Source organism: Salvia splendens, chromosome 6 (genome assembly GCF_004379255.2).
Source record: "Salvia splendens isolate huo1 chromosome 6, SspV2, whole genome shotgun sequence".
Classification (NCBI taxonomy): domain Eukaryota; kingdom Viridiplantae; phylum Streptophyta; class Magnoliopsida; order Lamiales; family Lamiaceae; genus Salvia; species Salvia splendens.
The window spans coordinates 29186729-29293299 of record NC_056037.1 but is presented as its reverse complement, the minus strand read 5'-3'; the positions used below and the strand labels follow the sequence as shown (position 1 = coordinate 29293299).

The 106571-nt window shown below is 39.0% G+C and overlaps 12 protein-coding genes, 1 long non-coding RNA gene and 2 pseudogenes across 19 annotated transcripts in view; 8 read left to right on the top strand and 7 right to left on the bottom strand.

Moving 5' to 3' along the window:
* Window positions 1-1835, bottom strand: part of LOC121809069 — a 3514-nt gene extending 1679 nt beyond the window's left edge. Inside the window, exons 1-2 of the mRNA XM_042209621.1 lie at window positions 916-1835; window positions 12-844 (exon numbers count right to left, since the gene is read on the bottom strand). Coding sequence (XP_042065555.1) covers window positions 12-844; window positions 916-1473 — 1391 coding nt within the window. The 5' untranslated portion in view covers window positions 1474-1835. The remainder of the gene's footprint in view (window positions 1-11; window positions 845-915) is intronic.
* Window positions 1836-2273: 438 nt separating this feature from the next.
* On the bottom strand, window positions 2274-4010 carry LOC121809269 (probable inactive leucine-rich repeat receptor-like protein kinase At3g03770). The gene is made up of 6 exons (XM_042209799.1): window positions 3834-4010; window positions 3612-3736; window positions 3266-3509; window positions 2981-3180; window positions 2823-2915; window positions 2274-2747 (listed from the first exon to the last, which is right to left on the bottom strand). The coding sequence occupies exons 1-6, from the start codon at window positions 4006-4008 to the stop codon at window positions 2514-2516; spliced, it is 1071 nt and encodes a 356-aa protein (XP_042065733.1). The 5' UTR covers window positions 4009-4010; the 3' UTR covers window positions 2274-2513.
* Window positions 4011-4186: 176 nt separating this feature from the next.
* Window positions 4187-16056, bottom strand: LOC121809279 (probable inactive leucine-rich repeat receptor-like protein kinase At3g03770). The gene is made up of 2 exons (XM_042209813.1): window positions 15807-16056; window positions 4187-4625 (listed from the first exon to the last, which is right to left on the bottom strand). Exons 1-2 carry the CDS (start codon window positions 15905-15907, stop codon window positions 4235-4237), a joined length of 492 nt encoding a protein of 163 aa, XP_042065747.1. The 5' UTR covers window positions 15908-16056; the 3' UTR covers window positions 4187-4234.
* A 1437-nt stretch (window positions 16057-17493) lies between these two features.
* Window positions 17494-22364, bottom strand: LOC121809273 (cytochrome c1-2, heme protein, mitochondrial-like). Of its 4 annotated transcripts, none has more exons than XM_042209807.1 (8): window positions 22322-22364; window positions 21353-21421; window positions 20748-20968; window positions 18727-19006; window positions 18570-18641; window positions 18229-18345; window positions 18036-18101; window positions 17494-17939 (listed from the first exon to the last, which is right to left on the bottom strand). In XM_042209807.1, exons 2-8 carry the CDS (start codon window positions 21410-21412, stop codon window positions 17823-17825), a joined length of 933 nt encoding a protein of 310 aa, XP_042065741.1. In that variant the 5' UTR covers window positions 21413-21421; window positions 22322-22364; the 3' UTR covers window positions 17494-17822. The 4 variants fall into 4 exon arrangements, with proteins under 4 accessions (XP_042065741.1, XP_042065739.1, XP_042065740.1 ...); XM_042209805.1 differs by lacking the exon at window positions 22322-22364 and adding an exon at window positions 22067-22231; XM_042209806.1 differs by lacking the exon at window positions 22322-22364 and adding an exon at window positions 22071-22231.
* Window positions 22365-25367: 3003 nt separating this feature from the next.
* Window positions 25368-32030, bottom strand: LOC121809068 (protoporphyrinogen oxidase, mitochondrial-like; the record flags this gene model as incomplete). Its single annotated transcript, XM_042209620.1, has 19 exons — window positions 25368-25715; window positions 25866-25985; window positions 26113-26219; window positions 26326-26400; window positions 26490-26598; window positions 26691-26814; window positions 26934-27008; window positions 27577-27756; window positions 28345-28474; window positions 29275-29315; window positions 29496-29561; window positions 29796-29832; window positions 30501-30571; window positions 30800-30856; window positions 30933-30983; window positions 31134-31199; window positions 31319-31454; window positions 31781-31809; window positions 31920-32030. Coding segments are annotated over 18 exons (1581 nt in total), but the record flags the coding sequence as incomplete, so codon positions are not given.
* A 2379-nt stretch (window positions 32031-34409) lies between these two features.
* Window positions 34410-38918, top strand: LOC121809275 (cytochrome c1-2, heme protein, mitochondrial-like). Its single transcript, XM_042209808.1, has 8 exons — window positions 34410-34533; window positions 35208-35276; window positions 35703-35923; window positions 36954-37233; window positions 37327-37398; window positions 38114-38230; window positions 38342-38407; window positions 38503-38918. Exons 2-8 carry the CDS (start codon window positions 35217-35219, stop codon window positions 38617-38619), a joined length of 933 nt encoding a protein of 310 aa, XP_042065742.1. The 5' UTR covers window positions 34410-34533; window positions 35208-35216; the 3' UTR covers window positions 38620-38918.
* Window positions 38919-40387: 1469 nt separating this feature from the next.
* Window positions 40388-44986, top strand: LOC121809254 (sister chromatid cohesion 1 protein 3-like). Of its 3 annotated transcripts, none has more exons than XM_042209784.1 (13): window positions 40388-40680; window positions 41164-41440; window positions 41528-41565; window positions 41639-41682; window positions 41849-41901; window positions 41989-42992; window positions 43171-43282; window positions 43469-43605; window positions 43693-44153; window positions 44288-44324; window positions 44429-44450; window positions 44525-44657; window positions 44733-44986. In XM_042209784.1, the coding sequence occupies exons 1-13, from the start codon at window positions 40557-40559 to the stop codon at window positions 44829-44831; spliced, it is 2541 nt and encodes an 846-aa protein (XP_042065718.1). In that variant the 5' UTR covers window positions 40388-40556; the 3' UTR covers window positions 44832-44986. The 3 variants fall into 3 exon arrangements, with proteins under 3 accessions (XP_042065718.1, XP_042065717.1, XP_042065716.1); XM_042209783.1 differs by having other exon boundaries at window positions 43168-43282; XM_042209782.1 differs by having other exon boundaries at window positions 43165-43282.
* A 1609-nt stretch (window positions 44987-46595) lies between these two features.
* Window positions 46596-48578, bottom strand: LOC121809277 (phosducin-like protein 3). The gene is made up of 4 exons (XM_042209811.1): window positions 48332-48578; window positions 47787-47930; window positions 47475-47680; window positions 46596-46909 (listed from the first exon to the last, which is right to left on the bottom strand). The coding sequence occupies exons 1-4, from the start codon at window positions 48571-48573 to the stop codon at window positions 46755-46757; spliced, it is 747 nt and encodes a 248-aa protein (XP_042065745.1). The 5' UTR covers window positions 48574-48578; the 3' UTR covers window positions 46596-46754.
* An 812-nt stretch (window positions 48579-49390) lies between these two features.
* LOC121809251 lies at window positions 49391-55708 on the top strand (annotated as a pseudogene).
* Window positions 55709-56242: 534 nt separating this feature from the next.
* LOC121809262 lies at window positions 56243-59970 on the top strand (annotated as a pseudogene).
* A 19727-nt stretch (window positions 59971-79697) lies between these two features.
* Window positions 79698-85750, top strand: LOC121809255 (transcription factor GTE8-like). 2 transcript variants are annotated; one of them, XM_042209785.1, is made up of 11 exons: window positions 79698-80076; window positions 80401-81636; window positions 81754-81802; window positions 81889-82014; window positions 83972-84033; window positions 84138-84201; window positions 84511-84588; window positions 84663-84778; window positions 84860-84926; window positions 84995-85125; window positions 85237-85750. In XM_042209785.1, exons 2-11 carry the CDS (start codon window positions 80437-80439, stop codon window positions 85513-85515), a joined length of 2172 nt encoding a protein of 723 aa, XP_042065719.1. In that variant the 5' UTR covers window positions 79698-80076; window positions 80401-80436; the 3' UTR covers window positions 85516-85750. The 2 variants fall into 2 exon arrangements, with proteins under 2 accessions (XP_042065719.1, XP_042065720.1); XM_042209786.1 differs by having other exon boundaries at window positions 80398-81636.
* A 2101-nt stretch (window positions 85751-87851) lies between these two features.
* Window positions 87852-88977, top strand: LOC121809278 (TLC domain-containing protein At5g14285-like). Its single transcript, XM_042209812.1, has one exon. The coding sequence runs from the start codon at window positions 88093-88095 to the stop codon at window positions 88837-88839; it is 747 nt and encodes a 248-aa protein (XP_042065746.1). The 5' UTR covers window positions 87852-88092; the 3' UTR covers window positions 88840-88977.
* Window positions 88978-89269: 292 nt separating this feature from the next.
* LOC121809280 lies at window positions 89270-92004 on the top strand. The gene is made up of 3 exons (XR_006052240.1): window positions 89270-90242; window positions 90298-91281; window positions 91371-92004. It is a non-coding gene; the product is annotated as an uncharacterized LOC121809280 (long non-coding RNA).
* Window positions 92005-92129: 125 nt separating this feature from the next.
* Window positions 92130-95762, bottom strand: LOC121809267 (lysine histidine transporter 1-like). The gene is made up of 8 exons (XM_042209795.1): window positions 95608-95762; window positions 94148-94305; window positions 93682-94068; window positions 93197-93590; window positions 92992-93097; window positions 92773-92864; window positions 92603-92671; window positions 92130-92510 (listed from the first exon to the last, which is right to left on the bottom strand). The coding sequence occupies exons 1-8, from the start codon at window positions 95638-95640 to the stop codon at window positions 92412-92414; spliced, it is 1338 nt and encodes a 445-aa protein (XP_042065729.1). The 5' UTR covers window positions 95641-95762; the 3' UTR covers window positions 92130-92411.
* Window positions 95763-101670: 5908 nt separating this feature from the next.
* Window positions 101671-102402, top strand: LOC121809067 (secreted RxLR effector protein 161-like). The gene has a single exon (XM_042209619.1). The coding sequence runs from the start codon at window positions 101671-101673 to the stop codon at window positions 102400-102402; it is 732 nt and encodes a 243-aa protein (XP_042065553.1).
* The last annotated feature ends 4169 nt before the right edge of the window (window positions 102403-106571 follow it).

The following is a 106571-nucleotide window of genomic DNA, read 5'->3' as shown; positions in this document are numbered from 1 at the left end:
AACACACAGACATCAACATGAGGGCAAATAAGGAAGGTATTGAGTGATGAAAGGCATACCTAGGAACATCATTGCCACATGCTTTGGCAGCTAAAACTAATCCAGACACAATACTTTCAGAAGCACTTTCTCTCCCTGATTTCGGGTTCTGTTTATTGGCATTGAAATATAGCCTTGAGAGGCGCCGCGCTGGAGAATGGACTTTACTCGTGGAGCTTCCATGTTCTGCTACGACCGAGTAGAGGCTCACCTCAAGGGCTGCTGCTTCCCTCAATTCTCCCTCCAAAATCTTTATCCTGTTTTCCAATTGCTGAATTCGCCCTTCTGAAACAAGGCTCCTTGTTTCCATTCTACACACCTTGCGCTCACTGCTTATCGAGCCTGTCACGTGATGGTTTCTTCTGGTCGAAGAAGCCACACCATTTTCCAATACCATTCTTTCAACTTGATATATGTTTCGCACCTCATTCTCGAAATTTTCCTCTTCCTCTTCCCCTTCCTCTTCCACTCGTTTGTTTAGAGGTGGAGAGTTTGTTCTTCCATCCACAAGCAGTTCCTCTGCACTAGTAGATGAACCACCGCCAGAATTTCGATTCATCACTGCTCTCGACGCCTCAGAGCTAATCCGGATTCTCGCATCCCTTTTACCAGCTGCAACAATCCCCTCTTCTTCCCTGTGATTGGATCTCAGCCTTTTATCTGCTTCTTTCACAGCAGATGACTGCAAACTGTGAGATCCAATCCTTCTCGATATCCATTCAATATCAGACGACAAATCCATGGACAAGGAGGATTCAGTGGCCTGCTCCCGATGGCCAACTTCTGCACTACCATTCACTGCAATCTGCATATTACAAATGAAACAAGTTAACATGTGAATAGAGAAAAGTTGATCATACATAGCAAGCAATGTACCTTCTGGTTTAAAGCCGAGGAAGCGGCATTTGGGGAAGATTGATCAGGATCATGATCAGTAGTAGACGATGCTTCTTCTGCATATTCCTCACTCATCAATGAAGAAACAGACTCTCTCAAGGAGGAGGTGGCCGGTTCGATTTTGAGGAGAAGAAGCGGTTGAGCAGCATTCCTATAAGTCCTCTTGCAATGAATGGGAGTGCTAATGCTCAAACCTTTCTCAATAACACCATAAGCACCCAAATCAAGAACTACACTTGCCAGCAGCTGCCCTTTCAAACCCTTGTCCCATCTTGGCTCATAGAGATTAAACTCAATGCAAGCATCCCCATTTTCCCTCAATCCAAAACATTCATTGAATTCAATCCTTCCATTTCCAGGCACAGCTTGATTGGTGAAGCCACAGCTCCCATCACTATGCTCCCAGTGAATCACAACAGAGCCTAATCTTCTCAGAGACTGAGAAGGAGGCCATGGCTTCACCTCCACTATATGAACAACGTAGTCAGCCTCAATCGAAGGCCCTTTCTCGGTTTTCATCCTCACACCTAAAACCATTTCTTACATCTACTACAACACAATCACAATTACAAAAAGTGATTTTTATTGCAAAATTGTAGCTAGCTAGAATGGATTTACATCACTAAAGGTGAAAGCAATGCCACATTGATCCGTGGAGATGAAGACGCATAAACTAAACCTTAAACGGTTAAAACTTCAAAATCGGAGAATAAATATAGATAATTGTGAGAGAGCAACAGAAAATGGTGTAGTTAGAAATGGCACAAATGTAACAATACCATTTTCAAAAGGAGAAAGAAAATCAGATAACAGTGAAAACTCAACCACTCAAACTCATAAACAAGAGAGAGAGAGAGAGAGAGAGGTTGAGTAAGGTAAACATAAGGTGAAGCAGAAGAATGTGGTTTAGTTTGTACATATGTTAACAAAAAAAAACAAGGATGGAGTAATTATGCAAGCATGTGATAACCACATCAAAAGATGTAATATTTTGTCTCAATAGTAATCACACTTAGCGTTTGTCTCCCCTAAAATCACTAAACAAATCATTGGGATGATAGATGCAATGGGCTTCCCACTCTTACTTATTTACTCATAAATATATATGTTCATTTTAATTATGTTGTTGATGCTACATGTTATTATTCTTCTTATCTAAACTTGGCTACTTTTGATTTGGTTGGAGTAGTAATTATGTTATGAAATACCTTACCAGCAAGAGAGAGAGAGAGAGGAAGTTGGTAGAGTATGAAATCTTGCATCTCTCTCTACAAATAGTAAGTATAAATGTGATGGAAGGTGAGAGAGTTAGGGTTGATGTAACCTTAAATGCTCATCAACTTACATAATGGTAAGTTGAAAACTCCCCTACACTAGTATTCTTGTTGGGCTGTTAAACTGCTAAGCCAAGTTAATGCCTAACTAATCCATTAAGTGCCACCACCTAATTTCTTCACTGTATAAATCAAATACTGAAAAAGAATGCATTTACATTTTTGCCAATATAGCATAACTCACTATCTAACCTCTAAATTTACATTCCCTACTAGTATAACCTAACCAAAGAGGAGGAGAGGTTAGCCGAAGCTCTGATGCGATGCACTATCCGGATCAGCATCGGCCGTGGCCTGCACTTGAGCAGCATACTGCAAGTTCCACAGCACATCTTCGAACGACGGCCACCCCGAGGATCCATCTGATATACATTTGTTCGTGATGGATATCACAATGGACAATGATTCCTGTGAGCTCGTGGCTAGCACGATTGGTTCCACTATCCTTCGCCTACCATCTTGGCTGCTGAACGATGTCTGCCATTTGAGGAAAAGATAAAGAATCAAACACCTAAACCATAAACTGCATTAAAAGGAACCAACATAACATACCATCTCATTTAGCAGAAACGCTTCGCCTTTTGAACTTGCGATAGGACCTACCAGTGACTCGAGTAATATGAACCCGAAGTTGTGAACATCGTCCTGCAAAGGATAAATAGCTGCTTACAAGAATTAATATGGAATCAAAAGTGAAGGGAGGAGCATACATCAGTTTTTTCAGTTTCATCTGCAATGAGAGACATTCCATAATCACTAAGCTGCGCAATCCCATGCTCATCTATCAGTATACTGTTGGTCGTTAGACGATTGCTCAGAGAAGGGGGGATCACCCCGGTGTGAAGAAAATGTATGGCCTTGGCTGCACCGATTACAACAGCCAATCTTTCTGGCCACTTCAGGACCTTCTCTGTACAACAACACAACCAAATTCCATTGTCTATAAAGTTAATAACATATGTCTTGTGTAAAAAGATTGGCGATGCGTATAGTACCTGAGAGATGAGAGCGGAAGCTTCCATTAGGAACGAATTGTTGCACGAGGTACAACCTACGCACAGTTGAGTCGTCCTGCGTTCCATCATCAATGCAATGACCAAGAAGGGCAACCAAGTGAGGATGGCGAAGCTTTGAAAGCAAATCAATCCGCATCTTGAGGTTTTGAATCGAGCATTTTCTGTATAGAGTTAAAGATCGGATAGCAACAAAGCTTCCATTCTCTAACCTTCCCTTGTAAACCTGTACATATGAACCCCTAGTTAATGCAAAATACGCAAAATCACATCAAAGAGCCTATGTTCCGAGACGAAAAATAGCTCCATAATTGGCTAAGCCGCCTACCTTTCCGAAAGAACCTTGGCCTAAGAAAGTTGACTGATCAAAGTTTTTGGTAGCTTCTTTAAGTTCTGGTAAAGTAAACACCCTATAGGATGGAGAACTTTGGTTCTCAACTTCAGAAAGTATCTCTGATGGAAGGAAAAAATGGAAAAATTCAAGATTTAGAAGCAAAAAAAAGGATAGATGACATTGTAACTGAACCATAGTGCAGAGAAGTTAACATACTGGTACTTGCTAGGAGATCGGGGGAAATTGGTCGATCATCTTGTTTAACCTTAGGTGCAATATGCCGAACTAGTGCATGCTGTGTTCGGTGCCTTTTATAGAAAAACATAAGACCAACAAGCAAGATAATTATCACTACAACGACAATTCCGGCCAGAAGGGCTATTTCCCTCATTCTAGACCGTCTTTCGCCCTTGCTAACGCCTTTGCAGAATGATGCAGAATGCTGATCCCTGGCATCAGTTGAGAAACAATTCCCACTAATTTCGACTATTCTTTCATCTTCCAAGCAATTAGGAAGCTGGCCTACCATTATTATTCAGAAAGATCGATCAAACTAAGTCCTTCTCCGCACTTGAGATGCTCAGGAAGTGATCCACTAAGAGTGTTGGATGACAGATTCAAGTAACTAATATTGGGGAGAGAGAAGAGCAGAGAAGGAGGGTTCCGGTAAGATGATTATTCGACAAATCAAGATGCTGAAGCTGTTCCAACTTAACAAATTGTTCGGGTATGCTACCGGAAAATGAGTTCTTGCTGAGAAATACATTAACCAGCCCTTTTGGCAGAGGGGGCAATGTAGAATCTAAACTGTTCTCTCTCAAATCTAACAACTGCAAAGTGGAGAGTTTGCTCAGATCAGGCATCTTTCCAGTGAGAAAGTTGTGAGACAAAACTAATTCAATCAATGTTGTGATTCTTGCAACTGCAGAAGGAACCTCACCATTCAATCTGTTGTTCTTTAAGCTCAACACAGTGAGATTCGACCACGAATCCAACCACTCAGGAACACTGCCATTGAAATAGTTCTGATCAAAGCTCAAAGTCCTAAGCTTATCCATGCTTGACATTTGAGAAGGAATTGAACCAAACAAGAAATTGAACTCATGTCTAAAGCTTCAAGCAGATATAATCTATTGATTTTGTCAGGGAGTGGGGCCCATATGCCTAGTGATGAATCCGCGAATTATTGATGATGATGAATGCTCGTAAAAAATAAATTACGACACGGTGAATTTACGTGGTTCGATTTACTGAAGTAAATCTACGTCCACGGAAGAAGGGAGGGCAAGATTGTATTGCTTGATCTGGGATTACAGCTTACAACACAGACTTGCTATATGCTTTTATCTCTAGAGAGCTTAACCCTTTTCTATCTGATCTAAGTTCTATTTATACATTGAACTAAGGTCGTGGTTTGCAGCCCCACTAACAAGATCGTGGGTGAGCAATAACTGCTCAATAACTGCTTCGTACCACTAAATAGATCGTGGGTATAGCGGAGGTCGTGGAGGCCTTTCATGAGTCCACTAACTCCTAGTTCGGTCGAATGCTGAGACCGAACTGCTGGACTTTACCGATCAGCTCTTGCCGATCTGAGAGGAGAGCTTGACTGGTCGGCTTTTACCGAGCTGTAGGCTGAGTCCGAACTCTTTGGTCGTGCCGAACTCTTTGGTGCCGAACAGATACTCTTTCTTGGGCTCTGGGCTGATGGGCCGTCACTGTTATTGGGCTTGCCATTAGGTTTAGTTCGTACCCCATCACTACCCCCCCCGAAAAGCGAAGTGAATCACTTCGGCGAGGTGAGTCACTTCGGCATTCTGGATAATGGTAAGAGGGAGGCTGACGTCAGGGGACGTGCCTTGCGCATGCCTGCATTAAATGCGACAGAAAATCCGGCCGTTGAATCCTGAAAAGGTGGGATTCGAAACGGCGCAACGATCTCGAAATCTTTCCCGAATCTGATAAATATGCTCTTTCTTCCTCATTTGAACACTTTTGCTGTTGCGTCTTCTATACTCTCTCTTTTTCGAGAAATTTTCTTCCGCTTTCAAGAGCTTCTTCAGACTTTCTTCATCTTCAAAAAGTAAGAAAAATGTCTTTTCTTCTTCGGAGTCGGGTAGCGGTAGGAAAGGGGATAAGGGTCTTCTGGCCGGAAAGAGTCCGGGGAGAAGACCGTAGAGTATTTCCATAGTATTTTGAGTAAGGATACTGTGATATCCCTACCCGAAAAATACTTTTTTCCTGGGGGGAAGGCGGTGGTACCTGACGGTGATCATAGGGCTGACTCCCCGCCGGAGGGGTACGCCACCGTGTACGAGGCCTGCTTAGAATGCGGGCTTCGTTTCCCCCTCCCTTCTGCCTTTATAGATTTACTAGATTTTTTTCAGCTTCCTTTAGGCCAAGTGACTCCGAACTCTTGGAGGCACTTGTCGGCCTTCGCTGCCGAACTCCGTAGGTTAGGAAGGGATTTGTCTTTGAAGGCGATCCTTAAATTCTTTCAATTTAAGAGGAAGGGGTCTTGGTTTTACTTGATCCCTTTACAGCCCTTTAGAGCCTTTTGTAAAACGAAGTGGCCGAAGTGGCAAAATCGCTTCTTCTACTATGATAGGACCGCGGCTCCTAGTTTTCCCTGAGAGGGCCGGAGTCCGAGTTATCCGTCACCCTCGGCCTGAACCGTTGGACGAGCTCGATGGCGAGCTCAACAAGATTCCCATAGGAGGAAACAATACACGGAGTCTGAGCTCGTCAAGGGCGACGTCGTGTTCGACATCTCGTCTTCGGACGAAGAGGCCGAGGGTGAGGATTTCTCTTTATCTTTATGCTCTACTGCTTTAACGAAGAAAATCTGACTTTGCTTTCTTGCTTTTTGGCAGTGTACATGCTGAGTAAGGCTAGCCGCAAATCTTCGGAGTCCAAGGAGCCGGAGAGGCCGAAAACCACCAGCTCGGCGTCTGATGCCGAGAGGACTCCGAAAAGGCAAAAAAACCTCTTCGGATCCGAAGAAGCCGGAGTCGACTTCGGCAAAGGGGAGGGGGAAGGCCCAGAAGCCCCGAGAGCGCCAGAGAAAGACGTGGTCTTGGCGCCTCCTTCGGAACATATCTGTGAGCCGTTTTTATGGCCCACGGACTTCGCCGAGGTGAATTCTCTTCTTGATTTTCTGGCCTTGCTTTTTTCCTGTATTTTTGTGGCCCCTTTGTTGACTTTTTTCTTTATCCATTTTCAGAGAGAACGATATGCTCTCCAAGCTCGTCGCCGTCGAACTCTCCAAAGCGTCCAATGACTATGCTGAGATGCAGAGGAAGTTGGCGGCTGCTTGTCATCGGGCCGAACAGGCTGAGGCTAACTTTGAGAAAGCCAGAGCTGCTAGGATTTCGGCCCAGGATGAAGCTCAGTTTGCCAAAAACCAGCTCGTCATCCAGCGAGAGCAGACGAAACGGAGGATGCTGCCGCCGTGGCTGCCCAGGGGGAGACTCTCCGTGTTTACACGGAGAAACTTTTTTGAGCAGCCAGTTCTCGGCCTTTGTCGGTAGTCTGGTAAGGCTAATTGCCGATAAGGGCGAGCAGGGGCCGACGTCGTGCTGCCTCTGTACAGCCGAGAGATAGCAGCTCGGCTTCAGAATCTGCCGCTCCTTGAGGAGCTCGCTTCATCCTCGGTCCTGCTTTCTGCAGACCGAGTCCGGAGTTGTCGAGCTGATCGGGACGAGAACCTGGAGGCTATCTTTGCCTCCGTGGGACCCGTTTCACCCGCTTCGACTTACAACGGAGAGGGTGAGGCCGAGCCGCTGGAGCTGGAGGCCGAAGTCGAGCGGGCCGGGCATCCGGAGAAGGAAGCCGATCAGGAGGCGGAGGCGAGGCCGGCAGGAGGCGAGGCCGAGGCTGAGGTAGCTTAGGAGAAAGAAGCTGAACCAGACCAAGGAGCCGGAGACGAAGCTGTTGGAGTATGATTTCGTCTCCCTTCTCTTAGTCTAGTTCTTCCTTGTAAAATGGCCTTGAAGCCCTCCTAGTGTAAAAATTTTCCTTGTGAATGAAAAATTCTCTACACTTGTCTTCGTATAGCTTTTCGTACTCGCCTTTATTCCTGTTGTATTTTACTATCTGCTCGTACAGCTGCCGAACTAATATAGCTGCTTTGTACTCAAGGAGATGGAGATACTTCACTGGAAACGGCTGTACTCTTCGGCTTTAGACGAAGCTGAGAAAAGAGCTATAGCCGATCAGACGAAGAATGACGAGCTTCTGGCTCGTTTAGTGAAGCTGGAGGCCGATAATAAGGACTTAGAGTCCGATAAGAAGGATCTGGAGGCCGAGCTGAATACGACCGTTGCTGAGAGGACTGCGTACGAGGATTACATCCGTGTGCGCGGGGATTGACCATATCAGATGTTCAGAGTCGAGTTGACGAACTGTGGAGGAATATCATGTACTCCGAGGAACAATGCGCTGGAGAGCTCGGCTTGCCAACAAGTTGTGAAATCATTACGGCGCTGGGCTTCTCGGTACGACATTGTTCTTTCTCGGCGCCCCTCCATAGAAAGATTCCTTCGGCATATCGTGCCAACAGATGCTCGCACTCCAGATCAAGCCTCTGGTTCCCTTGTTCAAAATCCTACTTCCAGTCAACAACGAACTCCGGAACAGCCGGAAACGTCAAGACGAGAACGGGCTCAGGAGCAACCGGTATCGTCACAAGACAGGACGGACTGAAATTCGTCGAGGAGTTGTGACTATGATCGAGCAGGATCAGCAGATGATTATTGCAGAGACTCTTCATCGCCGAGGTGTTAGGACTTCTCGGCTCGGGGAAGAGGCATTGGGTCGAGGATAGCATCTCGTCGACCTGCTTATTCTTCATCTGCTCGGAACAACCGAACTCGGCTTCCAGAGGATTTTGCAGATAGGTGGCTTAACTTCAGCAACCCTGGACAGTAGAATAGTCCTTTGTAATAGCGTAACGCCATTTTGTAGGGTAGCGGAGTTGTATGCCGAACAAGATTTGAAAAATGAAATTTTGTTTTCGCTTCTAACACTGTATTTACAGCTTAGCGAAAAAATTTCATCGTACTTGTCCTCGTCTTATGAAGTAAACTTCTTTGACCGGACTTGGTCCTTGGTCTTATGAAGTAAACTTCTTTGACCGGACTCGTCTTTGGTCTGATGAAATAAACATCTTTGACCGGACTCGTCTTTGGTCTGATGAAATAAACATCTTTGACCGGACTCGTCTTTGGTCTGATGAAATAAACATCTTTGACCGGACTCGTCTTTGGTCCGATGAAATAAACATCTTTGACCGGACTCGTCTTTGGTCTGACGAAATAAACATCTTTGACCGGACTCGTCTTTGGTCTGATGAAATAAACATCTTTGACCGGACTCGTCTTTGTGTTCTAATTTGGCGATTTTGTCGCCGGGATCGAACTTTCCCTTGTCCTAATTCGGCGAGTTTTATCGCGTGGATCGGACTTTCCCAGTTAACCGAAGTGGTCTTATGCAGTAAACCTCTTTGACTAGACGTGGTCGTCCCCGGTCTTATGAGGTAAACTTCTTTGACCGAACTTGGTCGTCCTAATTCGGCGAGGTTTATCGCGTGGATCGGACTTTCCCTTATTGCAGTTCGTTTCAGACGAAGTGCTTATTTCTTAAGCCGAATTGTGGTCTTGTATCTTCCTGAGAAGCTTGGACTCACAATCGTTGGCTTATTGCAGTTCGTTTCAGACGGACTGCTTGTTAAGCTGAATTGTGGTCTTATATCCTCCTTAGAAGCTTGGACTCACAATAGTCTTTAATAATCGATCTAAAAAGGGGATCAGTCTTTAAAGAACGATATACCTTGGTACCATTTGTAAGAGACGACAAGCACATAGAGACAAAACACATAGAGAAAAAATGAAAAAGACGAAAGAAAAAACTTTAAACTTTTTATAAAACGACAAGTAAAAGGTACAAGTAAAAACAAACAAATAAAAACATGTACCCCTATGACCGAACTAGACACAAGACAGACTGACCGGACTTTGTCTCTTACAAGTGGAACTTCTTGAGGTTGGAGACGTGCCATGTTCGGGGTACTTGTTCTCCTGACATGTGAGTCAATTTATAAGACCCTTTGCCGAGGACTTCTGACACCCGATACGGACCCTCCCATGTGGGCTCGAGTTTGCCCAGCTTTTCTGCTCGGCTTACTTCGTTGTTTCTCAAGACGAGATCTCCCACTTGAAATTGAAGCTTTTTCACCCTTTGGTTATAATACCGGGCTACTTGCTCCTTATACTTGGCTGCTTTTATGCACGCCAATTCTCTTCTTTCTTCGGCGAGATCTAGTTCTGCTCTCAGTCCGTCGTCATTCATTTCTGAGGAGAAATTTAGAGTTCGGGGACTGGGTACGCCGATCTCCACCGGAATTACGGCTTCAGTGCCGTACACCAGACTATACGGAGTTTCACCGTTGGAGGTTTTGGGTGTAGTTCGGTAGGACCATAGGACTTGAGGGAGATTTTCTACCCATTGTCCTTTGGCTTGTTCTAACCGAGCTTTTAACCCTTTCACCAGAATCCGGTTCGTTACTTCCGTTTGTCCGTTTGCTTGGGGATGGGAGACCGAAGTGAACCGCTGTTGAATGTTCAGCTCTTGGCACCAATTCTTGAACGTCTTGTCGGTGAACTGAGTCCCATTATCCGAGATGAGGATGTGGGGTATGCCAAATCGGCACACTATGTTCTTCCAGACGAAGTCCAATGCCTTTGAGCTCGTTATCGTAGCTAATGGTTCAGCCTCCACCCACTTCGTGAAGTAGTCCACGGCAACGATAAGGAATTTCATTTGCCGAGGAGCTTGAGGAAGTGGTCCCACTATGTCTATGCCCCATTGCATGAAAGGCCAAGGGCTTTGCATAGTGTATAGATCGGTCTGCGGCATCCTTGGGACATTTGCATGAATTTGGCACTTCGTACACTTCTTGACGAGCTGCACTGCCTCTTGTACCATGGTTGGCCAATAATATCCCCATCTCAGAACTTTTTTAGCTAAAGCTCTGGCTCCGATGTGGCTACCGCACGATCCTTCATGAACTTCTCTGAGGATGTAGTCCGTCTCTTCTGGTCCTACGCACCGCAATAACGGCTGGAGGTAAGACTTTCTAAAGAGGACTCCTTCATGAAGTTCGTACCGAAGTGCTCGGCACGTGATCTTCCGAGCTTCTCTCTTATCCTCGGGCAATTGTCCTTGATCCAGATACTGCAAGATCGGCGTCATCCAGTTCGGCGAGCTGGATACTGAATGTACCTCGGCTTCATCAATGCTTCGATGCATTAATTCTTCCGCCTTTGAGCTCGGATCTGAGGCCAACTTACTTAAGGTATCTGCTCGGCTATTTTCCGCTCTGGGAATGCGGATTATCCGAAAATAGGAGAAACTTCGGCTGATGCTTTGCGCTTTGTCCAAATACTTCTTCATTCTCTCGTCACGGCTTCACTTGTACCCAACATGTGATTTACTATGACTTGTGAATCACAATGGACTTTGAGAGATTTGACGAGCAGACTTTGCGCTAACTGGAGTCCGGCCAGGAGGGCTTCGTACTCGGCTTCATTATTAGTAGTGGGGAATAGGAACCGAAGTGAGTAGGTTACCTCGTGTCCGTCGGGAGCGACAAGTAAAATACCAGCTCCACTTCCCATCTTGTTTGAAGCTCCATCTACGAATCCGCTCCAGCAGTCCGGCGGCTCTACTTCGGATTCCAAGGGCTGTGCTAGTTCGGCATTGGCAGAATTCTTCTGTTCGGCAATAACAGGAATTGCTTGATCGAACTTTGCTTCTGCAAGAAAATCTGCCAAGGCTTGTCCCTTGATGGCTTTCCGAGGTAGATATTCAATTGTGTGCTCTCCCAACTCTATAGCCCACTTGGCGATTCTGCCTGATGCTTCTGGTTTGGTCAACACTTGCCGAAGTGGCAGATCAGTTAAGACGCATACCTTGTGAGCATAGAAGTATGGCCGCAGTCTCCTTGCGGCATTTACTAATGCCAGAGCAATTTTTTCCAGAGGTTGATACCTTGTTTCTGGACCTCTTAATGCTCGGCTTGTAAAGTAGATGGGAAGCTGCTTTAGGCCTTCTTCTCGTACAAGCACCGCGCTGATGGTTTGATCCGATGCCGCTAAGTATAAGAATATTACTTCGGCTTCGGTTGGAGCAGAGAGAATAGGAAGCTCGGCTAGATAACTTTTGAGCTCGTCAAAGGCCTTTTTCTGCTCGGCTCCCCACTCGAACTTTGGTGCCTTTTTCAACACCTTGAAGAACGGCAGTTGCTTTTCGGCTGCTTGGGAAAGGAATCGATTCAGTGCGGCTAGACATCCGGTTAGCCTTTGCACGTCATGTATGGACTTCGGCATTGCCATGTTCTGAACGATTTGAACTTTTGAGGGTTTGCCTTGAGTCCGTCCTTTGAAACCCAACAACCCAGAAACTTTCCCGAATCTACCAAAAAGGTACACTTTTGGGGATTAAGTTTGAGGTTGGCTTTCTTGAGCACGTTGAGAGTGGACTTGAGGTTGTGCTCGTACTCCGAAGTGCTTTTGCTTTTGACGACTATATCGTCAACATACACTTCGACCTCCTTTCCAATCAGGTGCCGAAAAAGCTTGTCTACCATCCTTTGATAAGTGGCTCCGGCATTCTTTAAACCGAATGGCATCTTTTTATAAGCGAAAATGCCGAAATCAGTAATGAAGGCCGTTTTTGAAGCGTCAATCTCATCCATTAAAACTTGATGGTATCCTTTGTACAGATCAAGAAAACAAAAAATTTCAAAGCCTATCAAAGCTTCTACTTTTTTATCTATGTTCGGAAGGGGATAGCAATCTTTGGGACAGTGCTTATTTAGATCGGTGAAATCTATGCACATCCGCCATCCTCCTTCCTTTTTCTTGATCATGACAGGATTGGCCACCCACGAAGGATACTTCACTTCGAATAACACATCCGCCTTCAATAATTGACGGACTTCGTCATGGATGACTTGACTTCGTTCTGCCGCAAAGAGTCTTTGCTTCTGTTTTATCGGCCGGACTGAAGGATCAATATTTAACCGATGAGTGATTACCTCGGGGGGCACTCCGGTCATGTCCAACGGAGACCATGCAAAGACGTCTTTATACTCCTTGAGGAGCTGGATGGTTTTTTTCCCGAAGTAGGGGCGTTCCCGCGAAACCGATCTTAACCGTTCTGGATGGATCGTCTTCGTACAGCTGAACTGTCATCGAGTTCGGCTCCGGTATGACTTCGGTCATCGCCTCTGACTCCGGCTGCTGTGATTGCTATGCTTGGTGGTGCCGATCTGACTGCTCGGCACTTCTAAGCGCAATTTGCAGACATTCCTTTGCTCTCTTTTGGTCACCTCGGATGACCGCTATCCCTCCTTTAGTAGGGATCTTGATGGTGAGGTGATAGGTGGAGCAAACGGCCCGAACTGTGTTGAGCCAGTCTCTTCCCAGGATGACGTTGTACGGGGACCGAGCTTTCACCACGAAAAACTCAATCATCGTACTGGAGCTAGTAGGCGCTTTCCCCACCGTGATCGGAAGGCTGATAATACCTTCAGGGCGGGTGTCCTCCTGGGTGAAGCTCTTCAGGGGAAGCGGAGCCGGACTGAGCCGAGCTGGGTCCACTTCTAGTTTGTCGAAGCACTCTTTAAAAAGAATGCTAACCGACGCTCCTGTATCCACAAACACCCTGTGGATCAGTTTGTTTGCCACTCCGGCTTGGATGACAATGGCGTCTTGGTGAGGAGAGATGGCCGGGACGGGATCAGCAGCCGAGAACGTAATCACTTCGTCCTGCTTCAGCCTTTTATGCGTTGGCTCCTCTCGATTGGAGCCTCTGCGTTCTGACTTTAGGGACGACTTGGTCTTCCCGGCAGGGAGCGCGTCAATAGTCTGGATTACTCCATCATATTGCGGCTCGTCGTCGTCTTCGGGATCCTCATGCCTTTTCGGATCCTGAGGATTGCAGTTCGCACCACTCTGCTTTTTATTCTTCTTTGGCTGCTTGCTTCGGTATTTTTCAATGTTCCTGCCTTCACAAGAACATCGATACCTGCAGCCAAGTTTCTGCACTCCTCAGTATCGTGACCGTGGTCTTGATGGTAGGAGCAGTAGCTATCCTGTGGTCGGCGCGCGGCTGATTTCGTCATCCGCTTTGGCTTTTCGAATAGGTCAGAGTGCAGTTCGAAAATTTCCGCTCTCGGCTTGTTCAGCGGTACGAACTGAGCGGGCGGCTTCTCGGGATTGAGACGAGGTCCCAATCTGTCTTGCACCGGAGCCCTTTGAATTCTTTCAAATGGAGTCCGGCGAGGATGCCCCTGATCGCTATGATCGGGCTTCCTTCTGTCTCCTCGGGTCGACGAGCTGTCTAACGACCGTTTGCGACGGTCTGCCTCATCGGCCCGGGAGTACTGGTCCGCAATGTCCCACATTTCCTGAGCTGTCTGCGGACCGCACTCAACGAGCTTCCTGTAGAGAGCTCCGGGCAGGATTCCATTTTGGAATGCCGAGATGACAAGCAGATCGTTGAGATCGTCTACTTGCAGGCATTCCTTGTGGAATCTTGTCATAAAGTCGCTGATTTTTTCGTCGCGACCTTGACGAATGGAAAGCAGCTGAGCCGAAGTGATTCGGGCTTCCGCTTTCTGAAAGAACCTCCTGTGGAAGGCATCCATTAGATCTCGGTAAGATCTGATGCTGCCCTGGGGGAGGCTATCGAACCACCTTCTCGCGTTCCCGATGAGCAGCTCGGGAAACAGCTTGCACATGTGGACCTCGTTGAGACCCTGGTTCGCCATGTTATATTGATAGCGCCCCAAGAAATCGTGAGGGTCCACGAGCCCGTCGTAAGTCATCGACGGAGTTCGGTAGTTCTGTGGTAGGGGAGTTCGGGTGATGTCGTCCGAGAACGGAGTCTTCAGTGCTCCGTACACGGCGAATCCGATATCTCGTCGGTATGGAGGAGATTGAGTTCTCCTGTGATTCCGGTACCGAGGAGGAACTGGAATATGTGGGGGACGGGGATTCTTTCTCCTGGGAGATGCGACACTACTGCGGTAGTGACTTTCTTGTGCGGAGGGAGAAGGAGAATCCGCCGTTTTCGTCTCCGGCTGCTTTTGGCCTTTTCGCAGGAAGGTTAAGAATTCCTCCTGCTTCGCCTCCAAAAACTGCTTGACAGCCTCATTCAAATCGGGCTGCTGGGAAGACTCAGTGGGACGATTTTTGGAGCGGCTTGTTCCTTCGCCATGAGAACTGGTGGTGGATTTATCCCTAGGCTGTTTTCCAGACCTGTGGGATGGATTGGCTTCCTCCTGGTTCTCACGGGCAGGAATACGGGTACTCTGCGATCTGGTATGCATTTTTTGGGTGGAAAAAATGGATCAAAAATTCGCTTTATCACAAATTTTGTTCTCTGGTTCCCACAGACGGCGCCAGTGATGAATCCGCGAATTATTGATGATGAATGCTCGTAAAAATAAATTACGACACAAAGAATTTACGTGGTTCGATTTACTGAAGTAAATCTACGTCCACGGGAAGAAGGGAGGGCAAGATTGTATTGCTTGATCTGGGATTACAGCTTACAACACAGACTTGCTATATGCTTTTATCTCTAGAGAGCTTAACCCTTTTCTATCTGATCTAAGTTCTATTTATACATTGAACTAAGGTCGTGGTTTGCAGCCCCACTAACAAGATCGTGGGTGAGCAATAACTGCTCAATAACTGCTTCGTACCACTAAATAGATCGTGGGTATAGCGGAGGTCGTGGAGGCCTTTCATGAGTCCACTAACTCCTAGTTCGGTCGAATGCTGAGACCGAACTGCTGGACTTTACCGATCAGCTCTTGCCGATCTGAGAGGAGAGCTTGACTGGTCGGCTTTTACCGAGCTGTAGGCTGAGTCCGAACTCTTTGGTCGTGCCGAACTCTTTGGTGCCGAACAGATACTCTTTCTTGGGCTCTGGGCTGATGGGCCGTCACTGTTATTGGGCTTGCCATTAGGGTTTAGTTCGTACCCCATCACCTAGAGACACTAAAGTAACAACCTTTAAGCTGGACAACCTTACCAAGGTTGTAATGAAAGAATCCATAGAGAAACCCTGAGTCAATGTTAGATTTGGGATTGCAAACCCTCTGAATTCACTACTGACCTTTGCAGGTTTGTCTCCCATGATCCGAAGCTCGGTGACAGAATTGTTCTCGCATTTGATGGTGAGCTGTGGTGAAGAGAACAAATTGCAGAAATCAGCATTGTTGTGATTTTCCCAATTGCTCAGTGGCAGAGGGTACTCCAAATGCTTCCTCATCTGAAGAAGAAGCTGAGTTTCATAACTTCTCAGCTGATGAGTGCAGCATGCAAACACCAGCCATGAAAGAAACACTAATACATAGTAATTTGAACACCCTATTTGTTGTAGAATTGATGGTTTCATGGAGATAAGATATTGAGGAAACATTAAAGATGGAGAAGGAAGAAAGAAAGAAAGAAAGAAAGAAAGAGAAGAATGGTGGATTCTATACAACTTAAGGAAGCAAAAGGGTGAAACTTGAAGGTTTTATTAACAGACAGAATTTGACATAAATGGTGAAGAGTTGAAACAAGTTCAAATGATAATGAGAGGGGGGTTGGAAGGGAATAATCAGCATTGATGAGAGTAGAAAAAATGGGAGCTTTGGCATTGAGGGCTGAGGTGATATGGAATGGAGCATTGAGATTGAGAGGGAAAGGAGAGAAAACAAAGACCAGTTTACTGTTAAAAATCAAAGACATAGATTATTGTCAGGAAATAAGGTGTAGCTATGATTTCGAAAATTCACATCATCTGATTACTGATCCTAGTAATTGGATATATGTTAGGCTATATAATGTTGCTTGCATAATAGGAATATTTTGGTCATTTAATCAGTAATATAATAAATTTCTCAATGTATATATTGGAAAAATAATCTGCATATTGCTTTTGGTTATAGTGAGATTTTTAAATACTTGTTTATTTTATTTAGTATTAATTGTTATATGTATCTCAACCAAAATAATAAATAATTGTATTTTGGCTTGGATATAGTAGTATATCAAAATAATCTGCATAGTGTGTTTTTAAATACAATTATTCATTTATTTATTTTATTTAGTACTCCCTCTATCCCAAAATAAATGTCATACTTTCCTTTTTGGTTTGTCCCACAAAAGATGTCAAATTTTCATTTTTTAAAAAATGTTTTCTCTCACGTTAATATATAAAAATATATTTTCTCTGTGCACTTAACATACAAAACATCTCCTAAAATCATGTGTCATCACTCAAGTATGACATTTATTATAGAATAGATAGAGTATTAATTGTTATATGTATCCGACCCCACATTATACAATATTGGATTGTTAGTTGATTGAATGTTTTTGTTCAATTGGTATCACAGCCAAAATCTACGGTTCTATTGTAAAAGATTTTATAGATTTGGTATTTCCTATTGGACTAATTTCATGTTCGCATAATTTGTTGATTGCCGAATGTTTGGAAATTTTATGTGGGTGTGTGAGTCTCGCCGGGAAGGGACACTTGCAACTTATCCCGCTCTCCCTGGTCTCGTCTTGCCAAGACGGGTTGCAGCTTGCACATTCTTATTCGCGAAAAGTAGTTGCTATGGTCACATGTTAAAACTATTACTAATATACTGTGTTATAACTATTACTACTATACGGTCTTTATTTGTTTTTATAAATCCAACAATATAAAGTCAACTACCATTGTATGTATTTCACTCACAATAATACTAAGATGTAGATTGGAAGGAGTGATTACTTCATAAAAAATGGATCACGGGAAAGAAAACTCATGCCTTCAAAACATATCAATCATACTAATGATTGAATGTGAACCGAGAAAGATAGTATACTAGTATTCGGTTATTACATGGAGTTTCACTTTCAGGGAATCTCGCTCTCTAAATCTCATTTTTCATACAGAAATCCAAACAATACCAGTTTCCATTGGCAGCTGGAAAAAAAAACAAGAAATCTTTTCGCTAGTGAGATTACATTATTCGCCACCAAAATCGAAAGAGCTTCAAATCTACCCGTAGCCTGGAAAAAAACTGTCAGTTCATGAATAAACTAGCGCAAAGACAAGCAGATAGTTGTTCCTCAAGCACGGAAGTTGAGGAATCTAGTTCACAACATCAAGCACCAGCTTTCGAGACTTGAGAACAGACCACCTCATGCGCCTGTAATAACCAGCTTGAAGAAGCGCGAGTGATAGAACGAATATCCATTTGAATCCCATCTGTGGTTTCAGTTTAGCAATGCCAATATGTTAGACAAGAGGTAAAAAGCTCATGGGTTTTTGAAGTCTTTGATATATTTGTTATTGAAACCTTACCAGTTTTCTCTCTTCCATTTCTGGCTCTGCAGCCCATGTTAAAAATGTGACAACATCTTTCCCCATCTACGAAAGATAACAAATAAAGAGATGAGGATGATACGGGAAATGGGAATGTGACCTATTTCTCAGACCTATGCATGAATGGAAAGACTGATACCAATACGTGCAAGGAAATAATCAGGGATTTTACCTGAGCTTCTGTTGCAGGTGTACCATCTTCATACTCAACAGCACCATCATTAAGCATTTTTGGCATAGCAATAGCTCCACCAGGGAAGTAAGGGTTATAATGCAATCCTTCACGAATCTAAAATAGAAATACTTTCACCATTTAGAATCCCATATATATAAGGGTGACCAAATGCATAAAGAGACATGCCCTGCCACTCGACCTTACTAGAGTAAAATAAAAGACTTAAATTCAATAAACCCTATACTAAGTTGCGGTCAGCTTAGAGTCTTAGACACAAATTCTTCAGTATAATATTGAAATTTGCAAAGGTAAATCAAATATGAACCAGAGAAACTTACTGTGACACCAGCAGGAGGGTCATGATATCCAGTCAATAGGGCAAAAACATAATTTTGTCCATTGTGACGAGCCTAAAGAAGCAAAAAGAATAACATATAAGCAGAGATGATAACATGACATTACAAGGATAAAGAAATAGGGAGAGGTCGAAAATACTTTGGTTATAAGACTTAAATCGGGAGGATAAGCGCCGCCATTAGCGAACCTAGCTGCTTGTTCATTTGCATATGGCTGAGGAAACCGGTCACTGAGCTTGCCAGGACGAGTAAACATCTCCCCCTCATCATTAGGCCCATCAACTACCTCAATCTCAGCGGCCATAGCTTTAGTTTCCTCTTCTGTATACGCAACACCTACCAAGTCGCGGAATGAAATTAAGGACATTGAATGGCAGGAGGCACAAACTTGTTGATACACCTGGTGACCACGGCGAATCCTGTTTAACATGGAAAAAGGCATTTTAATTTAAAATCAATTGGAAATGAAGAGCATTCAAGTATTTAAATGGAGAAGAGGATGAAATCCAATCACAGTAGTAGAAACTAATCCGACATATTTGGTAGAACAGATCAAAGACAACCATTTGGCTTTAATGGGACAAGTATCTCATATGATGATAAAAGCATAACTACGTAATGGACATGTAATTGCAATGCTTACAAGTTACAGCTACAACAATGAATATTTTCAGCAGAAAGCACAAGAACATTGGCCGAACAAATAACAGAAAATAAATACACATTGCAACTATATACTGGTATAGGAGCAAATAAATCCAATCTCACTTTCCCTAGGCATAGTTTGTTTAGTTCATTAAAAATCCATCTTCTTTTCAATGATTCATCATGAGCATATAAACATGATGTCCCCTTCTAATATTAGTTGGCACCTTCTAATGCTCAAGTATATGTTGAAGGAAATAGCATTTTTGAATGAGAATATGAGGTTGGTCTTTTGGCAGAATGCATAGTACAGTTAGGACATCGATCTGGTCATCAGTAATTATGAAAAATAAGATACTTTGGGTTGATCATACCCTAAGAAAAAAGATCCAACACATAAAAGGAGAGAATCTATGAAAACGGACTGCCCCAAAATACAACTTTTTCTTCACCGTCAAGAACCAGAGGCTAGAGAAGAACTGCGTTGATAGGCCGCCGTTTACCAAGTTGATATTATAGGAGATTCATATGGGCTGAAAACAGTGTTGTCAAAATGTCGTTCGGGTCGCTCGGGTCGCCCGGGTCGCCTGGGTCGAGACCATCACCGCCCCAACATGGGTGGGTTGATCGAGATACAGGGTCGCCGTTGGGTCGTCTAGGTCGAGTGGGTCGCCTGGGTCGAGTGGGTCGCCTGGGTCGCCCTAAACACATGCTATCTCTGATTTTCTCAAATCTCTCACATGTTTTCTGACTATCTCAATCATGATTCTCTATATATATGCATGCACCACATCAAACTTTTCAAACCTACTTTCTACACTTAAGAATTCGGCCTCTTCACTCCTAAACAAATAAACAATTCAAAGATCTTTTGCTGCCACCCTTCATATATTCCTTTGTTTTGATATTTTCAGACAATGGTTTCAATTATTTATTGTGTTATGACTTATGAACTGTTTTAATATTTTGATCATTTCTATTTTCCACTTTATCTCTATTCACATGAATTGCGTCTACATTTATATTATTTGATATATTATAAACATTAGAGCAATATATTTATTTTATTTAATATTAAAAGGCAAAAAAATTAGCCTAGATTTGTGGGTCTCTCGACCCCGTCGACTCGTCGACCCGCGACCCAAATTTTCACCTCATCGGCCCGGTGCGCCCCGCGACCCTAACAACACTGGCTGAAAACAACTACAACATGCAGTGCAAATTCCTTGCATCAGGTTATAAACCAATGTACGGGATAAGGAATTCAGAGAGGTGATGTAACACAATGAATTGCTTCCAAATATATTACAGTCCCACTATTTCAACGGGAAAACTTTATAAGAATGAATCTAATAGCAAATAGACACAGAAAATTTAACTCAATCAAGTTCCAATTTTACAAAAAGTTTTAATTTATAAGGAAATTTGGAAACAGAAAATGCAGAAATCAAGATATTCAGTTCTTATAAATACAGTGTACAAAAAAGAAGTTGAAAAAGCAACAGATTAACTCACGAAGCATGGTCGTATGAATTTAGAATGCCACTGTGTGGCCAAGGATAGGTGGCAGCTTCCAAACCATGTTCAGCCTCATCACAAGATGCTATTGTTGCATAACTTAACAACCCTGAGACACCTGCCCCGCATAGAGCCAATACCCTCCAGGACTTGGTGGTGGCAGATCCAACTGCTTCCTGCTCTTTCTTAGAAATAAGAGATGACAAAACTGGAGAAACCTGAATGCAAACAAAAAATTGGATTAGCCATTTTAGTATTTCTGTAGCACTAAATTAAGAATTTTCCTAGATGCTGGTTATGCCAAAGAATATGAAATAATTTCTTAGTTCCGTGTCAGGAAATAGAAAATTTGAACCAAGGCTTTGTGAGAGAAGTTGTGTATCATGTCTCCCATAGACTAGGATAATAGATAGTTAGAACTTTGGAAATGAATGGATGCATTCATTCAACTTTCAATCATGGGCAGATTTTGCACATATTTTCAGTATCTGTGTTAGGACCAGAGGAATGGTTTCACCAACCTTACATTAATAGCATTGACAAAAATGAGAAACTATCCAGACAGAAAAAATGTAAAAGTTAACCAAGAAAGATAAGCTTACGGTGTTTTGCGACTGAAGTCTCTCTCTTAGCAACCGACGGAGAGCTCTGCCCCCAAACATCTTATCTCTCTGTTATCAAAATAAAAGAACAGATTGGAAGATACTCAGCTTGAATAATCCCAAAGGCAGTAGGCGCAAATTCTCATTAACAGCAAATAACCATTCAAGGACCAAAAACACAAAGGTAAGATAAGTTTAAGATTTTGAATTACTATGATAGAAATTAACCATGTTTAACCTCTCCCTTCAAGGAGAACATTAAGTGGAGAGATTTTCCAATGTGTGCATACAGCCATCGCTATTCAAACATATCTCGATAACACAAGAAAGCCACCATTCACCAAATGAGCAACAATGCCACGACATCGCTCCACTAGATGTAGTGAATGTGAATCAGAACAACCCTAATTGAGAATTTCTACAAACAACCAGTACCGATAACTGAAGATGGAATAAAGAGGTGGTATGCTCTAAATTTGACTACAATTCATTCAATAATTTCAACATTCAAACACGAAAATCGCACGCATACAGAAGAAGACCATTCAAAATCTCAAAACACAAGCAATAAAGGCATCATCACATAAACAACCATAGATTAACCTACCAACATGTAGAAATGCAAGGCGAAAATCGGGAGTGAAATAACACTACATAAGAAGAAAATACAATAAAATAGAGAGCTGAATAGCAGATCGAGCGGAGAAAATTCACCTACAAAAACGATAATCACCACGGCGGCGAATATGAGATCCGAGAAAACGATAATCTCTAATTTAGTTCATTTATCATCTATTCATTTTTTTTAGATTTCTCGAATTTCAAAAATAAAACTAAGAAATACTGCTCCATATTTATTTTTTATACTCCCGTTACGAGTGATGTTTTCGGACAAAAAATTTATATTGAGTTAAATAAAAAATAAAGTATGAGATACAATAAATAATAAATTAAGAAAGAGGGATGCACCGCTTTATATGCGCGAGATATTACATTTTCGGGCAAGGACTATGCTCTCGCCCACACCCAATCAAGGAATATCTAATTGAGCATATTTAGAGGAAATTTGGCAACCATTAGCCGATATCACACATCATTTTTATGGTGTAACTCTTCCGTTGTGCTAGCTAATTTTCAACATGCCCTTTTGCTTTTAGGAAAACTAGTATTAACACCCGAGCTATGCACGGGATATAAGAGTTTCAAATAATGAATATAAAATATAATAAATATATAGAAAATAAGAATTGAAAGCAATATGAAGATTTAAAAAAATAGAAATGTATTTATCTTGTCTCACTCAAAATGAAGAATTTACTACTCCCCAGTGAATGAAACATTTATGCAATTTTAATTTATAATCTAAGTGAAGTCAAAAAAATAAAATTAATGACAAAAATAAGATGTGTGACTAATGATCTAAGAGTATGAATTAATTAGAATAAGATATACAAATAAAGAAAATATGTGTGAGTAAAGATGTTTATTGAAAGTGCAATGCAAGTCATTAATCCAAATAAAAGGCAAATTAATATATAAATTTAATAGCTTAATTTATAAAAAATTAATTTGAAAAAAATATATGGAATATTAAACATATCCACGTTAAATATATGAATAATTTAAATCATAGAAATTTAAAACTTCTTTGAGAAGTCAAGTTAGAAAATTTGTAATATCCAATAATCACATTTTAGTTGACTGTTTATTTCTTTCTTTTAATTTCAGACCATAGCATAACTTGATATATATTGCCAAAGACTAAATGAATTTTTTATATTGGAAAGAATAAATTTCTTACTTCCCGCCACATATACGTATAAAAAGTAAATTACTACTATCACTTAAAATAACGATAATATTTTATGCATCTTGTTTGTTTTGAATAATGTGAGAATTTACACTACTCTTTATATTAAGAAGTTATACAAACTTTATAAGTTAGATTTAATTTTAAATATATATAATGTCATCTTATTCCTTAGTTTAATCTATAAACTTAGCAGTATTGTTTAATTAGAGGCGAATTAAAATATAAGAACTAAAAACTTTAATTGAGTAAATATAGGATGGAAATTGTAAGCATTACATATATGTGTTGTCGTTTAGTTTGTGAATTCGGAGAAAAAGTATTGCAATAAATGATTAAATCTCAATTCTAGCCTAAATAAATGGAAGGCAAACTAAACTCTGTAGCACAATTCCAATTTAACTCAAATACAAGTCTAATTAATATATAAATTTAATAAATTAATTATAAAAAAATTTAATGGTAGTGCACTATTTAAATGTGTTTTAAAACTTCTTTAAGAAGTTAGCATTTTATTGGGCTATTATTTGTCCAATTCTTTTTGCCTTAAAAAATTATTTTTGAATAGAAGACACCTCATCTTTCCATTTTCCCTCCAAAAAGGGCATTAAGGACTTTTCATCAAACTTGCACTTTAAATTATGATATATGTATTTTGTCGCATAAAATAAATTGTAATATTAGGACTTCAAATTATGCATTTTTTTGTATTTTTCAATTATGTTTTCATTTTTATCAATAAAATTTATGAATTTAGTATTAAAATAATATTTAATCTAAATATAAATTAATCTTTTTGGAAAAAATTAAAATTTAAATGAATTAGTGGGACCCCTACAACGGAAGACATGGAGATGTTGTTTCTTAATTAAGAGATGAAATAAAAAGTGATGTGAAACTCATGAATAGTAAATGGAAGAGATGTATAAGAGGCAAGGCAGTGGATGACCTTAAAAAATATTGTACAAACTTCAAATTATGATTTAGACCATTAGAAAATATCAATAAATAGCAATTAAAAATGTCAACACAGTATCAATTAGAATCGAACAATAAAAAAATGTGTCATTTAGAGTGGACGGAGGAAGTATTGTTTATTAGAAATAAGATGTGTAGCTTAGTTTTTTTTTTATGATTATCTTATTTTATGTAAAAGTGATGTGTCAAATATTCTAATCAGTTAAGTTTAATACTCCCTCCGTCCCCGAATAAGAGTCGCTAATTTCCTTTTTGGGTCGTCCCCCATTAAGAGTCACTCTTCATTTTTACCATAAATGGTAGTAGGTCCCACATTCCACTAACTCACTCCACTCACATTTTATTATAAAATCAATATAAAAAAGTGGGTCCCACATTCCATTAACTTTTTCAACCAACTTTTCTTTACATTTCTTAAAACTTGTGCCCGGTCAAACAACGACTCCTATTAGGGGACGGAGGGAGTATAATAAATCTATGTTCAATATTAATTGTCAACGTGGGATAAACGAAAAAGATGATGAAGTCGTGATTCAAATACAATAAGAGCATCCACAATAGCGGCGAGCGGACCGGCTAGCCGATCTCCGGCGCTCGCCGAACCATTGTAAGTTGTAACCGGCGAGCGCCATCTCGGCGAAAAAATCGGCGAGCGCACGCCGATTCGCGAGCGCTGGGCGATGCGCTCGCTGGTCCGCTCGCCGCCATTGCAGGCTCCGGACCGGCGAGCGATTTTTTTTTAAATTTTCGAAATACTATATATACGCGCTTTGCACGTCATTTTCATTCGCACCACTTGTTTTAACGAGTACTCTATCTATCTTAATTTCTATACAAGATCAACAACGTGAAATGGAGAACTACAACGAAGGTACTCCAATGACGAGCGGGTCTCAAACTCCCCCGGTACCCGTGGGAGGTGGATGGGGTCCGATGCCCGGGTTTTTTTTAAATAATGTAATTTTTTTTTAAATTAATGTATTTTTTTAATGTACTTTTTTAATGTACTTTTTTTAATTTAAATAATATTATTGAATTTTCCCATATCTGTGTTGTAAATTTAATTCCGTATTTTATGTGATTGTCAATTATTTGTTTTATATAATTAGGAGTGATGTGGCTAGGCTATTGCTGAGCTATTTGCTTGTCCTGATGATGTGACATGAAGATTTTTAGTGCTGATGATATGGCAGGAGGAGTTTGTGGCTGAGCGAAAGCTATGGTGGATGCTCTAACAAATATTAACAGTCAGTTGCGAGTGAATGTTGTGACCACTTTTCAGAAAACTGAAAAGAACAAACCAAAGCACCACACTAAACATCATTGTCGTCTACTAACACAACAATAGATACATTCCACAATTCTTGAACAGATCAAGAATTAGCAAGTGTACAAGAAAGTACTAATGTTTTAATCACAAAGTAGAACAGTTTGGGTAGACGATACAAGTAAACCCTTTTGGCAGGGCTCCGCCCGACTGCAGCTCGTGGCCAACCTAGCCCTCTGACGAGCAACGTGCTATATCAAGATCAAGTCATTGTTCACTGGGTTGAACATCATTCCAGTACAGATGCTCTGAAATATAATGAGGGAAAGAAATATCTGAAGGAATCAAAATCGGGCAGGTTGCTTGATCTTCCAAGTGAAACGATGAAGAGTCATTTGTTTACTTCAAGATAACAGAAGCAAAACCTGCAGTAAAGCTATTACGTAAAAGGAATGTACCTCTTCATTGCGATTTCTCTTTAGCATCAGAGCTAGAGTCGAGATATGATATAACAAGATCAGCTGCTTGACAGCCGCTTGAGATTGCTTTGCCTACTGATAATCCTCCCTTGTGGTTTCCTAGCATTAGAAACACAAGAAATTTGTCACTATACCAGAATTTACCAAAGTGGTTTTCATATGTAGCTGATGTTTTCCCAGCTTATAAAAAAGTAGAGGGAAACAATAACATAAACTGAACACTTACCGGCATAAAAAAGTCCAGGGAGTTCCTTTTCCATCTTGTCAATAGCTTGTATGACTGAACCATAATTAAGCCCATACGAAGGAAATGCTTTGCTCCAATAATAGTGACTGCAACAGCACGTAACCGGTAAGAAAAACATACCCATAATGGGTTCATTTACTAGAACTCTTTAGTTCAAATGCCCACTAGATGGTCCGAGGTAAGAAAAATTACTTCAGAAAGGCAGGTTCCCCCTCTGCACCTAATAGCTGTCTAAGATCAGAAGTCACTATCTGCTTCAGTTCATCACTGCCACAGACAGAAGTAACAGAGATGAAAAAAGGTTTTTAAAAACAAAGGTAGAATTGAAAATATTTATGTATTCAAGCTGTTGACACCTTGAAGCTCTGGCTAGCTCCCGATTTCTACTTCCACCAACGAATGTAGTGTAGAGATAAACATCAGATGGTGCCCGATCTGGGAACATCATTGAGGAAAAGAGAGTGCCTGTGTGCAGGAAACTAAATAGCATAAATAAAAAATAAATAGACAGTAAACTCAGAAACTCATGATTCATGAAGCTAAAAGAATCACATTACCGAGTGTTCTCAAGCCATTTTGTTGCTCTTTTGAGGGTATGAGAACACCAAAGCCTTCAAGTGGTCGCTTTACATTTTCCCTCTTAAATGTTGTGATTATGACAGACATTGGTAAATAGCTAACCTGCTCATAGTGAAAAGGCATGAACACCATAATTTCCATTGAAGGCGGTAGGTATAGAAGATAGGGTCAAGCCTGGTAAAAGTATAGATAGCCATTGTAGATGCAAAGAAAGAACATACCTCAGGAATGAAATCTAGGAGGAACGGGTTTCCTCCTTTGGTAATCTTCAGTTGTTTAACAGCAGAAACAGGGGCCTTAAAGAAAGACATTGGAAACAAATTATAAACATCCATCCTTGCGCAGTCTAAATTTAAAAAAAATTTGAGAAACTTGTCAAACAAAGCATATTACATTAAAACCTTGATAGCCACTATCATGATTTAAGGGCGTTTAAGTTCATAACAAAGGTAAAATGGTCTTTTCAAAATTGGAATGCACTGTTTTCCTTTTGAAATGATCTGCATAGTCTGACACGGAAATCACTTAAATCTGATCAGAAACGGCTACAGAATGACCTAATTATACCCATGCAATGGCCTAAAATGGCTACGCAATAACCTTATTCTCGCCAATTACAGTACACGGAATTAATAAAATGACTTTGTTACCCGTCGTATGAACTAAAAATGGCCTCCGTGTTTTTAAAATCTGAAAGTTCTAAAACAAAATTTGATCCATCCATTTTTTGATCTAATCATTGAGATTTGGTCTCTAGTTATGCATTAGGATTTAGTTATTCATAGATCACTACCCTATGTGTGCGCATATATATATGTATCAATGTGAAGTGGAGGTATAACCGAATCAAGCATATGCACTTACTGTGACTATTAATGCGTCAAAGGACTTCTCACTGGAAAGCCTTTTATCGTTCAATTCATAAGAAATTGACCAGCTATCTTGAGGTGACTTCTCACTGCAACTACAAGCTATTTCCAGCACCTTAGATTGAAGTTTAAGTTCATCTTTGCCGAGTTCATTGCACAATGCATTGGTGAGTGTCTGTGAACAGTCAAAACCACACTTACATTCCAATCATAACCATTGGCATGAAAAAGTCGAGATGATAATATACCATCAAGGAACTATTTCTACAAGTAATCATACAATGTTGAGATGATAGTATACCATCAAGGAACTATTTCTACAAGTAATCATACAATGTTTCAAATTGCATTAAACTTCCAAGAGGATATTCCAAAAAGGTCAACAAATCCATGCTTCACGCACAATATTGAGACCAACGTGAAGACACTATTTAGGAGCTTAAGAGGTGTGCACCCTTTAGATGCTCAACTTTGACCAAGTAACAGTAACTTCTCTATGTCTGAAAGTGTTAGCGAAATTTCTGGGTAGTACATAATGCTTTAGCCTTCTTATGTGAGTATGCTAACAATGTGTTGATGCTTTTATGTATGCTTCTCTGGACAGCTTTTAGATGTAATACAACAGAGCAAGAATCATGACCACCCATAGCCTAATTTCAAGTACAGAATTTTGTTGATTGCAAATGAAAATTTTGGTTACCAAGAAAGATGAAAACTGAATTCTAGATTAAAGATGTATGAAGACTATAGTTGATAGGTCTACCTGCATCCCACCTAGAAACGAAAATGAACCATGCTTTTGCTTCTTCTGTGCTGATGAGTCTATTCCACCAGATGTGTCCTTTTTGGCAGATAACTTAGACTGAATAGCACCAGATATGATTGAACCATACCTGAAAAATCACAGAAAAAATCATAACAGTGTTGAAAGACATATACATGATGGATTAGCATGATAAAAATGCATAAAGTGGGCTTGTTTAGCACTTAATTAATTACAGCCATCGATGAAAAAAAATTTGTTTTAAGCCAGAGATGGCGACAGATATTGGGGATTTGGCGTTGAACTCGTGGCTGGCAATATGCCTCTGGAACTTCCATGTCTGGCCATCAAAGTTGAAAATGTTTCACCAAAAAAATCTCTCAAGCTCACCTTCAAAAAATGTCCCCCCTTCTCGTCTACCTGCTTATATGGCCATACCCCAGCCCCATCTCCTCAATTCGCTCTGTTCCCAATGCCCATGGCCACCGACATCATCAATCAAGACCTAAGTTCTACCACTTCATCGCCGACATGGGCATCAGTGCGGGCTGCACACACCATGTGAAGCAGATTTCTCCTAAAGTTCATGGTTTTTCCGACCAATATCCCATAAAAGAATAACTAATTTGAACCAGCTAAATGTGAAGCAAATAAATAGTGTTATTGGAAATCACCAACATTGATACTAAACTCAAAGAAAGACCGATGCAGCAGAAAAGGTTTGCTCTTCTTGCACATCACATTTCATATATGTAAAGATATAAACATTGCTAGTGTAAATTTTATTTCTTTATTGAAGTACTATTTTTTAAACTGTTGCAGACAATGTCCTCCTAAACTAAAAATTTTGTCAGTCTTTGATTACGAACTTTAAACATACTCAACTGTTTGCAAAAAATCAAATTTAAATAAACTCTATGTGAAGCTTACCTTTTCTCAAGATTCCATATCTCTGGAAATACATGTTGCATCTGGTCCAGTAAAGAAGAGAGATTTTGTATCAGGTTCAGTTTTGAATATCAGGGAAGGCAAGAGAAACAAAAATTGGCAACTCGAAGAAATTTAATTATCTTTACACACAATCCTATCTTCATTTGATTTTGAAATTCCAAGAAATACATCAAACAATATAGAAATTTGTAAGTACTTACTGATAGAGACTCGGGATCTCCACCACTAGTTCCAGCAACAAAAGGATCAATAAGATAGTCAACAACCTGAAAAGTAATTATGTCATACACTAAGCAATATTTAACCAACCAGTAAACGTGACATAACTTCCTCCAAAAGTAGAATTAGGCACAACACAACAAAGGAAAACAAAAAAGACATGATTCTTTAAAGTTTTCTGAAGAACAAGTCCTTGCAATATGAATAATTCTCAGAGATTAGTTTCATATTCATTTGCAAAAATATAAATAGAAAAGAGTACGCCATGTTATGAGTATTACCTCTTTCCCAAAATGTCGTCGGAAGAAAGCACCAACACTGCAGACACAAGCAAATATTAATCATGCTTTTTGAGGCAACCAGCACTATTCCCAATTACAGTAAAAAGACTAAAATATGTTACAATTAATAGATTATCACAAAGATGATAGAATAACTGTGTTAAGATGACATGGATTTTCAAAATATCCAAAGAAGTAGGTATCCCAGAATGTAAGTTATCAACACTTATAAAATGTTTATCAAAAAAGAGAATAAATATGGGCACAAGAGAAAATGTGCCACAAGTGCATTACAAAGTGAAGTTCTGCAGTTTCCCATATAAATCATGTCACTGTGAAGCATCAGAAACATGCAACTGGAAGGAATATACATATATAAGGAATAGGGATAGGACCAAGTAGAAACCGTCCCTCCCGTATAACCATACAACTATGCATTTTTATATATTTTGACATAGATTTTATTTATTACAATAATATACTTTGGGTTACAACAATAAATTATTCAAAGATCAATGGTCCAAATTAGGTTCTAGTTCTACATCTGATACTATAGGAACAGGAGAGAAGGTTTTAATATGATCCTCCCTCTGTCGCTCTATATATATGTTGTGTGTGTGTGTGTGTGTGTGGGGTGGGGAGGTAGACAGAGAGAGAACTAACTCGGCAAGATTTAGCATATTAACTCAAATAGTTTCTCGGTACCTTTCCTTTTCGTCAGGCCTCTTGGATGCATTAATACTTTTCCACAAAAATGGCTCCAAAAATAATTGAAGCTGAAAAGAGAGAGCAACTTTGTATGAAAAGCCGTTTAAAAAATGGAAGGAGCATACGGAGAAGTAATTAACAAGAATAGGTTCACTGGCTCATTTGATCCTGACTTAACGTTCCAAACTCGAAATTTAGTTCAGCTTAATAAATCTTTCCCCATGAAATAGAAGAGCTTACTATTAATGAATTCCATGCTTCAGTCCTTATTAAAATGTTAAATTATAGGAGCAAACCTTTGACCCTGCCGAGAGAAAATTGCTTCTGATAAGCGCAACAGGATTTGATGGTAGCTGAGATGTAAAATGTACAATTAGTGCTTCAAATATGGAAATGAAGCCACCCCCTATTCAGTTAGTACGACCCTACCAATACTGGCACTCCGTCTTTAGCTATATAACGCTTCTGTTGCGAAAGAGGCTGCATCATAAAACCATATTAAATTCCACAGCTACTTAACATGAGAAAACACTCATAGTGTTAGAAGAAACAAAATATAGCACTTGCAGAAACAAGGATAAAGAGGAAGATTAACATATTGAATCCAAAAAAAGGAAGAAAAGATCATACAAATTGTTGCTTATCCCTAAGTCCAAGATTGTCGAGCAAAAACCCAACAGGTGCCTCGCTTTCAGTCTGCCCACAAGATAGAATTTGTCAATATACGCACGACAAGATAAAGCATCTCTTCTGAGTACGAATACATATTCCTATAAAATAGACTGATGGAAGACTTCATACTGCCTCACGAGTACCATAGTGTTTGCTCCTTCATCCCATATCAAACCATCTCGTGAAATGCTTCTTAACTTCCCTCCAACTCTCCCATCAGCTTCAAAGACTGTGACGTTCAACCCTTGCAATTTCAACTTATATGCTGCAGATAGCCCACTTCACAAGGAAAACAAACAAACAAACAAACAAGGAGAAACCAAACGAAATCAAAAACTGGATGGGAATAAGTAAATCAGGCTGAGAAAATCAAAGGAAAAAAGTATGTTAGATTCTGCATACAACCATTCTAGTCATATACTACTATTTCTTCCAAACCAATCCAATAATCACTTCAAATAATTCAATTAGGTTATGATCACCGCAGCCTCTGGAATTTTTAGTCGAGAAAGTGTAAACCAAGCTACAAATTAACAGCATTTCCCGAAAATGATGACAAAACGCAAAATTCAGCAATCCGAGCAGTGAATTACAGGTCGACTCACCTAACACCAGCTCCAATTACAGCAACATTCTTAACAGAAGAATGTTACACACATGTTACAAAATGTTACACACAATCAATAATCTCTTGAACACATGTTAATGATTACAAAAAAGAACAGAGAGAGATAAGGGGGAAACCTTGCTTATCTTCTTTGGAAATGGAAGCCATGGGGAGGCGGGTAAGTTGGGTTTTGAGGTGTGGAATTGAAGGTGGAGAAGATAATTGCATAGGGTGGGTGGGAAGGGGATAAATAATCAACGACTAATTCGAAGTTGCATTAATGGTAATTGCAGTGATGATCGAGTCAGGTGAATTTGTTTGCACCGTTAATCCGATTTCCACTCTCTACATTGCACTTTGGCTTTTTCTTTACTGGGTTTGCCGCTATTAGAAAAACGGTGATTTTATTTCTCTACCAAACTGAATGAGATATTATGATTTGATTTAAATCAAATTACTGACAAAAAGCATCGAAACTACCTTCATTTCAATAAAAATTACCACCTTCTTCCAGACACAAAATAAAACCTGACCCCTTCTCGTATATTACAAAAATGGGCAAGTGCATAAAAAAGAAAACTCTTTTTATTATAGTAGGATTATTTGAAGAAATATGGAGTATAAATTATTTTTATTATAATACTCGTATTATATTTTATTTCATTTCTTATGTATAATTTTAAAATTATTAATACAAACTAGTTAACTAATACAATTAGAGTTGAGAGTTACCTTTCGTATTTTATTTTATACTACTAATTTTTCTTTGATAATTAATTATTAACTCGCTCATTTTTTTATACTTCATTCTCTCTTTTAATTTATTTTCTTTACCTATACTTCATTCTCTCTTTTACTTTATTTTCTTTACTTTATTCACTTTTCTCCTTTTCCTTCATTTAATACAATATGACTCAAATAAACAATTTCAACAAATTACATTATAAATATCAACGTGCACTCCTGCGCGCCCACAACTCTTCAATTATATCATACTGGAGTCGAATATGGGCTTCTTGTTGGCGCATGTCGGCATGTGCTTGGAGCCGTTCGGCATCATCATGAGGTATCCCCATTCATACACTGGCGGTGGTCACGCCATGACTTGGCCCGACATCATCTTCATTGGTCCAATCAGTCAGTTCTGGACCTTCTTGTTCGACGATCATGTTGTGCATGATAATACACGCGTACATGATATCAACAATGCAGTCGTCATACCACAAACGGGTTGGACCCTTCACCGCCGCCCATTGAGCCCGGAGCACACAAAATGCCCGCTCCACACCCTTGCGCGCTGGCTCTTGTCGGCTTGCAAAGTAGACCTTCTCTTCTTCGATTGGACATCTGATCTCATCCGTCAAAATAGTAGCCCATATCACGCTGGTTGCTGTTGGCGACAAAACTGATGGTCGGATCGACGCCCATGCACTGCTCGTTGAAAAGGGCGACGACTGGAGGATGTTGATGTCGTTGTTCGACCCGACTACCCCAAAATATGCATGTCAAATCCACAGCCGGTAGTCAGCTACGGCTTCGAGGATCATTGTGGGATTCTTGCCTTTGAAGCCGGTCGTGTAGTGCCCCTTCTAAGCGGTGGGGCAATTCTTCCACTCTCAATGCATGTAATCTATACTGCCCAACATCCCGGGAAACCCATGCACCGACCCTTGCATATCCATCAGATTCTGACAGTTTTGGGGGGTAGGCTTCCGTAGGTACCCTCCCTGAATATTTGAACGACTCCCTGAATATTTGAACGACGCCCTGACAAAAATAATTGAGACATTCGTGGGCAGTCGTCTCGCCGATGTGGAGGTACTCGTCGAACATGTCGGCCGCGCCTCCGTAAACCAACTGCCTAATTGCAGCAGTGCACTTCTGTATAGGCGAGTGACCGGTCTGCCACTTTCATCTTCCCTGAATCGGAAGTACTTGTACCGACGCTCTAAAGCGTTCACGATACGCATAAATAGATCCTGTTGCATCCTAAAACGCCGCCGGAATAAGTTGTCCCCAAATCGTGGTTGCTCGCTGAAATAGTCGTCAAACAACCGTTGGTGTGCAACGACGTGATCGCGGTGTACTACAACTCGATGTTGGATGGGGCGAGGTACCGCCGGCAGCTGCTGCTGCAAGGCCTCCCTCATCAAGTGATTTATCTCAGCGGACGTATTGGCCCGTATCTCTTCGCGGATTCGCCACGATACTCATCATCCCAGCCACTGCCACCCGTATCACTATCACTAGCCATTCCGGGATGTCGAGAAATGTAGAGAGAAAGAAGAGAAACTCGGTAATACAAGTGGTGCGAATGAAAATAAACTGGAACGAGCTGTATACATAAAGTTTTTTTTTAAATTAAAAAATTCGGTTTTCCGCGCGCTCGTCCGTCGGTTTCCCATAACAGCGGACGAGCCGACGGACAGCGCGACGGATGACCGCTTTATCCGACGGACGAGGGGTCGTCTGTTTCGCGCTCGCCGGTCGCTCGTCCGCCGGCTCGTCCACTATTGTGGATGCTCTTGGAGGTACGAGTAGCATTTTTTAATCTACATTTGTGCGACCATTGCTGAGGCCCACTTAAAATCTCCACTGATAAACAAAGTCTAGATTTGCTATTATCCGTCACTGAGGCCCAATAACTTAATCTTAAAAACTCCAAACTCAGATATTAATTTCACGTCGTCGTCTAGCTTCTTCGTATCATCGGATCTCACATTCGCCGCCGTGGGATTATCGTTTTTTTAGGTGAATTTTCTCCTCCAGCTCTATATTTTGTTATATTTTTTTTTCTTATTTTTTCTTTCTCTCCCGATTTTCGTCTTGCATTTCTACACGTTGGTAGGTTAATATTTCAGATTCAATTAGGGCTATGGTACTTTATATGGTTGCTGCCTTTGCTGCTTCTGTTTTAAGATGATGATTGGTGTTGTTTAATTCGCGTGTTTGAATTTAGAAACAATTGCATGAGTTGCAGTCAAATTGAGAGTATACCATCTCCCATTGTTATTATTTCCATCTTCAATTATCGTACTGGCTGTTTGTAGAAATACTCAATTAGGGTTTTTCTAAATTACATGGACTAGATCCAGTACAGTGATTTAGTGGAAATGTTGCTCATTTGGTGGAATTATGGCTTTCTTTTGGTATCGAGAGTGGTAATATGTTTTAGTAATAGCGAAGGTTGTATGCACACATTGGATAATCTCTCCGTTTAATGTTCCCCTAGAAGGGAGATGTTAAATACTCCGTACATTGTTTATTTTCTATCATAGTAATTCAAATTTTAAAATATTCTAGCTTTGTGTTTTGGCCCTTGAATGGATATTTCCTGTTAATGAGACTATGCGCATGCCTACTGTGTCTCTCGGATTAGTTCAAGCTGAACATCTTCCATTCTGTTCTTTTATTTCGATAAACAGGGAGATAAGATGTTTGGGGGCAGAGCTCTCCGCCGGCTGCTAAGAGAGAGACTTCAATCACAAAACACTGTATGATTCTCTTTCTTGGTTAAATTTTACCGTTGTTCTGTCTGGATAGTTTCTCATTTTCTACAATGCAATGTAAGGTTGGTGAAATCATTCCTCTGGTCCCAACAACAGATATTGAACATATGTGCAAAATCTGCTCATGATTGATAGTTGATTGGGTTTTGTTCCATTCTTGCTGAACTTGTGCAATGAATGCATCCGTTCATTTCTGAAATTCTATAAATCTGTTATCATAGTCTATGGGAAACCTGATACACAACTTCTTTTCTCTCACAAAACCTTAGGTTCAATTTTTCTTTTTCCTGACACGGAACTGAGAAATTCTTTCTTTCATTTTCTTTCGCATAACCAGCGTCTAGGCAATTTCTGAATTAAGTGCTTAAAAGAAATGCTGAAACGGCGATGCCAATATTTTTTTGCCTTCAGGTATCTCCAGTTTTGTCATCTTATATTTCTAAGAAAGGGCAGGAAGCAGTTGGATCTGCCACCGCTAAGTCGTGGAGGGTATTGGCTCTATGTGGGGCAGGTGTCTCAGGGTTGTTAAGTTATGCAACAATAGCATCTTGTGATGAAGCTGAACATGGTTTGGAGGCTGCCACCTATCCTTGGCCACACAGTGGCATTCTAAATTCATATGACCATGCTTCGTAAGTTAATCTGTAGCTTTCTCAAGTTCTTTTTTTGTACTCTTTATAAGAACTGAATATCGTCAGTTCTGCATTCTTTGTTGCCGATATAAACGAAATGGTTTTGTAACTTGATTGAGTTAATTTTTATGTGTCTATTTGCTTATAGATTCGTTCTTGTAAAGATTTCTCTTTGAAATAGTGGGACTACAATATGTTTGGAACCAACTCATTGTGTTACATAACCTCTCGGCACTTATTATCCTTATATTGGTTTGCAACCAGTTATCAGGATTTTGCACTGCGTCAATCTTTTGTAGTTGCTTTCAACCTATATGTATCTCCTATAATATCAACTTGGTTAATGGAGGCCTATCAACGCTGTTCTTCCCCCGCCTTTGGTACTTGACAGTGTGGAAAAAGTTGTATTTGGGCAGTCCATTTTCTATATTTTCTCCTTGTGTGTGTGCTGTATCTTTCTGTTCTTAGGGTATGATCAACCCAAGTATCTTATTTTTAATAATTAATGATGACCAGCTTGATGTCCAAATTGTACTATGCATTCTGCAAAAAGACAACCCCATATTCTCATTCAAAAATACTCTTTCCTTCAACATATACTTGACCACTAGAAGGTACCAACTGAAATTAGAAGGGGACATAATGTTTATTTGATCATGATTAATCTAAGAAAAGAAGATGGAATTTTAATGAACTAAACAAACTATTTGCTCCTATACCAGTATATAGTTGCAATGTGCATTTAATTTCTGCCTTTTGTTCGGTTAATGTTCTAGTGCTTTGTGCTGAAAGTATTCTCTGTTGTAACTGTAAGCACTGCAATAACATGTATATTATGTAGTTATGTTTTTATCAACTTATGAGATACTTATCCCATTTAAATCTAATGGTTGTCTTTATCTGTTCTACCAAATATTATGAATTAGTTTTTACTATTGTGATTGGATTTCATCCTCTTCTCCATTGAAATGCTTAAATGCTTTTCATTTCACATTGATTTTAAATTAAGATGTCTTCGCCATTATAACAGGATTCGGCGTGGTCACCAGGTGTATCAACAAGTTTGTGCCTCCTGCCATTCAATGTCCTTAATTTCATTCCGCGACTTGGTAGGTGTTGCATATACAGAAGAAGAAACTAAAGCTATGGCTGCTGAGATTGAGGTAGTTGATGGGCCAAATGATGAGGGAGAGATGTTTACTCGTCCTGGCAAGCTCAGTGACCGGTTTCCTCAGCCATATGCAAATGAACAAGCAGCTAGGTTTGCTAATGGTGGCGCTTATCCTCCTGATTTAAGTCTTATAACCAAAGTATTTTCTACCACTCCGGGCTCTCCCTCATTTCTTTATCCTTGGAATTTCATGTCCTCATCTCTCCTAATTTTTTTCCTTTTGCCTCTTTAGGCTCGCCACAATGGTCAAAATTATGTGTTTGCCCTATTGACTGGATATCATGACCCTCCTGCTGGTGTTACAGTAAGTTTTTCTGGTTCATATTTGATTTACCTTGGCAAAGTCCAATATTATACTAGTATTGAAGAATCTGTGTGACTGTGTCTAAAATGACCTCGTTTTAGTATAGAGTTTATCGAACATTAGTCTGTATTTGGCAACTGTCAGCTCACCAAGTGGATTAATATGTTCATTGCCACCCTTCCCACTTTAAACTTACTATTGTGCTCCTTTTTGTTTTATTTTCTTCTTCTCTTTTGATAGGTCGGGTGGCAGGGCGTCTTTTTATGCATTTGGTCACCCTTACCACCACCAGCACTCTTTTTACTTCTTACATCCTGATTCATAGCTTAATTAGTGTTAACAGAACTTTCAAACTGTTACGGCTCGTACCTAAACTTTGATCTGAAGCATTCCTTATATTACGTGGTCCTGTCCTTGGATTTTTGTTTAATTATTCTAGTGGTTTTGAGTACTTCAAATGAATCTCCAAATGTTGTCAGCTGATGTTAAAAATCATTTTAGAAGTAGTTCTGTGTTCATGTCATGTGTCCTGAGTACATGAGACTGCCATGCATATTTTTGAAAATAAACAATTATTCTTTCATTTTAATTGTAGATTCCGGTTTGGAATATCTTTGTAAATATCCACAATTTGTGATTGAACTTTAATTGCCATTACTGATGATTGGGAATTTATATATGGGATTCTAAATGCCAAAAGTATTTGCCTTTTTAGATTCGTGAAGGATTGCATTATAACCCTTACTTCCCTGGTGGAGCTATTGCTATGCCAAAAATGCTTAATGATGGTGCCGTTGAGTATGAAGATGGTACACCCGCAACAGAAGCTCAGGTAAAATCCCTAATTATTTTCCTTGCGCTTAAGCACATGTTTGTATCGAGGTACAGGTCACATTCCCATTTCCCGTATCATGCTTATCTCTTTATTTGCTATCTTCCGCAGATGGGAAAAGATGTTGTCACATTTTTAACATGGGCCGCAGAGCCTGAAATGGAAGAGCGAAAACTGGTAATGTTTCAATAACAAATATTGCAAAGACTGTAAACACCACGAGTTTTCGACCTCTTGTCTTACATATTGGCATTGCTAAACTGAAACCACAGATGGGATTCAAATGGATATTCGTTCTATCACTCGCACTTCTTCAAGCTGGTTATTATAGGCGCATGAGGTGGTCTGTTCTCAAGTCTCGGAAGCTGGTGCTTGATGTTGTGAACTAGATTTCCTCAACTTCCGTGTTAGAGGATCGACTATCTGCTCGTCTTTGTGCTAGTTTATTCATAAATCGGCAGATTTTTTTCCAGGCTGCGCGCAGATTTGTAGCTTTTCCATTTTGTTGGTGAATAATGAAATCTTACTAGGGAAAAGATTTCTTGTTTTTTTCCAGCTGCTTTATTGTTTGGATTGCTGTATGAAAAATGAGAGATATAGAGAACGAGATGCCTGAAAGTCCAACTCCGTGTAATAACCCAGTAATACTATTTTTCTCATTTACTTGAGCAAAATTTTCATTGTATTATTTGGGGTTTATTTAATCACATTGGATGCTACCGGTTTTGAAATAAGGCTCCTCCTAATGAAGTTGTACTATTCTTTGTCATTCACCTAAAACATTATCTTAATTATCAAGAAATATATGCTTGAATGCTCCTATATTAGTAACAAACTATTCTTATGGTCCCGAAAATCACCCATCTTTTATCAGTAGTTATTAGGTTCGTTCATCAAATCAGTTCATTTTTAATATTTAGAAGCTTTTTTACTAGTTAATTTATTAATGATGTGAATCTCATTATCTATTAATTGTAATTCAATTTACTTTTTCTTTTCTTATATGTTACTACTAACTTTATAGTGTTAAAATTCATATTATTTGCAATCTTTCGATTGATGATTGGTTCAAACCTCAAGTAAAGGGGAAGGGTATAACCATATAAGGTATCCTTTCTCCTTTAGGAATTGGAATTGAAATAAAATAATGATTTATACCTGTATTATTTAGAAATGATTTTATTATGTTGGTACCTAAATTAAAATATAACTCTATTAATGCGAAATGGAGGAAGTAATTTACTTGTGTTGCTGCAATTATTTCCCCATATGGATATTTTTTGTTCTCAAACTATTTGGAAATGGGAAACTATATCTTTCAAGTGATTTAGTAGTATGTTAGTTTTACTTGAAACTTTATATGAATATAAACCCCGGAAAAAAGGATAAAACTAGAGGGGCCTGTATTATTATTTTATTGATTTAGAGCGGTTAATTATGTATTAATTCAATATTAAAAGTAAAAAAAAATTACTCCTTTTTTCTAATATCAACACGTATACTATGTATTTTACCGAGAAACATGATAAGTTTAAACATCACCTCCAGTTACTCGTAGCAGTAGTAGTACTAGTATTAAATATCAGTGGACGATTATGCCCCTATCTTGTCCTTTTTTGGCCCCCTTCAATAAAAGATGTTTGGCTGCAATTTTGATTTGTAGAATTATGAGGGTGGCTTCTAAAACTAATACTCCTTTTGTTCCATAAAAATATGGGCAGATGAAATGACACGTGAATTAAAATAAAAATGGTAATATAAGAAAGATGAGAAGAATGATATGGTAAATTAAGAGAGAGGAGGAGAATGGTGGTTCAAGTAGAGTTAGTGGATAGTAAAACCTACATTATTAAATTGATATAACTTTCTAAAAATGGATGTACATATTTTTGTAGGACGGACAAAAATGGAAAGCGTACATATTTTTATGGGACGGAGAGAGGAGTATTTACGCTATTTCACAAGCCATTAACCCTTCTCATTATTTGGAAAATCACATTATTTATAGAAATATAAAATTCAGAAATCAAAAGACATTAACTATATAAAATCATAGCGTCAAGTTTTTACCAATAATAAAACGGAAACCATAGAGGGACATTATCGTCAATAGGAATTTAGCCTCCATTGATAGTAGAGAAGAGAGTTGAAAAAACGATAAGATAAAAAAAATATTTGTATGTTATTTTGGGAAAAATGAAGCTTTCATTGCACACCTCTCTTCTCTCGAGTCTGAGCAATCGACCGTTTATATTGTCAGAGCACACCTTCCTTGCCTCAAATCACATAGCCAAAGCTTGAGAGTTGAGCTGTGAGAGAGAGAGAGATGTTTTACTCTCAGTTGCTGCTGTCGAAGAAGGGGGCGTTAGGCATCATTTGGATGGCCGCTCATTGCCATAAACGAATTAAGAAGGATCAAGTTCACCACACCCACATTCCTTCTTCTGTCGGTCTGTCTCTCTCTCTCTTCATCTTCATCTTCATCTTCATCTTCATATTCACTGAGAAATAATGTAGTATTATCTCTATTTTAATTTATTTTTGTTATTGTTTTTGCCGCCTGGTTAGCCCGTTTTTGCTGTGGTTGCAATTCTGTGCGTTTTTACTGCAAATAACTAATTATTTCTAGAATTTTATGGATTATTTTCACGTTTCAAAAGCTATTTCTCGTTTGCCCTTTCAATGGTTCAAGGGGTTTTTTCTTGCTTACTTCATTTTACAAGTTATTTTAGTTCTGCTACTATTAATTAGAAACAACAAAATTGAAATGCTGCATATGTATGGAGGTTTTGTGGAAAAGTATGTAGTTGTTAATGCAGCTGGTAGTTTTAAGCATAAGCTATTAGTACTAGTGAAATTGCAGCAGATGCGTTATGAAAAATTTTATGAGATTTGATGGAACTAACCTATTTTGCTATAATTGTCTTCAACAGATAAGATCCTGGATGATGGAGTTCCGGTGGTCACTCATAGAATTTTAGCCTTCCTTCTTCTAGGCATTGTGAGAATCTACTCCAAGAAAGTTGAGTATCTACTTAATGACTGTCATGAAATTCTCAACAGGCTGTGTACCTTTAAGACCGGGAAAAGTGCACAAGCTGAAGCAGGTGTCGGCATCTCTCGCCCTCAGGGACCTTCTCACTCGATTACTCTGCCCGCGAGATTTGAACTTGATACATTTGATCTTGGTCTAGATCAAGATGCAATGGGGTGAGCTTCATGCCTGATATGATTCCTATATAAGTTGTGGTTTTGTGTGGTTCTTTATATTTCTTCTTGTTATGTTTGGTTATGCAGTGGGAAAGTGAGATCACATGAACAAGAGATGCATGCAGGTATGATGTTTTTGCTTTCACTACAATGGTTTTATGCGTCTGTTTTGGCACAACTTAGCATCTAATTTTGTAGATGGGTGCGGAAAAGTCTCTCGTAGATCTGGCTCATTTCGCAAGGTGTGTATTTTTGGTTCCACTTTTTATCCCCTTTACTTCCTGTGGAAGTGATGTAGTTGTAGCAAATCAACAAAGAAGCAGAAAAAATAGGCTTCGTGAAGTGATTCAGTGACAGTTTTTATTATGATATTGTTTGGCTGATAGTCCTCCAACAAAATTTGTACAGGATATTGTTCCACTTTCTGAAGCTTACTCATCTACTCACACACCGCCCAGAGAGTATGTATGCAAGATCTGTTACTTTTGCATACGTACACATATATACATGAAAACTTAGTAACATACCTTATCTCTTGACTGGTGCAGTGTGTTTGAAGCCCATCAGGAACAGGACTTGTCTGTGAAGTCATCAAGTAATGCAAACATTTCTTTAGCTGGTGTTGAGGTACTTCGTCGAGCACGTCGTTCTTTAGAAGATTGTGTGGATCCAATTCAGTTGGATGAGACTGAAAATGAACAAATGCATAACAAGCTATCCATCAAGGATTGCAAGAGTTGTCCAACAAATGAGGCAGATTCTGATTCTGCTGCTGCTGTTCGTCTATTAAATAGTAGGAATCATTCTTTACCAAGTTCAGGCATTGAACTCATGGTACTAGATGATGCTGAAAAGGAGCAACTGAACAATAGGGCATCTCATGAGAGTGCCAGCCCAAATACCAAGGGACGGAGTCAAGAAGAACAAATGCATGCTTATTTATCTGACAAGGATCTAAGGACTAATATCCATTGGCCGACTAACAGTATGGAGTCTGATTTTGTTGTGCGTCTATCCAATAATGCTATCTTTCCCTTACCAAGTTTGGAGATGCTTCGTGGGACTGTGTTTACTTTGGAAGATCGCCTTGAACCAATGGTGTTGGATGAAGCTGAAGAAGAGCAATTGTATGACAGGCCATCTAATAAAAGTACAAGTTCAAATTTCCTGGTGCCAATTCAAGATGTGGAATTGAATTCTGCTGTGAATCCAATACATGAAGGAAGCAATCCTGTAGAAAACTTGGAAATACTTGATGAAAGCAATTTCTCTATGGAACATTTATCTGGTTTAATGCTATTGAACTTGGCTGAAAAGAAAGATGACCATGATAAACCAACACTTGAAGAGGATGTCGCTGAAGAGAAGCGCATGGACCATCTGCCTACTCAGTTGAGTTTTCAAGAACATTTAGACCAAGTTTCCAGTGAAGCAGTTGATAATGCAGGGAAAGTGGGTCCGGAACTAGAGGTGATTCCCCAGGAAAGTGTAAAATGCCATAAACCAGAAAGTGTTCATGTGTCTATTCTAACTCCTCAACCTAAGCTTCCAGGTAATATCACATTCTGACTACATTACACTTTCCATTTTTGTGCCAATGTACTCTCAGTCTTTCTGTCGACACCTCCTAAATCTTACTGATATATTATTCCATGCCTACCAAACTCTTTCTCTGGTTGTATTTTGTATCATGAGTGACTTCTATCCTTGTTTTGTTTGTATAGCAGCAGATGTTGGCACTGTGGGAGTTGCAGCTGTTCAGACTCCTGGCAGAAAGGAAAGTGCAACGATTCTTAAAAAGCGGAAGGCATTGGTGGATGTGGGCACAGTGGTGCCTAATAAGTATGTGATTGATTTTCTCTTTTGATTCTTTGGTATTACTGAGTAAAACATACTATATCATAAGACATGTGTTGAGAAAGTCCTAAGACGTAAGAACAGTCTCTGTTGACTTGGTGGTTCTTAATTGAGATGAATTTCTTGTAGTTATAAAAATTTGATGCGAGTATATTGCTCTTCATCTTGAAGGGTATTGAAGAGATGGATACAAGAAGATCCAATTGACCTAAAACGTGAGAGAAAGAATATTCCTCACACTCGGTTACAAGCCTGGAGATCTCATAAAAGTTGTTACACACACAGTTTCCTTGAGCCTTTGATTCCCTGTGAGTGTACTCATAGTCATCTAGGATTCAGCTTCAACAAGTAAAAGATTTTCCGCCACCTTGAATATTTTTTCCTTTCCTACTCAGGTGTCTCAGTAAATCTCTGTTACAACAGCTGCTATGAACTAGAAACTTTATCTGTGAAACCATCTGTTGACCAAGATGGTCTCAAAGCTCCTACAACGCATGGTGCTCAAGAACAGATTCCAGACATCAGATCTCCTATCACAGAAGAGTCTCCCACACAAACTCCAGTTGTCAGTTCTCCAGTTACAGATTTACTGAGTGGGCAAACTGCTGTCACGCCCCTGGTTTTAGAAAAGCCTCCTGAACTAGCTCCACCTATCAGATCTCCGGTTGCAGAAGATTTTCAGGACCAAATTCCGATCGCTCCTGCAACACCTGTTGCTTACTTTAACTTGTTGAGATCACACGAAGCTGAAACAGTTGCCGCTGATTCAGACATCTTGGAAACTTCCTCATCCCTTGAAAGCATAGAGAAGTGTACATCTTCAAGCGAACAACTTGAACTGGACGCTTTGTTTCAGGTGGTAGTCGTGTATTCTGTATCACAGTTTGCATTTTGATTTCGGTGGTTGATTTCAAATGCAAAATAAAACTTGGCAGCATAGTAGTTGGTCACTAAATACATCCATTGATGGCTATAATGTTTTTCTATCAGGAAACGAGCTCGTTCAGAGGTGATAGCTTGGAGAAAGGTATTTAAGTGCCCAACTTTTATTATGTTCACTAGTGTGCGATAGCAAAATTCTTCATATTGTGATGATTTAACCTTTTCATTTTGCCAACTTCGTATTTCCAGGTGCATTCTCTGCCAGAACAAGGTATAACTTACGTTCTGTCTGGTAAAAGTTGACTGACACGAGGGTGAGTTGTGATGAACTCTTTTTGTATGCAGAGTAATTGGAAGTTATCTTGCTAAGAAGCTCCTGCATAAAAGGACACGAAAAGAGGAAGAAGTATTGAGCTTGTCGCGCTTATTGGCAGGAAAAACGAAGAAAGAGAGCACAATTATGTTCTATGAGATACTGGTAATCCATTCAAGCAATATATATGTATAGCCTTGAGTTATTCTGTGGTATTAATCTATGCCTGCGATATTGAAGGTTTTGAAAACACGGGACTGCATACACGTGCAGCAGGAGAGTGCTTACCACAATATTCTCATGCGCGAGACCCCCAAACTGAGGCAGTGTTTCAAATGAGTACGGAGTAGATGTGCATTTCGTTGTAAATATTTGTAGATAGATGTAGCCTTAGCAAGAAAGTAGGAGCTTAGAACAATTTTCATGTGGTAATGGCTTTTGTTGACTGCTTACTTGTGTTATTTAACTAGGATGGTTCAATATCCATTTGTTTATATTGTGCAGCTCTTCAGTAATTCACACTTAAGAGTAGGCGTGGCACGGTACGGTATACCGTACCGAAAATGTCATACCGCATACCGTATCGCAAATTGCGGTATGAGAAAATGTCATACTTATACCTTACCGATGCGGTATACCGAAAATTCGGTATGTCAATATTTGAAAACCTTTACTTTACCGACATTGCGGTATATCGTACCGTGTTGCCACAAATCAAAGGTATACCGCAAATCATACTTGTTTGATTTATAAATAGTAAATATATTAAATATTATAATTTTATAAATAATAAATATATTGAATATATATAATTATTAACGGTATATATCGCAAAATTACGGTATATTCCGTAATTGCGGTATAATGCGGTATACCGCGGTATATGTAAAATTCATACCTTTGTCGTGCCTTAATCTAACGGTAAGGTATCATACCGTATTGAAAAATGCGGTATACCGAAAATGCGGTATTTTCGGTATTTTTTCGGTACGGTAAGTGCGGTATTTCGGTATATTTTGCCAGCCCTACTTAAGAGCATCCACAATCGAAATAGCTCAGCCATAGCCTAGCCACAAACTCCTCCTGCCACATCAGCAGCACTAAAAATCCTCCTGCCACATCATCAGGACAAGCAACTGGACAAGCAATAGTCCAGCCATAGCCTAGCCACAATAAACAAAATTATAAAAAATAAATAATTAACAATCACACAAAATATGGAATTAAATTTACGACACAGATACGAGAAAATTTAATAATAATATTAAAAATTAAAAAAAGTAAATTAATTAAAAAAAAAGTTAACGACGTGCAGTCCTCTGCGCCCACAACTCTTCAATTAAATCCTTTTGGAGTCGAATATGAGCATCCACTTGCCGCATTTCGGCATGTGCCTTGAGGCGGCCGACTTCATCAGCATCGTCATTGGCCCAACTAGTCAGTTGTACACCTTCATCTTCGACAATCATGTTGTGCAAGATAATACAGGCGTACATTAAAACAAGTGGTGCGAATGAAAATGACGTGCAAATTGTTGGATATTTTAGTGTAATTGGATTAACTTGATTGATCAATATGATCATAATGAGACATCAAATAAGTTGGAAGTGCGGAGTGTACACTTATTTGAATTCGTTATGATTAGGCGGGGGTTCGGAGGCAGCGCCCCCCGAGTAGCGGGTCCAAGGAGTAGCGAGTAGCGGAAATTTCGGAAACATAATTTCCGAAAGTTGAAGGACTAATTTGCAATATTTTGAGATCGAAATATAGACATACAGATCGCATATATATAGTGTTTCGAAATTTTTTTAAAAAAATGTGCTGGTCGATTGTTCGCCGATCGGGAGCCTGCAATGGCGGCCAGCCGATCAGCGAGCGCATCGGCCAGCGCCCAAGGACCGGCGTGCGCTCGCCGTTTTTCTCGCCGATTTGGGGCTCGCCGACTGCAATGGTTCGGCGAGCGCCAGGAATCGGCTAGCCGGTGGGCTCGCCGCCATTGCGGATGCTCTTAACACTTTCAACTGAGTTCATCACAAACTAGTTTCCCAGTGGCAAAATAGTATCCAAGCTAACAAAGAACTAAAGGGAGATAATACCACCATGTCAAAACGCAACTAAACTAGAAAACCCTCAATCACAAATAATTGTTAAATAAGGATAAACATATGGATAAGTGGATACAAGAAGTTTCCCTACACAGTAGCAGAATTACATTTCTAGAGAGAGCATAAAAGAAGCTCCTCTGCAGAGGAAACATGCAAATCAATCACTTGAAGATCCATCATCATCTTCGCGCTCTCTGACAACCCTCTCCAGAAACTTCTTCGTCACTCCGTCAAGAACAGCATCTCTTGATTGCTCTCCACCATGTCCATCGTTCAACACCGGATCTGCCTGACATAGAACTAAGGCTACACCTGAAGACAAATAATACAATTCAATCACATTTTTTACAACTACCATTAAATAAGATTAAACACTTAATCAAGTAATATAATGGTAAAGGGGGTTACTCAACATAGAACAACTAGGGTTAGAATGGCCGACAAACTTATAAATTCAACAGACAACTACTTCTAGTATCCACTGAAGATTTTCCAATAAAATCAGCCAACTACATCACAGAAGACAATATAATGAAGACTAAACTTTTGGGAAGTGACTTATACATAGCAGATGAAAATCTACACTCCAATCTGGATATTCTTGTTAGAACTAGTTTATTCCCTTTTGTTTCCATGTGCTAAGAACACAGTCTTCATGTACAGTTTTTTATTTCACAGATGTTGATTCAATGACTGAAATGTCACATGTCCGTACGTTCAACTCCAATCATCCATGTTAAAAACGGTACTACAGTCTACATGCCCGATAAACAGCTAACAACCGTGGGGAAGAGAAACTCATACATGCCACAACAAAAAGTTGACTAACAAGTTAAACATAACCCAGTGTCCCAAAGCACAGTAAGAGATGACATACTTTCAGAAGTGCACCTCCGCCCGAAACTATGTATCCCAACATGAGTTGCCTTAACAGCACTATTATTGTACACCAGAATTGTGGGAAGATTACGATCAGGATAGTTGGGAATGCACTCCGTTGATATAATTTTAACAAACTTCGTTGCAGGGTATCTTTTCGCCAAATCTTCAAGACATTGCAAAAGCACCCTGCACTCTGGGAATCTGATATAAAAGCACTTGGGGATTAGAAAAATGTGTACTGTGATCAATCTTCATGCGATCAACCAAGACACCAGAACTACTGATGTCAACAACAAGTACTTCTTACCCATCTTTGTAGAGCAAGACGACTACCCAAACATCTTGTGGAGCTTGTGAAACTTCGCGCACAAAATCAGATCCTGAAATTGGAATCACTGAACCAAACTTTGCTACCTTAGATGCTTCCCTCATCTCAACCAACCTTTTCTTCCTATCAAATCAAAATGAAGGAACACTCATAATACTCATTGTCTAGTTCAAATGAAAGAAGTGAACAAAGTAATTTCTTGATTTCAAACAGATAAAGCCATTGGAGTCGTTTGTGAAAACAGAGAACAGTAAATCGAAAGTATAACGAACAATGACTACAATCAAGCCTATTGTGATCCTATTTCAACAGAATGTATCAAAAAGGGGGGAAAACAATCACATTTACATTTCAATCACCATATAACATTCAATCTATGAAATTAACTGCCAAATTGCAGAAACATTGTATCGATCGCTGAATATGTCCTCTCAAATCAGCTAAATCAATTTGTAGACCAAGTGATTAGCAACCGATTTGCAGGAAACAATCATTCAAGTTCTACAAAAAGAGAAATTGAATACCTGTATTCCTCAAGAAAGCGATCATCGTCGAGATCATCCTCGAGATCTTCAAGCTCCTCCTCGGTTCTGCCATCGATCCAGGTCCGATCCTTGGGCTTTGAATCCTCGTCCTCAGCTGGGGAGAAAGACGGAGGCTTGAACACCGGTGGCTTCTCCGGAAGATTCCCGAGCTTTCTCTGAATATCGTCCCATTGAGTGGAAGTTCCTTCCAGATCCTTGTAAACAAAATGGTAATCCGCCATTGATGTCGATCTTTGCAGTTGCCCATTCAATCTGTTTCGACCAATTTATACCATTTTCGTTTCCATCTCGGCCCAATCATTCCATATTTCTACTTGGCCCAATCTTTCAAATGGACAATTTGGCCCATTCAATTACTCTATGATTGTGTTTTTGTGAAATCGGGTCCAAATTTAAGGTAGGTAATTTAGTTATTTGATAAATATTGGGAGAGAAATTAAAAAATAAAAGAAATAAAAAAAATAAAAGTAAAAATATCTTATTATGAAAAAATTGCATGCCCCAATTTCTTATTCAGAATATCAGTCAATTTAATTCCAAATTTTGAAAGATCAGCAAATTGAGATTGAGATCCTTACTGACACAATGGTAACAGTATTTTTTCATGAGCTAATGCTATAATCATAGCCGTTCTCTATTCTTTTATGACATAATTTGTCTTCATTAATCAGTTAAATTCTTAAAAATAATATATAAAAATTAAGTCTTACAGAATAAGTCTAAAAATAATAAACTAATCTAAATACTATAAAAAGAAAAAAAAATCACCAATTGATACTGTTGTTTTGTCAAAGACACAAACTGATATCGATTATAAATAAATAATTTTTAAAAAATAGGTTAGTGGAGTTTATAAGCTCAAATTTAGCATAAAGTTGAAATCATACCCTAATTTTTATCTGAATTAAATTTTCGATACAAAATTCAAATAAGCTGGATTTAGGCATAAATAGAAAATTATCGAAGTTCGTTTTTCCTTAAAACGCGCTTTTGGAAATGATATTAGCGTTTTTAATTGAACTGAGGTGGCATAGCTACTAGAAGAACGAGCTTGCAGTCCACCTTCAACTCCTCCTCTTCTGGAAACCGCCGGAGATCATAAACTCCGGCCGTTCAATTTCTCAACTTCTCTTCCAGATAATGAGGCGCCGCCTAATCAAACTCCTATCACTTCAATTTGAGTAATTCGCCACCAGTTCAAAGTTCCGAACCTAGAAAATGGACATCCTATTTGCTCAGATCCAAGCGGACCTCCGCTCCAACGATGCGCTCCGCCAGTCCGGAGCATTACTCCAAGCACTCCAACAGTCCGCCGCCGGAAGAGATATCTCGGTGCTCGCCAAATCCGCCGTTGAGGAGATAGTCGCCTCGCCTGCCTCCGCCGTCTCCAAAAAGCTCGCCTTCGACCTAATCCGATCCACTCGCCTCACTCCAGATCTCTGGGAAACCGTGTGCTCCGGCGTCCGGAAGGATCTCGATTTCCCCGATCCCGATGTCACCGCTGCCGCCGTCTCAATTCTCGCCGCCGTCCCCTCCTACCGCCTCGGCAAGCTCATTAACGACTGCCACAAGGAGATCTCGGCTTGCTTTGATTCGCCCAGCGATAATCTGCGGTTTTCGATTACGGAAACACTGGGCTGCATCCTCGCGCGTGATGATCTCGTGACCTTGTGTGAGAACAATATCAACTTGCTCGATCGCGTCTCCAATTGGTGGAACCGGATGGCGCAGAACATGCTTGATAAGTCTGATTCTGTTTCGAAGGTCGCCTTTGAATCCATTGGGAAACTGTTTCAGGAATTTGAATCGAAGAAGATGAGTCGTCTAGCTGGAGATAAGTTAGTTGACACTGAAAATTCTGTAGCAATTCGATCGAATTGGATTTCTTCGATGGTTGATTTTGTTTGGAAGAAAAGAAGTGCATTGATGTCTCGCTCGGTAATCCTCCCTATTGAGAGTTTTAGAGCGACTGTTTTTCCGCTAGTTTATGCGGTGAAAGCAGTGGCTTCAGGATCGATAGAGGTGATCAAGAAGCTATCAATGTCATCAAAGAATAGAAGTGACACAAACTCAGATTCAGCAAATACAGAGAGATTTGTGGGAGTATCTGATGTGGTGTCGCATTTGGCACCTTTTCTGGCATCATCGCTGGATCCTGCCTTGATATTTGAAGTGGGGATTAATATGTTATACTTAGCTGATGTTCCTGGAGGGAAGCCTGAGTGGGCCTCCGCCTCAACTATTGCAATTCTTACTCTTTGGGACAGACAAGAGTATTCCTCTGCCCGCGAGAGCATTGTTCGAGCTGTCGTAACTAATCTACATCTCCTTGACCTAAGCATGCAGGTCTGTTTCCTGATTGGTATTCATTATTCAGATCTGATGCGGATTCTCAACGTGTGTATGTTTTGGTGCTGTTGCTACGTATGCAGATTTCTTGTTTTGAAATGATTGATGATTTTATAATACTAGCGGTTTCCTGTTGCAATTGTTCTGAGGAATGTTAGGAATTTAGATATTTCCTAATGCCACTTTTAAACTAGAGGACAAGAGATTAGTATGGCTTGAGGTACTGAAAAGTTGATTCACTAATTTTCTTTCACCAACCTTCTTTGTGGGAGCATCACATGATTCCATGTTTCTGAATCACAGCTAGAGTGTTCTCCTATTCTTGATATTGATGCTTATACTTTAGATCAGATGGAGGATATGATATAATAACCAGTTTTGATGTGCCATTGCTCCTCGGTGCAGGTTTCATTGTTTAAAAGGCTGCTTGTTATGGTCAGGAACTTGAGGGCAGATCTGGACCGATGCATGCTTTGGCATGTATTTGTCGTACTGCTCTTTGTGTAGATCTGTTTGCAAAGGAGAGCGTCCGTCGAGGTCAAAAACCTCTTGGCAGGAACAGCTATTGTCTCACTTTTCAGCAAGATGCTACTGTAAAGGATGGACCTTAACAGGTCACTAGTAAGAGTTTGTTTAGAGAAGAATTAGTTGCCATGCTGGTAGAGAGCTGCTTTCAGCTGTCCTTGCCTTTACCCTGAACAGAAGAGTTCGGGCATGGAGAGCAGGGTAATCGGTGCCCTAGCTTATGAACTGGTTATGGTGCTTTAAATTGGACAGAGCCAGCTTTGAAGTGGTGGAAGTGTGCAGACCATGTGTTTAAATGGGATTGCGATGGCAGAACATATGCAATTGATTGCTATCTTAAAATTGCTTGTTAGGCCTTTTCCATATTTATGACACAAGAGGAGGTATTAAAAGGGTCAAAGATGGGGCATCTCAAGATCAGATATTGAATGAGACGAGGGTTTGCAAAATTTGCAACGGGAAATTGTCAAAGATCTCAGCGAGGTTTGTAATGTTTTCCAAGTTCCTTTAACGTAATGTTGTGAAGTTTATAGTTGAAAGCATATACTGAATCTGCATGCTAGTACCTTACGATCTACCAATTTGTTACTATATTGTTTCTAGAAGGTATCATCTGGTTTGTTCACGGTTTTCTGCTGTATTACATATTCCTTCCCTCCCTGTCCGTTGTTCTTTATTAAAAGCTTTGTTCTGATAGATAATCAATGCATGCATATCCATTATATTCCTAGTGTTTATAACTGTAGCTATATCTAATAGTATACTTGTTGAATTTTTGACGCAATCCTATATCTTTCACTACATTATCCTCATCAAAAGCGTATCTTGTTCAATAATACATCATGTTTGGCAGGTAAACACATCTAGAATATGCAGCCGTTTACTGTGGCAATTTCAGAGCACATTGATTTGGAGGGATTGGACCCACTTCTCGCTGATTGATCCTGAGGACCCATTAAATATCATTATATCTAATATCCATAAAGTCCTATTCAATATAGACTCCTCTGCGAGTACAACAAACCGGCTTCAAAGATGTTCAAGCAATTCTGCTGTGTGCTCAACGTTTGGGATCACGTAATGCCAGGGCTGGGAATTTGTTGACTAAAGAACTTGAAAGACTTTAGGAGCAATCCAGCAGCTGATTCAGTTAATAAGCACCAGTGCCGTTTAATGATCCAGAGAATTAAATATGTTCATAACCACTCCAACGACAAGGTGAGGACTTATGCTACTTATGTAACGAAAGATAGTAGAATGCATGACTATTTGAAAAAATGAATTATGTTGAGAAAGTATATATTTGCAAAATACATATATGCCCTGCTATATATGTCATGCTGCTGTTCAAAATACATAGAAAATGAATAATGTGAGGAATTAAGTGTTTATATTTAGTGAAACTTTTTGCATCAAGAGTTGTGAGCATTTAACTACCCATAGGGCATCTATACATGTCTTGCTGGTGTTCAGCTATATATAGAAAACACACAAGAAATTACTCAGTTAGGAGTTCTCCCAGTTTTCCCTTCATTTCACATTCTTATTATTTTATAAATCTCCATTAGGGCTTACTAAGGATTGCTTCAGCTCTGAATTAAATCAAAGTTGCATTCTGGTATTTCCGATAGTGATTTAACTTAAAACAAGCTAGCAAGCCTAGCATCCTAGACCGCTAAGCTTGCTCTTCACTTCTTGTCTTAGACCAGAGCTTTTCCAATGTTTACCAACACTAGTGAGTGTAGCTTTTCGGCAGCAATACTGTGGGGATTGGGCTTTTCACAGTCCCTCCTTTTTTGGATTGTTAATTACTCATTACGGAAGGTCATCAAAGCCTGCGATGAAAATTCTGGATAGTTGATTGGATAGGAGGAGATTTCTGCCTTTTTGAGGAGAATGTACTTTTGCAAAGGTTGAATAATTCAGGGTGGGGGAAGTTAATTTTCCTCTTCTGCCATTTGGTTTCCCAGAATATACTAAGCGATTCTCGATGGTAGAGAATGTTGTGGATATGCTCTTACAAAACTCCCTAAATTTGTATCTGAGGACTTTCTGTTATGAAAACCTTTTTTCTGATTTGGTTGCCATATGTATTTATGTTTCAGATGGGCTGGAGTTAGTGAAGCCAGAGGAGACTATCCATTCAGCAACCACAAGCTCACTGTTCAGTTCTATGATGCATCTGCAGCTCAGTGACCGGAAACTTGAGGGATTAATCCACTTAAGGCTGTATTCGAACTTGGAGACCTGATCCACGTGAATTTAACTGAGCTGATGACAAAAGGGATTAACTCAAGTTTGATCAAGGTTCCTCCAAATGCATTCACTTTGACTGGTAGCAGTGATCCGTGCTATGTTGAAGGTTATCACTTATCCGATCCAAATGATGGAAGGATTACTCTTCATTTGAAGGTTAGGCCATCTCTTTTTAGTATGCCACTTGTTGTGTTGCCTTACGTACAGCTGCAAGTCCACTCTTTCATTCTTGGACACCTTAGGATTGCGACTTACTAATACTGTGCTCATTGGTTCATTTTAATATGGTTCTCTAGAATGATTAGTGGCTTGCTTGTAGCATCTAATAACTCCCACTCATTTGGCACATATGCACTTCCCACTCCTAAAACTTTCTTTTCTTAGTCCTTTTCCTGAAAATATTCTCTTAAATCCTTTTTGATTTTGACAATTGTTCATTTGAACATTTCAGGCTTTAAACCTTACAGAGATTGAACTAAATCGGGTTGACATTCGGGTTGGACTATCTGGTGGTTTGTACTTCATGAATGGGTCTCCTCAAGCTGTGAGACAATTGCACAATCTTAATTCACAGGTTTGTTTGAATGAGTTACGCTTTGCTAAGTGCTTTTTGAATGATTGAATGCGTATACCTTTCAATGTCACTAGTTCATGAAATCCACTCAAACTTTAGTGAATTGGTTGGCAATAGTTTTTGTTTCCCAGTAACATGTTTAAACGTTCATTGATGTTGTAAAAAGCTAATGTTTCTTATGTTCCATTTAAATCTTAGATAAGAACTTCTTCCCGCACACGAAGTGCAAAATGAGTGAGGAGTTGGGGTTTCAAAACAAAATTCAGTTTTCTTCAATTTGGCCAATATATGTACGTTGTACTTAAAACATCTGAAAGGCCTTCATTTGCATATGTATATTCAGGAGCCAGTAATATGCAGTGTAACTGTTGGTGTTTCGCACTTTGAACGATGTGCCCTTTCTGTCCAAGTCCAGTACTATGGTATTGGTGCTATGGGTGATTATGAAGGGGACTATCCTGAAGAAGATCCACAGATAGTTCGTCAAAAGAGGAATTCAAGGAATGAATTATGGGAGCCGGTCTTGAGATGCCAGCCATACAAAATTCCTCTGACTGAGCTTCTTTTACCTCATAAAATCTCTCCTGTTGAATATTTTCGCTTGTGGCCTAGTTTGCCTGCTATAGTGGAATGCACAGGTACATATACATACGAAGGAAGTGGTTTTAAGGCTACTGCTGCACAGCAATATGGGGAGTCTCCTTTCCTTAGTGGCTTGAAATCTCTCTCTTCCAAGCCTTTCCATAAGTTTGCTCACATATCATCCGGACAGTTGCTGGATTTCAGGTTGGTAGTAATTTTGCAACCACTATGTATCACTTCATGTTCAATCGAACGACATTCATCATCTTCTTGTGTAAATATTGCCTTTGCCTTTGACCATTCTGTTATAATAAGGCATTTACTTAAGTCGGTGAGCTCTTTCTTACACAGCTGTGCTATGCTGCTAAAACATGGTATGGAGGTTTCATCGGCATGATGATCTTTGGTGCTAGTGAGTGAGCAGAAATGTGGACCTTGGCGACGAGACTACTACCATGATATGCAAATTTGTGGTCCGAGCTTCAGATGCGTCCATCACAAGGAGATTGGTTCGGATCTACAAGGGTGGATGGAATGACTTGACAGATGGCACCGTTGAATACATGCCTGAAGATGAAGTGAAAGCAGCTGCAGCAGAGAGGCTGAGAACCTCACTGGAACGGATAGCATTGCTAAAAGCAGCACGCCCCCGCAAAAGCCTGGCACGGAAGAAGAAGAAGAGGAGGAGAAGAAGGAAGAGGAGGCGGTTGGTCAGATGAGGATGAAGAAACAGAGGATAAAGAAAACGGGGAGGAAGGTGGCAAGAAGAGCAAGGGGCCTTCCACGCTGTTAAGCTAACTCCGGAGGAGGTCGAACATCGCGCCCTTCAAGTCGCCGTTCTGCAGGAGTGGCATATGCTGTGCAAGGATAAAAGCACAAAAGTTAACTAGCTCTTGCTCATCTTCATTACTCTCTTTTTTTTTCATTCCAGCCTCTAATTTTGTGTGTGCGTGTGTTATTACTGTTGTATATGTAGCAATAGTTGTATCATTTTTTTTCTTTATTCTTATTTCCCTCGGATTTTGGACACGTTTGATTTCAATGATCAAAAGAGACTATTGTTTCTGGTATTTTGTGATGTTAGTCCAATATTAATTTCTTCAAGTCGAATCAGCAAAATTCGAATCTGATTACAAGATCTTGCAAAAAATTGCCCATACTATAAATTAAATAGGAAATTCGTTTAATATACGTTATTTATTTTGTTTTCTAAATATTTAATTTACAAATTATAATATATTATAAAATTTATAACTTTAAGAAATCTGTGTAAATGTAATGCTAATTTCCATATTTTTATCTCCGGGAGTGTGTTAAAGACAAAGCACCACCTTTCTAAATGCCAAATGCAGAATAAAAAAACTAAACCATTATAAAAGAACATTAATATACTTCATTTTTAGTTTTATTATAGAAAAATTTATATTTTAAGATAATTAAATGATAGTACTATAAAAATGCCAAATGCCGATGAATATGTTTTCATTTTTGTAGTTTGGTTAAAACGTTATCTTGTTACAACAAATCCCATCTGCATGAAAAATGCGTGGGCCATGTCATACCCGCAGAACCCGACCCGATTCCGGATTAGATTTTGCTTCCTTCGCCCTTCTCTCTCTCTCTCTCTCTACTATTGGTCAATCCAAACTCGTCACGAAATATCTTCAACTCAGCCAACTGAGCTCCGTCGGCAATTTCACCACCGCCGTTTCATAATCCCCGATTTCCACTCAGATACATGCATTAATCGATTACCGAATCCATTCTCCATGGATATACTCAAAACCTCGCGCTGCATTCCAACTCCTTTTCGCCCTCCGCCGCTGATTCCCCACTCTCGTCTCGCGAATCCACTTCCTCAGCCTCGGAATTTCAGGAAATGTAGAAATATGTGCGCAGCTTCGAATTCCGACACAATTCTCAAATCGACCGATAATACGAGCAAAGAGGAAGACGGTTACGGCGATTTGAAGACTTGGATGGATAAGAACGGGCTTCCGCCGTGCAAAGTTATGCTCAAGGAAAGGCCTTCTCACGATTCCAACTACCACTCCATTCATTATGTAGCTGCCAGTGAAGATCTCCAGGTCAGCGCTCTGCATTTACTCATTGCACTTATCTCAATTCTTCAATCAAATTGAATTTCTGCCTCGAATTTTAAAAAGGAAAATGAAAATTATTTCGAATTGGCGCTTGATTTTTTCAATGTATCTCCTAGGTCAGCATACTAATTGTTGGGAGATTTGTTTATAATTGCCAGGAAGGTGACGTAGCATTTGTGTACCTAACGCATTGGTGGTGACGCTTGAGAGAGTTTTGGGAAATGAAACTGTCGGTAAGGCCTCGATTTTGTCCTGTTTGAAACTTGAGTAAAACTTGGTAGTATTTGTTTATTAAGCTTTTGAACTCCAAGTTAATGATAGGGATATACAATTTTTTTGATGTTTTGCTGTTGCTTGTTAGTTTTGGCATGAACAACTGATCTTGCATTTGGTATTCACAATTCTTTCTGTCAAACATTGTTCATGCCCATGCCTTCTAATGTTTAATTCCCAGAATAATAGAGGCGAGGTTGTTTTAAGTGTTTAATACTCTTATTTGCTCATCAAGCTTCTTTTTAAGTTGATTTGTTAACTAGAAGATCTTTGGAATATGCAGCTGAACTTCTTACCACGAACAAATTATCAGAGCTAGCCTGCTTGGCACTATATCTAATGTATGAGAAGAAGCAATGTAAAAAGTCTTTCTGGTATCCTTACATTAAAGAACTTGATCGCCAAAGGGGTCGAGGGCAGCTAGCTGTTGAGTCACCACTTTTATGGTCAGAGGCTGAACTGGAGTACCTAACAGGCAGTCCAACAATGGTATCTAAAACTTTGCTTCCCATTGCTTCAAGTTACTGAGACAACTGTTGGTTGTCTACCAAATGTTATCTGTGTGGAAAATTCCAGTTTGAATGTTGTAATGATTCAGGCTGAAATTTTGGGGAGGGCCGAAGGAATAAAGAGAGAATACAATGAGCTTGACACTGTCTGGTTCATGGCTGGCTCATTATTCCAGGCAAGTTTCTGTGACTAAGACACTAGTAAATATTTGTTCATACATATTTCAGTTTTACTTGAATGGAACTAGCTTTGATCGTGAATATTATTGACTTTTTCAGCAATATCCATTTGATATCCCCACAGAGGCTTTCCCTTTTGAGATTTTCAAACAAGCTTTTGTTGCCATTCAATCATGTGTGGTTCATTTGCAGGTTTGTTATGTATACTTTTAACATTCTTTTATTATATTTGTGAACTTTAAAAGTAACACCACTTTCAGATGATTGTGTCATGTAGCATTAGTAGAAATTCTTCAAGTAAGGTACTAAAGTTAATTTTGTATTCCGTTTAACAAGAGAGTCAGTTTGGCGAGGAGATTTGCCTTGGTTCCCTTAGGGCCTCCGCTTTTGTCATATAAAAGCAACCTGCAAAGCAATGTTGACTGCTGTTGATGTGGCTGTGCAACTTATTGTCGATCGTCCCTATAAAGCTGGGGAACCTATTGTCGTCTGGTTATAACTCTCTCTCTCTCTCTCATACACACAAACAGAGAAAAGTAGTGATTGGTTTGGGATGGCTAGTTCCTTGTTTTTAAAAATTCACACATTTCAAAGGGCTTTTCATAATTTCGAGATGGTTTTCTTCATTCCAGGTGTGGGCCGCAGCCCAATTCAAAATTACTAATAAACTATGGTTTGTAGATGATGACAATACTTATGATCGCCTGGTGGTGGAGGTAAAATTTGTGGCTGTTCTTCTATAGACGCAGTTGGTATGAACTATGAATTAATAATCACTAGATTACATTGTTTTGTACCTTAGGCTTCTCTGAATACTGAGGATCCTCAGTATCAGGATAAGAGATTGGCTGCACAAAGAAATGGGAAGTTATCAGTTCAAAGTTTTCAGGTCCAGCTCCTCCAAACTACACTTATGATATCCTTGAAGATTCTGTTTTCAACTGAAATTATACACACGTAAGCAGGTCTCGGTTGGGAAAGAAAGAGAGGCTGTGCTGGACATGCTTCCTTATCTGCGATTGGGATATGTTTATGATCGGTCAGAGATGGAATCTGTTCTATCTTCGCAAGGTCCAATATGTCCGGTAAGCTCAATTCTGTAACTTTTGTTTCTATGTAAAACCAAAGCCAAAAAGCATATGCTCTAAGATATGTCTACTCCTTTTCATCATTTGTATCATGAATTAAAGGTTATGATTTCGCTTCAGAACTTTTTATCCTGATATGTATAGGTGAGTGCTTGTATGGAACGTGCCGTTCTGGATCAACTTGCTGGATATTTTATAAAACGACTTGATGGTTATCCTACTACACTAAGTGAAGATGAAATCTTGGTAACTACAAATTAACTTCTCTAATCAGTTATGCAGCTTTAGTTTTTCTTTTCTCTGTTCTGTGCTTGCTCCAGTTGACATCTTTGAGTCAAATAGCTTGCAGATAGTAACTTGAATCCGAAACGGCGAGTAGCAACTCAACTTGTAAGGTTGGAGAAGAAAATGCTAATAGCTTGCCTACAGGCAACAGTAGATCTAATGGAACATTTACCTGATGACTCTGTATCCCCATGTCCTGCTCCTTATGCCCCAACCCTCAAATGGTCTCTCTCTCTCTCTCTTGTAAATTTATAATGTATTATATACTTATTGTGTCTTTCATGTCATATTTTAACTAAATTGGTCATTTTGCAGAGCCTGAGTCTCCAGTTGTTAATTTTGCTGCTCGCATCCACTTGTGATATTGTTTTGAATTCGCCTGTATTGAGGAGGTTAGTGTTCTTCATATATTTGTTGACTCTTATTTGTGCAAATAGAAGGAGAGCTACTACGTTTGATAATTTATATATGTTCTAGGATTTGAAATTTATATAGACGTGGTTGGTTTTATAATCCATGAATTTGTGAACATTAAAATTGTAAATGTTTTGCATTAAATGAAGTAGTATGTTTATTTGAATGGCACAGGAGTGAGATCAACGAGCAAGTCATTGGCATTACTGATTGAATGCGTGTAAGTGAAATGGGAATAAGGCACAAAATGCATCACATTATAAGTGGGATATTGTCGCAAACGCTAGTAATTAGTGGTGTTTTGTAATGCTTTTTTTTTGTTACTAGCATGATAAAAAAAAGATCAAAATTTCATCAGTTAGTAGTACAAATGAGGTTGATGTTTGGAATGCATGAGAAATATCCTGGCCTATTTTCCTGTGTGAGAAACTCAACTTAGTTCTCAACATTTGAGCAAATGAGTTTCTTTTGTTCTGGATTATATGTCTCTGTCTTTGTCTCTATACCCAGATGTGAAATATACAACACAACCATCCATCCATCCCAAAAACTACCCAACGCAGCCTTACCCGGTAAGGCTGCCCTCCCCATTGCTGACTAAATTCACACTTGTATTGCATACTAGAGTCAACTCGTTTAGAGCTCAATTTCATTCAACTCTTCCACTAGGAGGATCATCATCGGTGCTTCTTCTTCATTCCTCCCTTTATGATGATCCAAGATGGCCCTCCTTAAAGTTGGAACGAAGAACCAATTTGGATAATTGGATCATGAATAGATTGTCCAGATTTATGGTCGTCCCGATATCAGTGTTCAGTATCAGTTCAGAGGTATAATTGGAAGACAAAATATAGGTGACAGTTAATTAAAGCCGACCACTTTCTCTCCTAAAAAAATCTCTCAACTTGTAGTTCACATAACTATATTGACTTCATGTAATGATCATTCAAATTGCATATGTTCAGACTGATAAATTTGATAGTACTATTGTTATGCATTTCCGGAAAGCAATCAAAATACTTGAAAACTGATATTGATGTTAATATGATTATTCTGCTTTTCAATTATATGAATATGATATGTTAAAAACTGATATGTTTTCGAATGTAAAACATATAAAAAAAACATGTTCATTACATGTTTTACACTTTCAGTCCTCTTTTATTGCTTATAGCATCATAATCCAAAATCAAGATCAAATCTCCACCATTAGATTTCAAAATGAGTGGATGAGATTAAATCTTACGAATTTCAATAAATAGTAGACAAAATATCAACAAAAGGGTAAGATCGTCATTCTATTATCATATCATAATTTTCGTATTTTTTTTATATCAACATAGTGTATTACAAATATCAATACAGTGACATGAGTATTTCAACACAGTTTTATTGAGATTTTACATGCATTATGTTGAGATTTTACATGCATTATATATGAGATTTTTTTGATGTATTTGTTGATAAAAATCTGCTTATCAACATATATGAAAACTGAAATAAAAATCATCAAATTCCATCATCTGAACGTCGTCGGAACCTATGCAATTGAGATTTCGTTAGAATCCTTATAAAATTACCTCTAAATTGATATATTTTTTGCGAAAAAATAATTGAAATCGGGTGAGTTACGAAAATTTAAAGATTTAAGATAATTTTAATATGAGAGAATTGACCTTAATACCCTTTAATTTTATTTAATAAATTTTTAAATTTAAAATATAATCTACTTCGTATTATATCAACAACTAGATCTTCTAAGGGCATTCACAGTGGTGTGGATGTCCCGGCGGACATCCCAAAAACACATCCTGCCACGTCATACGGACTTCCAACTGTGGATGCCACGTCATACGGACATCCCACTGCACAGGGGCGGACATCCCCAAGGACATCCCGACTGACTTCCCACATTAAAAAAAATCACAAATTCACCAATTTAACAATTTACGGAATTAAGCAATTTACGGAAGAAAAATTCAAAACGAATACAGAATAAAATTTTCATTAATTAAAAAAAAGAAAAGTACATTTCACCAAAATAAAAAAAAATAAATTTCAACAATTAAAAACTCCATCAACGACGACCCTTCCGTTGCCTTACTTCTTCAATTATATCGTTCTGGAGTCGAACATGGGCTTGTTTTTGGCACATGTCGGCGAATGCACGGACTCGTTCAACATCGTCATGGGTTATCCCCATGCGTACATTGTCAGTGGCCACGCCGTGGCTTGGACCCGTAGTCGTAGCATCATCGTTGGCCCAATCGGTCAGCGATGAGCCTTCATCTTCAACAATCATGTTGCGCATGATAATACATGCGTACATGATGTCGGCGATGCTGTCAACATACCACAACTGTGATGGACCCTTTACTGCCGCCCATCGAGACTAGAGCACACCAAATGCCCGCTCCACATCCTTGCGCGCTGTCTCCTGACGTTGCGCAAAGTATATCTTCTTTTCATCCGTTGGACATCTGATCGTCTTCACAAAGACGAGCCACATCGGGTATATCCCATCCGCCAAATAATAGCCCATACTGTGCTGGTTGCCGTTGGCGACGAAACTGACGGCCGGACCGACGCCCATGCACTGGTCGTTGAAGAGGAGCGACGACTAGAGGACGTTGATGTCGTTGTTAGACCCGGCTACTCCAGAATAGGCATGCCAAATCCACAGTCGGTAGTCAGCTTCTGCTTCAAGGATCATCGTGGGATTCTTGGCCTTGAAACCAGTAGTGTACATCCCTTTCTAGGTTGCGGGGCAGTTCGTCCATTCCCAGTGCATACAATCTATGCTGCCTAACATCCCCGGAAACCCGTGCTGATTCTCATGCATATCCAGCAGAGCCTGACAATCTTCGGGGTAGGCTTCCGAAGATACCTATCCCCGAATATCTCCCTAATGCCCTGACAAAAATACTTCAGGCAGTCGCGGGCAGTCGTCTCGCCGATGTGGAGGTACTCGTCGAACATGTCGACCGCACCTCCGTATGCCAACTGCCTAATTGCGGCAGTGCACTTCTGAATCGGCGTGTGGCCTGGTTTACCAGCCGCATCCTCCCACACCCTAAAATACCCGTATCGACGCTCCAAAGCGCTCACGATACGCAGAAAGAGTGGACGATGCATCCTAAACCGTCGTCGGAATATGTTCTCCCCAAACCGTGGCTCCGGCGCAAAGTAATCCTCGTACAACCGACTGTGGACAGCGAAGTGATCCCGGGGCACTATAGTGCGACGATGGATGGGTCGAGGCACCGCCGGCGCCGAGGCCGCTTGTTCCTCCCTCTCCGTGGCCTCCCGCACACGTGCTTGTATCATCCGCATCATGTGTTCATAATGCCCACCACCACCACTACCACTACCACCACCACTACCACTACCAGACATTACAGAAATATAAAAGAAATTTAGAGAGAGGGAAACTTGTTAAAACAAGTGGTGCGAATGAAATGAAATGCAACGAGACGTATTTATAGAATTTTTTTCAAAAAAGAATACTACAAAAATCGGGAATCCCGCGCCGACGTCCGTGGGAGTCAACGCAATGGCGGACGTCCGGACGGACGTCGCGACGGACGTCAGCGGAAAGGCGCGGACATGGGGTGTCTGTATCCCCTGAACAGTTGCACAATGGCGGACGTCCCGCGCAGACGTCGCGCACACCGGTCTGACATCCGAGCGGAAGTCCGCCATTACGGATGCTCTAATCTAATGATTAAAAATTGATCTTAATTTTATATTGCTAATTAATTAGCAATTGATCACGTCCCGTCACTATAAAAAAGAAGTGTCAGTTTATTATTTGTAACACTAACTCGAATATTGAAATAATTGAATAAGTGATACTCGTATTTTATTTGAACACGTTTTTATTTATTTCCTAGGACGTGATATCGGGGCAACCTTTTTTTCTTTACAAATCCTAACATCACGCAAACAAACTAATAAACTTAAAATATTTACCTACAATGTTAGTGAGTTGATCCCTCTGCAGCTGCATGTTTGATGTGGTGAGATTACAACACTAAGATTTGTAGAGTACTTGTGATAACACTAAATGAATAAGCTCATATATTTATATGAATTATAGATTTTCAACTAATAATACCTGATCATCATTCCTCCTATTCTTATATGCATATACGTATCAGCATCCAAATCCACGTTAGCAAGTCTCAGATTCCCAACTTATATCAGAACTCCACTAAATCATAGTACAACAAAGTCTATTTCATAAAACAATATCTGAATTTTCATTTTATATCACGCATAAGTATAACCACATATGCTAATGCACACATTATTATAAATAGTTACATATATTATCTTAGATATTATCACATATTTGCACTAAGTGTGCTTAGTGAAAAACATGGGTACACGGACTAAGCAAATGCATCCACGTTAGGCCCGATTGAATCCTCCCATCCTACTATATACTCACATAGCATTTCTTGCCGTCATACTATGTCACATAACATTTCCTCTATATCATATAATGATACAGACTAAACGGTAAAACTCATCCCAAAAGATTAGTCTATTAAGAGAGAAAGCCTATTTAGTCTATATACTCCACACCAGTTATTCTCACAATCGATGTGGGAATTGAGTCCGTAACATTCGACCCTCCTTTAAAGGCCAACGTCCTCGTTGGTCACAGCTGATTCTTTGCCAGGCCACCACTCCGAGTTCTCGTTGGTCATGGCAGATTCTTTGCCCGGCCATCACTCTGTAAGTCACAACTCCGAGTCGGCTCCAAACGTATGTGTTGGTCACGACGAGTTCGTTGCTCGGCCACCACTCCGAGCCGTTTAGGCTCTTAATGAAAGCACCAATTGATGCAGACCAAATTGGAGAACTTATCCCAAAAGACTACCCTATCAGAAAAGATAGTCCATTTAGTCTATATACCCCACACCAATTGTTCTCACAATCGATTGTGGAATGGAGTCCGTAACACAACATTTTTTCCTATTACACCATATGGCTCATAACATTCACTGCATCCAATCACACCATATGTCTCATAACATTTTCATCAATCACAAGTATGTTACATGCTCACATCGCATTTCTTCCAATCACATCATATATCACATATCATTTCCTTATATCACACACCTTGTGTCACATAATATTTATCCAATCACACTATATATCACATAACATTTCCTTTTACTGTGACTGATCAAATTCTCTTATTACATCATTATATCATACATTAGTCATACGACATACCAACTACGTCCAATATAAACACATGCATGATGCAAAAAACACAATTACATCCGTTCCACAATAGGAGTCACATTTATTATGGGCACGAGTTTTAAGAAATTTAAAGAATATTGGATCAGAAAAGTTAGTGAAATATGGGCCCATTTTTTATATTTGTTTTATAATAAAAATGTTAGTAAAGTAAGTTAGTGCAATATGAGACCTACTTAGAGCATTCACAATGGGAAGGCCCTCCAACAGCTTTCCCACAGCCTTCCCTAAAATACCTCCTACCACATCATTAAGTCGTCCCAAAAATACCTTCAACCCTCCCATAGCCCTCCAACAGCCTTCCCTACAACCCTCCTATTTTAATTCATTTTAATTTGTTGGTGTTTCATCAAATATATAAAACAATGATTACGAAATTACTTGGGCATAAAAAGAAGGAAACACAAACATACTACATTAAAATAAAAAATAAAAAAATACACTAATTTTTTTTTTAAAATCGCTTTGCAGTCGGATGGCGCGCAATGGGCGCCGAGCAACTGCCAAAGTCACGACACCCTTCCCACCCCATTTTTTCAACGACGAGCGCAGTGGCGCCATCCCGACTGCCGAGGCGCACGGTGGTGGCACGGCCAGCGGCCACTGTGAGTGCTCTTATCATTTATGGTAAAAGTGAAACGTAACTTTTATTGTGGGATAGACTGAAATAACAAAAAGTGACTCTTATTGTGAGACAGAGGTAGTATTTCATATCTCATATCACATAATCGATCAAAGACCAATTCAATCACACATACCACATCAAGCTAATATGTTTGGAGTAATTGTAGAACGAAGGAAGTAATTATTAATTTTAGGATTAAAAGTATGTACTTTTTGAATTCTAATAAAATATTTTTAGGATTGTAATGAATTTAAAATTTTAATTAAATTGAAATAAATAAATTATATAATAAATTTTTTTTAACGATGAAACAAATGGATCCATGAATAGTGAACGAAAGAAGCGGGAGAAGCGTCCGCCCCGGTGCGGATGCTTTTTTTGGGGCGGAAGGGCGATCGGCGACTAGGCGCCGAGGACACGCCGACAGGCGCGCCAGTAGGGGGCGGACAATTTTTTTTAAAAAATTTATTTAATTTACCTATAAATACACCCCATTTCCCTCATTATTTTCACACCATTCCAACTCTTTATTCATACTTTCTCTCACTAAAATTTGTGGATTCCATTGGTATTAAAAATGGACGATTTGTGGAACGCAGTACCACATGGGATACTATTTGTGGACGATTTTCACACCAGAAATCAGCTTCGTAGCCAACGGAACGCAGTACCACTGGGGATACTATTTGGCAGATGGGATATACCCTCGTTGGCCCGTATTCGTCAAGACAGTTCGCCAACTGGTTGGACTGAAGAAACAATATTTTGCGCGAAAACAAGAGGCTGCTAGGAAGGATGTTGAGCGAGCTTTTGGTGTGCTCCAAGCGCGATGGGCCATTATACGGTGCTGATGCACTATTTATTAGCACTAAAAATACCTGCAAGCATACAGGGTAGATCTAGTATAGCTAAAGGTCAGTACCGGATATCGAACACATGGAATAAGATTGCAACTGACTACCATATACTAAGCGCCATATACTATCCAGAGACACGTGATTTTTTTGTTGATTAATTAAACTAGATTGAAAGAAATAAACAAAAAAATGGAAAACATAAAAAGAAATAATACAAAGCAGGCTTAAGAATGTAGAATTTTAGGATCCAAAAACACAATCGACTTCCTTGAATTACGGTCTCCAGAGCTATTAAGTCGATCACAATTATAGATTAAACCCCCCTCCCGAGGTGAGAAACCTGTAGATTAGGTGATAGGATTGAAGTCCCCTTCTAACCCTTAAACCCCTAACTCCTAAAAGCATATAAGATCAAAGACCTCACTCAAAACCTCAACTCTCCCGAGTTCTATTGAATTAAGGTGTGAATTATCCCTTTTTCCAAGTCAATTATTTCGTCTCCCGAGTACTCTAATCAACTCTAACATGTATTCAAGAGGTAGCTAATCAATTGAACATAGAAAGCACCAGATAAATCAAATAACTGCAAGAGCTAACAAGGAAAATCAATCGAATATCTATACCAAAAATTCTACAAAAGATGTTCTACTCATAGACAAGTAAAAACTACAATTAAAGTACGAGACATGAAAGAAATTGATAAAACCCAAGGTTGAATCTTCAATCTTCAGTCTTCTCTTGCCTGGATCTGCAGAGCTCCGCTCCAATGGAAGATGGATGAATTATGTGTGTATTATGGAATGGAAAGAGGTGTAGAGATGGAGAATGATTGGAGGCTCTGAGATGAAGATTATGAATTAGGTTTAGAGGTATTTATAGGCTGAAAAAGGTTTATTTTTGATAAATTTCGTGCCCTACAAGAAATAGGAGAGATTTGGCTTCACAATATAATAATTTCTTTCCTTCCGTGAATTTCAGCCTAAATTCCCGCCAGCTTTGACAGCACTGCGCAATGTTCGTAGAATTGTCATAACTTTCTCCACAGAACTCCGATTGAGACATGCAAGATATCCACGTGAAGCTCTTTCGAAGACGAAGAGAATGGCATGCAGTAAGCACTGGCTGGACTTCAAAATCGCTGGAAGAATGGGCTCGAACAGAGACTGCTGCACTTTGGCCTTTTTTCACCTTTTTCTATCTTTTTCTATCATTTATCAACAAACACGTCAAAAATACCAAATGTATAACATATGCAATTTAAGAACATATTTTGCATGATTGACATTTAAAACAAGTCAAATCTAGTCCTTAAAAACATGCAAAATCTGTGTTTGTCAACTCCCCCAAACTTAGTTATTTGTTTGTCCTCAAACAAAATAAGAGAAAAACTAATAAAGAAACTCGGATGCTAAGAACTAGACTTCATAGTTGCCTCAAAAATTGTAACAAGAAATGAAAAGTTTGACAAGAATACAAATCAAGTCAAGCAAAGCTTATTAGTGCATTTTCATTACTAGCTCGTTGATCACCTTGAAGTACATCCGCTCATAAGTGTTTAGAAGTGTGTTTATCACTCACTCTCAAAGTGTATATTGGAAAAAGTGTATGCTCTCAGATCATGCAACATGCAAAGTTTACCATAGGCTTGCTCGAAGTCTAATCCATCCTCTACTTTATGTGATTAAAATCAAAAATCCGAAAGGTCTTTATTTTAGGTTATAATGTAGGCTCTTTGGTAAGGTGAGGAAATATGGCTAAAAAGTGACTAATACCAAACATAGCAAAAGTGATCAATTTCTACTACATCAAACATAGCACCGCACTAATAATTCGAATCTCAGTAAATTCTAGACTTTGTCTAAATTTCTTCTCACTTCCCAAATTCCTTTGATTTTTTTCCTTTTCATTTTTTTTGTACATCCTTTCTTTTTTTTCTTTTATGCACAACCAAATATCTCATTCAAACCACAGGTGTCTATGAACTTTTCACAAGTAAGCACACTACTTTTCTTTCTACCTTATCTCTCCGACTCTTTTCACAAGATATGAACTAGCATTCACCAAAGAGTGTATAGATATTCCCCTTTATTTAGCTTCCAAAGAAAAAGGCTTTAAAGGCTCAAAGTGGCTAGCTAGGGAAAAATATTTTGAATAAGGTCATAAATTTGGATATATAAAGTAGCTAAGAAGGATTGCCTAACGTCCTCTTTTATCATTTAAACACTTTGCAGACTTAAGCAGACTAGGAGCAAGTTCTAGAAATAAATACATGAATACAGATAAATCACACAAGAAAAAATTTATGGCCCAAGTCTCACAAGGTATAAGCAAGATTCAAAGCAAACAAGCAATTCATTATTTATGCACATTTTCACTAAACCTTCAAATCAATGCATCAAGTCAACTCAATCAACACATAAACGAAATTTTTATCATAGGCAACTCGGTCTGATGTTCCTAAACATGAGTATTTCTAAATTTTCTATGTTATGCTCATGATAAGATTCACCTCGGGTTTATTTAAAAAAAATAAATAAAAATAAACAAAAACAACTAAACTCACGGTCCACCACTTCATCCCCCCAAACTTATTCAAAACTATGTTAAGAATAAGTTTGAAAAGTCGGTGGAGATGTGAGTAAACTAAGAAAACAAATCAAACTAAATAAAAAAAAGATACCAATGTTGGGTTGCCTCCCAACAAGCAATTGGTTAACGTCTTTAGCTTGACGTTCTTTGAAGCTCATAAATTATCCCACATTCTCGGGATTTTCTTTGGGATGCCTTATGTACCCACGCTCTACGGAGTATATCAAATGTTGTAGCAGATAATTGCATCTTCCATAGGAGCGCAGAGTAATCCATTGTTGTGCTTCGTGCTCCTTGCAAAACAAATAAAATAAAAACAAATAAAACAAAACTATACAAAATATTACAATCCAAATTAGTATTATCAACCGTTCTATAATATCAGCTTAAAGCAATAATATTCCCCGGCAACGGCGCCAAAAACTTGATGCACTATTTATTAGCACTAAAAATACCTGCAAGCATACGGGGTAGATCTAGTATAGCTAAAGGTCAGTACCGGATATCGAACACAGGGAATAAGATTGCAACTGACTACCATATACTAAGCGTCATATACTATCCAGAGACACGTGATTTTTTGGTTGATTAATTAAACTAGATTGAAAGAAATAAACAAAAAAATGGAAAACCTAAAAAGAAATAATACAAAGCAGGCTTAAGAATGTAGAATTTTAGGATCCAAAAACACAATCGACTTCCTTGAATTACGGTCTCCAGAGCTATTAAGTCGATCACAATTATAGATTAAACCCCCCCCGAGGTGAGAAACCTGTAGATTAGGTGATAGGATTGAAGTCCCCTTCTAACCCTTAAACCCCTAACTCCTAAAAGCATATAAGATCAAAGACCTCAGTCAAAACCTCAACTCTCCCGAGTTCTATTGAATTAAGGTGTGAATTATCCCTTTTTCCAAGTCAATTATTTCGTCCCCCGAGTACTCTAATCAACTCTAACATGTATTCAAGAGGTAGCTAATCAATTGAACATAGAAAGCACCAGATAAATCAAATAACTGCAAGAGCTAACAAGGAAAATCAATCGAATATCTATACAAAAAATTCTACAAAAGATGTTCTACTCATAGACAAGTAAAAACTACAATTAAAGTACGAGACATGAAAGAAATTGATAAAACCCAAGGTTGAATCTTCAATCTTCAGTCTTCTCTTGCCTGGATCTGCAGAGCTCCGCTCCAATGGAAGATGGATGAATTATGTGTGTATTATGGAATGGAAAGAGGTGTAGAGATGAAGAAGGATTGGAGGCTCTGAGATGAAGATTATGAATTAGGTTTAGAGGTATTTATAGGCTGAAAAAGGTTTATTTTTGATAAATTTCGTGCCCTACAAGAAATAGGAGAGATTTGGCTTCACAATATAATAATTTCTTTCCTTCCGTGAATTTCAGCCTAAATTCCCGCCAGCTTTGACAGCACTGCGCAATGTTCGTAGAATTGTCATAACTTTCTCCACAGAACTCCGATTGAGACATGCAAGATATCCACGCGAAGCTCTTTCGAAGACGAAGAGAATGGCATGCAGTAAGCACTGTCTGGACTTCAAAATCTCTGGAAGAATGGGCTCGAACAGAGACTGCTGCACTTTGGCCTTTTTTCACCTTTTTCTATCTTTTTCTATCATTTATCAACAAACACGTCAAAAATACCAAATGTATAACATATGCAATTTAAGAACATATTTTGCATGATTGACATTTAAAACAAGTCAAATCTAGTCCTTAAAAACATGCAAAATCTGTGTTTGTCAGGTGCCCGACACGAGTTTGGCACGAAGGTGATGTTGCGAATATTATGTTAACATGTATCATATTGCACAATATGATAATAGAAGATGAAGGATATGCTGCAGAGCGCTGGGCACCAGAAGATGGTGCAAGTTCAAGTCACGGTGTTGCCCCCGTGCCGATATAGGTGGGTGTACCACGCAGTAATGAATATTTGCTCCAACGTTTCACTAATATGCGCAGGAGCACAGCACATGCCACACTCCAGGCCAATTTGATTGAAGAACATGTGTGATTTTCTATAGATTAAATTTTCATTGTATAATTTTTCCATTACTATAATATGACGAAAATTTAGTGTTCAATTTTAATTTATTTAATTATAGCCTCTTTTTCTAATTATGTGTAGTCCGATAATTTTAATTATAATTGAACTAAAATATAAAAAATAAAAAATTAAAGTGAAAAGTGGCTAAAAAAGTGTCCACTATTGTTGCCGACACTTTTTTTTGGGTGCGGACAAATACGAAATGACTGTGGACAAAAAAAGTGGCGGGGCTATTGGAAGTGTCCATCTTATAGTGGATGCTCTAATAATAGTAATAATAGAGTGAAAGAATGATTTTACTGACATGGTTACAAGAGTGTGGATGGAATGATTTCAATATTAGGATCATGTATAATGAATAATAATATACTACCTCCGTCCCGCATTAACTGGCACATTTACTTTTCTGCACTCGTTTTATAAAAATGATACTACCTCCGTCCCACATTAAGTGTCACATTTAGTGTGGGCACGGATTTTAAGAAATGTAAAGAAAAGTGGGTTGAATAAGTTAGTGGATGGCGCAACTTTGGGATTAATTTCCCTGTGGGCCCAAGGCTTGTTGCCTTGGGACTTTGCAAGCATACGGGCCTGGACCAGTATGAGGGTGGTCTACTTACGAGCCGAGACCCGTCTGAGGGTGGGTTAAGCAGCTAGTTCGTGGGCCACGAGGGAAAGGGAGAGGCCGGTGCTTGGCCTGGACCCGTCTGAGGGTGGGTTAAGCGACTAGTTCGTGGGCCACGAGGGGCAGGAGGAGGCTAGTTCGGACGTGATCACGAGAGGCTGGAAGAGGCTAGTTCACTTGCCAATGTATCTCGAACTCCGATGTGTGTGTGTAAAAAAAAAGTTAGTGGACTATGGGTCCCACCAGCGGCGGAACTACGTAGGGCCAAGCCCCGCTCCAGCGGGGGCTTGTTCGGCACCGGACCCCGACCCTGCCTTATACCTCCGTTCTCCGACCGATCTCCGCCCTAGATTAAGCCCTGCATTCCAACCGTCGGGGAATCGGTCGCCGCCGCCGCTGATTCGGTGAAATTGAAAAATTGTTAGAGAAGATGTGAATCGGACTTTTAAGTTTTGGGCCATTTATATAATTGTTGGGCTGCTTTTAATTTTTGGCTATAATAAATTAGTGATGCCCTTGACATGATTAGCCGATTCAGATAAGAATTTGATGGGTATGTAAATGTTTATAATTTTATCATATAAAATAATCTTAAGTGCATCAATTGTGTGCAATACCTCTCATGTTTTTTTATAAATTTTGTTTGCCCCCATACCTCCTAATTTACTTGGTGGTTTGGTAGAATTAGAATTAGTAGTATAAAATTATTTGTAAGTATTATGAAAGTAGTAGTTAATAAATTTATTAGTATGTGAAATTTATTTAAGATATATTTTTTGAAATAAAATGAGAGATGAATGAACTAATAATATATTAGTTGTATGCATTGAGAAATAAATTTTCAAAAAATATCAGAATCAGACTATTCTTAGGCGATTTCAAGACATAGCAATTTGTCGAAAACAGTTACTCCTTCCGCGAATAGAAGTCTCTTTTTCTATTTTGGTCTTTCCATAATTAGGAATCTCGGTTCATTATTATTATAAAATGAAAAGATATACATTTCACTAACTCAATTTACTCACATTTCAGTTAAAACTAGTAATACATATAAGTGAGACTCATATTCCACTAATTTTCTTCCATCCACTTTCTTAATATTTCTTAAAACATGTGCCCAAAGAAATGGGACTCATGTTCGCAGATGGAGGAGTATCATCTAGTGTGTAGTAAAAGTTGTATAAACATTACATGTAAAGTTAAATATTTTAATATTACTATTATTTTAAAAATTTAAGCCCCTGCTTATTTAATTTCCTGGTTCCGTCACATGATCCCACTTATATATATTAATTTTATAATAAAATGTGAGTAGAATTGGTTAGTGAAATGTGGGGTCTACTTATCATTTATGGTAAAAGTGAAATGTGACTCTTATTGTGGGATGAACCGAAATGACAAAATGTGACACTTAATGTGGGACGGAGGTAGTAATAAATAGTTAAAGTCGAGAATTAGTAAAGTCAGAGAGAGAATAATGTAAAGAAGACCCTTCTCTACCTTATTCTCTCTCTTATTTTACTATTTCTCGACTTTAACTATTTATTATCATTTTTACAAAACGAGTGCAGAAAAGTAAATGTGACAGTTAATCCGGTACAGAAGTAGTATATTTTATGAGAATGTTTGATTGGTTTTTGTTTTAAGTATTCAGTATTTTAAATTTTTGAATAAAGAATAAAATTAAGATCTTGCGAAAAATATTTTCAAAATGATGTTTAATAGAATAAGAATAAATATTATTTTTTATAATAAGAGGAAATGACTCATTTATATTAGTATGACATTAAAAAAATGCAATTTGTTTATAATCGACTAGGGAAAACTATTTTTTTCAAATTCTTCCTATAATATAAATGATGCAAGTTTATGACATTAAAAAAATGCAATTTGTTTATAATCGACTAGGGAAAACTATTTTTCTCAAATTCTTCCTATAATATAAATGATGCAAGTTTATGACATAGCACCGAGCACAAAAATAGTTTATAAGTACAAATCTAACCCTTGATTCTCCCATTTATGAAAAGATCCTATTTTCCATTTAAGGTTTATAATAAATTAAGTAAATAACACTGTCATGTTCCATCATACATAATCTAAACACCCGATTTATTTTAACTAGTATGACGCAGGTGCTTTATGCAAAGATTAATAGTATATTTTTAAAATATTTATTGTCAATTTTATATTAATTAAATAAAATTAGAATCAATATTAAATATTAACAATAAACAATATGAGTAACAATTTTAGTTATATGAAAATTAAAAATCTACACAAATCATCATTGAAGCATAATAAATTTGAAACAAATCACATAATATAATGTTTAAACATTAAATCATGGAGTAGGAAGATAAAAATTTATCACAATAAAAAATATAATTAAGAAAATGTTAAGAAAAGAAAAATACAATTAATAAAATGAAAAGGAACGAAAACATAATTAAAAAGAACAAAATTAGCCAACCAAAGAAATTGAGGAAGCCTCGAGCTCACTGAGCTGTCGGGGGTTTGGAGCCCCTTGCACGGCGGAAGTCATGCATTCACAAATAAATCATACGTACAGAACTATTTGACCGATTATGGGATTAATTAACCACATATTAAACACATAATTGCATCCAAGAACGCACATAATTCATGTAAAAGGAATTAAAACCTAAAACATGAATTCCTACGGTTTAGAATTACCGATCTGATTCTCCAAAGAATCGTCGATTGCTTGCGCCTTCTCCACGTGATGTTCTTCGTACTCAACCATGAATCTTCTAATCTGTATCCCGAACTCATAATCTAACCTTTGGGTGGGAAAAGCTGGTGGCACTGGAGGTCGCGGGGTTGTGAGTACAAAGCTGTACTCTTCAGCTGTAAGAACGATGTCCAAATTTTGTTTCCATTCTATGTAATTTTGGCCCTCGAGTTTACTTTCTTTTAGAATTGCAGATAGAGGATTGAATGGCATCTTGACGATTTGATTTGCACTGCAAAACAGAGTATTTACTATTTGTCATAATCTTATGTAAGATGTTTGATTAGATTAACCATAAAACTTTTCAAAATCTTACAACTGTAAAATTAAAATTTTGTACCCTCCAGAGGAAGTTAATACGCATTAAAATCTTACATTTTTACTGGTCACAACACCGACGAATAGTCCAGAGACCACAGAGTGGCATGGCCGCCTAATGTTGCCTAAGCAAGACCACCTCTTTAGCATTACAGAGTCTCATTTCTATGACACACTCTCATAACAATGCTTATGTGCTGCTAACAAGATCAAGTTATCTCATAAATTCTATGTGAACTCCTGAGTCTCATAGTTTCTTAGGATTATTTTCCTCACAGAGCAGGTGGCGATAATATTGGAAACCACATTCTAGTTCATATTATTTATTTTTGAGAAGTCCGCCCTCATGAACTTGCTATTTTCTTATGATTATTGTCCCCACAGAGCAGGTGACGATAATATTAGAAAAATGCTTCATAAATTGCAGACCAATTGATGGAGACCATATACAAACGTTGAGTTCGTAATTATAGCTTAGATATTTGGGTTATGGTTTTTCTTTAATTATCCTTAGTCTTTAGACAGATAAAAGCTTAATTAAATTCTGTTGATATTTAACTTATTGGATAATTAAATCTTTAGTTTTATTTTATTATCTTCCTTTAGGAAACTATTATTCTAGAATTTAATTTTTATTCATGTCTACTATAAGGTATATCTAAAATAAACAAATTATTTAATCCTTAATAAGACACGAAAAATAAATTCAAATTATTTAATGTATTCATACATATCTACCCTTATTAGGATCTTAGATATATAAATATTAGGAAACTATTAAATTATTCTCATCCATATCATCTAGGAATCAAAATAATATTATTTATTTCCATAGATATAGAAAATAATAAAAATATTCCTAGAATCTACGTAAATCTTCCAAAAAGATTTTATTTCCATTAAATAATAATATTTTAATGATATCTTTAATAAAATAATTAAATAATCATAAAAATAATCCTTCATCGTTATCTCATCGCACGAGGTTTACACGAACGATGAACGACGAAAATCCGACAGAATTCGTCGTCGGATCACGACGCATGAAGCGTCTCGGCCGTGGCACGCAGGTGGCGGGCCAGTGTCTCGGCCGCCTGGCTCGTCGGGTGTCGCATCCTCTCGGCCAGGAGTGCGCACGTCGGTGCCGCTAATCTCGGCCAAGTGCGCCCCGCCCGTCTCGGCACGTTGATCCGTCGGGTGTCGACGCTTCTCGGCCAAGCCCGCACGCAGCGGGGCGCGCCTCTTGGCCTGCGTCTCGACGCCCGTCTCGGCCATCCGAGCCGTCGGGGTAGTGCGAGCTCTCGGCAAGCGGCGCGCACGGTGGTCGCCCGCTCTCGGCCAGCTCCGACCCCTCTTCCTTCTGTCTAGGGTTCCAGCTCTCGGCGCCTGGTGTCTTGATGGTACTCGGACGAACCACCACTCTGTGCCAGCCTTCACGTCGGCCTTGGTGCGGGGGCCGCCTAGGGGTTGCGGTCTCGGCCGGCGTCGCGCTCGAGCCCACGCTCGACTGCGCGTCGCCCCGTGATCGCGATCCCTCGGCTCATACTCAATCGACAACCCTATTTCACGATAGCGCGTGGTGCAATCCGTCTCGGCGCGAGCGCCGTCGGATCGCACGTCTCGTACGATCGAGTAATTCAAGTTCTTTGATTCGATAGTTCTTGAGTTCATCATGCATAATAAATCAAACAAAACACCAAAAACATGTTTCGCAATCAAATAATACATGTATACATGAATTTCGCGAAATTTAAATCCAAATAATCAAAGCCAAAGACTGGCTCTGATATCAATTGAAGGTTGGCAGCGGAAGCGTGCGTATTATCCGATCACATAAATTTGATCTATTTAGCAGATTATTTAGACAAATTCTATTCGCGTAATTATCACATGTATCATGCTCATAACTTGAATTAAAACATGCTTTAGCATATAAAATCCCTAAAACATGCTTACTGCGGAATTAGCCAATGTACCTCGTTGATTCAATCAAGAATCAATGATGGCTTGCTCCGTCTCCACGTGAAGATCTTCAGTACTCGACCTCGGATCTTCTGACTGGTGTCCCGGACTGTACACTGATATTTGTGTGGATAAATCTCACCAGTGTACTAGGACTTGAATAACGAAGACAGAACTCTGCTCACGGAGGAAGCAATTTTCGAACTCCCCTTTTATTGCTAACCTCCCACTCATTAAATTATATATTTTTAATTTAACACTTATTCACACGTTTATATTATATATTTCTTCAAAACTTCTCCAAAACTCCCCTCTTATATATTGTATAAATATGACAAATCTTAAAAATTTTGACTTTTATTTTCTGAGATAAATTAAATAATCACCGGACGCAAATTAAGTGATTAAATTAATAAATACTAATACTCGGAGGATTTGGGCATCAGCAGTGGGGCGCCCTAAAGCCCGCCCTATGCACCGCCACGTCAGCATTTTATCCTACCCTACCACCTGCAGTGGAGCGCCCTAAGTATTTTCTTTTATTTAAATATTTAAATAACTATAAAAATTGGGAAAAGCCTTCATTTCATTTAATACATTACAATACGAATTAAAAAAAATACGCAAACTCAGCGACGGCGGTTACGGGCCCACACTTCTTCAATCATGTCGTTCATGAGCTGAGCATGGTCTTGTTGGTTGCGCATTGAGGTCTGTCTAGATAGAACCTCATTGAAGCCCGTCGGTAATCCTTGAGCGGGGGGCGGGGTCGCCGTGCTGGAGGAGCTATACCCACCTTCATCATCGGCCCAATCGTTGATGCTTCCACCTCGTGTTCGACTATAATGTTATGCAAGATTATGCACGCATACATGACATCGGTGAGGACTTCCTTGAACCAGAGACACCCCGGCCCTTTCACTATTACCCACCGTGATCGGAGCACACCAAATGCCTGCTCCACATCCTTCCGCGCCGCCTCCTAATTTTGCGCAAATAAAACTCTCTTCTTACCCATTGGGCAGCTGATCGTCTTCATAAAAGCAGGCCACCTTGGGTATATGCCATCGGCCAAGTACTACCCCATGTGGTATTGACGCCTGTTGGCAGTGAACTCGATGGTCGGGCCGTTGCCATTGCATTGCTCGGTGAAGAGGGTTGATGAGTTGAGGACGTTGATGTCGTTGTTCGACCCGGCTACACCGAAGTAAGCATGCCAGATCCAGAGCCGATGGTCAGCGACGGCTTCGAGGATCATCATCGGGTGGCTACCCTTGTATCCACTAGTGAATTGGCCTCTCCACGCCGTCGTACAATTCTTCTACTTCAGTGCATACAGTCGATGCTCCCTAGCATCCCAGGAAAGCCGTGCGCCGTCTCGTGCATCTTCATCAGGCCCTCGCAATCTACAGCAGTCAGTCATCGCAAATATGTGTCGCCGTAAACCTCCACAACTCCCCTACAAAATCTCTTCAGGCACTCGCAGCCTGTTGTCTCACCGACGTGGAGGTACTCGTCGAACATGTCCGCCGTGGTGCCGTAGGCCAACTGACGGAGTGCAACTGTACACTTCTGCAACGGCGTAAGTCTGAGTCTGCCGATGCCATCTTCCCGATACTGGAAGTATTCATCATGTGACTCCAACGTCTGGACAATGCTGAGAAAAAGGTAACGAGGCATTCTAAACCGGCGGTGGAAAACAGGCGGGCCCCACCGTGGTTGCTCGGGAAAATAGTCTGCAACTAGACGTTCGTGAGTTGCGGCGTGTTCGCGGAGGACAAACGTCCGACGTCGAATAGGCCTGGGGATCTGCTCCGCCGCCTCCTCCGCCTACTCGCGCTGCATTTCGGCTAAGCATTCCGCCATTGCGTCTTGAACGACTGCATTTAAGGCTTGAGTCAGTCGGACTACCGCCCTCCGAGGAACCCCGGTCGTCGTCGTGGTTCATTTTGGTTTGTGAGAGATGAGAGAAATGAGATATGCGAGAAATGTTCGTATGAAAAATAGAATGACAATCGAGGTATAAATAGACAAATATTGAAAAAAACGCGTTGCATTGTCCACGTCATCGTTCGCGTCGCCCACAGTGGGCGGCCGATGGCGTGGACGATACCCTATCGTCTGCGGACTAAGCTTAGGGCGAGGACGACGCATCGTCCATCGTTCGCGCATCCACAGTGGCAGACGATGGCGCCCGAGGCATCGGGCGGCCTATCGTCCGCCCCACTGTGGATGCCCTTAGAGCATCTGTAACGCGGCGGGCCGGGCCGCAAGTCGCGAGTCCCGGCCCGTCCCATGCGTTACACGGAGGAGAGTCACGGCCCAGGCCGGTCCCGGGGCCGCGTTCCCGGCCTGGAGGGCGTCCCGCGGCCCGGCCTGGGCGCGCGTTACACGGAGATGGGCCGTGACGGAAGAAGGAATTTTTGCCAAAAATTGGAAGAGGAAGAAGAGGGGGGAAGAGGGAGAAGAGGAAGAAGAGGGAGGGGAAGAGGAAGAAGAGGGAGGAAGATGAAGAAGAGGGGCGGCGACGACGTGATGCAGATTTCCAATTTTTTTTCTGAATTTTTACATTTTGGAAGAGGAAGAAGAGGGAGGGGGAGAGAGAGAAGAAGGAGGGCGACGTGCAAATTTTTTTTTTAATATTCTAATTTTTTTATAATTTTTAGGTTATAATTTATTGTTTTTGTATTAAAAATGAAATTCTCATGTTATAAATGAAATTTTCTGTGTTATAAATTTCCGCTATTTTTTATTTTACGTGTAAAATAGATTGAAGTTGTGAATAGTATCATTTATTAGTTGCGGCATGAGTTGCGGTCTGCAGGGTTACAGCAGTTGGGGCCTGGGCCGCAACTGTAGAGGAATGATGACGTGGAGGGGACTTGGGGCCGGAAATGGGGACGGGTTATTGATGCCCTTAGATGCTTCGATCATAATAATGTGAAAAAAGGCTTTTCGTTCGATCCAGATCTTGCGGCTCACATCTCATGCCATCCACAGCCGTTGGATCATCCGACTGGAGAATCTTCGGCTCTGATTTTCCCAATGGCGGCGGAAAATTGTGAACCCGCCTCTATAAATTAACCGCCAGCAAACTCCCAAAGATACCCATTCTCTCTCTAGAAAAATCAAAATTAAGAGTGATTTGGCACACTTTCTCTCTCTATCTACTATACTCTACTCTAGATATTACACACCCTTTCGAGTTCCGAAGCTTCGGGTAGCTTTCCTCATTAATCAAGTTTAATTTTTTTTTCTCTTTTCTAGGGTTTCGGAAGTACTGTGTGTTCTGTATTTTTACGAGTTTTTTTAGTTATTGAGTTCGGAATTTTGAATGCCCGATCTAGGGTTTACGGTTCCAAGGTTTACTGTGTAATTTATTGTATTCTCCGCTTTAAGTTAGTGAATTGTGCTATATATACGAAAATTTCCCGTACGTTACCGCGAATTGACTACTGCTGGATTGTTGCTCTGAAGTTGAAGATTGAAATATTTTGTCAAGGTAAATGTTTTTTAGTTGAGCTTGAATTGGTAGTGAATTGTGTTAGGTGCTATTATAGTTTGGTATTTCGGCTCAGTCCAATTGCATATGTTAGATGAGTGTGAAATCTTGGGGGTTTTCAGATGAATTGCCTTCATTTTTTTTCTTCAAGATTTTGCTTTTTTTTCTTAAACTTCTTGGGCAAAAATCATTAAAATCAATGGAAGTATGTAAGAAATTCTTTAAAAGTTCCACATATAGTAATTGTTTGAAATAGATGTGCAAGTGATTGCAATTTTTTTCTCCCCCAATGCTTCATGCCTGTTATTTTGATTGCACTAGTAGGTAAAAGTACTCTGTATAAGTGGGCAGAGTGGTATAATGATGGCCAAGAAAGATAGATTTCCTCCTGGGTATTGTTCTAGTGTTGCTCCACAATCTGAAGGATCTGGCAGCTCGGGACGTAATGACTCAGTTGATGGCGCTTCCGCCTCTGAGAGGAAATGGGTTGATTTGAATTCAGCCTCGAGGGATGGTTTCTCAGTACCCATTCAAATTATTCCACTGTCTAAATTGTCTTCCTTTGAGAGGAAGGATTTGGTGCTTCGCTTGACATTAGAGCTCGAGAAGATTAGACTCCTCCAAAGTAAAGTTGAGTCGCAGAAGAAAACAACTGTAAATAAGTTTCCAAAGTCAAATTCAAATGATAATCTCACTTATAGTAATGGACAACAGAAAGGGGCAACGGTGGGTAACTTGAATAAATCTGCGTTGTTGAATTCTGCATCTGAGAAGAAAGCTCGTGGTTGGAATCGAGGTATAACAGGAAGGTTTCAATCAGCAAACAACAACTCGCATGTGAATGCTAACAATGCAACACTTAAGCAGTGTGAGGGTCTCTTGAAGAAGCTGATGTCGCTGCAATATGCTTGGGTATTCAATTCACCTGTTGATGTGGTGAAATTGAACATTCCGGATTACTTTTCAATAATTAAAACCCCCATGGATTTGGGAACAGTAAAGAGCAAACTCAATTCAGGGAAGTACGCCAATCCTTTGGAATTCCTTGCTGATGTCCGCCTTACTTTTACCAATGCAAAGACATATAATCCACCTGGGAGTGACGTTCATGTTCTGGCCGAGTCATTTAGTCAGTTCTTTGAAACGAGGTGGAAAGTTATTGAGAAGAAATTTGTGGTGACTACTTCCCCCTCAGTGCCTAAAAAATCAGGGGGTAATGAAGAAACTGGAATAGCCAAGACATTGGCCCCATCGAAGAAAAGGAAGCTCAGTCCTAGACAGCATGAAGTAAAACAAGAACCTACAAAGAGGAAGATGACAGATGAGGACAGGCATAAATTGAGCATGGAATTGGAATCTTCTGATGGGGATCTACCTGATGCCGTCATTGAATTTCTCAAGGCGCACATTCCAAATAGAGGTGATGGTGGAGAGGATGAGATCGAAATAATCATCGATGATCTCAGTGATGACACCCTATTTACCTTGAGGAAGCTTTTAGATGAACATTTACCAGATAACCAAAAGAATCTTGCCAGATCTGAGGCCTGTGAGATTGAGGTATTTTGTTTTATCTTTTTAGCTCATTTCCTGTTCCTCATTGTGAAGACCTACTCGAGTATGTATGTGTTGTTTTAGCATTAAAACTGATTATATTTTTTTTCACTTCTGTTTCAGCTACCGAATGTATCAGGGCTTAGCAATTCATCACTGCAAGTTGACAAAGGTTCTAATTTTTGAAAATTGGCTCTATGATCTGAAGTTGGCATGTTGCTATTTTGATGTTAATTTTGTGATGTTGACTATCCTAAGGCAATGATAACGATCCTGTTGACGAGGATGTTGATATTGGAGGAAATGAGGCTCCTGTCACTAGCTACCTTCCTGTTTTGATTGAAAAAGATGTTGGGGGCAGAGCTGAAGAATATAATGAAGCAGGTTAATCTGAATACACAATTAGTAAATATTGTCTGATTATAGTACCTTTTCAGGACTCCATGCTAGCAAATATTGTCTGGTATACATTTTTTTAACTTGTACAATAATTCCAATATGCTGGTTTAATTCATTGTGGTTTGAAAGGTCTGTTTCCTTGCATGTGATGTTTTCTTGTTGTAATGTTGTTAGTTTGTATTGTTACTACCTATTCTGTATATGTTCCATTAGAAGTTTACACTGCAAATATCTCTGCTGCTTTCAAGAATTTCGATTATCTGAACTCAAAAAGCATTTGTCATCTTCTCTGTTTCTATCGCTTGTATGATTTCTCTGTAGTATGATTTGGGCTTTATAGTTATATTGGTTGCTTGTAAAGAAGTGACCCCCTATGTAGAATCATTAGTACTAGGTAGATTATAAGGGAGAAACCCAAGTGACATGCCTCACTCATATGCTTGAAAGTTAGATTCTATTTTTGGTTTGTGGCTTAGGCTTACACAGCTGGACTTCCTATTTCTAAATTTCATATTTGCCCACTTGTATGTATGAATGATTTTTTTGTGTGTGTATTTAAGTGAGATTTTACAAACAATTAGAAGAAATAAGACAATGTCTTTTTGTGTAAATACACAACTTTCAATTTTTATGTTTTTTCTCTTGATTTATTTTAATCTTAATACATGAATTTTGAGTTTTCATGAATTTTCTCGGAACATTAATTTTCTCTAAATTGAAGCTGATGTGGCCATCATAATTGATGTAAATTCCACTGATCATTAAAACGTCGTTATTTTTAATGGAAGAATGTAATTTATTTTCCGGAACTTTGTTTTAATCTAAATACATATATTTGGGCTTTTCTTATTTTCCCTGAATTAATTTTACAAATTAAATTTGAATGTGTTCTGAGAAGACCAATTCCAACATTTTTGAAATAGATAAACCAAGTAAGTTGCTACATTCATAGTTGCTCGGGCTTGACATACACTAGTGTCAGTTTCCCTGACAAATAAGCTCTGAATCCTAATCCCTAATATCCCAATCTCAATTGCTCTATTCTATTAAAAACTAAGAAATTAAGGGAAAACAGAAAATGTTTAAAGATTATGCATTTACAGACAAATATTAAAACGATTTAATGACGATGAACATGCTAATTTCAATTTTGAAATTAGTTTGGGGAAATTCAGAAAATCCCAAAGTACCATTTGTATGCTATTGCGATTAAAAAAAGTTCGAGAAAAAAATCAAAAAATGTAAAAAGTTTGTGTGCGTTTACCTGCAAATATCTCTATTTTTCAATTCCTCATTGATTATTATAATTTTTTTGATACACTAACTTTTGGGATGCTTTTCTTGTGCTTTGTTGACTTGCCTCATTCCAACAACCCACTTATTAAATTATTTTTTTCTGTTTTCTTATTTTTGCATGCTGGGAGATCACTGCGGTTGGGCGCTAATTGAGTCTAGATTTAGGAGTTGTTTAGTTGAGGTGAATTGGGATATGGACAGAACCCCATGAACCTGAATTCCTTTGTGAGCATTAGGTTGGAATTCTTATTGTTTTAGGAAGCATTCACTGTTCATGATGAATTAGACACTTGATTGTGTTCAATTAGGATTTTACCAATCCTACCTTCTAATTGGATATGAATTAAACAAAATTAGCTTAAGTGATTACAAATTATTATGTGCTATCATAAAGTTCCAATCCGTATTAAGTAAACAATGGATGAAATTACTATTTTTATCTATCCTGGCTACTCCTGAAAAAGTAAATGCCCCCATGATAGGCTTTTTGGGTGCACCAAGCATTTCATACTATGTGGCTATAACATTCTTTCCCTATTCATGTGTTAAATTCTATGGTCTCATGGGCTTGACATACTGATTTTATACTGTTTATGAATTGTATTAGGTAAACCCTATAATATTTCTTAGATCTTTAATCTTTCAGGTCCGGATTCTTATAGAGGGTCTGAATGCTTGAAGGGTTTTTCAGCTGTGAAGCAAGAGCAGGTTCTCTAGTATTCCTTTCTTGCGTCATTACCCTCCTTTGATCCTAGTTCTGAGTCAGTAATTGCTGCTTGTTGGTATTTATCCATAATTAATAAATGTTCCAGGATGAAACATGTCACACTGCAGATTCAGATAATAAAAAGGGTGGTGATCAGGCTGGCGAACATCGTAAGTGCTCTTGCTTTCTTTTCCTTCTTTTTTTGGTGGTGGGTGGGAGGAGGGGAGGCTTTGTTCTTGTTGTGATTTTGGGATTTTTTGCTGTTCTCTTTATGCTTCCATTTGATGTGTTGATTGGATTTTGTGAGGCACTTAATAAATTTTGTTCTGCATCCTGAGAGTCTGAATGAAGTCCCTGAATGAAGTCCCTCTTACGGCTGTATAAGTATACATTGCATTCATCAGTGACTTCTTTATAATATTATGAATTCTACAAGTAGAAGATTTACTGGCTAAACTTAGATGCCTGATTCTTTGCAGTATCTGCTAGTGAATTTGATCACCTTGAAGATGGTTCAGTGAAGCCTTCCTCAAGTGATTCAGATGGTCACGTTGATGGTAAGAGCTTGATGTGATGGATTAGCCGAGTAAATATTTGCTGTGTTCTCATCTGTCATTGTGCGATGTGTCAGTGGAGGGTGCACAAGATGACAGGCAGGTCTCCCCAGACAAGCTGTACAGGGCTGCTATCTTGAAGAATCGGTTTTTAGACACAATCTTAAAAGCTCGAGAGAAAACTCTAACCCAGGTAAGAACAGGGGGGGTTCTCAAAATCTTCATTATATACTACCCTATTAGTTTCAGCAGCATGACCGTAGTTTCCTGACAGGATGAAAAGATGGACCCTGAGAAACTCCGACGTGAAAGAGAGGAACTTGAGATGCACAAAAAAAGAGGTATAATTCGTGTAATTGCTCTTATATAACAATGGATTTTTTTAACACCTTTGCTTCCAATTAAGCAGAGAAGGCTAGGCTGCAAGCAGAAGCCAAAGCTGCAGAAGATGCTCGTAAGCGGGCTGAAGCTGAAGCTGCAGCTGAAGAAAAAAGGAGAAGGGATCTCAAGAGAGAAGAAGCGAGAGAAGCACTGCTAAAGGTTTGGTCACCACAAACTCGAATCGTGTTCCTGTTCTTCTCTGTATAAGGCTTTATATTGTTGTTCCTCATCTTTTCTGTTTGCGGCTTATATTATTGTGTGACGATGCAGATGAAGAAGACGGTTGAAATCAATGAAACCTCTCGTTTTCTTGAGGATTTAGAAATGCTGAGGACAGCCCCTCCTGAACAACTAGTACTAGCTACCTCTGCTGATGATGCAAGCCCAGAGGAATCGCAGGATGGGTTTGGGAGTTTCAAGTTCGGAAATAATCCCTTAGAGCAGCTTGGGCTGTACATGAAGATGGATGAGGACGATGATGAACCCGAGCCCGAAACTGCTGATCCCAATGCGACTACACAAGATGTAGAGGAAGGTGAGATCGATTAAGCCTGCTCTCTGCAAGAATCAAGATCCATCCATATACTACTCGTTGGATTCTCGATATTCTTAGTCTTAACCTTCGGAAAAGCAAAAAAAAAAATCTAAAAATGAAGATGAAGATGATAGTAGAAACTAGGAACTAGTTGTCTGAGATCCAACATTGTGTATGGAATGTGCGTGTAGCCGATTTTATGTTGTATGAATATATGATGATGATGGTGTGGTGAAAATTGGTTCCTAATTTTGCAGTATTGCTCTATTCATGTTCACAAATGATGATTTAAATTGTAGTGTAAGTTTCTCTTGTTTGGTGGATGCATACAAACCAATTAGGTTAATTAGTTAGTTTTGCAGATTTCTTGGAGACATTCTAATCCGATTTAATTCAATTCTTTGTTGTTTGATTGAGTTTCAAGAATAATGCGATTGCTTGTATTGTATGGTTGCAGAATTCTTGGAAACATATATATGGTGAAGACATATTTGCCCCTTATTTTGAAAATGTACTTCTCTTGATTATTCTCTTACTTTATTTTTTCTCTTCATTTTAATTATTTATTATCTCTGGATTATTCTCTCTTACTTTATTTTTTCTCTTCATTTTAACTATTTATTATCATTTTTTAAAACGAATGTTTAAAATGAAATGCCTCTACTACATAGGGACATATGGAGTATTTTATTGGTTTCATTCTAATGGTTTCATTCTAAGAGCATCTCCAAGGAGGAAAAGTATATTGAGAATGTATATTTCTCATTTACCTTTTTAAAAAGGTTATTATACATTTTTAAAAAGTAATGGACTCTAAAGAAAAAAAGTAAATTAAAAAGGCAAACAAAAAAATTAACTTTTTACCTTTTCTATCAAGAAGAGGTAAAGATACCTTTTCAAAATGAAAGAAGGTATAATACCTCAAATATCCTTTCCATTGGAGCGTGAAATTTTATGAAGAAGAGGTAAATATGGTAGTTATTTCTCTTTACCTCTCCATTTACCATTTCCTTGGAGATGCTCTAAGTGAGACATTTTCTTTTGGTATATAATTTTATACCGCTTTATTTTTTAAAATTCTCTTAATTAAATGGCTAATTTAAATTAGTTTTTGTGTTTTTATGTGGAACTAAAAATATAGATGTGTATCGTAGTTATTGCAAAAATTTTCTAAGATATATATATAAATTTGTGTAAATATGAGTTTGGAGTAGGAGTATAATTTTTTTTGTGATATATACTAAAAAATGTGTTTAAGTTTGGTGTAGATAGTTATAAATGTCCTAATACCACATTTCACTTAATTTTTCAATTCTATTTTTTATATTTCTTAAAATTTATGTCCAGTTAAAATATTACTACAAAATTTATGGAACCGATGGAGCATATTTTTTCCCAAATGCTACTACTACTTCGTATCTTTCGAATTATTGTTGAAAGGAATTTTCTGAGTTGATTTGTTAAAAGGTCAGACAATACTATCATGCGTATGTTGGTAAACCCGTAAAATAAATAAACACAATCCTCGAGACTATGACTTTATTTTAATAGTTTGCTATGTCACTCAATTAAAAAATAAAAAATTATCATTTAATCGTTTTAATTTTTAGTTGACTTCTTGTCATTTCTATAATTTATTATGATAATGAATTATATATTAATTTTGTGCTTTTTTCAGTTGCCCTATATGGATAAAATTATGATAAAATTTGTTCTAACTTTTATACATTTTGTTATTATATATTTACCACATACCTACTGATATAAAAATCAACCACAACAATGTTAAACAAAGCCAAATTGTCCAAAATTCTATCAAATTTTATGATTTAAATGATAAATTTCATAGAAATTTATTCGCATTAAACAATTGTTTATGATATTGACTAATCAAAAGTCTAACTAAAAATTATGATATAGATATTTCCTTAAAAATATGAAAACTAATTACTTGACACTCGTTTAACAAATTATCAACCATTGATTTTAAATATAAAATACTTATAAATTGATATTAAATATAATTATCCCCCTATAAATGTACACTTTATATATATCCACCACCTGACAAATTAACCTAGAACAAATATTCTTTATTATTCCCGTACACCATGTAAAACAAAATAACAACATGACAAAACATAGAGACCCACAAAGTTGGGTATGTCTATAAAACTAATTAATTAGAGCTTCATCCAATTATTTATTACTAATATTAAACAAAAAGTCCGTACCCTATTTTTTCAAGTAAAAAGAATATTCTGCAATTATTGTTTGGTACAGTATTTAATTGTTAATATTGTATTTATCCTCAAAATTCAATATGACCTCATCAACCAGCGTCGACTAATAAAAACCAACGAGTTTGTAAATTGTGTGTGTGTGTGTGTCTGAGAGCGGTGGTGACGTTCCATTCCATTCCATTCCAAAACCTCAATTTCTCGACCTCCGCCGCCTTGCCCTCTTCTTCACTTCAATCCAATTCAATTCAATCCAATTCAACAACAACCAGAGACTTTCTTCATCTTTTCACCATCCTTCAACTCATATTCCCAATTGGATTCCCCTGATTTTCAATTTCCCCCAAAATCATGGACCTCCAATTTCCCCCAACCTCCAATCCCCTTCCCCTCTTCTTCGCCGGTTATTTGCTCCTCTACCTCATCGCCTATTCAATCCTCTTCCGCTCCTGGGCCTCCAAGCTCCGCCCCGAAGCTTCCAGCTGCGCAATCTCCCTAGCTCACGGCACCCCCGCCGTATTCCTCGCCGCCCGCGCTATTCTAACCGACCCGGCCCCGGATTTCCACTCCTCCAACACGCCGCTGCAGAGCCTCGTATTGGATTACAGCATTGCTTATTTCCTCATGGATCTCGTCCACTATCTCATCTTCTACCCCACCGACGTCCTCTTCATCGGCCACCATCTCGCCACGCTCTTCGTCTTCGTCACCTGCCGCTACCTCGTCTACCACGGGGCCGTCGCCATTCTCGTGCTCCTGGTGCTGGCGGAGGTCACCAGCTTCTGCCAGAACGTGTGGACGCTGGCGAGTGCGAGAAGATCGGATGTGGAGATTGCAGCTAAGGTGTTTGATCTTTTGTCTCCTCCCTTTTATGCACTCTATTCTATTGTGAGGGGCTTCTGCGGCCCTTATTTCGTGTATAGGATGTTTACATTTTATGTCACTGGGGCTGCGGATGCTGTGATTCCCAAATGGGTTTGGATTTCGTGGCTCCTCGTTGTTGTCACCGCAATTTTCGTTAGTATATTGTGGATTGTGAATCTTTGGGCTGCTTTCTTTAGAGAAAAGAAGAAGGAAGGTGAAAAGAAGGTTAGATAGTGGCAATAGTTGTTGTCTTTCTTACATTATGTGCTCTATGTAACATGAAAATGCAATACATTGCTATTATGTACTTGCGATCGCAATGTGATGAGTTTGAGTTATGAATATATGATTATGTTAAACTTTGTCTAGTAATCCTTTTCTCTTATGGTGTTTCTGTTCTGTCCAGTTTTTATGCATTTTGGTAATTCTTGATGGTAAAAATCAGAAACAGATGTATGTGGCTTGTTAATGAGTAACTAGTGTTGCTGATGTGAATGAGAATGTTATACTTATAGCAATGAACATAGCAATTTCTGGAGAAAACATGAACAGTTAAGTTTGCTTAAATCCTGCCTGCATTGTGAGATTCAAAGCTAGCAATTACTTCAGTTTTTTTTATTTTTTTTTATTTTTATTTTTTTATTAACATAATATACTGTTAGATTACTTCAGTTTGAGAGAGGGTGTAGAGTTGGTTTGTAATACTACCAATGTAAATGTTGCATGAGATGAAACTTAGACAAAAGCTTGGTTTGAACCTCAGCCTTTTCACTAACACAGTTTCGATCATTTAAAATGCTGGCATGACATAAATCTACAGATAATGGGTTCTAATCTCAGAAAATTTTTAGTCTAGAAGTGGTTGAAAAAGATAAAAGATTGCCAAATAAGCAATGCAAATTGAACCTGATAACTTCCAGTAACGTGGATAACCACAAACATGTTAGCTTTTGCAACGAGCCATGCAGGTTTCTGTAACGAGAGAATGGGTTGCAATGTCAGAAATTTATAAGTCTAGAACTGGTTGAAAAAAGATAAAATATTGCCACATAAGCAATGAAAAGTGAACCTGATAACTTCCAGTAACATGGATAACCAAAAACAGTTTAGCTTCTGCAACTAGCAGGTTTCTGTAATGAGAGAAGTATGTTGTGCTGGACTTGGTTCCCGAACAACCAGTAATCATAAGAGCAATGGGCAAATAACACAATGCAACTATGCAATAGGCACCAAGCACACATTTCCACATGGGCTTCTTTGAAGGCTTCTCTGGTGTTGAAAGAATCGTTGCCCGAATCTAAAGCACCACATTGTGACCAGCATAGGCGAACACCATCTCCCCTAGAGCGGTAAAGAAGTCCAAACTTTCCAGCTCTGCTGGGTGTAGGATAGCTGTACTCAACTCCCTGTTGGACTACCTTGTGAACGGAAGCTGTCCAAGCTACTGTAAAGTAAATATTTTATTTGGCAAAGAAAGTGAACATTGTTCTTTATAACCTTTTGTGATCTTGCATTAGTTTCAGATTGATGGGCTGGTTAAAATATATGGTAGCTGCAGCTAAAGATATCCTAGAGATAGAGTTGACGTTTGGCAAATTGGAGAGAACAAAATGGGCAGAGTCGAATATCATTATGATGTAAGTAGATTTGATTTGCTCGCAGCTTCCACACATTTTAATGAAATTTCTTCAGTGATTTACCTCCAGTAACCCTGTATACTCTATTGACACCAACTTCAACGATCAACTGCTGAGTTACTACAATGTAAAGGCTGAGCTTTACACCAATGTGTGCGGGCCAACTTGGCCAAGTTCATGGTATCTGTCAAAACGTTTTCCAGGTACCTTCTCATGCTTCTCAACCATTTGCCACAAAGTGTATAATGTGATGATACATGAGAGAACTAGAATACTAACACCTGGGCCCCTAATTTCACATATAATTATGGCATAAGGAATAAGTTTTGATAGGAGAAATGAAAATATAAAGGAACTATAGAATATAGATTGATAGGTCTTCTATTGTAAACTCTGTATTTTTCTTATATGGAATATTCAAACCTTCATTGGTTCAGTTACATCCTTCTTTAGTGATCCAGTTCAACCAAATGATTGAGATCAATTTATCGCGAACTGCAAAGCTTAAGCATAACTGAAACAAACTCAAGTTGAAGGCATGCGTACTATCCCAGAGCTGCCATGGGCGTAAGGGAAACTTTGGATTCCAGCTCCAACCATGGCAGTAACGTTGTAAAAAGCTGAGTACCACCTTTTTGCATTCCGTGATCAAGTAATTGGAAGCCAGTGGCTGTCATCTATTGCCTTTTGCTCCACTTACCAGTAATTATAATTAGCGATAAGGAACATTGGAATCAGGTAACAGAACTGGTGTATAAAGATAGGATGGAATTGTTGAAATATTTGGTGTTAGAATTTTCTTCACATAGTTCTCTCTATAACAGTCGGGGGTGATGATGAATTGTGAGAAACTGCAATTTTTCGAGATTCTCTGAGCCAGATCTTTTGTGCAAAATTAATTTATTATGGAGAGAGAATGACAGTTGCTTTAGTTGTTCTGTTTGTCTTTCCATCTGATGCCGTTCATTTGTTGAATCAGGGATGTAAACATAATAATCGGCTGCTTCCTTTGTTTCCATGGTGTTGCAGCACAGAAATGGTATGGAGGAAACTACACAATAACTCTTATGTAGTTGTCATATGGCATGGAACAAATCAGTTATGACATAGTAGATTTAACACAAACAGATCTTGGTTTGCTTGTTGGAAGGAGAATCTACAACGGAACCTGCATCTTGCAGCAAACAAATAACGCAGACAGGTTAACAGTGTTCATACCAGTTCAAGATTCTGAACTGCATACTGTTATCACCAATGTGCTTTCTTAACTACATAAAATTTGGCTGTCATTTAAGGTTGTTATAATAGTTAATATTTGAGTGCCTAGCTGGTTATGAAAGGTATCGTAATGTCTAATAAAATTTGTAGAGGTTGACACCATATAGAGATGCAAGCTCACATTGGAGTTTGGACAAGATTTCATCTTGAATGCGTTATTAGCAGCCAAGAACTTAGCCTCACCCTTGAGCAACACCAGAATATTCAGTCTTAAGACTTTTAGGCACTTAATTTTTGCAGCGTTGTTTAGTACAAGAGTACAACAATAGGAGAGAGAATAATTTCCGATTTCTGAAATTGTCATTTTGATTGGGACATCCAAAAGGGAAATGTTTCATTTTGAGCGGAACAGAGGGACTTGTCTATTATTCTCTATGTCTGAGTAATATATTCTGGAAAGTTGAGGGTATCCTACAAAATGCTTCCCTCGTGTTTCATTTAACCTATCTGTCTACTTGTCTACAAAACAAAGTAACAGAACGCCCCAAATGATCTAGTGATTCAGTAATGTGGTAAACGTCTTGCATTGCATTTTTTTGCAGCATATTATGTGTCAATCATTTGATCAGAAGCAAAATGAAATATGAAAATTGAAACCACCACATGGTCTTTTGCTAGCATATGAATGTATATTTAAATTCTCATTTTAATACGGTCGTCCATTCACAAAAGCAGTATAATAGAACATCAGCAAACAGGTTTATACACACAATAGATTCAGATATCAATTTGGAAGCAGTGGAATGAATTTTTGGAGGCGATCAGGTGTCCTCTCGTGAAGAATTTGTCACATTCATCTTTGTTTTTAATTCCCCAAGATTCTTCACTTTATGCTATCCAAAATCCCACTTATCGAGCTTCTCAACCAGCAAGATTCAACACTCTAGATGCTTATGAGTAGAACTCGTAGTCCTTTGCTTGTAGTATTATTTGCCTTAGTGCTCCAATTGGTGCTATAACCATCAAAAGGACTCCGAGAATGATGCAAATCTGAGTTTTGAAATCCCAAAAACCATCAGCTATGGTAAGATGATAGATTTATGAAAAACATAAGATATTATGAGTAGAAACTAGAAACTCACCCAGTTAGTGAACCATGATAAGCTGAATCTCCTTGGTTTATAGATAACAAGCCACATGATACAAGGAAGCTGTAAGAAAGTTTTGAGCATTTGAGTTATTATGTTAACAGATGGTATAATACTCAATATATAAAATGCACAAATAGTATATAAAGATCAGTTGTACTCACGAAGTATGTGGTTGGTGCGAAAGCAAATCCTCCAAAGAACCCAAGGAGTCCACCAAAGAAAGGGAATGAAATGCCAACGAACATTGTGAATGCTGAAACATTGATATACACATTCTTTTTAGGTGTCATAACATGCAATTAACAGAATGGAGTTTTGAATCCCAAAATCAATGCAAGTAGAGATAAGAAGAGAGCACGGTAGCTTAACAATTAACATACCAACATAGATGTTTCTGGTGATGAAGCGCAGATACCATGTTGGCTTGAATCTTAGTTTCTTGACTAGGACTGTCTCTAACATGTCAAAAACTGGCATAGCGTATATCTGCATCCACGCATAGCATATGTGATTTAGTGACTTTCTTTGATATATGTATGAAGAATTACACTAGTATGATAACGAAGAAAAAACATTGAGTTTCACCTGATAGCTTCCAATAACGTGTATCACAACGAACATGTTAGCCATGGCGATGAGCCAATTTGGTTTGTTTAATGAAATCAAAATGTTGTCTGATACTTCGTTACCAAACATCCAGTATCCAATGAAGGCGACAGGGAAGTAGCAGAGGGCGACAACAATGTAAGCAACGATGACTCCCTTCCACATGGGTCCTTTGGAAGGCTTCTCCGGAGTTGAAGGGATGGTGGCTTGAATCTCCAGGACAACATTGTGTCCTGCATAGGCGAAAGCCACCTCTCCCAAAGCACTGAAAAAGTTGAAAACAGTACCAGCTGTGGTTGTGGCTTTGTAACCATATTGCACGTTCGGTTGAACTCCCTTTTTCAGCGAAGCACCCCAGGCAATCGTGGAATAGCTTCACAGTGACAGAAACATCATGTCAGATCATGTTCACTCCATTAAAATCTTGCAGGTAACTCAAACTTTATATATATACATATATATACCTTAAGGACATGACTGCTGCAGCCAATGACACTCCAGAAATGGCGTTGAGGTTGGGAAGATGTGCGAGGACAAAATGCACCGAGGCGAAGATCATTATAAAATAAGTAAGCTTGATGCTTTTGCAGTTATCACCACAGACCACGTCATGGAATTTCTGGAGTGATTTCCCCCCTGTGACCATGTAGACAATGTCCACTCCAACTTCAACAATTAGCTGCTGAGGCACAACGATGTAGAGCCCGAGCTTCTCTCCAAAAGCATGCTGTCCGAGCTCGTGATATCTATCGAACCTCTTGCCAGGTACCATTTCATGCATCTCAACCATCTGCCACAATGTGTAGAAGGTAATGATCCAAGATATGACCATCACTGCTACTCCGGGTCCCCTGAAAATATAGGCCGAAAATGTTCAGTAATTAAAGTTGGATTTCAGCACTTTTTATGATGCAAGGTTGGAATAGTTACCATCCTAGTTCCGACATGGCGAAAGGGAGACCGAGAACTCCAGCTCCAACCATGGCTGTGACATTGTGAAAAGCTGAGTACCACCATTTTGCATTTCTTGAAGAAGTGATTGGCAACCAATCATCAATGGCCTTCTGTTCTGCAGTCCTATTATCCACCTGCACATTTATTTTCTCCATCACTATTGTGTGTAATGAATGAAAGTAAACTCTTTTCTGGCAAAGTGTACTCAACACCATGTCCTTTTTTACAATTTCCATTTTTTAGAAAATATGTCAAAGAATTTTTCGTGTATATTGAAGATGTTATGTCATGTAAGGGAACTCTAGTGAAGTTAAATCATACAGCATTATATGCATCTACTTCTTTATTGGATTCTTCCAAGGCCAGCTAGAAAAATGTCAAGTTAAAAGTCTTTATTTGTCTCTACTCAAAATTTAGTACTCCACTACTAACCTTTATAAATAAGGTTGCCACATAATATTTCTCTCTCTAAAAAATGATACAGTACTATCTCAAAATGCAAAATATTTTTCCGTTCATCTCGGTCTAAGTGAGATGTATTCCTTTTTGGTACGTCTCAACTTAAGTGAGACGTTTCCTTTTTTGCAACAATCAACTCACCCCTCTCTCCTACTTTATCCTCTTATCTATCCTACTTTATCTCCTTTCATACTTTATTCTTTCTTTCTCTTTCTTACGTTATCTCTCTCTTACTTTAATATTAATAATTTAATTTACTAAACATCATTATCTAAATTCTTGTGTCAAAATAGAAACGTCTTGCTTAGGCCGAGACGGAAAGAGTAATATCTTTATTTTATTCTTTTTCTACTTAATATATAAACAATAATCTTTGTTTGAACCGAGAAGTATTAAATATAATAATGGAGCTCAATTAATTGATACTATTACTTCAGGGAGCCTTTTTTTCTATATAATTCGAATCTATTTTCACTTATAATTTTTTAATTACTTTTTTTTAATCTCTCTTTATTTTACCAATTGTCTCCTAAAATTCGTCGTTTCAAACGTTTCTATTTTTAAAGGATAGATATTCTATAAATTAGAAAGAAGAAAAACTATAAAACTAATGATAATTGAATTCTTGAAGTAAACTATTGAGAGCTTAAGTCGTTGCACATGCTATCTCATTAAAATTCAGTACAGCTGGCTGCCTCTACTTCTCCACAATCTACTGCCTTCGAATTCATTGACTATATACTCCATAATCCTACTATATCTTAAGCAGAAATTACAGAAATTTCCAATTATTGAAGAACAAAGAAATTAGTAAGCATGTGGTGACAAGTAATGATAAAGAGTTATCTTGAATTAAGCTATAGCAATAAGGTGTTGTGTGGACATGTGTTCTACACGATTCATTCTTTTCATACAAACAAAAAAAAAAGATTTATCTAAACCATAAAAAAAATGAAGAGACATGTTTGGAAACTTACATTTTTGTTGTAATCGGTGCCTTCAGTTCCCATGGCTGTAGAGAGAGAATTGATGGCAGAAATCAATGTATGGAAATATCCAACTCTTCAGCCTCTTATATACATACGAATACAGTTGAGAGAGAGAGAGAGAGAGAGAGACGTTTAGTTTGACTTGGGGTGTTTTTTTTGTTGAAGATTAAATAAATCACAGTTTTAAAATTGGAAACTAATACTGCATTCATTGCGCTGAAAATTCGTCGAACCTTACACACTCTTGAGTCTACAAAATATCTAAAATAGATAAAGAAAGAAATAATAAAACGAATTGAAGTGATAATTGACTTCATTTGATCTACTAGAATTAGTTTGATCTACCTAGAGTCCAGCTCATTCAATTCTTCCAAATTAATTTATTAAATTAAATTAATGATCCACCAATGACTATTTATTTATGATTAAGTTGTGAAATTATTTTACCTGGATGGAAATAGTTATGACTAATTATCATATGATTATCCATTTAAGATAGTTATGAGATCCAATCTCATGAGCAATACATAATACATATTCAATCATGAGATATGATCGTGCAAATCGAACAGTTCTATACTAATTAAGTTTTAATTAATATGCATTTATTATTTCCAAAGTAGTAGTATGATTTTAACATTAAATTATTAATATAAAATAATAAGAATAATAATAGAATTATACTAATTATTATTATTTGAATTTTAATGAAATAAAACATAATATACTTAAATATGTAGATATGTGGTTTGAGATCAATTGCTACCTCTTCTTAAATTGCTAGCTTGCTAACTCATTTACGCAGTATTTTAAAAATGTCAACACAAATTCAGTTGACATACTTATGTCTTTGGGTTGACGTGAATATTTAAATCTCAACACAAAGTCATAAGTATGTCCATTTAAATTTGTGTTGACATATTAATATCGTTGTGCTGACATTTTTAATATGTTGTGTTGATGAGTTAGCAATTTTAGAAAATTTAGCAATGAAACATACCCCCGTATACATGTAGTATGAAGTCTCAAGCTAGAATTACAACATTTCTTTTACTTTCGAAATTCTTATTACTTTTTTCAATAAAAATCAATCACATATAAAATTTACATGGCTAATTTATTTTATTCAACATATAATCCTATTCTATTTCTATCTTAAATACAACATATGTACAATCCCATGTTTTCACACAATTTGACATCGGGTGCTTAATTGCATGACTTTTTTGTCGTGTAATTTAACACTATTTTGTACTGCTTCCTTCTCTTTTCATTAGAGCATCCACATCCGTGCTCTTGCCAACGCGCACGGATGTGAACCCGGATCCACTTTTACTCCCTGCTCTTAAGCAAGAGCACAACACCAACATCCGTGCTCTTCCACAAGGACAAGCTTAAGGATCCCATCATTCTATTATTCAATTTAAATAAAAACATTTTCACAATATTAAAATTCATTAAAAATAACCGAAATAATATTACAAATTATAAAAAAATAAAAATTACATAATTAAAATCCTAAAATTTTCATAATTAAAGTCTTAAAAATTAAAAATTACATAATTTAAATCCTAAAAATAAAAAATTACATAATTAAATTCATAAAATTAAAAAACCTACTATTCATGGCCGAATTTCGCCCAAATGGATGATGAATGTGTGTATTTATAGATGATTTTGAGATTAAATTTTTTTTAAAAATTTCAAAAAAAAATTCAAAAAAATGGTAATAAAATGTGTATATTTTTGGGAATCCGAATTTTTTTTAATTTTTGGTATTATTTTTTATTTTTTTTTAAAAAAAGAAAGTGCCAACGGCCAATAGAAACGCGCCACGTCGCCCTGCTCGCTGGCACGGACGTGCTCGATGCATCGAGCAGCGCCGTGCCAGCGGCGGACAGTGGTGCTGCGCCGCTGGCACGGACGGACGGACGGACGAGCGTGTGCTCGCCGCGGTGGATGCTCCACAGCTCTTAGAGTTATTAACTGTTTTATGACGTACGTGTGGAATTGGGGGAAAGGCATTTTCCATGGAAGTAGTTAACAATCGATCGACATTACAAATCATTTGTTGAGAGTGGTGTGCATGAAGCTATGCATGAACGATCTTGGACGTAGGAAGTTTCTGGAAGGAGCTGAGCTGGAGTCTGACGTGGACGTCTCCTTCATGATATGGCGAGTTAGTTAGGAGTTAGTTTCTTTGATATTTTGAAGTAGCTTGATATAAATACTCAGCTCGTGTATTGTGTGTTCTCAGTTTTTGGACTTTCATTTTACTATCAATAAAATTTCTATCGTTTTCCTCCATTGATGGAGTGCATATTGTTAGTTTCTACATGGTATCAGTGAACATTTTCATCTTCCGCTTCATTCAAGCTTCTCTTAGCTTTGTTTCTTCATTCATTATCCTTCATCGAGCAAAATGAATGGCCGCCGAGGTAATGCGAACATCAATGGTAACAACAACAATGGAGCTCATCCTCAATTTGAAGACACTAGCAGCTCCTATTATCTGTATCCAAGCGATAATCCTGCTCTTACTCTTGTTTCTCAGCCTTTGATCGGATCGAATTACATCAACTGGGGCCGATCAATGACTACGGCATAAATTGCGAAAAATAAGCATGAGTTTGTTAATGGAGCTCTTCTTCGTCCTGATAGCGACGATCTTCTCTTTCAATCGTGGATTCGTTGCAATAGCATGGTCGTTTCCTGGATTAGGAACTCAATCTCACCACAGATCTGCTCCAGCATCATGTACTTGGATGATGCTCGAGATATATGGTTAGATCTACGTGATCGATTCTCAGTTTGTGATTCAGCTCACATATATCAATTGCGTCAGAAAATTATGGCGTTATCTCAAGGATCTGATGATATCAACACTTATTTCACAAACCTTCGCATTGTTTGGGATGAGTATAAGAATACTCAGCCGGTTTCATGGTGTATTTGCGCTACCTGCAGATGCCGTAGTGCAACTAAGTGGCACACTCATCAGGAAGAAGAGTGTGTGATGCAGTTTCTGGTTGGTTTGAATTCAACCTACTCTCAAATCAGATCTCACATTTTATCCATGGTTCCTCTTCCAACTTTATCGAAAGTCTTCTCTCTGGTGTTGCAAGAGGAAAGGCAGCGTTCTATTGAAGGAAATATAGCTTCATACACTCCACCAGTGCTGAGTGAGCAGCCTTATTCTGCAAATATTGCATCCTCATCTTACTCTGCAAATGCTGCATCTTCATCCTTCAACCGAAGGCTATGTTCTCACTGTGGAAAAACAAACCACACCGTGGATAGATGCTTTGTTCTTCATGGATTTCCTCCAGGATTTGGAAGGGGAAAGTTTAAACCAGGTCCTAAGGATTTTGGAGCAAATAAGTCAGTCAATTTTGTTGATGATTCTTTCACTGATCAGATGGACAAGGCTGTGCAATCTCAGTCTGCTGCAACATCTGCTATGCCAACCTATGATCAATGTCAGCAACTGATTTCCCTCTTGCAAAGCCAACTTGCCATCAGTCCATCCACAGCTCCTTCAGCCGCACTTAATAACTCCCAAACCTCTCAATCTTCTCCATTCACAGGTGCTACTCTATATCTTCCTTTTACAGCAAGTGTTAATGTTCCCTCTGCTGTATGGCTCCTTGACACAGGAGCAACACATCATGTATGTTGCAATTTATCTTTGTTTGCATCATCTTATCGTGTGAACAATGCTTCTGTGAATTTGCCAAATGGTTCCACAGCCTCTATATCCCACATAGGAACAGTTTGCTTAACTCCTACAATTACTTTGAAATTTGTTCTCTATGTTCCTTCCTTCAGCTTTAATCTCATCTCTGTTAGTTCTCTGACCAGCTCACTATCTTGTTCCATAACCTTTACTCCCAACTCTCTTGTGATTCAGGAAGCTTCTCAGGAAACTGTGATTGGGAGGGGTAATCGATTGGGGAACTTATACACTCTTCAAGTGGATTCCATACCAGAAAATTCCATGTCTGCTCCGTTTTCTCATTTTTGTGTCAATTCTGTTGCTTCCATTGATGTTTGGCACAAAAGACTTGGACATTTATCTTTCACCAAATTGAAATCTATGTCTGAAACTCTTTCATTCAGCAATAAAAATCACTCTTTATGTGAAATTTGTCCAATTGCTAAGCAACAACATTTACCTTTCTCCAAGTCAGATTCTGTTGCTTCTAACCCCTTTGATCTCATTCATTGTGATGTTTGGGGACCTTTTAATCCATCAACTCATCAAGGATATAAATATTTCCTCACCATTGTTGATGATTGTTCAAGATTTGTTTGGACTTTTTTTATGCAAAACAAATCTGATGTAGCCACCATACTTAAACAATTTTTCAACACCATTCTCACCCAATTTTCCAAAAAGATCAAGGCCATTCGTTCAGATAATGCTCCTGAGTTCAACTTAGCTTCATTATACAGCTCTTTTGGGACTGTGGTACAACACTCATGTGTTGAAACTCCACAACAAAATGCCCGAGTTGAAAGAAAACACAAACACCTTTTGAATGTGGCTAGAAGTTTGTTGTTTCAGTCACACTTACCCATTCAGTTTTGGGGTGATTGTGTCTTGAATGCCTCATATCTGATAAACCGGACCCCTTCATCTGTCCTCACTAACCACATCACTCCCTTTCAAGCCCTTTTCATAAAACCACCCTCATATACACATCTAAGAATTGTAGGCTGCCTTTGTTATGCTTCCACTTTGGAAAGAGGCAGAAACAAATTTTCTCCAAGAGCCACTAAATATGTTTTCCTAGGATATCCTTCTGATTATAAAGGATACAAATTGCTTGAACTTGACACTATGCAAGAAATCATCTCAAGAAATGTTATCTTTCATGAGAATGTTTTTCTTTTTTCCCATCTGTTACCATCTGAATTCCCTACTGGAATTCAGAATCCTTCTGTCTCCCATCCTCCTTTGCCTCCATCTGAATTCCCCACTGGAGTTCAGAATTCCTCTGAGTCTACTTCTACTTCACCATCCTCAAGCACTCAAAATAATCCTACTGACTCCACCACTACAAGGACAGGCAGAGTCTCCAAACAGCCCACTCATTTGACAGATTACATATGTAATTCTGTGTCCTCTTGCTCTTATCCCATCTCTGCCCACTTCTCTCTTTCCAAACTCAGCCCAGATTATCTAAAATATACCATCCTCATGTCCTCCATATATGAGCCAGCTACCTATACACAAGCCTCAACTATCAAAGAATGGCAGTTGGCAATGCAAGAGGAGCTTTCAGCCTTCATAAGAACTGATACTTGGTATATAACAGTTCTTCCTCCGGGAAAAATTCCCATTGATTGCAAATGGGTGTATTAAGTGAAGTTTAATGCAGATGCCTCTATTGAAAGATATAAAGCTAGATTAGTAGCAAAAGGCTTCACACAACTTGAAGGTGTAGATTTTCTTGACACTTTCTCTCCGGTTGCAAAACTCACAACTGTGAAAATGATGTTAGCCTTGGCTGCAATCAAAGGATGGTCTCTGACTCACCTAGACATCAACAATGCTTTCCTATATGGAGACTTGGAAGAAGAGATATACATGACACTTCCACCGGGCCTAGAAGTAGATAGGCTGACTGTTGAGGGGACAACTCCAGAATCTACTCTAGTGTGCAGGTTGAAGAAGTCTCTTTATGGCTTGAAACAAGCCTCAAGGCAGTGGTATTTGAAATTATCAGAAGTACTCCAGGATTTTGGTCTACATCAGTCAGCCTCGGATCATTCCTTTTTCTTCAAATCTGATGGAGCTGAGAAATTCTTTGGAATAGTTGTGTATGTTGATGACATTTTAGTTGCTACAACTGATCCAGAGATGACTTATGACTTCAAGGAATTCCTCACAAAACATTTCAAGTTCAAAGACCTTGGAGTTCCTAAATACTTTCTCGGACTTGAGATTGCTAGAAACAAAAAGGGGATTCAAATATCTAAAGGAAATATATTATGGATTTATTGAAAGAAACTGGATTTCTAGGCTGTAAACCAGCAGCAACTCCTATGGATCCCATAAAGAAGCTGCAAATGGAGGCAGGAACGGCCTTAGATGAATCTTCAAAGTATAGGAGATTAATTGGGAGACTTCTATACTTATGCATCACAAGACCCGATATTACTTTTGTTGTACATAAGCTGGGCCAATATGTGTCGAAGCCATGTATAGAACACTGGCAAGCAGCTGAGAGGATCTTGAGATACCTCAAAAGAACTCCATGGCATGGACTGTTCTATTCTAGTAGTTCGAAGCCGACACTTGGCATATTTTCTGATGCAGATTGGGCTTCATGTCCGGATACAAGAAAATCTATGACCGGATATTGTCTTTTCCTTGGAAACTCCATAGTTTCTTGGAAGGCAAAGAAACAAAATACCATTTCCAGATCCTCTGCCGAAGCAGAATATAGAGCCATGGCTCAGGCTACGTGTGAAGTTGTATGGGCCGTGGCTATACTGGAAGACTTTGGAATAAAGGTTGAGAAATCAGTGCCTTTGTATTGTGACAACCAATCAGCTATATACATTTGTTCCAACTCGGTTTTCCATGAGAGAACCAAGCACATTGAGATTGATTGTCACACGGTTAGAGAGAAGTATCTAAAGGGAGTTATTAAACCTTTGCATATAAGGAATAACCTTCAATTAGCTGACATTTTTACAAAACCTTTGGGTGATAGCGCCTTCAAATCCATCCTAGACAAGATGAACTTTCACGGTATATACGATCCATCTTGAGGGGGCGTGTTGAGAGTGGTGTGCATGAAGCTATGCATGAACGATCTTGGACGTAGGAAGTTTCTGGAAGGAGCTGAGCTGGAGTCTGACGTGGACGTCTCCTTCATGATATGGCGAGTTAGTTAGGAGTTAGTTTCTTAGATATTTTGAAGTAGCTTGATATAAATACTCAGCTCGTGTATTGTGTGTTCTCAGTTTTTGGACTTTCATTTTACTATCAATAAATTTCTAACGTTTTCCTCCATTGATGGAGTGCATATTGTTGGTTTCTACATCATCTAATTAAATAACCCGTGATAGGCTATTCTATTTGAATTTCAAATTTTAAAATATTATAAATATAGATAGTACTAGCATTTGGGATAACTTACGATTTTTGCTGTTTTTTCATCATTAAAAAGCACTTCACTTGTTTTCAAGTTTGCTTACTAAATATACACCACCTTAAGCTAATTGGAAATTTTTGATTTGTCATATTAATCATTAAGTTCGAACTAAAATATCACCCAAAAATAACGAATAATTTATTACTAGTAGTATATACCTAATTGGTTGACGAAACCAGCTATACCTTGGTGTGATTAAACTTAACAAATGTCGGAAAACAGCTATATCTTGGTGTCGTTAAACTTTAAAAAATATCGACAGATAATATTAACAAATTCCAGTTGCTTCACGAAATTTGGCAGCATGTAGTAGTCAACTTAACTTATTTCGGCCGTTACACTTTATATTTTTATTTTTTTAGTTGATAATTCACAACTATATATTGTTTTCACTTTTCATGATACCATGGAAATCTTGTTCACATGCAATTGTTTGCACATTAAGAAAATAAAATTGTACTCCGTGATACTCAAGCGACCAATTATAACCTGTATTTACCATAGTCACAAAGTCACAATATTACTATAAATCAAGTGGTGGGATTGAAGATCTAACTTAATACTAACACGTATTTTGAAAAATGATAATAAATAGCTAAAATGGAGAGAAAGTAAAGTAAGAGAGAACTTTCTCTCCACTTTAATTATTTATTATCATATTTTTCCAAAACACGTGCAAAAAGAAAGGGTTCATTTTAACCGGGACTGAGGGAGTACATAGAATTCCTACAAGTAGGACATATTTAACTAAATGCATAGAATTCAAAACCTATTCATAAATTTCTAAAGATCGACCGTTAATTTAATCTTTTTTCGTGGTGTACCTTTTTTAGTAGTACTAGTTTTTTATGCAAGACTTATTTTCAAGAACTCGGATGAGAATTAAAGTATCTATTGTTAATTAATGCTCCGTCATTCATGAAAAGTATGAACTTTCTAATTTTAAAATCTATTTTTTCTCTAATGAGTTGGGATTCATTCTCCACTAATAATACTCTCTTACTTTTTCAATTATGCTTTAAAAGTCGTGCCGAACCAAATGTTCATACTTTTAGGACGGAACGAGTATTTGGGTCGGCATGACCATGTGAATTCTTATGTCTTTTGTAATAAAGTGATTGTTCTGACTTATGATTCTTCCTCTTTCTATCCATATTACTCCTTTAGAGGTCGTCACAATGAAAGTTATTAGAGCACCCGCAACGCGTGCCGCCGGCGTTCCGCGTGCCGTTCCGCCGGAACGGTTTCGCCGCGGAACGCGTTGCGGCGCTGCATTCCGCTCCCGTCCCGTTCCCATTCCGTGCCGGGTGCCGACGGCACGTAACGCGGCACGGAACAAGCCGCCACGCGCCTGGGCGACGTGGCCGATCCCCGTGCGTGCGTGCTTCCCACTCGCCGGCCTGCGAGTGGGACACGTCAGCAATGACGCAATAATTATTTTTTTTTATATAAAAATCGAATTTTTTTAAAAAAAAAAAAAATTTTAAACGGTAACATTACCGTTTTTTTTAACTTTTTCTTAATTTTTTTAATTTTTATTTTTATTTTCTTATTCTATAAATACACCTAATTCATTCATTTTATACACAACTACACATCTATTCTTCCTACATCAACATCAATTTCTCTCCAATTTTCATATTCTATCTCTTCAAAAAATGTCCGGCGACGGCAATTACGGTGGTGGCGGCGCCGGAGGGTGGGATCTCAACGCGTTCGGCGATTGGGAGACCATGTACACACTTGGTGGTTCTGGGTCATCGACGCCGGGCACGCAGGGGTCGGCGACGCCGGGTGGGTACCAACCACCCACTTTCGATGTGGATGCCTACGCTCGAGGCTCCCGCTCGCAGCTTTCCCAGGGTTTGTCCCAGATTCGGGAGGATATCCCCGTTGAACCCACTCAGGGAGGAGGCCGAGGCGGTGGAAGCTACAGGGCTGCGTCTGAGGCACCCGAGGAGGATGAGGAGGAGGAGCCGGAGGATCTGGGTCGGCATCCCTACACCAACGAAGAAACAAAGGCGGTGTACACCGCCTGGCTCACCGTCTCATATGATCCCATCGTCGGCAACCAACAAGCCGCCAAGTGCTTCTGGGAAAAGGTCCGTGATGTCTACCACGAGACTAAGCCGAAAGGGGCCCGGAAGCGCAAATATACAATGCTTCGTGCTCACTTTGGCCGAGTCGATTTACAGGTCAAAAAATTCTGCGGGATCTACTCCACCGAAGCGGCGCACTACCAAAGCGGAGCTTCGGGCGCCGACATACTGAGGGCGGCTTTGCGCGCCTTCCACCAGGACACCGGTGTACAGTTCAAATATGTTGATATTTGGCAGCTCGTCAAGGACGAGGAAAGGTGGGCCGGTGGTGTCCGCTCCAGCTCGGGATCAACCTCAAAGCGGACGAAGCACACGACGAGCGGCCAGTACTCGTCTGGTGACACCGATGCGCCCAGTGATCGTGGCACGCAGGAGGTTGGGGTTACGGCCGCCGAGTACGAGGGATCTAGCCGTGGGCGCCGTCGTCCGCAAGGGACGAAGGCGGCGAAAGCGGCTAGAGCGAGGAAGGGCCGAGGAGAATCAAGCCAGTCGGCCTCGGGATCGGGCTCACAAGGAGGCTCGAACACACTTATGGTGGCGTACATAACCGCCACAATGGCGGACACTTCCCGCTTCTCGTACGCCCAATACACGGCCTGGTGGAACGGAATTGTGCATATGGCAGGACTACTTGGTCTTCCCCCTCCCCCTAAACCTCGACCGCCTCCGGAGGATGATTCGCCGGCGGAGTAGTTTTTTTATTTTCCCACGTTTAATTGTGTGTTTTTTATTGTGTGTTTTTTATTTTTTTAGGATTTGAATTGTGTGTTTTTTTTTAATTTTTTTAAGTTTAAGTTGTAATTTTTTTTAATATTGTGTGTTTTTTAATAAAGTATGTTTGTTTTTTAATAAAGTATGTTTGTTTTTTAATAAAGTGTGTTTATTTAATTTAATTTAGTTGGAAATAAAAATAAAAATTGAAATAGAATGAATAGTAATTTAAGGAACGGTTAAGGAACGGTTAAGGAACGGAGGGTTGCAGGTTCCGTTCCTTAGTTAAGGAATGGAGTAAAAAAGTACAGTGGGGCCCTCAAATAGTGGTTTAAGGAACGGTATAGGAACGGTATAGGAACAACGTTGTGGATGGCCTTAGAAACGGTTTCACCGATTATGTTTTCAATGACATGGGACATGCTCCAGTAAAAAATCAATATTACAAACGACGCTACAGACAATAAAACTCATCCATAAAGTCCACTTTTTAAAATTGTATATTGTTCGATTCTAACTCGTAATTTTAACATGCCCATTAGGTAATTCTAAAGCAAAACTTCATACATCATTAAATTATTTGATAATTACAGAACTAAATATTATCATGTCATACTCACTGCGAATTCAACCCATGATATAAGTTTCTAAATGTTTCACTAAATTTCAAGATAAAGCGCACATATATTGTACCCCACGACATATATATAATGTTGAAACTTCAATTCAGCATATTACACAAAATCAATTTAATGACATAAAAAATCAAAAAGTAAATCAAGAATGGAAGAATATTCAAATTAGCCTGCCACGTGGATGGCCGGTCTAACCATTGTTTTGTCCACAATTTTGGTGAGAAAAAAAATATACTATCCACTATCAAAATTTGAGAGATGACAATCGTTGACTCAGTATTTATTTTCGATTATCTCTAACTTAATTTCAACGTTCTTTTATATATTCACACGTTTCC

Coding starts and splice junctions, on each gene's coding strand:
- LOC121809269 (XM_042209799.1), bottom strand. CDS start 4,008: ATGAGGGAAATAGCCCTTCTGGCCGGAATTGTCGTTGTAGTGATAATT. Junction 2,916..2,980: donor ATGAAACTGAAAAAACTGAT/GTATGCTCCTCC, acceptor TATCCTTTGCAG/GACGATGTTCACAACTTCGG. Junction 2,748..2,822: donor CGTTTCTGCTAAATGAGATG/GTATGTTATGTT, acceptor CTCAAATGGCAG/ACATCGTTCAGCAGCCAAGA.
- LOC121809279 (XM_042209813.1), bottom strand. CDS start 15,907: ATGCTGATTTCTGCAATTTGTTCTCTTCACCACAGCTCACCATCAAAT. Junction 4,626..15,806: donor TGGGAGACAAACCTGCAAAG/GTCAGTAGTGAA, acceptor TTTCAATGGCAG/TGTTCCTGAGTGGTTGGATT.
- LOC121809273 (XM_042209804.1), bottom strand. Junction 18,346..18,569: donor ACCCTCCTGCTGGTGTCACA/GTAAGTTTCTCT, acceptor TTTCTATTTTAG/ATTCGTGAAGGATTGCATTA. Junction 17,940..18,035: donor AAATGGAAGAGAGAAAACTG/GTAAGGTTTCAA, acceptor CTGAAACCACAG/ATGGGATTCAAATGGATATT.
- LOC121809275 (XM_042209808.1), top strand. CDS start 35,217: ATGTTTGGGGGCAGAGCTCTCCGCCGGCTGCTAAGAGAGAGACTTCAA. Junction 35,924..36,953: donor AATTCATATGACCATGCTTC/GTAAGTTAATCT, acceptor CCATTATAACAG/GATTCGGCGTGGTCACCAGG. Junction 38,408..38,502: donor AAATGGAAGAGCGAAAACTG/GTAATGTTTCAA, acceptor CTGAAACCACAG/ATGGGATTCAAATGGATATT.
- LOC121809254 (XM_042209782.1), top strand. CDS start 40,557: ATGTTTTACTCTCAGTTGCTGCTGTCGAAGAAGGGGGCGTTAGGCATC. Junction 43,283..43,468: donor GGCACAGTGGTGCCTAATAA/GTATGTGATTGA, acceptor TTCATCTTGAAG/GGTATTGAAGAGATGGATAC. Junction 44,325..44,428: donor AGGTGATAGCTTGGAGAAAG/GTATTTAAGTGC, acceptor TCGTATTTCCAG/GTGCATTCTCTGCCAGAACA.
- LOC121809277 (XM_042209811.1), bottom strand. CDS start 48,573: ATGGCGGATTACCATTTTGTTTACAAGGATCTGGAAGGAACTTCCACT. Junction 47,681..47,786: donor GTCTTGCTCTACAAAGATGG/GTAAGAAGTACT, acceptor CTTTTATATCAG/ATTCCCAGAGTGCAGGGTGC. Junction 46,910..47,474: donor GCGGAGGTGCACTTCTGAAA/GTATGTCATCTC, acceptor ATTTGTCTTCAG/GTGTAGCCTTAGTTCTATGT.
- LOC121809255 (XM_042209785.1), top strand. CDS start 80,437: ATGATGGCCAAGAAAGATAGATTTCCTCCTGGGTATTGTTCTAGTGTT. Junction 81,803..81,888: donor ATCACTGCAAGTTGACAAAG/GTTCTAATTTTT, acceptor GACTATCCTAAG/GCAATGATAACGATCCTGTT. Junction 84,927..84,994: donor TGAGATGCACAAAAAAAGAG/GTATAATTCGTG, acceptor CCAATTAAGCAG/AGAAGGCTAGGCTGCAAGCA.
- LOC121809278 (XM_042209812.1), top strand. CDS start 88,093: ATGGACCTCCAATTTCCCCCAACCTCCAATCCCCTTCCCCTCTTCTTC.
- LOC121809267 (XM_042209795.1), bottom strand. CDS start 95,640: ATGGGAACTGAAGGCACCGATTACAACAAAAAT. Junction 94,306..95,607: donor GCACCGATTACAACAAAAAT/GTAAGTTTCCAA, acceptor ATAAATGTGCAG/GTGGATAATAGGACTGCAGA. Junction 92,672..92,772: donor TCGCACCAACCACATACTTC/GTGAGTACAACT, acceptor ACTTTCTTACAG/CTTCCTTGTATCATGTGGCT.
- LOC121809067 (XM_042209619.1), top strand. CDS start 101,671: ATGGATCCCATAAAGAAGCTGCAAATGGAGGCAGGAACGGCCTTAGAT.